This window comes from Maylandia zebra, linkage group LG16 (assembly GCF_041146795.1).
Source record: "Maylandia zebra isolate NMK-2024a linkage group LG16, Mzebra_GT3a, whole genome shotgun sequence".
Classification (NCBI taxonomy): domain Eukaryota; kingdom Metazoa; phylum Chordata; class Actinopteri; order Cichliformes; family Cichlidae; genus Maylandia; species Maylandia zebra.
The window spans coordinates 2742533-2852321 of record NC_135182.1 but is presented as its reverse complement, the minus strand read 5'-3'; the positions used below and the strand labels follow the sequence as shown (position 1 = coordinate 2852321).

General features: G+C 41.5%; 3 protein-coding genes across 5 annotated transcripts; 2 read left to right on the top strand and 1 right to left on the bottom strand.

Annotated features, from left to right (window-relative positions):
• Positions 1–3922: 3922 nt before the first annotated feature.
• ccdc93 (CCC complex scaffolding subunit CCDC93) lies at positions 3923–28456 on the bottom strand. Of its 2 annotated transcripts, XM_004571958.5 has the most exons (24): positions 28298–28456; positions 27667–27780; positions 23301–23395; positions 22934–23045; positions 22438–22536; positions 21446–21502; positions 21216–21316; positions 20216–20245; positions 19818–19854; positions 19590–19688; positions 18864–18914; positions 18567–18653; positions 18163–18276; positions 17939–18001; positions 16949–17022; positions 13436–13517; positions 13278–13352; positions 13075–13146; positions 8878–8986; positions 8679–8761; positions 8467–8504; positions 8258–8342; positions 7885–7998; positions 3923–4542 (listed from the first exon to the last, which is right to left on the bottom strand). In XM_004571958.5, exons 1-24 carry the CDS (start codon positions 28382–28384, stop codon positions 4486–4488), a joined length of 1935 nt encoding a protein of 644 aa, XP_004572015.1. In that variant the 5' UTR covers positions 28385–28456; the 3' UTR covers positions 3923–4485. The 2 variants fall into 2 exon arrangements, with proteins under 2 accessions (XP_004572015.1, XP_004572016.1); XM_004571959.6 differs by lacking the exon at positions 20216–20245.
• Positions 28457–28488: 32 nt separating this feature from the next.
• si:dkey-251i10.3 (U3 small nucleolar RNA-associated protein 14 homolog A) lies at positions 28489–31706 on the top strand. Its single transcript, XM_004571957.4, has one exon. The coding sequence runs from the start codon at positions 29092–29094 to the stop codon at positions 31345–31347; it is 2256 nt and encodes a 751-aa protein (XP_004572014.1). The 5' UTR covers positions 28489–29091; the 3' UTR covers positions 31348–31706.
• An 8756-nt stretch (positions 31707–40462) lies between these two features.
• Positions 40463–56888, top strand: insig2 (insulin induced gene 2). Of its 2 annotated transcripts, none has more exons than XM_004571956.3 (7): positions 40463–40622; positions 43170–43378; positions 43844–44016; positions 49099–49223; positions 49447–49613; positions 51424–51523; positions 55954–56888. In XM_004571956.3, exons 2-7 carry the CDS (start codon positions 43260–43262, stop codon positions 55993–55995), a joined length of 726 nt encoding a protein of 241 aa, XP_004572013.1. In that variant the 5' UTR covers positions 40463–40622; positions 43170–43259; the 3' UTR covers positions 55996–56888. The 2 variants fall into 2 exon arrangements, with proteins under 2 accessions (XP_004572013.1, XP_076730797.1); XM_076874682.1 differs by lacking the exon at positions 55954–56888 and adding an exon at positions 51991–52692.
• Positions 56889–109789: the final 52901 nt, after the last annotated feature.

The window sequence follows — 109789 nt, the reverse complement described above, 5'->3', positions numbered from 1 at the left end:
GCACAAACTGGAGTCTATTAGATAGATATGATACAAACCACTGCAGCGCAGTACCTGTAATACCTGCAGCATGTTCTAATCGCTCTAATAGGATATTATGGTCGACAGTATCGAACGCTGCAGTGAGGTCTAGCAGGACAAGCACAGAGATGAGTCCACTGTCAGAGGCCATAAGAAGATCATTTCGTTAGCTTCATAGCATAAGTGCCTAAGTCATTGACTTAGGCAATTATGCTATGAAGCTAACGATTTGTAACCTTCACTAAAGCTGTTTCTGTGCTGTGATGAGCTCTGAAACCTGACTGTCCATCCATCCATTCGCTTCCGCGTATCCTTTTCAGGGTTGCGGGGGGCGCTGGAGCCTATCCCAGCTGTCATAGGGCGAGAGGCAGGGTACACCCTGGACAGGTCGCCAGTCTGTCGCAGGGCCAACACACAGGGACAGACAACCATTCACACTCACATTCACTCGCACATTCACACCTAGTGGCAATTTGTATTATCCAATTAACCTATCCCCACAAGCTGCATGTCTTTGGACGGTGGGAGGAAGCCAGAGTACCCGGAGAGAACCCACGCAAACACAGGGAGAACATGCAAACTCCACACAGAAAGATCCCGGCCTGATGGTGGAATTGAACTCAGGACCTTCTTGCTGTGAGGCAACAGTGCTAACCACCGTGCCACCGTGCTGCCCTGAAACCTGACTGAAACTCTTCAAATAAACCATTCCTCTGCAGATGATCTGTTAGCTGTTTGACAACTGCTCTTTCAAGGATGTTTGATATAAAGGAAGGTTGGAGATTGGCCTATAATTAGCTAAGACTGCTGGGTCTAGAGATGCTTTTTGAGTAAAGGTTTAACTACAGCCAGCTTGAAGGCCTGTGGTACATAGCCGATCATTAGAGATTGAAGCATTAATTAATGGCAGGACTTCTTTGAGCAGTTTTGTAGGAATGGGGTCTAAAAGACACGTTGATGGTTTGGAGGAAGTAATTATTGAAGTTAACTCAGAAAAATCAGTTGGAGAAAAAGAGTAACTTAACATGAATGGTACTGAAAGTAGCTGTAGATAATATTACATCTGTGGGATGATTACTGGTCATTTTTTCTCTAATGATTAAAATTTTATTTGTGAAGAAGTTCATGAAGTCATTACTAGTTAACATTAAAGGGATGGTTGGCTCAACAGAGCTCTGACTGTTTGTCAGCCTGGCTACAGAGCTGAAGAGAAACCTGGGGTTGTTCTTATTTTCTTCAATCAGTGATGAGTAGTAAGATGTTCTGGCTTTGCGGAGGGCTTTCTTATAAAGCAGCAAACTATTTCTCCAGGCTAAATGATGATCCTCTAAATTTGTGACATGCCATTTCCTCTCCAGCTTATGTAAAAACCTCTGTAACTTTGCTCTGCTTCAGCAGCATCAGTTAATGTTCAGATGTTGATTCATGGTTTTCTTCAGTTTTTGTTCTACTGCAGAATATTTTTAACCTCCTAGGACCTGGCGTCCACATACAGTGGGGCAAAAAAGTATTTAGTCAGCCACCGATTGTGCAAGTTCCCCCACCTAAAATGATGACAGAGGTCAGTAATTTGCACCAGAGGTACACTTCAACTGTGAGAGACAGAATGTGAAAAAAAAATCCATGAATCCACATGGTAGGATTTGTAAAGAATTTATTGGTAAATCAGGGTGGAAAATAAGTATTTGGTCAATAACAAAAATACAACTCAATACTTTGTAACATAACCTTTGTTGGCAATAACAGAGGTCAAACGTTTACTATAGGTCTTTACCAGGTTTGCACACACAGTAGCTGGTATTTTGGCCCATTCCTCCATGCAGATCTTCTCGAGAGCAGTGATGTTTTGGGGCTGTCGCCGAGCAACACGGACTTTCAACTCCCGCCACAGATTTTCTATGGGGTTGAGGTCTGGAGACTGGCTAGGCCACTCCAGGACTTTCAAATGCTTCTTACGGAGCCACTCCTTTGTTGCCCGGGCGGTGTGTTTTGGATCATTGTCATGTTGGAAGACCCAGCCTCGTTTCATCTTCAAAGTTCTCACTGATGGAAGGAGGTTTTGGCTCAAAATCTCACCATACATGGCCCCATTCATTCTGTCCTTAACACGGATCAGTCGTCCTGTCCCCTTGGCAGAAAAACAGCCCCATAGCATGATGTTTCCACCCCCATGCTTCACAGTAGGTATGGTGTTCTTGGGATGCAACTCAGTATTCTTCTTCCTCCAAACACGACGAGTTGAGTTTATACCAAAAAGTTCTACTTTGGTTTCATCTGACCACATGACATTCTCCCAATCCTCTGCTGTATCATCCATGTGCTCTCTGGCAAACTTCAGACGGGCCTGGACATGCACTGGCTTCAGCAGCGGAACACGTCTGGCACTGCGGGATTTGATTCCCTGCCGTTGTAGTGTGTTACTGATGGTGACCTTTGTTACTTTGGTCCCAGCTCTCTGCAGGTCATTCACCAGGTCCCCCCGTGTGGTTCTGGGATCTTTGCTCACCGTTCTCATGATCATTTTGACCCCACGCGATGAGATCTTGCGTGGAGCCCCAGATCGAGGGAGATTATCAGTGGTCTTGTATGTCTTCCATTTTCTGATGATTGCTCCCACAGTTGATTTTTTCACACCAAGCTGCTTGCCTATTGTAGATTCACTCTTCCCAGTCTGGTGCAGGTCTACAATACTTTTCCTGGTGTCCTTCGAAAGCTCTTTGGTCTTGGCCATGGCGGAGTTTGGAGTCTGACTGTTTGAGGCTGTGGACAGGTGTCTTTTATACAGATGATGAGTTCAAACAGGTGCCATTCATACAGGTAACGAGTGGGGGACAGAAAAGCTTCTTACAGAAGACGTTACAGGTCTGTGAGAGCCAGAGATTTTCCTTGTTTGAGGTGACCAAATACTTATTTTCCACCCTGATTTACCAATAAATTCTTTACAAATCCTACCATGTGGATTCATGGATTTTTTTTTCACATTCTGTCTCTCACAGTTGAAGTGTACCTCTGGTGCAAATTACTGACCTCTGTCATCATTTTAAGTGGGGGAACTTGCACAATCGGTGGCTGACTAAATACTTTTTTGCCCCACTGTATGTGGACATCACATTTTGGGTTATTTAGACCAAAATACTCAATTTTGCTCTACAAGGGCCTGATAATAATAATAATAATGGATACTTTATTGATCCCCATGGGGAAATTACTTGTTTTTCTCTGCATTTGACCCATTCACTCAGTGAAGCAGTGGGCAGCCCACTAAGCAGGCGCCCGGGGAGCAGTGTGTAGGGACAGTACCTTGCTCAGGGGTACCTCAGGGTAGCCGTTAAGTGGATTCGAACCGCCGACCTTCCGATCATGGGGCGACCACTTTACCTACTGAGCTATCCCCGCCATGATATCCACTTACGAAGACATTATAATGCTACAGTTCTAATGAAATTTTAAACGAATATCCTCATATGTGGCTCTCATTTTTCTTAGAAACAAAAAATAGGTAAAAAAAAAAAAATCTGCTAATTCTTTGTTTTTACACTCATCAGGTCCCAATCAGCCCAGATATCAAAGAGAAATTAAAAATGCATGCCGTGGAAGAGTTCGGGTCTCAGGAGATTAAGGTTATCTGCTATAAAAAGCCAGACCAGGAAAATCTCCTTAATGTTTTTCTGTTTTATCATCAGTTACTTTGACACAAAGGCTGCGACGCTTACACCTCTAATGAAGTCTCACAAGTGTCAGTACTGATAAATGATCAGAATTACATTTCTGACTGTCTGAGGCAAAACTGAATCGAATTGAATCGAATCAGGACCTTGTGAATTGGAATTGAATCAGTTATAGAAATCAGTAACGATACCCAGCACTAGTTATCCTATCTGAGATGAGACAGACCACAGAGTTTGCTGTTTGTATAAGCAATTCTTTATTCATTAAATACTGCATCCATGGTGATTGGATGGTACATGGAAGACAATCTTCAGAGGCATGTAAATACACCAGGAAACTCTCCAACACAAAACCATCATTATTACAGGTTATGGGATTCTCTTCACTGTTGCAGCCTGAACTCATGATCATCATAAAGATGTACGTATAGTTCACAGTCAGTGCAGTGCGGGGAGTTAGTAAAAGTTGCCCAGTATTATTAAACACAATGTCATGACTTGCAAGACTGTTGTGGAGCTCTGGTTAAGTTTTTTATTGTTATGTTCACCATGAAATGTAAAACATTAGGTAGAACTGGCTGATCGTGGTCTTAATTAGTGACACTATGATGTTACAGAAGGTGTGATTAAAACAATGATTTGCATTTACGTCGTCCAGTCTGCTGCATCTGGCACATGTGAAGAACACAGTTCATGTCCAGGATTTTATATGAAAGTCATCCAAGTAATTCGATTAGTAACTGGTTTGCATCATATTTATTACTTAGAATGAGACACACCAACAGAAGGGTCGGAGCTAAGAGGCTCCTTTAGCTCTCAGTTTAGACAGCAGCATCTCATTCTTCCGACACTCCTAGTGGGGAAAAAAGTTATTATTGTTACATGATCATTACACTCAGAGGGTCATTGTTGAAAATTATTATAGCACATTTCCTGAAATACAGATTATGGACCTCAACAGCAGAAAGTAACAAGCCTTTATTTAAGGCAGACCTATAGTAGAAACTAGGATGCAATGATCATTTTTCAGTATAAAGCCTAATCTCAATCCACTCAATCGTGACCTGTGATTTACTGCAAAGCATTTTTAATTCTGAGGCGACTCTTTAATCAAAAAGACAGCTCAAATCAAATCTGCAAATCTTGTTGATTAAAGCATTTTTTTTATTAGAGTGGGTTGATATTGGCTGATGTTAGCTATGATCTATAGGTATCGACAGTTATTATGGGAAATACACAGGAAAAAACAAAGATATATATACACATAAAAAAACCACCACCACCAACACACACAAAAACGAGACCTGGGAGAAACACCTTTTAACAATGTTATTTGATGGCACTGCACAGTTTGTCCACTAGATGGCACTCTTCAACTCTGTGTTTGGAAAGCTACAACCGCAGACACCCAATTCAAACACTGGGAGGCATAAACAAGTAATCTGATGACATTATCTATATTTAACATTCATATTAAAACTTCATTCTACTCCTTTTTCAGCATGCACATTGTAGCTATAGAGACACATGAAAACTTGAAGTTTTTTCTTCTTTTCTCTTGTTATTTCAGTTATATTTGCATGTTTGAATAGAACATGGGTAAGATTTACACTCCCACTTTTTCATATTTAACTGTGTTTGCTGAAACAAAAGTGTTGCTTTATTGACTGCAAACTATACAGCACACAAGTCATGTAATTTATTTGGTTAATTTGTTTTAATATATTATGACACACTGTTTTCTAAATGGTGGTGTGCACATTTGTTTCACATTGTCTTGTGATCGATTTGCATAATTTGCAGTGAATATTTTTTCTGTTTTCTTGAATTATCAGACTGCTTTTTTCATTCTTTCCTGGTTTAAGCTAAAGAGAAGGCTGAGGATGGCGCTGGTTTAAGTGCAGAAGCCCACCAAACAGCTGACTAATCAGCTGATCTACTCCATGGCAGGACTGCCAAGGACAGACTCACAGCCTGAGTTGAAGAGGTATAGCTTGTTACCAGAGAGACAGAAGGCAGGAGAATAAACCAGCTGTGCTCTACTAAACCATCTGAGGTATACCCTGTCATGATTCATGCCTACTGTCTCGCACCACAAATGAACCAGCTGCTAATGGATGCGACACACAAAGAACAGCTAACTGAAGGCCGGGCATTCCCGAGTCCCATGGATCCCCAGAGGAGACTGGTCCCATCCAACTACCAAATATGTTTTCTCACTACCACATTGAGGCTCCCGTCAGGCATCATAGTGGCTAAGGTGAACAGGCTTATGGCTCGATACATGAGTGGAGCCACAGAAAGGAATTAGCAGGAGCACCACCGGAGGGGCGAAGCACCACCAACTGGTGGACAGAAGAGTCACTCAACAGTGCAAGACCAGACCTACCTGTGGGCTAAGCCTATGACTCAGTGCCGCACACATGGATCCATGAATGCCTAGAACTACAAAAGATCAACAGGACCCTAAGAGCCTCCGTTAGGAACTCCATGGGGATGTGGCGAACATCACTACAGGCCAGCTTCAAGCCAATAGGATGAGTCACTATCAAGAGCAGGATTTACCAAGGAAATGCTCTGTTCCCACTGCTGTTCTGCATAGTCCTGAACCCCTGGACTGGAATGGACCAATGCCAACCACCTCCTCTACATGGATGACATCAAGCTGTATGCCAGGACAAGACATCGATTTACTGATCTACACCAACGGCACTGGAATGTCTTTCAGGCTGGAGAAGTGTAGTTGGATGGTAACTACTACTTAGTAGTCAGAACTGAGGGGATTGCAGACAAGTACTTGGTAATCCCACGGGCAAATGGGAGCCACAAAGAGGCTCCAACCACCAAATACCTGCACACAGTAAAAAGCAAGTCCACAGGACTCAGCTGAATGGAAAGAACAAGATGGACCTCAGGTCCTCACTCTGAAAAGGGTGGAGTGCCCATTCTGGGTCAGGGACGGGAATGGGAAGTATCTAGGGGTCTTATTCACAAGTGAGGGGAGGGGGGAGTGGGAGATCAACAGACAGGTCAATAAGCGGTAACCTGTCAGTCACGGTGAGGAGAAAACTGAGCGAAAAAGCCAAACTTTCGATTTACCGGTCAATCTACGTCCCCACCCTCACCCTGAAAGAACAAGATCATGGATGAAGTGGTGTAAATGAGCTTTCTCTGAAAGTTGGCTGGCCTCTCCCTTAGAGACAGGGTAAGGATTTTAGACGCTGGATTATCTCTCTCGGCTGGCCGAGCTGGAGGAGGAGGCTGAGGAGGGGGAGGTCTGCTGCGCCCACGACCAGGCAGCAGAAGAAGATGGATGAATGGAAATTCACAAAGTCATTAGCACTTAGAGCGATAACTCTGAACCTGTTTTCTTCAATTAGTAACAGTAATGTTGTCTTTACCTTACAATATAAAGCGCTTTGAGGCGACTTGTTCAGATGTGACAATATATTCTATAAAAATTAAATTGAATTATTGACCTGTTTTATAGTAAAGTTTCGGTAGCTTCTCTGCATTGTGTTAGCACATGGCATTGAAGAAAATGATAGTAATTCTAATTTCTTTCTTATATTTAAATGTTGTATCGTTACAGCACATTCAGATAGAAATCTGCTAAGAATTTTTGTTTTGTATTTCAACCCTGTAAGCTGAAAGATCTAGAGGTGGTCAGGAGAGAGGATGTTCAGGGACTTATTTTAAATGCTTCTATGTCTTAAATCAGGACAATCGATAAAATAATGAGTGTTTTAATTTGAGAGAAGATGACTGAGTGAATAACTTTCTGTTGAATGTAGCTTTCCAAACTGAGATTGGGAGAAACTCGGGCATGACTGCGAATGACCTCACATCATTCTGAGGTCATTTTTCAATAAAACACCAAACTATGAAACATTTGTCAACAAACACTAACTGTTCACTTTTGTAGGCACATCCATTTATCACTAACGCTGTCTAACACGGCAGTCGTTGGTTGTGACACTTTTGATTTTTTTGCTTCACAACCATTCTGAAGGCTACAGTTTGTATCTTCCAACACGATTAGGTGTTATGTTTTGTGAAACCCATCTTTATCCCTAAGAATAATAGCTCACTATACCTTACTGAATAGCATTCATCTTTCATTGTAATGGTATGCTCTAACTGTAAATGCCCTCTCAGAAACAGCCAGCAGCACTTAAGCACATGCTTTTCTTACCTCTTTAAAGTCCTTGACAGTTTTGAAATACAGCCTCTGCTTGTCAAGGAGCTCCAGGTACTCATCATTCAGCTGATCTCGCCTCATCTTGTTCTCCTGCTTCTTTTTCTCCATCTGAAAAAGCAGAGAAACACATGCCGTACCAGTACTGCGGGAGTCTGTCTCGAAACAGGACAAACTTTGCATCATTAGGCTGTGACATGCGGGTCCATATACCCTGAGCTCATTATCTTATCTGTAGTCAGCATTATCCAAAAACATTTTTGTGTGTTCCTGATACTGACCACTAAATCTGTAATTTGGTTCCATCCCTATAACGCACGTTTATAAAGAGAAGAGCAGCAGAATTCCCCTTTTACAGAAAGACTTGTACCTTGATGCGATTCTGTTTGATTCCCTCGACTATCTGCTCCATCTGTTTGAGGAACTGCTCTTTGGCAGCTGAAGACGACATGGCTCTGAACAAGAGTAGAGGACGTTAGCACTGTTTCACTGCAATGAGCTAAGAAACGTACTGATAGAAAACTATTCACTGGAACAACATCAGTGTTAGACGTGACAAATGAGCAGAATTATACTTACTGTTGGAAGTTGTCATGAATAGAATTCAAGAGGTTCACCTACAGAAATTAAAATTTTGTTATGAATAGCATTAAGTACGAGTCTATTTGTGACACTTACCAAGGTGTTTAATCAGTCACATGTCTCAAGTGAAACAAAAGCCAAATGCTATCAGAAATTTTACTGGCAATCATTGCGCACCCTGCTGACAGGGGTCTGCTGTGGTTACTTACCTCCTTCTCAAGATAGACTTTCTTATCATCCAGTGTATTATACAGAGTGAAGAATTGCTTAGTCTCTTTGTGAGTAGCAGAAACTGAAAGGCACAAAAAGAACAAGCATTTCTTTATAACTCCTGATTTTTATGGGGTTCATTTGTGACCTGCACACAGCAACAACACTGGTCAAAGCAGATGAACAGGAGGAAATTACCTTGACTGTAGAGTTCAATGAACCTCTTCTGATACTGTGTCAGCTCAGCTCGGCTTGGCACCTCATCAATCTTCCTCTGCAAGATGGCAATCTCTCGGTTCCTGCGAGCCTGTGAAGAGTGAAGCGATATATACATATATGAATGAGTGAATACGTTCCTGATGTAGTTATCACTTGGGCTTGCTACATCGATCACTAAACAAGACTTTTTGTCCACCACTAAATGCGGTTGGTTAGTGATCGCCAGTTTGTCCATCTGTAACTTGAAGTCTCCCCTGCTTCTAAAAACATTTGTGAATTCCAGCGTAGTACTATGATAGGATGCCACCTGTGCAACAAGTCCAGTCGTGATGTTTCCTTACTAATAAATATTCCACGGTCAACTATTGTTGGTTTATAACAAATATGAAGCCACTGGGAAGGACAGCAACGCAGCCAGGAAGTGGTAGGCCAAGTAAAAGTCAAGAGCTTCGTGGAATGGGTTTCCACAGTCGAGCAGCTGCATCCAAGCCTTACATCAAGTGCAATACAAAGCCTCGGATGCAGCTGCTTGGTCATGGAAACCCATTCCATGGAGCTCTTGTCTAGGTTTGGGGGTTGCCAAGTGTAAAGTTTGGTGGAATGGGGGATTATGACGTGGGGTTATTTTTCAGGAGTTGAGCACATACCCTTAGCTCCAGTGAAAGGAGACTTTTTGGATAATTTCATTCTCCTAACTTTGTGGGAAAAGTTTGGGAGAATGCCCCACATGCCATCCCAGCCTACCTTCAAGTTTGCGCGAAAAATATATGAGTGAAGCCTTACAGACTCAGCTGTTGCCCGGATTAACAAGGTATGTGTCCGTTATTGAGGAACCAGTATTGAGAAGTGGGCTAATGGAGCAAGAAGGCACAAGGGATGAGAATAGGGAGCTGGTGGTATATTAATATGCAAGTAATTCTTGTGGAAGGGGTTACATGAAGAGCATGTAGCACCTATGGATTTTCTGACACCCAAAATCTAGACTAAAAGTAAACAACTACTAGGTCAGGGTTCTAAGGAGCTTGGAACGAAAAGCGTCTGGACTTCTTTAAGTTGCTTGAAGACGTTTCACCTCTCATCCGAGAAGATTCTTCTGTTCCAGGGTCAAATGGTGGAGAGTCCCAGATTTAAGCTCTGTGGAAGTGTCCCCCCCGAGAGGGACAAAATGACCTCCTAATGATCCTCTACCTAATCACATGAGCCAAGGTGTGAAAGCGGGTGTGGTTCACAATCAGCCAGGGTTTCAGGTGAGCTCATTGGGAAACCTGGCCCCACCCTATCATGTGATTCATGTGATTTCCTGAGGTCAGATGGCCCAGGATGTGAGTGGGCGTTAAGGTGTCTGTGAAGGGATCTCAAAACTGGATTATAGATGGCAGACAGTTGGTGTCATAAGCCCCGCCCTCTGTTCAAAGATGGTCGCCCACAGTGGACATAGATGCTTCTTTCACTCCTCTTTCAAACCATCTGTCCTCTCTGTCCAAAATGTGAACATTGGCATCCTCGAAGAGTGACCTTTGACCTTTAGATGCAGATGGACTGCTGAGTCTTGTCCTGTGGAGGTGGCTCTTCTGTGTTGTGCCATGCGCTTGTGAAGTGGCTGTTTGGTCTCTCCAATGTAGAGGTCTGGGCATTCCTCGCTGCACTGTACAGCAAACACCACATTGTTAAGTTTGTGTTTTGGTGTTTTGTTTTTCGGGTGAACCAGTTTGTGTCTGAGTGTGTTGCTGGGTCTGAACACCGGCTACATAGGGGATGACAATGTTGTTGCGTTTGTCTTTCTTTTCCTCCCTCGCTGGTGTCTGATCGTCTTTTCTGTGCCTCTTTGCTGACTTGATAAAAGGCCAATTAAGATAATCACATGTTTTAAGCGCTTCCCTGACATGTGTGTGTTCCTTCTTTGTCCCTTCAGGCAGTCAAAGAGGTGGTACTGGTCCGTGTGTGTGGGCTTCTGGTAAACTTCAGTGTTGACGTTTCCATTCTCCTCAATGTGCACAGCACAGTCCAGGAATAGCAAACAGTCATCCTTTGTGCCTTCCCTGGTGAACTTGGTGTTTTTATCCACAGCATTGATGTGAGCAGTGAGGGATTCTACTTCGTGGGTTTTGATTTTGACCCAGGTGTAGTCTACATATCTGTACCAGTGGCTGGGTACTCTCCCTTTAAAAGAGCCAAGAGTCTTTCTCTCTACTTCCTCCATGGAAAGGTTGGCTACAATAGGTGACACCGGGGAGCCCATGGCACAGCCATGTTTTTGCCTGTTGGTCAGGGTTCCAACATCTGGAATAAGCATCTGCAATCACAACTAGAGATGAGGTCCAACACAATTCTTGCTGCAAGTAGGAGCCAGTACCTCAGGTGAGGGGGGAGATATCATCATCCCCACCCTCTGAGATTAGGTACCAAGCACTAAGAACAACTAGTGCATTGAAGACATTGAGTGCAAGAGAAGCGGACCTAAAAAAAAGAGGATCATAACTAAGCTGGAAACCTGGACCATCCATAGCCAAATACCAAGACTACGTGACATACACTCTGGAGGTCTACCAGAAGATGTGAATGAAGGATTATGGACAATCCTTGATGTGACGATCACTGAAACAAACCTGACACCATGGCAGCAGTGATAACTGAGGCAATCGGCTCTAAGATGAACAGCCACAAGGAGCAGTACCCTCCACGGAGAAAGAGATTAGAGGCCAAGATCAAGGCAGCACAGATGGAAATCAGTCAACTATTGGAGCTGCACAAAGGTGTGAAAACAAGTACAGCAAGCTGTCCATTCCCGAGGCCTTGGAAACAGCCAAGCAAAGACTCACAGCCTTGGCTTGCCGTCGAAGAGACCACAGAGATAGAAGCCAGGGAGATAAACCAGATGTTCTCCAGTGAACCATCCAAGGTGTATTCTCAAGGAACAGCCCCAACAAAGCTGCTAATAGATGAGACACACTGAGAATGGCTAACTGAAGGCAGGACAGTCCTGATCCCCAAGGATCCCCCCCAGAAAGGACTGGTTTCAGCACAACATGGAAGCTCCTGTCAGGTGTTATAGCAGCTAAGATGAATGGGCAATAGATAAGTGGGGCCCAGAAACACCAGAGGGGCAAAATAGCAGCTACTTAGAAAGCCTTACCAAGTTTTATCAGAATTCATTCAAACCTTTTTGAGCTAGCGTGTTTACAAACAGACTGATTACACAGACGCATGCAGACACTACCAAAAACATGACGTCCTTGGTGGAGGTACAGGAGATAAAGAAACAGCTTCTCGGAGTTCCCCGTCCCGGTCCTGGGGCCAATTTACTTTTCATCATAAAAAACATCCTTTTTACTCAACTGCAGAGTATCACGAAGAGATAGGTTTGTCTCAGGGACTTGTGTAGGTAACTACCCAAGTGCTTGCTCAAGGGGGTCATTTGATTGTTGGGATATACTCATTATTATTGTAGGGTTACAATATATAGTGTCACAGACATGGGGGACAACACCCCTTTCCTACTGGTAGAAAAATGCACCACTGTCAACCAATCAAAATATGATGTGGCAACACATGGAATTTGGCTGCTTAGGAAGAGGGGAAAGATTTGGGAGTGACAGCGGTGAAAGAGAGCGAGAGCAATAGCGAGTTTTGTAATGTGAGAGATTTTAATCAGCTTTTCTGCCTCGGTTATCCCCTCAAAACTGAGTCTTCTCCCAAACCAACAAAACACAAACCAAAAATCAGCAAACATAACTCACAAAGAAAGAACAATATAGAAGTGTACCAAAGACTAAAAAGAGTCCATGGTTTAATAACTGGTTAGCAAACTGATTTACTCTTTACCAGGAGGTTTGTGTTAGTTTAGATCACTGGTTCTCAAAGTGTGGGGGCGCAGAGTTCTGACAGGTGGGGCGCAGGTTACCTGGCAGGAAAGTCACGTGGAACTAATGTTTAACATCGGAATCACTTTTACGGGAGAACAAAGAAATTCGCGGCATGCAGGATAATAACATGCGCAACCGCTGCAGCTGTGTGTGTTAGTCGACAGCCGCAATAAAGAGGTGTACAAAAATTGCAAACACGTGGTCGGGTCTGTCGCGCATCGTTTACAGCGGTGCTGAAACCCAGGATTGGGGCGCGGGAGACCCGACCACCTGTTCGACTTACAGTTGTTACGGTGGTTTAAGAAGTAGTTACCATGAGCAGGCGGATCTTCTGTAGCTTCTCTCTCCCTGTGTTGTACTGTTTGTCAATCAGCTGGTCCCTCTCCTAAGGAAAGAGAAAGTGCTGTAAATCAAATCTGAGTGGAAAGCTCAAGTTAACTTTCACCTACTCACAATCTAGGAACAGCAACAATGACTTTATACTGTAAGAGACGACAGCCAGCGTATGATATGTACCTTCTCTTCCTCTGTATCCTGTCCTGATGCAGACTTTAGCTCCTGAATGTTCCTCTGCAGACGAGCCATCTCTTCCTGCATACAGAGCTCAGGCATTAAGAGGAAGAAATGTGACCATCAGCAGGATACACAGTGACAGTGATTGCATCGATGCTCACTCTGCAGTGTGTGCGGAACTCCTGCTCCTGCTGCTTCAGGTTCTCGTTCATCGTCACCAGAGCCCTCAGCTTATCGAGCAGCCTGTTCAACAAAGAAACATTTGATCAGAAAGTCACCGACTGATGAAAGGAGACACATTTTGTCACTGCCAGTAACCTCATGTGTTTTAGTACAATTGTCACTAAAACTTCCACAGTCGATTCAAACTCTAGCATTAAATATAAGCTGGTTGAGGCAGAAACAATATGGACTTAATTCTGATCAGAGTCTGGAGAAGGAATAGTTTATTCTTCATACAAATGGAGCAGCAGGGAGTACATACTGGACATGGGGTGTCTGTGTTTGTGGTGTGCTAACAGAGAAGACAGCAGCATGTGTTAGTTAGTAATGTAAACTAGGGCTGCTCGATTATGGCAAAAATGATAATCACGATTATTTTCACTGAAATTGAGATCACGATTATTTGACGATATTTATTTAACCCTTTAAGACCTACTATAGAACCAAGTCCACCAGAGCTTATATTATTTTTATTTATTTTTTGTACATGCTGTAGTGCCATTTGTGGGAGCATTTCAAGTTGCTATACATCAATACAACTGTTATAGCCCATATTTTAATAATATGTATGCATTAAGTGCATAGTAATTACATAAATTGCAAAAAAGTGCAATAAACTACAAAAAAAATTGAAAATCGCTTTTGTTTTGTTTACATATATTTCTACTTGGAGAAGTTTAAGGGTTTATCCCTCAAAACTTTAAATACAATAAAGTTGCAAAAAATAGTTTCCCATCACAGGAAATTTATTTTGAGTGTCTTCATAGTTTTATTTTGGAGATACAGCAATTTTTATATACTGCAGGAAAAACAAAAAACAATCCTATGATGCAAATTTGCAAAGAAAACAGCAGGTGCATCATTTCACTGTGGGAAGTGTTACGAACAGCTGATAGGAACGGCAAAGCGTGTTTCTGGAATATTATGTTTTTGTTCCTGCAAGCGCTTTTTATGCAATTTTTGCAAAGCTATATGTGGAACGAAACCGTGACCGAGGACAAGCTGATGGCATAAGATGTAAGTACAACTCCTCCGGTTTCATATGCAAAACAAATTATTGCGCTAGCTTACACGGTTCAGGTTCTACAGGGATTTAACAATAGTTACGCAAAACGGAGCGTGCTGCTCTGACCGGCTTTAAAGGGTTAACAATGACTTTAAAAAAATAATATAAAATAGTGTGCAACACCACTGAAGTTTTTTTTTTTTTTTTTTTTAACTCTTTTCAACCAACAGCAGTCACTCTCCTCTCCAAATAACTTCTGCTTAGCTTTCCGAGCTTCCCTCGGGTCCTCTTAATCAGCGGTCTCCAACCTTTTTTGCGCCACGGACGGTTTATGCCCGACAATATTTTCACGGACCGGCCTTTAAGGTGTCGCGGATAAATGAGGGAGGGGCTAATAATCGGCTCAGTCATTTTTAATGATCGTTGAAAGCCCAGATCGTAATCGTGATTAAAATTCGATTAATTGAGCAGCCCTAATGTAAACCAGTTAATAACACATTCAAACAGACTCATCAGGCAACACAAGAACAACCATGAGACTGCTTACTGAGCAGCACACGGATGCTTCCCACCACAGGGACTGCAAAAGTACAAATGAGCAGGTCTATTAACAGGAAATAAACCTATTATTACTCAAAGCTGCTTCATAGATGCACAGAGGGCAAAGTCCAGTGTCGGGTAGGCCCAGAATCACGGGTTACATTTGCTGCTGCACTGCTGCAGCTGAACAGGCAGCCAGTCATTTGATTTTAAAGAACTTCTTCACCACAAGATGTGACTGCTGTTGTTTACACTGGACTTTCAACACTGAGGAGACGTCTTCATATATCATAGCATGTGCTGCTATAATGATATTAGACATCATTTTGGTGGTGGTCAGAGGGCCCGGTGGCGCCTGTGTCCGGCAGCCTCGCCTCTGTCAGTGCGCCCCAGGGCAGCTGTGGCTACAATGTAGCTTGCCATCGCCAGTGTGTGAATGTGTGTGTGGATGGGTGAATGACTGAATGTAGTGTAAAGCGCTTTGGGGTCCTATGGACTAGAAAAGCGCTATACAAATGCAGGCCATTTACCATTTTGTGATAGAGGTGATTCATCTTTTACTTGTTTGTTCTAAAAATAAATAAATAAATAAAAAAACCCAAACAAACGACATTGGGCTGAGCTGACGGCGTGTTCGTTGAAGGTTCTTCGATCGTTAGTTGATTTTAGAACCTTGATGATAGTTTCAATGCAAACGAAGTGTGGCAATAAAAACAGAATAGCAAAAACGGAATAGGAAAAAATGATTGTTTTTTTATATTATTTTTCAGTAAATACTTTGTCAGTTTTTCCTGGATTTATCAGAGTGCAGAGCGTGAAAGGAGAGTCCAAAAAATAAAATACAGGAGGTTCACAGCAGGCAATTTACTGCATTTTAAAACGGTGCAATCCATGCATTATTAGTAAAACTGCTGGTAAGCCATCTACGCAATAGATTTTTTTACAAATAGTGTTATTAAAGTGTTTATTTATTCATCGTCAGGATTCAATCGGGTGCTGCACTTTCGGTTCATGCTCCAAAACCCTCGCATGTGGCAGAATTACAACAATTCAAAGACGAGCGGGCCGAACCCCCCCCCCCCAAACCACAGGAAGGGGGCAAAGACTTTGTCAACACCACTGTAGAGATCTACAAGAAGCTGCTCAAACCAGCTCTGCAGATTAAAGGGTCGAGCCCATTTTAGTACAGCAATCACACACTATGTTTGTCAATACAAAATGTGGCAAATCCACTTAGCCAAGAAAATGGATCGAACATCAGTTACAGAAACAATCGCCTTCAAAAAAGGGCCGTACAACAAAAACTAACCAACATCAGAGCAACATACATGCTGGCTTCCTGCAGAACTTTTCCTTCCCTAGCCAAACAGGAGTACCTCCCATCTCTACTGAAAGGGATTCTGGGAAATGCAGTCTTCTAAAGATAATATGTATTGAACGCTCTTTCTGGGCAGAAAATGAAATCCATAATTAGCAGCTCTCAGATAATCTGTTGCTGGCAATAAATCACTTACAAAATAACCCACAAAATGCTGTCATCAAACCACACAGAGTGCAGTAAAGTTACAACATAAAATGGTATATTATGGCAACAAGCCCATCAGTAGGTGCCCATCTATGTTTGACAGCACATTTTACCTTTATTTTTTATTCTAATGTGGAGCAGACAGTGTCCACATTACAAAGGTGCTGTGTAACTACCAGTACATTCAATTTTACTCCAACAAGAATATATACTAGGTGGGGAACTGGTTGATGTATTGTTAAAAAAAAGTGTATAAAAAATGTATATTCAAGATTTAGATTAGAAAACATTTCAACGCACATGTGTGTGAATATTTTGAGTTCGCAGTTCTTGAGAATAAAACGTTAGCAGATAACAGAAGGACCGTTTTTGTTGACTCACCTCCTGTCAGCCTGCTCCTCCACTTCTTCCAAACACACCAACTCTTTCCCCAAAGTCTCTGACACCTTTGTAGCCTGCAAATTAAAGCTACTGATCAAAGCATCTGAATGGCTGATAGCTCCCTGAAATGTAAAACATATTACACTGGACATTTCACTGAACGTTTTAGCTCAGTTCTTTGCCAAACAGTTTTGACTAATTCTATTTCAATGTGAACAACTCTACATGTACATGCATGTGGAAGAGAAGGCGCATCCTGATGATGAGAGGATGAGATGATGGATGGCATCCCAGGGAGTCTCCTCCCAGATCTGGACCAGAGCTTCAGATGGACCAAAGAGGTCAGGCAAACGTGTGGCCCAGGCATTGGTACCAATATCCAGGTGCTGTTAATCGAATGTAGACCAACGGTCTTAAAAAAGCAAAAATGCTGCCCCTCAGTGGAAAGTGTTATGGTGTTATTATTACAAAAAAAAAAAAAGATTCCCAGAAGTGGACCCAGCTCAGACAAACTCCATAAATACTGGCAGCAGCAGCTGGTACCAGTACACCCATACACCAGTGCCATCAAAATCCTACGTCGCCTTGTTCTCAAGTCATCGCATTTGCAAGACTTTCAGAAAACTTGACCTCTGACATTTCTGATTCCCTGTCCTGTGGTGACAACAAAATAGGTCACTTCTTAAATGCAAAGGTGATTTTGTGTCCCAGCTCATTTTCTGAAACACTGTGTGTGTGTGTGTGTGTGTGTGTGTGTGTGTGTGTGTGTGTGTGTGTGTGTGTGTGTGTGTGTGTGTGTGTGTGTGTGTGTGTGTGTGTGTGTGTGTGTTAAACAATCACAGTGTAATATATCAGGTGTTGTTGTTCATTTGAAGGACCAGGTGTTTTTCTATCATTAAGAGGCTGCACTTGCATTTGTACCATGGTTGGAGGTAAACCAGTGGATCAGATCCATACTGGGCAGTGAAGTAAGCCTTGACCTGAGCTCACCTCCGTTAGTTTCCTCTTGTCCTCATCACAGCCCATCTTCACCTCTGCATGCTTGGCTTGCAGCTGTGGCCACAAAACAGATACAGTCAAAGCTCTGACACTATTACGACTGCCACAACCAAATCACTTCATGCTTTTGCTACATTAGGATCAAAAGTTTGCTTCACAGTTACCGAGACACAGTTGAGGACGGCACATTCATTAAACCACAGTGACCTACACACCTCCCCCAGCTCTTTAGTCTTCTGCTGGATCTGTTTGTTGAGCGAGGCGACCACCCTGTGGTGCTGCTGCAGTGGGCCATAATGCTCATGCTCCTCTGAGGACAGCTCTAACTGCTGCAGGGACACAAGGAGGACACAACAGTCAGCAAAGCAATGCTCTTAGAAAGATGAAGATGTCTACCATTAGGTGACATTCTGGTTTAGATTCATGCTAACTGGTGATTTTTTCACTGCGTTTGATTAAGAAGAAAGTCCGAATGAACACTTTAAAAAGCTGCCAACACACAGCAGCATCTTATATACAGCTGGTGTTTAGGACAGAACTGTACTATAAGATCACCCTCTCTTTGACTAACACAGCAACTGCAGTCTAAACTTGGACCAGACAGTGTAGAGCTGCTTACCTTCTCGGCGTACTCAGAAGCAAACTGTTTGATCTCTTCAGACTGCAGCCCGACGAGCTGACCCACTGCACTTGCTGTCAGCTTCCCCTGAAAACACAGGCTCAGTCACTACCACAGTGCAGCGGTGAGGAAAGGCAACAGGAATCAAAGAAAACTCCATGCAATCAACAAGATTATTCAGTGACAGCTGAATATCAGAACAGCCACTATTTGGCTCCTTTACATACATTTATATGTTTGGGTTGTCCGGATGCAGAAATGTTCTGCTTCTCTGTGCCGTGTGTTTTATTTACATACCTCCTCTGTTGCCATGGCAGCCATGTTGGTCATCAACGTTTTAATTCGCATCTAGGAAGAAAATAAATGTCATTTATTTGTTGAACACAATATGGTCTTATTTTATTATTCCAGGCTTTTTAACAGACCGATGACACAACAACCTGAGAGCTTCCACACGCTGGCTTTGAGTTTTTCCTATTCATTAGTGAGCTATAGATTTTTGTTGTACTTCTAAAATGGCAAAGCCCACACCAAACAGCATTATTTTAAGGCCCAGGAACAACAGGAAAATCAAGAACAAGAGCACGAGACAGGAGACAAAAGTTCAACCCAAATAACAGTAGACGAGCTCAGTTACTGTCTTATCAAGCTGCTTTTCATTCCAGCTAAAACTAAACTTGGCTCACTGTTAACAGTCCTGACAGTACACAAAAGTTATGATTCACTGTGAATCTCTGTGAGTTTCTGTGGGAGCTGATTGTGGTTCAAATGTGTACAGCTGAACTTTAAGTCTGTATTTACTCTGAGTTGTGGCACTGTTGCCTAGTACTTCCTTGGGTCTTTTTCTTACAGTATAAAGCACCTTCAGGTGACTTACTGTTGTGATTTTGTGCCACATAAATAAAACTGAAGTGAATTAAATGTTTAAACTGAAAGACTTAGCGGATCATTTTTTGCCCTCTACTGTAAACGTGTGCCTAATTTGTCTTTCTGTATAAAATGCTCAGTAAATAAAGTTCTCACTTCCTCTACTGCCTGCAGGTCCTCTTCCTCTGACACGTCAACCACCCCATGAGATGCTGCCTGAGAGCCACCGGCCAGTGAAACCTTCCCCTCATCGACCTGAAAAGGGGCAAAAAGAAGAGAAGATGAAGAACGGAGCAAAATCCTTGCTGACCAGAGAGCAGCCGAACCTCCCTGCAGCTCTACCCACAGTGGAAGCAGCTACAGTCCAGGCCTTCAGGCGCCTACCTTGTCTTGTTTGCTCTGCTTGCTGAATCCATATCGCCTGGAAAAAACAAAACAAACAACGAGTATGAGATATGACTTCAGATTGGAATAAAGTTTACTCTTCTTTTTACCCCAAACCCCCAAAATTCATTTACATCATGCGATAAAAAAGTATCAGCACAAGAAAGCGCATGAATCCATCAGGTGGACAAACTACATGGTTCCTCGATCTGCAGTGTCTGTTTAACTAAAAAACATAAAATAAAATGCAGGAGTGCAGTGAAGCAGCACCACAGTCCATCATGCCAAAATAAGTGTGCACTGTTTGCATTCTCTGACAAACATGTTGAACCACAACACAGGGTGCTGTAAGCAGATGCTGCCCCCCCCCCAGCTTCACACAGTTATACAGTACTTACAGCAAGAGCTCTGACATTCTAGTACAGAGGCTAGTACAGGGATGGATGAATGAAAAAAACAAAACAATATATCAGATGACACACTGAACATTGTCTAAGTTTAAATCTCAGGTTTTTAATTCTTGACTCGTTTCCTATAAACTAAGATCTACGCTGACACACTGAGAGGAATTAGACACAGAAGGTCAATTTGTGGCGCCCAGAGAAGGAACAGCCCAACGACTGATCCAGCCATAAAACCTCTGTATTCCTATGCATTTACTGACCACCTTATTAGGTGCACCTTGGTGGAGCGCTACCTGAAATCTACGTGGTACAGACTGAACGGTGTAAGAATGTTTACATTATGTAACTTCTGCAGATTTGTGACTTTTAACCTCATCACAATCAATCCTTCTAAAATAAGACATTGTAGTTCTCTTGCCTTTCTTCTGCTGCTTTCTAACACAACATTTAAGCAGGTAGATGGCTGAGCTCATCTGAAACTTTCACCATGTTATATGAAATGTAAAAACATCGGTGGCTGCCAGTCCTGCCCCTCAGCCTCGTAGGAGATGATGTACCATCAGTTTTCCATCGCTGCTCTTAGATAAACAGAAGGCGAGACGCAAAAGCCCTTTGCTGAGATTGGGTCAGTTTTAGATGCATTCAAGTTGTAATTGGGTGGTGTTTACTTAAAAAGAACAGTTTAACAGATATGTCCAATAAAGCGAGCAGCCAGTGCACATTTTAGTCCTATTATTACTATCCTGCTTGGTCTATAAACATCGGAAAATATGAACAAAGCCCAGCAGAGAGAAAAGCAACAACAAAACGAGGGCACCAACAGCCTTATAAGAATAAATGTTGATCTACAAATGGCTCCAAAGAGAAATGACAGAGAGATCTGACATAACTCAGCGCTTTCTATACAAATAAATGAGACAGACGTCTTACAGCCGCTTTGGCAAAAGATGGATTAACAGGGAAAGTGATGCACATCCCGGATGTGAAAGCTCACCTTCCATATTCCAACAGAGTGGAGTGGACCCTGGACTCCTCATCCAGCAGCTCCTCTGCATTCCTGTGCCTCCTGTACTTCCTCTGTGGTTTGTACACTTCCTAGAAAAGAACGAGGCTCATTCAAAAAAGCCCGGCAGTTATCTAAACAACAGACCTACGATTTGACTTTGCTGATTAAGCAGGTGCATTTCATTTTAGTGTATCGTTTGTATCGGTGTCGTCACTCACCAACACGTCCAGCACTGCCCTCACTGCTTTGTCTTTCCTCTGGACGAACTCTTTATCCTGTCACAGTACAGTGAACAGCACCTCTTACACACAGGACGTTTAATGACATGTGGCCGACCAACACTAAACACGTTTCTATGACTGCGAGGGTTGTGATACAGCGCTCATTAAAACTTGAATAACGTGTTAGACTTCTGACACTGAACCCCATTCCTACAATGAGACACGAAGTCCCAACGTTACTTTCTTGCCTTCTTGTGATGTTTACCATGTTAATGCCTTTGTGTCTCATTACTTTCAGTTAGAGTGTGTACAATCATCACTACAAGCCCATAGATCTTCCTTCTTATCTTGATTACTCAATATTTTATTGCCTTATTTTTCTGTCTGACTTTGTATTTCATATATATCATGACTACTTTCTGTTTTCATAAACTCAGTCCAGTTAAAACAATCACACTTGAACGTAGGTCAAGATGTAATTAACCAGAGGAACTCCAGGTGGGCTTCTCTGGAAAATCTTTTGTAGTGTTACGCCTACCTGCCATTTATTATTTTTTGTTTGTTGAATACGAGAATAAGCCCAAGAAAGAGGAAGCAGGTGAGAGAAAGAGTAGAAAGGGGGAGGTTTGCTTTGGAGAGCAGAAACAAGAGAGAATGTGTGTGTGAAGGAGACAGGCATGAAGCAGATGTCTAAATACTCATTAGAATTAAAAACCTGGACTTGACCACCCAAAGAAATGGAAGCTGCACAGGAGAGACGAAGAGACTGCAAGCAGGGTGGAGAAGAGAGCGAGAAGGATGGCGGCAAGAGCCAATGGCACGATTGACGGGACGGTAGTAAGACCTGTTGCCTGTGTGTATGGTATGGGGATAATGGCACTGAGCAGAGGTCATTAACAACTAAATTCTTTAAGTGATTTTATGAACTTTGTATACAAAGATGTGTCCAGTAAAGCTACGTCCTGGTCTTCATGCTGAATGTCTGTTACCTCTGGAAGGCTGTGGGACTTCTGGAACTGAGAAATGGAGTAGGCTCTCACATAATCTCCCATCTCTTCCCGCGTCTCTATGGCTCGCTTCACCAGCCACTGGCATAAAACAACACACAGCTCATCAAACACAAGGACGAACCAGCAGATACAGACTGACCATGTCCATGCTCCAGCTGGACCTGCTAGCTGTACTGGATCTGATGCCAGCAGCAGTCAAAGCTCATTAGCTAATACTGTTACTCACACGCTTCCAGGCGGCTATGAATACGTTCTTTAAAGACAAATCACAAACATCATGTCAGCGTTTTGAATTCTGTAAAGTATGAAACCCTGAAACTGTGATGACAGGAAAACGTCAGCACTGCATGTGGGTGTGTGAGGGTCCGCCTAGGGGAAACACTGTAGACCACTTAACCTTTTCATTAGCACTTTCCTCAGATGCATTAAGCACATTAATGCATCTGAGATTAGTTTGGCTGAATTCTCCGTGTACCTGTATGACCGGGAAAATGTGGATAAAATCCAACCCTTGGATCTGATGGGGTTCCAGGCGATGAGGACACTTCATCTTTGGTAAAACAGAAACAATTTTCTCTGTCAAGGATCTGCAACGAAACAGCCCTTGCCACTGTTAGAAAGAAACCAGTGTGAAACTGCAAAACCCAGACAAAGAAAAACACTTAAAAGGAAGGAAAAATGTAACCAAATATCTGATGACATTATCCATCTGAGCTGCTCCTAAGTTAGCAAAATCATTCATTTTTAACTGGATTCAAATGTGGCTCGTATGATGTGTCACTTTAAATTGATTTATCTGGACCAGTCTAGAGAAACTTGGAAAGAAATCAGCCAACACTCACATTTTTTGCCCAATAGTTGAGTTTTCTTGGAAAAGAAGATCCACGTCTATGTCAAAATTACAGGTGGTGATGCACCAGGTCATACCCCCAACCACCTGTAGAGGAGAACTGTGAGCTGAGGTTTTCTCAGTTAAATGCACAATAACAATAAATACTTCAGTTCACGGTAGAGGTGGTCTAGCTAATCCAACAGAGAGAAAAACCCTAAAACAAACCAAAGAAACCTGTAGTTTCTCTGCTTCCAACTCGACTTCTCTTCCTGTATCAGTGCTGATGTGCTGGTATTGTCTGAATGGCGACACCCATCATTCAGGAGAATACTGCAGTGCCTACCTACACCTAAATGCTGAACATAAATAGAAGTGGCTTTCCCGCTGCCGGTGATATCATCAAACATGATGGCTTTACTGAGACCTTCATTCACAAGGCGTCACCACAGTAGGTCGCTCAGCAGATGCCCTTGCTGCAAACCCAAAGGGATTTGTTTCTCCTCTCGGAAATCAACCAGGGATCCTAAACTTGTTAAGCAAATATCTAAACAAGTACAGGATAGGATTAATGCTAAACACAGTTTTCAAATATCTGGAGTATGTTTTTATTCAGATTTTACTCCAACAGTTCTGACATAAAGGAATGATTCATATCTCTGCTGACTTGATGTTTCTGTGTTCATATAAGTGCCAGTCATCAGTTGCCAGGTTGCAGGGGCAGTAGCCTAAGCAGGCAACCCCAGACCTCCCTCTGCCCAGTCAGAAACACTGCTGCATTTCAGGCCAGCCAAGAAATATCATCTCTCCAGCATGTCTTTGGTGCACACCGAGGCCTGCTGCTGATAGGACAAGCCCAGAACATCTCACCCAGGAGGCATCCTTGTCAGATACGCGAACCACCTCAACTGGCTCCTCTCAGTGTCGAGAGGCAGCATAGCAGCTCAACTATGAGCCCCTCTCCTCACCGTAGCTCTAAGGGAGATACCCTTAGAAAGATAACTAGTTCCCCACAGCATGATGCTGCATTACACATTTCACGGTAAAAGAACGGCTTCTTCTACAGCACTTTTCTACTCTGAGCACTCCAAGTGCTTTATGCAACTTCACTCACAGCAGAACTTTTTTCTATGCTTCTCCTACATACGTGCTTCTAACTAACATTCACACACATTCATACTCTGACATCACAGAGCAATTTGAGGTTAGTTTATTGCCTAAAGATATTTGGCATGCAGACTGGAGCAGACAGGGATTGAACTACCAACCTTCAGATTTGTGGGTGACCTGTGACTGTACAGGCCAAGTGATAAGGTTTTCCATCTGGCATGACAATTGGCATTCAGGCCAAAGAGTTCAATCTTTGATTCATCAGACCAGATCATTTTGTTTCTCATGGTCTGCGAGGTGTGTTTTGGCAAACACCAGGTGGGCTGTCGTGTGCCTGGCCACTCTACAGGTGTGATTGGTGGAATGCTGCTCAAATTGGTTTGTGCTCTGACATCTACTGTCAACTATGGGACCTTATATAGACAGGTGTGTGAATTTCCAAATCATGGACTGTCATCTAAATTCTCCAAAGGTAAAGTTGTAAATAATAATCTACATGTCATTTATTCATTTATCTTTAATGAGTGTATCACAGACTACATAACTTTCTGCACCGACTCCATTGTTCCAGCTCAGACTGTTCATTGTTACCCAAATAACAAGCCGTGGGTGACTAAGGACATCAAAGCCCTCCTCAACAACAAGAAGAGGGCTTTCAGAGGGGGCAACAAAGAGGAGGTGAGGAAGGTCCAGGTGTTACTAAAGGACAAGATCAGAGAGGCTAAGGACAATTACAGGAGGAAGCTGGAGTGGAAACTCCAGCAGAACAGCATGAGAGAGGTGTGGAGGGGCATGAAGACCATCACTGGATTCAGGCCAACCAACAGCAGGGGAGCTGAGGGAGGTGAGAATAGAGCCGACGAGTTGAATCTGTTTTTCAATAGATTCGACACCACAGTGTCTGCTCCCACCCCCACAACCTCACCTGCAGTCAGCCTGGAATCCAGAGCCACACCACTGTGCCAGCCTCTCTCTTCACATGTTGCCTCCTGTGAGAGTCCTGACACCCCTCCCCCACCCATCACCTTCACTCAATACCAGGTTGAGATGCAAATGAGGAGACTTCACTCAGGCAAGTCTGCTGGACCAGACGGAGTGAGTCCCCTCGTCCTCAAGACCTGTGCCCCCCAGCTGTGTGGAGTCTTTCATAAACTGTTTATGCTGAGTCTGAGTCTGCAGAGGGTCCCGGTGATGTGGAAGACATCATGCCTCGTCCCAGTGGCCCCCAGGATTACAGGCCCGTGGCACTGACCTCCCACATCATGAAGACCCTGGAAAGGCTCATCCTGGACCAGCTGCGACCCATAGTAAGACCACATCTGGATCCCCTTCAGTTCGCTTATCAGCCTCGTCTCGGAACAGAGGACGCCATCATCTACCTGCTCAATCGTGTCTACACCCATCTGGACCAGCCGGCGAGCACTGTGAGGGTCATGTTTTTTGACTTTTCCAGTGCTTTCAACACCATCAGGCCGACCCTCCTGGGTGATAAGTTAGCAGCGATGCAGGTGGATGCTTCTCTGGTGTCCTGGATTGTTGATTACCTGACAGGAAGACCACAATATGTACGTCTCCCACAGTGTGTGTCTGACAAGGTGATTAGCAACACAGGGGCACCACAGGGGACTGTCCTCTCCCCCTTCCTCTTCACCCTCTACACCACAGACTTCAGCCACTGCACAGAGACCTGCCATCTTCAGAAGTTTTCTGATGACTCTGCGGTGGTTGGATGCATCAGCAGGGATGATGAGACAGAGTACCGGGCTGTGGTCGACTCCTTTGTCACGTGGTGTGAGCAGAATCATCTGCAGCTCAACGTGGCAAAGACCAAGGAACTGATCGTGGACTTCAGGAAGACCAGGAAACACTTGACCCCTGTTTCAATCCAGGGGGTCAGTGTTGACATTGTGGAGGACTATAAATACCTTGGAGTACACATTGACAATAAACTGGACTGGGCTAAAAACACCACAGCACTTTACAGGAAGGGCCAGAGTCGTCTCTATTTTTTGAGGCGACTGAGGTCCTTCAACATCTGCCAGAAAATGCTGAGGATTTTCTATGAGTCTGTGGTGGCCAGTGCGATCCTCTATGCTGTTGCATGCTGGGGGAGCAGGCTGAGGGTCGCAGATGCCAACAGACTTAATAAACTGATCCGTAAGGCCAGCAATGTTGTGGGGATGGAGCTGGACTCCCTCAAGGTGGTGTCGGAGAGGCGGATGCTGTCCAAGATAAAGACAATGTTGGATAACACCTCCCACCCACTCCATGACATGTTGGTCAGTCACAGGAGCTCGTTCAGTGAGAGACTGAGATTACCGAAAAGCACCACTGAACGACACAGGAAATCATTCCTGCCTGTGGCTCCCTGTACAACGCATCCACTTAACACACTGTTTGCTGCTACAACTACACATGTTTCTTTTCCAAATATTTATTTATAAGTGACTTATGTATGTATGTATGTATGTATGTATGTATGTATATATATGTATATATTGTACTATTCTTAGTTAGCGTATTGTCTGTCTTGTCTTAATGTTGGTTTAAAATGGAGCACTGTAACAAAAAATAATTTCCCCCTGGGATCAATAAAGTATTCTGATTCTGATTCTGATTCTGATTACATTTGCAAGAATTTCAAGAAAACTTTATTTACTTTGTCGTTATGGGATATGGCGTGTAGAATTCTGAGGTGAAAATTAATTTAATACATTTTACAAAAATATTTTCTACATGGGAGGTTGTATCTTGGGTCAAGGTTTTCAACAGGCTGCTTAGAGTCATTCTTTACCACCAGGTCAATGCACCAGTGATTATTACCCACAGATTACTCTTCCTTTCATATATCACATGGAGCCAGCTGTGGTGGTAGAGCTGATCAAGCCTGCAGCCCACATGCTAAAGTGTCTTTAACCAAGATAGGGGGGGGGTGTCAATGTCAGAGAGTGCTCAGATAAACCGACTGGGTGAATGACAGCTGTCAGGAGGCACTTTGAATGCTCAGCTGAGTAGAATGATGCTACATCAGTACCAGTCCGTGTAGCCAGCAAGTGCTTGGTGGAGAAGTTTGTTTACTTTTTGGTCACACATCACCTCCTCACTGCCTTTATAGTCAGCTTGTACTCGGATGTGTGTTTAGCTCAATTAGTGAAACATTTTTTTGTTTCCACCTTCAGCAGGAACAAGTTGTATTAATCTGCTAAAAACAGTTGGGATGGAAGACGAGCAGAGAGGAAGAAAAGAGCAATCAGAAGTCCAGCGTATACCTTATCAAACGGTGACAATCCTTTAATCCGGGCTCGGAAGTATCCAGCTGCCAGCAGGAGCTCCAGGATCTCTGTCAGCTTCACGCTCTGCTCTTCATCCTCCCGGGTTTCCACCTGCAGGCCAGAAACACTTCATAGCTCACACATGGCTGAGGTCCTAATCCGTCTGCTCTCAGACCTTCACATTTACTCTTCCGTTTTTTGTTACTAAAATTACTACTAGCACGATTTTAAACGTTATTAACTCAATCCCAGAAGGTTGATTCTGTTCGTCTGGACGTAGCGTTTTCACTGGGACAAACGTTTCGTCACCCGTCCAGGTGACTTCTTCGGTCTCAGCTGACTGCAGGTTTCCTCGGTCTTATAAACAGTACTTTCGCACAGTGACTGAAACCAGCCCACTGAAGGAACAGCTGTGAGGTCAGTTTCTTGCTCATTAATCAACAGAAAAAACTTTTTGGGATTTACTTGCGTGGATGGTTTAGCATGCATCAAAACGTTATTAATTCAACAGTAACAAACTAGCTTCACCGTTAGCTTCAGTGTTAGCTTGTATCGATATGCGTCCGCAGTGTGACAGCTCAAGCCCATCATCACAGCAGTGTTGAAATCTGATGCAGCTACTTTGTACCTGGATGAGGTTGCCGTCTTGGTCATACTGAGCGCCTATTTTCGACCCGGTTCTTACTCTGTGGAAAACAGACGTAGCCACCGCCATGTTTAACTGCACTGTTGATGACAGTCACGTGACCGTAGCATATGACAGGAAATGTTAAACGCAGCGTTTCCAAGTGTGTCCAACGGAATGTATGTTGTATAACAACGACCGAGTGGTTCTGAGTGTGAGCAGCAGATGGGGACACAGCACTGACCTGAAACAGCAAACGGACATAAAGGTGCCTCTGGATGAACAGATAATCAGTTTTGCAACAACAACAAAAAGATTCTTCAGGAGCTTATTGTTTGATAATGTGACAGTATGTCCAAACTATTATATTTTCACAACCACAAGGTACAAAGAGAAATGATAACTGTATTAGAAGATGCTTTCGACCAAGAAGGAGCCATGGCTAATAAAAGAATAAAAACACAAGAGTATTATCAAATGTGGGTCAAACATTTAGTATACACTCTGAAGCTGGTTAGTGTTTATTACGTAACGTTCATAGAATAATTATGAATTCTTAAACATGTCTCCGCATCATCGACAGGAACATTTTCATCTCGTTATTTAAGATGATATTATTGATAAAATGATAATGTACAGTGTGAAGTGGGACCCCCCCAAAAAACAAACCCCAGCATATTTTGCGACAGTGAACAACATTGTCGCAAGTTTCACGACAACGGGTTGTTTTACGGCACACGTGGGGCACGCAGTCGTCCCAGTTTAGTGCATTGAGCTCCGGCAGTTGTTGCTTCAGCATGGCTAAAGTTTCGAAAAAGAAAGCGAGTAAAAAGAAAACACGCTCCGGAGGTGCGGAGCAGAGCAACGAGGGGCATCCAGACGTGATTTACGACGACGAAAAGGAGGAGGATGCGACTGATGATGATGTTACTGTTGAGGACGAAGACGGGTACGATGAACGAAAACGCCAAAAGTTGCTGGAGGCTATCGGCACTCTCAGTGGTAAGAGGAAGAAAACTCTGGGGGAGAGGTCCGAGGCGGCCGTGCATATGTCCGAATTTACGGTCAACGCAGAGGGCGAGGGCGACAAAGTCGATTTGTCGGACTTGATAGGGTCCATGAAGACAACTCCTGGACTCTCAGGCAAGAGCAAGAAGCGGCTGAAGAATTTGGAGCAAAGCAGAAAGACCATAGAGTGCCCGCTAAGCAAGCAGGAGAGCGAGAGGATAAGGAGAGATTTGGCTTTTCAGAAGGTTTCCAAAGAGGTGAGCCACTGGAAGAGTGTCATCAGACAGAATGAGAGGGCTGAGCAGCTGGTCTTCCCTCTCAATCAGGAGCATTCAGGCCCCAAGCCCATTGAGAGGGTGGTGATGGACTGGAAGGCTCAGACTCCGCTTGAGCAAGAAGTCTTCACTCTCCTGTCTGCCAACAAGCAGCCTATTAACGACCCCATTCTTACTCCCACTGAGGAGGCCTCCATGAAAGCGATGAGCCTGGAGGAAGCTAAGGTACGTCGTGCAGAGCTGCAGAAGGCCCGGGCTCTTCAGTCCTACTACGAGGCCAAGGCGAGGAGGCAAAGGAAGATCAAGAGCAAGAAATACCACAAAGTGCTGAACAAGGCCAAATCCAAGGATTTCCAGAAGCAGTTTGATGAGATGGTGAAGAGAGACCCGGCTGCTGCGCTGGAGGAGCTCAATAAGATGGAGATGGCGAGGATGCAGGAGAGGATGTCACTGAAGCACCAGAACAGCAGTAAGTGGGCCAGGTCCAAGGCCATCATGGCAAAATATGATGAAGGTGCCCGCAAAGCTATTCAGCAGCAGCTGGAAGTGAACAAAGACCTGACCCAGAAGTTGGTGACCTCACTGAACAAGGAAGAGGAGGAGACAATGGAGGAAGAAGGTAACGCAGACGTGGTGCCTGACTTTGTGAATGATGCAGAGCAAGGACTGGATTTTTCAAATCCTTGGATGACTGGAAAGCTCTCTCAAGACTGTGTGGAGAAGGAGACAAGTAATGCTGTGACTATTAGAGCTGAGGAAAATGTAGCTGAGGAAGAGGAGGTGGAGGAGACAGAAGAAGAGGTGCTACTCAGAGAATTTGATAACAGGAGGAAACGGCGTCAAGCTCAGGAAGCTGACGCACCTGTAATGCTTATGGAGGAGGAAGAGGAGGAGGAGGAAAACAAAGATGCTTCTGACAAAGAGGAAGAAGAGCTTTCAGAGTTCACAAGCCTTTTCAAAGGATTAGCAGAGGGCTGTGGAGAGGCTGACACAGCAGCTGAGCTGGAAAAGGAGCTCAAAATCAGGTGTCAAGAGGATGAAGAGCTTCTCACACAGGGCAAGGAGGCAGAGGAGGAGGAAGCCACAGATAAAGGACCTGTTGTTCCGCAGCATCCTCCAGCCACAGAAAACACACAAAAGACGGGCAAAAGCAGGAAGAGGAGGAAAGGGATTGAGCTGAAACAAGTTCTCACCAAGGGCGCACAGGTCCTGCAGGTTCCCTTTGCTCCCACCATCGAGGATGCAGAGGACTCGGAGGAAAAGCTGGACCAGAGGGGGCTCATTAAAGAGGCCTTCGCTGGAGATGACATCATCTCTGACTTTCTGAAGGAAAAGAGGAAGCAAGAGGATGCAGGGAAGCCTAAAGCAGTAGACCTGACACTACCTGGGTGGGGTGAGTGGGGAGGGGGAGGACTGCAGCCATCATGCAGAAAACGCAGGAAGTTCAGGAGAAAGATGACCCCACCCACACCCAGGAAAGACCAGCATCTACCAGGTGTCATTATCTCTGAGAAGAGGAGCAGCTCCATCAGGCTCCACCAGGTCAACGCGCTGCCCTTTCCCTTTGAGAGCCCCTCAGTCTTTGAGAACACCATCCGCTCTGCGCTTGGCCGCACCTGGAACACAGAGCGCACTGTCAAAAAGGTCACCAAGCCCAAGGTCGTCACCAAGCTGGGCGCCATCATCGAGCCCATGACTCGGGAGGAGCTAGTGAAGGACAAGAACGGAGCGTCTGCAGGAACCAGCAGTAGTGTGAAAAGAAAACCTTAAGAGCTTAAAAGAAGCTGTTTTGTGGACATTATTAAAACATCGCTTCACAACATTTCTTTCCCTGCTGCAGTGGAATTGATCTGTAATGTCAGAATATTTGAAGTGACTAAATATCATTAATAATTTTGTTTTATGTTTCAGGGGCTGATCTGATCAAATGGTGATGAGATCTTTTAAATGTTATATTTGTTGAGAACCCCTGAAATAATTCTTACTGGAGTTGAACTTGTGCTGTTTCACCCTGTAGTTGGAGCCCAAACTGTGAGACACTGTAGAAAACAAATATCTCAGAATGTCGAGATGTCTGCTTTGTAACTTCTTGGAGAAAATGTGCTTTTTAATTACACTCTTATACTGACTGTTGGTGTTTTTTGTTATTTTTCCTGCCAGTTTGTATTGAATCAATCTTTTATCACCACTATGTCATGTGTGCTATAATGTCTAATCTTTACTGGAAAAGGCGATACCTGTGGTACAACACACAGGCTGGGCTCTAAAGGTTTTTCACATGAGATGAAGTGTTTGCAGATTCAGAGTCTGCACATTGTTGCTGCCAACATGTGTTTCCTGCTTCTCTTACACGAGGCTGTGAAACGTTTCGAATGTGTTGAAATGTGGTTTGTGATTTTTCTCTAATGGAGACAAATCTTTGTATATTGCAGCATATTCCCAGGTTATTGTGTGTTATACTCACCAGTTAATGTAACTGCATACAGTAAGTATGACTTTATTGATCCCAAAGGGAAATGAATATAATTATAATCATTATCATACGCATTTAAGTACTCAAGAAAAAGGTAAATAAATACTGAAACATATACAATTTATGTTACTTTATATTTCCACTGACTTCACTCGAAGCGGATGGTCTGTACTGACTCCACTACGTTTGTGTGTGAACTTTAGCTTTTGTTCTGATTATATTAAGTCCCATGAAAAGATGTTCGATTTGTTGATTTTTAAGATAATTAGAAGTTGGGCTGAAAATAGGGCTGTACATTACATTAAGAGTTAATGTGTCGTGTCACTATAAACATCATGAGCACATCGCATTGCTCTTTAAGCTATTAAGATAAGCTCAGTCTTAAACATCTAGAGTAGTAACATACAAAAGATGTTCATACATTAAGAATTCATTTAAACATACACAGGAGTGTTGCAGCTTTGTGCATTGAAACACAGCAAGTATTCAAGTAAAAGTATCAAAGCAACTGTAAAAATACTCAAGTGAAAGAGCTGCGTAGTAAATCCTACATAAATAGTAAGTATTAGCAGGTAAACCTAGTTAAGGGGTCTGTGTACACATCGTTAGATTACTAGTATTGAGGCAACAATGTAATCCATGTTGTAGCTGCTGGACTTTTATATAAAACCTTATGAGTTTACAGGGTCGTTTGTAGTTCAAAGATCCATTTTTCCTCTTAAATGTAGTCAGTGGAAGAAGGAAGTAGCATACGACAAAAGAATTAGAAATGTTGAAAGTCTATTTATGGCGCTTCTTTAAAGTATTTACTAACAGAATATTATCCTGACATCTCGTATGGTTACAGTATTCAGTCTAAATGTAGTGTAGCTTTTATTCCTTTGGGAAATTCAAGTGTTGTTAAAGCAGAGTGCACACAGCCCACAGGTGCTTTAGTATTTCATATGACAGGTACAAATGGGAGACGAATTAAAAGAGCTGATCCTGAGCCCTGCAGTAGGAGATCGGGCTGCGCTGTGGGGGCAGTTGGCTGTCCTGGTCTGTGTGGGAATGCTGCCATCTATTGTACACAAGGGTTCACTGCTCCTACAAAATGTTTGTAATCACACATTGTGTGCTTTATCGTAATGTTTCACCCGAGGTTAACAGCAGGAAGTTTCAGTATGTTAGGTCATCATCAACAAAGGAGGGAGTGTCTTTGAACTGCTGTCTTCATCTCATGTTTGTTAATGTAACACAAAGTGGGAATTTTCACACACACTCTTTCAGTACCAGTCAAAACTTCACACACTCAGGATATTTCTTTTTTTTTAAAATTATAATTCTAGTAAATGGTCACAACAATAAAAATCCAACTGAATTTATAAGTGACCTGATGTAAATGAAGTTTTCTTCACTGAACCAGGGAAGGACACCTGTGTATATTTGAGCTCACTTGTAAATAATTCTTTGGGTTAAATGTTGAGCCCACTGAGAGGAAAACGAAACCACAAACATGCCCGAAGACTGATCAGCTTCATCGGCAGTTTCACACTTTAAATTTATTATACTTAGATAATATAATCATGCAGACTCTCAGATATGTCCTCAAATTTGACTGATGGGGACATTTTACATGAAGGAAAAATCAGCTCGTCCCTGGTTCTTTCAGCTGCTCCCTTATTTCCTGTTTTTTTAAAATAAGTATATTAATTCTTAAACAGCCCTGCGACCTGTCCAGGGTGTAGCTCGCCTCTCGCCCTAACACAGCTGGGATAGCCCCCCGCGACCCTGAAAAGGATGGATGGACTGTGATGTTCTTCATGAAATGTAAGAATAAGTAAAGGCGTGGACTACAAGTAATGAAGCCGCGTGCAGCATAAAATTAAAATACAAGACAACTTAAGTCACGGTGTGAATCACACAGTTTGGTCTCAGTAACAGGTTTGGAGTTTCTTCACTGCCTCAACTGAAGAAATTTAAAGTCCAAATTTTAACCTAGTTAATTTTAAATCAGTGGTTTTGCAATTACACAAAATGATGTCGACCTCTGCGCCTGTAATTTTAAGGATAATCTCAAACACCGAAAGCTTAGCTGTAGCATCCTATCGTATGATGGATTTGTACTGCAACCATCTGAATGATTTACTTCCACAGGCATCTGACTGCACTTGCCTGGTCCCATTTCATTCAGTCAGTGAGTTTGCTTATTTCTCCTGTCTGAAAGAAGAGCGTCCAATAGCAGCATTTTTACAAGTTAGAAGCTCATTTCTTCGCACTCTCTTTCCCTGCTAATATTCATTTGTAAGGCCATGCAGTGGTATATCTAAAAGAAAAGCCATTACAGTTTGGTTACACCTTCACACATGGGTGAGAGTGCATGCGCTGGCACCCGACATCTCTGTATTTTTATGATAGACATTCGATTAAAGCGGAGCACTCTGTAATGGACTGTGCATCAGTTCAGGTAATGTTGTCAGCTTGTGTGTCGGCGAGGCGATGAAGAACTCGATTAGAAACCTTATAGTTACTAAATCAGTCATTCTCCAGCTCCCTCTTTATTGAGCCACTTCTTTGGGGCAATTACTACAGCTTCATACAGCTTCCAGCGATGAAAAGAGACCCAGGCCTTGGACTTACTGAAAGCTCCTGTGGCTGTAAATCAGAGATGTGGGCTTTTGAATGGAAACGGGTCCCATGATGGAATGTGATTTTCTCCATAGCACCAATTTGTGAGATCTGCTTAAATATTTGTTCAGGGACGAAGAAGTGTGTATGCCTATCAGACCGAGCACTGACGATGCAATGCCAGCTTATTGTCTTTTGCAGGGTGGTGGGATGGCTGTGAAATGTTACAGAAAAAAAGGGCTTTCTTAGATAAGACTAATTACTGCTGAGTGCCTCAGACTGCGTGTGGCTTTGTCCTGCTTTTAGCAGGAGATGTGCAGCTGCAGTTTGAGTTTACCTCATGATACAGCAGCATGAAACAATCTGATAGAGCACTCTTTCCCATTTCCCTGTAATCTAAAGCCCAACTCCATTCCCACCCTGACAGGTGTAAGATTAACTTAGTTAGGTGCAGAGGCACCCATGCGCACCAAATTAAATTAATGGAACAAATTTCCCTCCTAATTAAGATGAAAATACGTGTCAGTTATAACCTTGCTGAGCACTAATTATGTACAAATGATTTATCATCTGTTTCGTCCTGAATAGAAATAGGCTCACCTCTTCAATAGCCCCGGCTGGCTGTTAAGAGATGGGTCCTGATTAACTGTGACAGGTTGTGCTGCGGAGAAGCTGCACATCTCGGGGCCAGCCAATCAGAGACAGCCTCAACTCAGACTCTCCTCCCTTCCATTAAGCTACATTGAGTGTGCAGCTGAGCATTGCTGTGCCTCAGCTCTCCTTCTTGTTTCGCTCCCTAGAATGAAAATAGAGTATATTCCAAGAGGGCCGTTGGTTGTGGTGGTGGCGTGGAGGGGTTGCAGGTTAGCTGATGGAGGTGAATGGCATAGGGAGACTGGTAAAACCCGAACCAGCAGGTGAATCCCTCCTTAGGCTGGATTAGCTCGTTCCCCCCTAACAAGAAGGAGATGAGGCGTTTTTAACAGACCCTGTGAAATAAATTGAATAATGAAGAATGCAGCGAAGCTCATACATCAATGTTTAACGCAACGTGGTGGATAATTGCTTGAAGAACAAAAATAGTCTTGTATCACTATTTACCAACTTGAGACCAGCAGGTGGTGCAATAGGTTAAACCTGCCTTTGTAAATTCCTGTGGGTTAAAATATAAAAAATAAACAGCGCCATGGTAAAATTATAGTCTAAGCTGGATATTCCAGCTTATTTCCTCATGTCCTGCAAGCACAGATATGTTTCAGCGGGCAGCAGCACTGATTAGCATTAGAACCAGGCTCCCTTGTGATCCTAAGGACACACTGGCCAATCTGTAATCATTGTTCTGCAGGCTTGCTCACGGGGGATATGGTACACTTTGTCATTATCATTCAGTATGCCACACACATGCTGGCATTGCTTTCATGGTGCCGCCAGCAACAGGACATTAGCATTTCCTCCTCATAGTTCCAAGAATGTGCACAGACAATGATGCACCACAAATCAGGGCTCTGGTTCCATTGGATGGACATTGAAGATTTCTCTGCCTGCTGCTGCAGGAACAGAAAAGCTCCTTGTTCTGTGTCTCATTTGCTCCTGATGTGATTCTCAGCCATATAAATGTCATCATGTACAGGTGTCAGCTCCATCCATTAGGGATCATTTAACTCTGTGATTTTGGATTTTTTACACTGTTGTTTGCTCATTAGATGTTTCATTGTTGGTAAATGTCAGACTACGTGAACCGGGGAGGTAGCAGTGATTTCTTCTTCCCAGAGCTGAGTATTTCTCCACCATACAGAGCTAAGGTAATGCACATTCAGAATCATGCCAAGCACAGAAACCAAACCCTGAACAGCATGCACATTGTATATGTATTGTCTAGCCATAACTCTTTTTTGTTTTGTTTTTTAAATTTTGAAATATTTTCCCTGATGTTAAAAAAAAAATCACAGTTTTGTACATGTTTAATCTCTCTCGGACTAAATAAACTCACACTGAACATGCAAGAATTTTTGTTGTTCATTCTTTATTGTGTCCCCAAACTTGTGACGTATATACTCTGAAAACTAGAGCAGAGGCCATTTTCTTGTTTCCCATTTGAATCCTTCACACGTGCAGTTGGTGAACACGCTCGCCAAACAGCCTCTCCCTTTTCATGACGGCTGTCCTGGGATTGGCAGATGGCACAGACAGGGAGGGGGTTAGAGGTTAATTCTAGACAACAGAGAGGTCACAAGGCCTATTATTTTTGAGATGGGACTTGCAATGGTCCAATGGGGATGACTGTTATGATCAAGGCCCAGCCCCACCTCTCCATCACCATCCACAATCAACACCACACACACGATCACTCACATTTAAAGTGAATGAGCCGACAGAGGACTAATCATGAAAAGGTCCTCAGCGCTCGGCACAGGCAGGATGATGAATTGTATCCTGCCTGTTCGGCTGTGTAACGGGGCCTCCAAGTAGCTCTTGACAGCTAATTTAAAGCTCCCTATATCCTCCTCTTACTTCCCTTTATCAATCTAATTATTAGAGTTAAGTGAGTGTCCCTTAGGACTCTCCGATAGTCCAGCACAGAACCTGCTGAGTCATCTTAGTGGATAAAAAACACACATAAAGATCAGTGTAGCAGCATGGGCTAAAGAACAGTGCGCTGCAGCCATGTGAGGAGCACACTCTGTAGGCCTGAGGGTTTTCTGAGGATTGAAGATATCAGACAGAAGTCAATTCTAATTGTATTTGTATCATTGTGAATAATAATGCAATATAATATTATCAAAAGATAAGCAATGAATGGATTCTAGTACTTCTAATGGTGACTGCAAACCTGATATGTGTCATGACCTGATGGTAAGCACACACACAATGTAAGTACTTTTAACTCAGTTTCACTCAATATTGTACAAAGTATGAAGTAAATAAATAAAGATGTGTTGTCCTGCTTTGAAAAAGCATTGTTTTAAATTTACATAAAAATGGTCTAAATAATAATAATAATAATATAATAATAATAATAATAATAATAATAATAATAATATAATAATAATAATAATAATAATAATAATAATTATTATTATTATTGTTATTATTATTATTATTATTATCTGAGACTTTTTAGAGCTGTACTGTTGCTTCAGCAAACTGAGAACGTATTCAGGGCTCGACTAAGAAATTGCTGCTTTTGATCTTTAGGAGTGTTTTAAAGAAATAACAGAGAAATATTAGCTGTAACTCACATTTATGTCTTTGCGTGTATTTAAGTATAATAATGAGACCTTCAGTAGTACAGCATTAATGTTTAGGAGTCACGGCTGTTTTTATACACAATAATAATAATATATATATATATTTGTTCACTGGAGTGTGTGATCAGTTTCATTTATCACTTACAAATGTATCTTCAAATGAAACCAGCTATTTATCTGTTTATTTATTTATATTTTATATTTCTAAAATGTATATTTCACAGTTACATATTACTGTAATAAACCATCACATCCGGTTATTTCACAACTTAAGGCAGCAGTAAACATAGTAGTGTGACTGTTTACCTTTTAATATTCAATAACATAGTTGGTGGAAGTTGAAGAGGATCATTTCTATTTAGTTTGGTCTTCCATAAAACTGCCGGGCAAGCAGCACCTCCTCACATTTTTTAACAAAGTGTAAAGCAGCAAGCATCACTCGTGATTCTTACCAGCCGAGGTGGCCATGCTTGTTTTGTGTTTTCCAGTAAATTCCTGCGATGTTGTGCCTGTTTCGGTGGGATTTTTCAGTTCGATCAGTTTAATGTGTGAATGAATCTAAGAAGATTAACCTGGCTTACGTGCTGCAGCTTGTTAAAGGAAATGCGTGTGTTTAGAACAAATATAGATTCAATCCGCGCTTAATGTATTCGTGTAAAGACACATTTGGATTTTTGTTGCTAATACTGATTTGATTTTGTTACAGTCAGATTTTCGCAGATAAATTTTTTTGCAGTATACTTAAAGAAATGAATACTTTTTTCAACTTTTTAACTATCCTTCATCCTACATAATGCTCTTTGTTTCTTGTAAGAAAGGGCTGAGATCTCAGTAGTGATTAATGGAGGTTAATTGCACATGATGAGATCATGGTGTGGTGTAATTCATGTGAAAACATAGGAGAAGACATTAGTGGCACTTGGTCAGGTGGCAAATCAGCTGTCCACTGAGTGGGCTCTTGAAATGCTCGTTGAGATGGAGGACATGTGGGGGAGTGGGGATAGGTGTCAATCCTGAGCTTGAGGCTACACCAATGTGGAACTTCAAGGCAAATGAGGGGCAGAAACTGGAATTAATGCCACATAAGAGGCTGAGACTCTGGGCCATATTGCATGTGACTGGAGCAGGTCTTTTATGCTCATAGCGCCTGTGGCAATGGAGAAAAGTGCTTAAGCATGGTGAGACATTTTTTCTATAAAAGGACTGCAAATGGATTGAAGCACATTTGGTTCAGATTGTGTTTTTCTCATGGTGCACTTGACTAGTGTCTTCCAGGAGCTGGTTAGATGCATTATGGGTCTGGAGACGTTGTACACCCCTCTCACCTTCTGAACCTCCCTCCAAGACGTCTCAGACGATTGTCTGTCTTTGAGGCAATTAGCTGAGTTTTAAAAATCATTAGTGTGCATGTTGTGTAACTTAAATGTTTTCATTTAAACCATCCTTTGAATATTCTGCGAACTGTTTCCACATAAAAACAAATGTGCAAATAAATAAAGTTTATTAATAACATTACACGCATAGTTACAAAACATTAAAAGGATTTGTTAAATAGCACATGCTGGACTCTGACACTCCAAGGAGCTCAGTGAAGACCCAAAAGGATGATTAAATTTATACCACAAATAAATTGAACTGAACTTCACGTCAATCAAACCTCCCAAAATATCTAGAAATGATAGAGGACACAACTTTGCTGGACTCTGTGAAGGTACAGCACTCTTTTCAACCACGTGAGCACTACCAATTACTGCTTAGTGTAGTACAGTCCAGTTTATCATATAGGACTCGTGTTTAATTCTAATTTGAGTTTATTCCAGGATTTTAGTAAATATATTAACAAACAATTTCCCTCAGTTCAACATTTTTTCAGCGTTAAGCTTTCTACAGGTATTTTTTTAAAGATCCATAGCATGTAGACTCCAGTTAACAGATAGAGTTAAGTGCTATAGTTGACAAGAGAGCATGGCAAGCCTCTTTCTGTTAAAACCATTGTGTACCTAGGTATAATCCCCAAAACACCATCATGAGTTGCAGGTCTCAGTATGCTGATTACAAAATAGCATAAATGAGGATTAAGAGTAATCCATAGCGCATGGTGACTTTCTCACTTTTTCATTACTGTAAGCCAATCACACCACAAAACAAATCAATAAAATAAATAAATACAAAATTAAGTGTACGTGTATATGTGAGGATTCTTTTGAGTGGATAAAAACTAGAGTACAACGCTGAGCTGGGTATTGGGGCTGTTGTATTAAGCTACAAAAGATAAATTTAATTGCTCACTAAATTAAACATGGCCATTGTCCCTTTCCTAGTTATTGAGGCATAAACATTTCGCATGAAGCGACTGTGAATTAAAAACTATATATAAAAACAATCAACAGTTGAAACTATTTCTACAGAAGAATTATCCAATAGATCCTGTCTCTCATCTGTCTCTGCTTCTGCACAATTACAACATCGCTGGCATTCTTTTATAGTCCAGAGCGATTGGGTTAACGTTCCGCACACATCCAATCACATGACGCGTCATTTTTTGCGACGCGGTTACGTCATGCCTTTAAACGCGAACGGCTAGCCGTTCAGCCGGAAGTAGTCACAATAGGGAGAGAAAACTCTAGCTTTTCGTCTGTTTCAGTTCAGTGTTACACGACGAGCAAAAGCCATTGAAATGAATAAATGTGTAAGAACAAGGTGTTTGTCGGCATAAGGTAAGAGCTTGGCCCTTAGCCAGTGTGCTATCACGTACACGACACGTTCGTTTTAGCTAACTATTCAGTGCTTACGTACACACAACGAACTTCACGTTAAGCTAACCTACGTTACCTCGGCAGCTGCGTGTTTTCTACTGTTACTATTTAATTGGGTGTTTAGTTGTTTCTTTGACATGTTTTGGTCGCCACCAGGTAGTAAAGGACCGGTAAATGGGGGCTGTGTTAATCGGTCTAACGAGGGCAAAATGCTGCGGCAGCCCTGGCGCCTGCTAAAAATAAAGCTTTAAAGATACGTGGTATGAGTGAACGAGGGGCACACGTGATCTACTGGCTCCCCCGATTCAGCCTTGCATAAAAGACGCTAAAGGTTTCAGTAGTCAAATCAGTACAGTTAATTATCCAGCGCAAGCTCACCATTCATCTGCTCAAACTGTCTGTAGATTGAAAAACGTAGCAGCATCACAGCATTATATTCAGCATTGGTTAATATAGCTGCTGATACATCTGCTACAGTGATATGTAAAAGTATTTGTCCCCTTCCTGATTTCCTGTGTTTGTTTAGTTTTTTTTGTATGTTTTGTCACACTTAAATATTTCAGGTAATCAAACAAATTTAAATATTAGACAAAGATAACACAAGTAAACACAAAAAGCAGTTTTTAAGTGAATGTGTTTATTATTTAGGGGGAAAAAAAGGCCAAACCTAAATGGCCCTGTGTGAAAAAGTTATTGCCTCCTCCCCGTTATAATGTAAATTAGCTGTGGTGGATCACCTCTTTGGAAAATCGGTAAAAGTGATTGAGAGCCCTCAGCTGACGACTCATCCAAAAGACCCCAGAACAAGATTCAAAGAACTGTAGGCTTCACTTGCCTCACTTAAGGTCAGTGTTCATGACTCCACCATAAAGAGACTGGGCAAAATGGCCTGCATGGCAGTTCCAAGATGAAAATCCTTGCTGAGCACAGGAACAGGCTCATCTCAGTTTTGCCAGAAAACATCTTGACGATCCCCAAGACTTGATGCCATTAGTACTATAGGTCTATATAATAATGGATTCTGATTGCAGTTGTACATACAGGCTACTATAGAGCCAACCCACAACAATCTATCTGTAGTTGAATACGACAGCAGCTGCTACTTTGGAGCATTTAAAAAAGCAAGAGCAAGAATTAATCTTTAATTCAGTTCAATTAATTAAATCAGTTACTTTTCCTCACAAGTGTACTGGCACTCCTTTGTGCTTGCATTTTGTGCAGTGCTAGTATTAGCAACCATAATAAAGTGCTTGAATGGTAATGCTAGTAAAATTGACCTAGCCTTTCAGGACAGCTTGAAAGCCATGAAGCAAGTTAAGTTTAAAAAAAAAAGTGAAGTATCTATGTTTGCAGGTGCTGCATCTGTCAGTCTCCCTATGTGAGACTTGATTTTGATGCTTTAGGTGGATGCAGACTCATTTGTCTCTTTTCCACTGGTACCCACTCGGCATGACTCGACTCTGCTCGGTTTCAGTCATTTTCCATTACAACTGATTGCCAACTAAATGTGTGTGAAGTCGTTATAGCAACGCGGCTTAAAGTCCCGTGGCATCATTTCTATCTGAGAAACAAATGCGACACAACAATGGAGGAAATCATGGCGATGGTGTAGCTGCTGTTCGGTCTGTGGCTTTGTACCAGACTTGGGGAACGTGGTTTTGGTGTTTCTGGAGTCATTTCCCTCGTCAGAGGGTTTCACAAATAGTGGTTTGGATTCTTGTGCAGGAGTCGCTCTCAGAGAGTGCATCCTTTGGAAGCCCCTCCCCCTCCTTTTTTTTTTAAATTTTTTTAAACTGTTCCTGAATTGTATCCAAATGTAATATGATCCCTTTTCTGTGGTCACCAGCTCTCCACCAGTAAAACCCACCAGTAACATCTTCCTGTTCCTGCTGATAGTGAAGCAAAGACTTAAAGTCATCACTGTTCTAATAATCACCTCGGCTCTTTGCCTCAGAGGAGAAATGAACATGCTCGACACAGTTTAACAGCCAGTAACCAAATATCCACATGCATACATGGATGGTGGTTACATAATAGTGTATTAGTTTTAGATACATGAATTCAAGTTGCACAGGTTGTATACATGCAGTCAACCACTCATTCTATCTATATACAGGTCATGGTTTTACAGTCACCTCTATGCATGGTTACTGATGGTACAAGACTACATGAATGAGCACAGATTACAGGAATTGCTGATCATGGAGTATAGTTGGGTGGCTTGTGTTGTAATTACAAACAAACATGGAGTATGTAGACTTTTCTGAACATACACTCTGACTTTTAGTTCTGAAAGATACAGAAAGTTTTAACGTTAGAAGCTGTGTATATAATATCTTACACCATAAATCCTTTAGGTTTAAAAAAATGTTCTAAAACTTACTATGTAAAACCATTAGGTCACCCATTACATGTAGCACCCAGCTAACCTACCTTTTTATGATGTTCTGATTGAAACAGAAATCAGCCTAATAATTTTTTTTTTTTTTGCCTGTTCTTGTTTTTCAGCGTGGTTTGGGATGTCAGTGGAGGACATTGACCACACTAATGTTTAAAGATGTCAGACACCATCTGTAATTTCCTGAATTAGTCTTACGAATGTCTCTAACCTTGACGACGATGAGCGGAAGAACAGTGACCGGCGACCAGCTGCAGTGGTCGAGGTCTGGAGAGATGCAGCATTCTCGTGGACCATACATCTCAGCTATCACCAACAGGTTAGCTCTGTGTGCTACAGAAGGTCTCCATAAGAAGAACAACAAACTCCCATAGTGCCATTTTTACTGTCTTTGCTGTATGTTACATAGTAAGGTAAATCTTTCATTAGTCTTTTATTCATTGAACATTGTAGCACAGAAACTGTAATCTGAGGCTAAGTTGTCCTGCTAAAACTCAACACTGTATGCAGGTAATCTGGGTGTGACCTGGGTAACAAGGTAGCCAAGTTGTCCACTAATGGTCTGTCCCAGCTCCTTCAGTATACTTTTAAAAGTATTCGTGAGCAAGGTGAAGCCCAATTCATCACTGGTACAATTCTGGTCCAAGAGAGTGTGAGTGTGTGAATGAAGTGCTTAAAGTACAGAGAAAAAAGATCTTTGAGTGGTCAAGAAGACTAGAAAACACAATAGCACCTAAATACCAATCCAGACCAGCATCCTGACGCCTTTTATTTTGCTCTGCAGGACGACCAACCTGTTGATCCGAGGGGCCATGTTGTTCTCTGTGGGCGTCTTCCTGGCCCTGGTGCTTAACTTACTTCAGGTACAGAGGAACATCACCCTGTTTCCCCCTGATGTCATAACCAGTATCTTCTCTTCGGCCTGGTGGGTGCCGCTCTGCTGTGGGACAGCCGCAGGTGTGTGAAACGTTTCCCTTTTCAAAATGAGGTTCAAAAAAATTTATTTTAAGTGGCAGGCGAGATAAAAAGCAAAAGAAAAAGTTCAGATGGAAACCACAAAATGTAGCTAGACAAGAGGTTGTGAACCTCCTGCCCCGGTGCTGCCTGTGTCTCTTTGCCCATCTCCAGTTGCTCACTCTGGAGTTGAAAATGATTTTAACGTCTTTGTTTATCATTGCTGTAAGTAATTCTCGATGTTCTCCAACTCTGTGATGTAGGGTGTAGCTAGAAGTGATACTTGCAACTGAAGTGGTATTTACCTAGGCTAGCTTGCGCTCTAGGATAGCCGCTTCGACGAAAGCTTCGAGTCCTTAGCAATAAACTTCTGCTTTTGTGCACAGTGCTATCAGTTTTTCATTATGACTGGGAAACACTTCAGGAGCTGTGTTCATCAACCAGTTTGAACTTTGTAATAATGTATGGTCTTGTGGACACCACTTTGTCTTGGGTCCTTTTGTTTACTTCCATAACGCTCGAGGAAAACAAAGAGAGAGAAGGCAAATCTAAGCTCAGATAAACAACAACAAATGACTTATTGTGTCATTATTTATTTAACAAAATTTAAGCTAAAATGCAGAGTAAGAAACAAAGAACATCCTTAATGTTTTTATGGTAATCAAGAGGGAAAGAGGCACTGCTGTTGCTCTGAGATTTACCTTTTTTTTGCAGATTTAACTGAATTGTAGAAGATCTAAGCAGACAGATCAGCTTAGGTACTTAGGCACGAGTACCAGTCCTGGCCTTAAATTTATGTCTGCTGTCCTTGATATAGCCTAACATTGCCCGTTACCACATCAGCCGTGCCTGCAACAGTCCAACATAGTGCATCCCTGTACATTTCACAACAATACTTTAAGGTAACCTGTTTAGCCTGCACTGCATCTACCATGATTTCCAGTTTATCAGACACCACTGAGCAGGCCTTACCTCTCCTGTCCCGTCTTTCTTACATCTTTCTGCATGTCAGAGTGCACTTATCATACACTTTTTTTTTCTCCTTGGGAAATACACACTCTGTACAGCTCACAGACACACCGTGGTCCAAAGTGGCACTTGTCTATGCTCTGTTTATGCTTGCTCATCTTCTACAATGCTAGCAAGAGCTGTCCTCTAGAAGGTTCTGCGATGGTACTGAGCTAAAATCTCCATGTTGTTAGCTGAAAACGACACCAAGCAGCACACTAAAAATGAACTCTCTGTATAGCAATAAGTATTAAACTGCTTTTCCGGTTAGATTACTCACTAAGTGAAGGGTACTGGAAAGAATATCGCTCCAGTCTCCTTTATGCCTCCAGTGAAATGAATCTTAAATGCTCCACAGCTACAAGCAAATTACTGAGCATGCAGCAAAGGTACTAACCTCTGGGTGCAACAGTGTCAGCCTTCACCTTTGAACCCGTCTGAAGCTCATTGGACGCTATCCATCTGTGTCAGGCATAGATAGATCTTTCCTACTTAAAATGAGCAAGTTACACAGTAATAAGCAGAATATTTTGTGAGCACTCACCAGGTGCATGATGGTATTCAGTTTATTATACAATTAAGACACACAGTTTATGCATTTTCTGAATGTTAACTCATTCACTGCCATTGACGTCTATAGCCGTCAATTGCAGTGAATGAGTCAATGGGTTTAACTCATTCACTGCCAATAGCTGGCAGTGAATGAGTTAAAACGGTGTTCCACATAAATTTAAAGGTAGAATTCAGCAAAAACTGAAAATATGTTAACTCATGAAGGTCTGAGAGTCTCAAATTTATACATATGTGCGAATACTAGGTATATGCACATTTTTTATTTTTACTATTTTTAATTAAGTTTATGTGTGTGTTTTTTTTTTTATTTTTTATTATTATTTCATTGATTTGTACAAACACAAATAGGACTCAGAGTTGCATGCCAAGCTTTGTAGCCATTCTGTTTCAGAGATACATGCTGATAAATACTCACAGGTGGTAAAATGTTAGATATTTACACCCGCTAGTAATGTTGACAGCCTAACTGATGCTGTGTCACTTTTGTTATAGGGCCCCAATGTTTTGCATCTGCACAGAGATTTTAAAGTGTCTCTTTGATAGTGAAGGTTATCAAACTAATATGACATCGAAATGTATTTATTGATCTAAAGACAGAAGGTCCCTGAGTCACTGGTTCTGGCCAATCAAAAAACCTTTCAGACACATGCACTAACTGTTAGTATGATGAAATGCAGTGTACTTGACTTTGAATTGGGGTTGTCAAAAAATAAATGCAAATCCATATTCAGATATTAATCAATACTAAAAATGTATATTGATCTTAATTTGCACCCGTATTGATACAAACTGGCTTCCTGTAGCTGACTTCATCCTGCAGACACAGCTGCTCCCACTAACATGTGTCAGTGTTCATGACTGAGCAGCAGTTTGGGAAACATTTCAATAGGACAGTAATGCTCCTGCTTCAACACTGATGAGTCAAACAAATAATCATTTTCACAATAAATTTGTGATTTTTATAGGGGTGGCTGCAAGATAATAACTCCGAGTTGCTCTCTGATGCATCCATCGGAGTGTGAATGTGTGTGACTGTAGTTAGAAAGCACTAAGTACAGAGAAAGTGCTTGTGAGAATGGGTGCGATTGGGTGAATGTGGCATGTTGTAAAGAGCGCTTTGAGCATCAGTCCATTTACCATTTATATAAAAGCATACTTGTTAGTGCTACGTGGCATTTTTAGAAAAATTATGCACACTATACAATTCAGTTTTATTTATACAGAAACAAATCACAACAACGGTTGCCTCAGGGCACTTTTAACATGACGATAACTGTGCACGCACACACATCATTACATTGAAGGTTACAACATACCCGCCAGGCTTTTGGTTTATTGAAATGCTGTCTTCTGGGTGTGATGCTGCCGATGGAAATGTAGAGCAATGCCTGCTGCTCCCGAGTGGCTCAGCACAGAGCACAACAGCCCGAGGCTGTCTTAATCCCCAGACACACAGCGTCGCCCACAGGAGCCTGTCATTTCCACCTGTTGTTGAAATACACAGTACTTTGTATCCCAGGGGACGGCTTCTGCATTCTGTTGAAAGTGCAGAAATAGTTTCGCTGCTGTAGTAGCTAGGTTAGTGGTTTCGTAGATGCGTGCTGCAATGAAAATAATCTTTTTGTTTTGTTTTTAAAAATTCTAGGTTGAGTTTCCTTGCTCGCTCAGAAATGAACTTATTTTTGCATGCTGTTGTGCTTATCGAACCATTATCGTTGGCATTTTTACCAGATTAAATGACAGAAATGGGAACAAACTGGGTTTTGTTGTTGTTGCCCCACGAAAGGAAGACCAAGAGTCACCTCTGCTGCTGAGGATAAATACATCCCAGTCACCAGCCTCAGAAATCTCCAGTTAACAGCAGCTCAGATTAGAGCACAAATAGATGCCACACAGAGCTCCAGTAGCAGACACATCTCTACATGTTCAGAGAAGACTGTGTGGATCAGGCTCTTTTGGTCAAATAGCTGCTAAGAAACCACGACTACATGTATGAAGCATAGAGGAGGAGGCATGATGGTTGGAGGCTTTTCTGGTGACACTGGTGGGGATTTATTCAATCCCCCAACATGTAAATACCGTATTTCCCGGACTACAAAGCGCACCTGAATATTAGCCGCACAAGCTAAAATCAGGGGAAAATCCTGTTTTGTACATACATTAGCCGCACCTGACTAAAAGCCGCAGGTGTTTCAATGTTGACTTATCATATGTAAGAGAATATGCACAAAGGGAATTGTCAGGAAAGAGATGGCTGTTTGGAGACACACCCCTTTTATTAATATTTTGAAAAACAAGTTATGGGTACATATTTGCACATGTAGTACATAACAGTAACCTATAGCACACCAGAAAAATAGATTCGGACTACCTTTTAGGCTCAGGTGCAGTGACACGGCTTTAACAAGAAGAAAAGTCAGTCATTCACCATCTTTCTCTTCTTCCTGCGCTCTAAAACCACCAAAGTCCTCTTCTCCAATGTCGGAAACGAACAGGCTCAGGATGGCTTCGTCATCCACTCTCCGCTTCTCTCCTTCGTTGTCACTTTCAAAACCAAAGAAATCCTCGTTGTCAGAGTCGAACACCCTCAGAAGGGCCGTGGCGGTGTCCTCCTCTCCATCATGCAGCAGTCCAGCCCTTCAAAATCCGTTGGTGATCGTGGATGTTTTCACACTTTTCCACGCTGTCAGAATCCACCAGTGGAGTTGAGCATAACTTGCTTTTCGCAAGTTTATCGCCGCTCGTCATCCACGCCTCCCGCTGAATGCGTAGCGCTACTTTGAAGTTTGTTTTTCGCGCTACTTCGTACGGCACTACGTTGCCTGGCGGACGGACATGTGACTAACATACCACTCTTGAACCCCGATCCTTCCGCCAGGCAACGTAGTGCCGTACAACAGCAGAACAAACAAAACAAATCCTCTTACGATATCACAAAAATCATGGAAAATCCATAGAAAAGCCGCACCTGACTAAAAGCCGCAGGGTTCAAAGCTTGTGCAAAAAGTAGCGGCTTATAGCCCGACAATTACGGTAGTCATGAAAATAAAGAAAAATCATTAACTGAGAAGGTGTGTCCAGACTTTTGACTGGTAGTGTACATACAAACACGAACCACTGTGACCTGCACACAAATCACTGCACAGTTTATGCTTGTGGATCATATTGTTCTCATTTGCAACACTTTTAAAGCAAATTCCTCTCCATGAGTCTCTGGTGGTTTTGGCTCTTTATTGTTTATTATTGTTACGTTGTTTTCAGGCCCCTCGCTGAACCTCGTTTTGCTACAAGTTTCTTCCTGTTGAAAGGGATGTTTTCCTTCCTACTGTTGCCAAGAGCGTGCCCATAGTGGGTCATCTGATTGTTGGGATTTTCTCAAATATTATAGGGTCTTACGATAATATTAAATCGAGGCTACTGTTGTTTTGAATTGGTGCTATACAGATGCATAATTTCCCTTATCTTTCCTCACAGTATTCTTTTTCCTTTTTTCCCCCCTCGCAGCAATGATTGGGCTGTTGTACCCCTGCATCGACAGCCGTCTGGGTGAACCACACAAGTTCAAGCGGGAATGGTCTAGCGTGATGCGCTGCGTGGCTGTGTTTGTGGGTATCAACCACGCTAGTGCTGTATCCTTAGAACGTTGGTATTTTCTCTGTTTAATAATTTTCCTCTGTACACCACCAGAGTGGACTTTAAATCACGCATTCAAGATGTAAGTAAAGCACAGAGTGTAACTTTTAATTCAAGGAAGTTTGTGTTTAATGACTTACTGGGTAGATGATGGAGCTGTACATTGTGTAAGTGCATCGTAGAGCATTCAGCCTGGTCCTTGACCTCTGCCTGCATCAGAAAGTGGATTTTGCCAACAATGTTCAGCTGTCTCTGACTCTGGCAGCTCTTTCCATTGGCCTGTGGTGGACATTCGATCGCTCCCGCAGCGGCTTCGGTCTGGGAATCTGCATTGCCTTTTTGGGTACGCTGGCCACCCAGCTCCTGGTTTACAACGGAGTTTTCCAGTAAGTTACTCAAACACTAGTTTGCATATTAAGACAATGTGGAGGCTGATTTGAGAGAAAATCATTACAATGACAAATGAATTTGGTAACTCAGACTTTATCATTAAATAAACTGCTGAATGCAATAATGTGAACTCCAAGTGAACTTTGTAAGTAGTTGCACTGGTGTGCCAGCACAGACTTATGGCGATGGTGGGCTTCTGTATTGTGCTTATTGAATCGAGTAATGTAGCACACTGTAATCCCTGTTTATAATTTAGTATTTGATAATAAGAAGTTATATCAGCATGTAGTAAGTTACCCTCCTCTAGCTCCAACAGTTGAATATTGACTGGTCCACAGTGATCTCTTCCAGCAAAAGAAAACTGACGCACTTAATATGAGGCACGATATTAGCAGGGCCACGCTGCCTTTACAGCACACAGCTATATCCTCCAGCACAATGACTAATGTTAGAGTATGGGCAGAATGCTAGTATTACTGTGCAAAATTCTTGAGCCACCCATTAGCACTTTATATGCCATAAGGAGACAGACTTTCTTGTAACTTTTAAAGTGGTCTTGAGCGATATTTCTCAAGCGTTCTGAATATGTTTCAGAGGTGTTTTCAGGCCGGTCCATGAACCTGACCATCTGAGAAAGATTTCTTGTTTTGTTGTTAATCCATAACACTGACCTTTAAGTCATTCAAGCATAAAAAGGCACCTAGAGATCGTACCAGTGTGGTGTTGACGTGTAACAGACAACTTGGCACAGAACCAAAGAAATGGCATGCCTAAAAGCTATCTATAGCAGGTGAACAGTACTGAAAGTTATATCATTAAGAAATATGAAAAAAATCTAGCAACAACTTGACACAGATTGTGAGGAAATGTGTCTTGCCCTTCAATTTGTCCATCTACTCTTTGTTCTACTGGATAAATTCCAAATTTAATTGCCTATTGTGTGGTTAACTATTTGTGCATGTTAGAGGTACTTCCACTCTTTGTTGTGGTCATTGTTGGCGTCATTGCTCAAAGTAATAATGTATTACACACATTACACAGAACACTTTTCTTAAATTTAACGCAGTGCCTTACTTACTCCCAGGAGAAAGTAATTTGTTACTACTTGTACACATTACGTTTCTCTGTAAAATGACCTGAAACGTATTGTCTCATAGATATCATTTAATATTATAAACCCGCAGACCGCAGTCCCACACATCAACACAAATCCCTATCATATTGAGGACACACATGATCTTTCTCTTAGCATTTAGGTATGAACACAAAGCCAACAGCATGAAGCAAAGATGACAACAAGCTCAGAAAACTTAATAACGATTGATTCTACTTAAACAGGTAGAAATGGAGGCCGCAGCCTGACTGGCTCTGGTCTCACTGGTTCTTGGCTAGCTTAGCGTTAGCATGCTCTTTGTGCAGATATTTACAAAGAGCCAAAGTTGTGTTAGCAGCATAAGTTGTTTCTGACCTGAGCACAGTTTGCACTTTATAGGTGTGAATTGAGAACCAGTTTTAATCTCAGCAGAGAACAGAATTAAAGGCAGCCACCATCTGAAGAAGAGTTTCTGCAAAGATCTATCTCCCATTTTCCTCTCAACATATAAAGAAATAACAGGTGGCTCAAGAATATTGCACAGTAGTGTATAACACTTTCTAAATGACTAGAGATCTTGTCCAGAGACTGGACATTATTAACGATGATGATGATGATGATGACAAAGCAACCTTGGTTAATTCAAACAGTCAGTTAATCCTGCTGTGTATAGTTTAAAGTGAGTTTCTGATGTTTGCCTTTTCTCTGCCCAGGTACACGTCGCCTGATTTCCTTTACATTCGCTCGTGGTTACCCTGCATCTTCTTTGCAGGAGTAATAACTATGGGAAACATTGGACGGCAACTAGCTTTGGTAAGAAACAAATCAGTTTACATTTACATCAGTTACATTAAGGCTAAGCAGTCACTGCTTCTCAATTCATCAAAATTTTTAGAACATTTTCTGCTCTGATTTGCAAAAAGAATTTATGGTCCAAATTTTGAATCTACAGTACCAGTCAAATGTTTGGACACGCTTTCTCATTTAATGGTTTTTCTTTATTTTTACTACTTTGTACATTGAAGACACCAAATATATGAAGCAGAATATATCGAATTATGTAGCAAAGGAAACAATGATAAATAACTCTAAATTCAATTTCAATTTTCAATTCGATTTTATTTATATAGCGCCAAATCACAAAGACAGTCGCCTCAAGGCGCTTTATATTGTACAGTATAGCCTATAATAATAGATATAGAGAAAAACCCAACAATCATATGACCCCCTATCAGCAAGCACTTTGGCGACAGTGGGAAAGAAAAACTCCCTTTTAACAGGAAGAAACCTCCAGCAGAACCAGGCTCGGGGAGGGGCGGGGCCATCTGCTGTGATTGGCTGGGGTGAGAGAAGGAAGACAGGATAAAGACATGCTGTGGAAGAGAGACAGAGGTTAATAACAGGTATGATTCAATGCAGAGAGGTCTGTTAATACATAGTGAGTGAGAAAGGTGACTGGAAAGGAAAAATGTTATATATATTTGATTGCTGAGATTAGCCACCCTTTGCTTTGTTGACAGCGATTAACTGGTTTCACCTCACAGGTGAGCCTGTCAGGGTTCATGGTGGAGTTTGTTGCCTTCTTAATGACGTTGGGACCATCAGTTGTGTTGTGCAGCAGTCAGGTTGGTGCACAGCTGACAGGCCTGTTTGACAACTGTTAGAATTCATATTATGGCAAGAACCAATCAGCTGAGTAAAGAGAAACAACAGCCCATCATTGCTTTAAGAACTGAAGGTCAGTCAGTCGGAAAACTGCTAAAACGTTGAATGTGTCCCCAAGTGCAGTCGCAAAAACCATCAAACGCTACAATGAAGCTGTCTCACATGAGGACCACCCCAGGAAAGGAAGACCAAGAGTCACATCAGGAATCAAAGCAAAGGGCGGCTGTTAGGAAGAATCTAACGTACGGGTTGTACGGAAGCCCCAAACGCAATTTCATTGTTCTTTGACAATGACAATAAATAAATACTTGACTTGACTTAAAGTATGAATCATGTTATTTCTCACTTTTTGTTTACAACATATGTGTTCATTCATAGTTTGTAGATTCTCACTGAAGACATCCAATGTAAATAGTTGTGAAAATGATTAAAACAACAACAATTAAATGAGAAGGTGTGTCCAAACTTTTGACTGGTAGTGTACATACAAACATGAACCAAGCTTCATAATTATTTATTTATTTTTTTAAAAATAAAACTGACATTTTTTTTTAAATATAGGTTTAACATTTAAAAGCACTGGTTTGTCCACTTTCAGGCTATTCTTTGCACTTTGAAATCTGAGCCAATGCTTGAGCCAGGCTCTCTCAAAAGCTAAAAATAAAAGCCTGAAATTTTAACAGGTCTTTCTTAACTTTAAAAAAAAAAAAAAAAAATCTGAATCTTGGAGAGATGAAAAAGTGTCTAAGTAGCAGTTCAAGTATGAAAAAAGTCCCCTATGGTAACAAGCCGAATTTTGTAATACTGGAAACACCTCAGTCCATCTCAGTGCACATTTTTAGAATATTTTCTGTTAACTATTATCTGTTTAACCATTAAAAAAAGACGTTTGGACGTCCATGATGAATACTGTCATAAACTTTATATATATATATATGTGTAAAATGTTTCAAGATGCATTTAAAAAGGTTAAAAGTTCTAGTATAGTTTTTATTACACTGAACAAAAATATAAATGCAACATTTTTGTTTTTGCTCCCATTTTTCATGAGCTGAACTCAAACATCTGAAAGTTTTTCTACATACACAAAAGACCCATGACTCTCAAATATTGTTCTCACATCTTTATAAATCTGTGTTAGTGAGCACTTTTCCTTTACCAAGATAATCCATCCCACCTCACAGGTGTGGCATATCATGGTGCTGATTAGACAGCATGAATAATGTACAGGTGTGTCTTAGACTACGTTCACACTGCAGGTCTCAATGCTCAATCAATATTTTTCGTCTGCTCGTTCACACTACAAATAAAATGTGACAGCAAACGCGCTCTATTGTGAACCCTCAAAGCGTCTTGTGTCAGTGACGTAAAAGACGGATTTAATGCGACATGACCATCAAACAGCAGTCGCTTTCTGAAACATCAGATATGTATCGGATTCAGGACCACATACGAAAGTGACCCAGATCGGATTTGAAAATATCGGATTTGTGCCGTTCACACTGTCACACCATGATCGGATAGATGGGTCGCATACGGTCAAAAAAATCGGATTTGATGCGCTTTCGCCTGCAGTGTGAACGTAGACTTAGACTGCCCACAATAAAATGCCACTCTGAAATGTGTCCGGTGAGTATGCTGGCCATGCAAGAACTGGGATGTTTTCAGCTTCCAGGAATTGTGTACAGATCCTTGCAATATGGGGCCGTGCATTATCATGCTGCAACGCGAGGTGATGGTCGTGGATGAATGGCACAACAATGGGCCTCAGGATCTCGTCACGGTATCTCTGTGCATTCGAAATGCCATCAATAAAATGCACCTGTGTTCGTTGTCCATGAGATACACCTGCCCATACCAGAACCCCACCGCCACCATGGTCCACTCGATCCACAACGTTGACATCAGCAAACCGCTTACCCACACGATGCCACACACGCTGTCTGCCATCTGCCCTAAACAGTGAAAACCGGGACTCATCTGTGAACAGAACACCTCTCCAATGTGCCAAACTCCATCGAATGTGAGTGTTTGCCCACCCAAGTCGGTTACAACGATGAGCTGCAGTCAGGTCCAGACCCCGATGAGGACGACGAGCATGCAGATGAGCCTCCCTGAGATGGTTTCTGACAGTTTGTGCAGAAATTCTTTGGTTATGGAAACAGATTGTTGCTGCAGCTGGTCTCAGGCGATCCTGGAGGTGAACATGCTGGATGTGGAGGTCCTGGGCTGGTGTGGTTACACGTGGTCTGCGGTTGTGAGTCCGGTTGGATGTACGGCCAAATTCTCTGAAACACCTTTGGAGACGGCTTATGGCAGAGAAATGAACATTCATTTCATGGGCAACAGCTCTGGTAGACATTCCTGCAGTCAGCATGCCCATTGCACGCTCCCTCAAAAGCTGCGACATCTGTAGCTTTGTGCTGTTTGATCAAACTGCATATTTCAGAGAGGCCTTTTATTGTGGGCAGTCTAAGGCACACCTGTACATTATTCATGCTGTCAAATCAGCCCCATGATATGCCACACCTGTGAGGGGGAATGGATTATCTTGGTAAAGGAAAAGTGCTCACTAACACAGATTTATAAAGATATGAGAACAGTATTTGAGTCTTTTGTGTATGTTTCAGATGTTTGAGTTCAGCTCATGAAAAGTGGGAGCAAAAACAAAAGTGTTGCGTTTATATTTTTGTTCAGTGTAAATTAGATTAAACTGGAGACTGAGTGTCATTTATAAACTCCACAATTACCAAACTGAGCTACATTTTAAAAAAAAAATAAAAAAATAGTACAATTTATCATATTTGCTCAATCCAGCAGGAAAGCTGAATGACAATAGAACTTCTCTCAAGAGAATATGAAGAAGTGCGTCACCTTTCTGTTCATATTTTGACGACTCAGCACTCAGGCACCTTAATGTGTCCCAAGTTATAGATCCTGATTCATTTTGATGGCAAGTTTTTGTCTGTAATAGTTTTTGAGGTATTCGAACATCAAAAAAAGACAGTGGCTGTGGATGGACAGACCAAAAACATCTGATTTACATGATGTTGTTCGCTCACTCATCCAAGTTCATCCAGTTTAAGTGTTGTGATCGCTTTCATGACCACAGGTTGATAAAATGAAACCCCTAGGCACGCAGCCTCTTAGGCCAGCAGTGCTTTTCGTGTTGGAAATCACAGATGCTGTTTTTGCCTCGTCTCTTTCTTAGTGTTGAATCATGAACACTGAACTTAACTGAGGCCTGCAGTTCTTTAGAAGTTGTTCTGGGTTCTTTTGGGACCTCCTGGATGAGTTCTCAGGCTCTTCAGTTTTCTTTTCACATAGGTCCAGAAAGTGCATGTTGTATTTACTCGGGTTTGTCTGATATTAAATTCGTTTGATGAAACATGATAAAGTACTAAATGTACTAAAAAAAAAGGTTGCAAATGCTTTTTCACAGCACTGTATATCGACTGATTAAAGAAGTCACCCAGCCGAGTTACAATGATACATCATGTCCATATTGGTATATTAAAGTAGATGGGCTTTAAGTGGTGTTTTGTGTCTAACAGCTCTCCTTCTCCCCTTGTTTCCAGTATGAATACAAATTCATTCAGGACAAGAGCCATCAGGACTGAGGGATGTCTCTGCTGCATCAGACCTCTGCTCAGAATGACCTGAAGCCAGGTGCAGGTTATCAGCACGGACTACAGCTGGCTGATGAGTCAGTCAGGCCGTTTAAATCGATCCCCGAAATCTCGATCGGCTGCTGCGCTGCATTTTTGACTGGCTCTGTCAGGCCTTCTGCTACCACATGATATCCATGAACTGACGTGAATAATGAGAGTGAAGTTTCTCTCCTTCCTTTCCTTTATTGCGGTTTATCTGTAATAGACATGGATTAGCAGATAAGCAGCCAACATTCAGATCAGCTTAGATGTTTGCTCCCTTGGCTCGATTGTGCCAAACAGAATCTGTGGGATCTGTTTATTTATCTGCCCTCGTCTCATGATTCTTCCTCATCTGTCGTATATTGGTGGGGAACACACAGCCTAGTGAACATATCCAGGATGCATCTATGTACTGGACTTCTTTTTTTTAATGTAATTACTCATAATCTACTTTTAGATCTTCTTCATGAAGAGATGTTGACAGGTGCTGGTGCTAAGGAAACAGGATGTCCAGTGTTCCCCTGTAGTGGGTACATGTAAGAGCCCATTATTTTGTGCATTAATATGTACAGTATCATCAGGTCAAAAAACACTGATGTCTTTGGGTTTAGGGTTAGAAGTGAGCAACACATTTAGAAATAGAAATTCCATCTATAAATGAAGACTATGGTGTTAATTAGTTTAAAACTAGTTACTGTTTTTTATTTCAGGGAGGAAGACTTGGCCAAAAGTCTTCCTGCTGCCTTTTAGTTCCCAGCTCACTTTGAATGGTGTTGTCCACCTAATGCATGACAGCAGATATGGAGTAACGGTGATGGAACTTCACACTGAATCAAATAAATTCTCTCTGGTCAAACTGGTTTTGCTGTAAGGAGATTTTCTGCTTCTACCAAAATCTGTTTTTTTTTGTTTTGTTTTTTTTCATTGTGAAGAGTGACTTTTGTAAAATAAGCAGTCACAAACCTGTTTGTGCAACTCATCATTTCATTGAAGGATGAAATGAACAGAACCTGTTTAGGTCACCACACATACAAACTGGTTCCAGTTTGGTTGGCATGCAACAAAAGAGTTCCTTTCACTGTAATAAAGTCCATTCTTCCCCAGCCACACTCAGTTTTCTGCAACTGCACCACAAACATTTCTTAGTGAAGCTCAATTGGGAATCCAGCATCCAACAGCATCACACTGATTTCTTAAATCCAGCTTCACACATCGTTAAATCTGACAGTTTTTGAGAGCTTGGCTCCACAGTGATGATTAGCCTTTAGTGTTTCATTTCCACTTTAATGTGTTTTTACATGTTTACAACAACACAAACTGGTTATTAGTAATTAGAGTCCCCTCCCCTTCTCTTATTTCTTATTAATCAACTCATCAAAATCCGTCTGTGAAATGCTGTTCATGCTCGTTGATCTACAACACTGTATGGTTGAGTCTTAAGGCTGATGATGATTTGTTATGTATATTGTGGTTTACTGACCCACAGTGAAAACCAGGTGTTTAGCAGTTTTAAAAGTCTTGGCTGTGTTTGTTCAGCGGACACATGCAGGATAACAGCCTGTGTATCATTTGAGGAACAGTTTAATGACAGTGATAAATGCTTTTAAGTGTAATAAGGCCAAATGTATCCAGTGTTTTCTAAGATCAATGTATTTGTTTGGTTGTTGATGTTTAATGACATCTTGTATTTACAAACATTTGAGCACTTTGAATTCCCAGGAAGTTTAACTGGATTCAAAGTCATAAGTGAAGGAAAAACTGAACATTTGAAGTTGGTTTTGGCCCATCTGACTGCTTTTTGGCTCCATGTAAAATATACATTGTATATTATACTTGCATAGTTCAAGAAGTATTTATGGGGCATTGTTTTTCTGCTGTTTTTCTGCTGTTTTTCCTTGTTCAGTCTTTCCATCAGTCTAATATTCAAAAATGGTGAAATTAATGGTCACGGGGAGTTTCCACGTGAAAAATAAAGTAAATTTTCTAAACACTATGAAACTTCCTTTTATACTGATATAGCAAGTAATATTGGTAAATGCAATCACAAGCAATAAAAATAGTCTAACATGTACATGAAAAGGGCTGAAATTTAGCACAATTTTATTACAGTCAGTGGAAATTAATGTGAAGGGAGAAAAGTGTCCACAAGTGACAAAGTAAATGACATGATCAATATAGCAAAAGGCAGAAGACGATGTCTGAAAATCCAAACGGAAACACAGAAATGTGAGAAACATAACGTACACACAAACTAAGGCTTCAGATGGGGGACTAAGGAAACGCCACAGCTGAGGCAAAATAACAGGAGAAACTAATCAAGTAATACAAGACGGAGTAAACATTAATACCTGACACAGGGGATAATAGGAAATGTGGGCTAGAAAGGAGACAGAGGGAAACAGAAGACCAAACTACTGGTGAAACCCTCCCTCCCCCAAAAAGGACAACCTGTGCAAACACCCAAACCAGTCTTGTTTACTGTGGTGACTTCCACAATCCAGCAGAGACCAAAGACGGATCTCCACCTTAAGTAGTAACTGCAGATGAGCTGATTGCAATTGAGAAATGTAGACTGTATTGATATTGCACCTTAAAATCTGGAAGAAATAGAAATTAACCTTTTACTGTTTGGGAACACAAAACTGTAGACATAATCACCTCAAACTCCAGATATTAGCCCAAACGAGTCCATTTGTTTAGAGCGTATCTGTAGGGATAGAAATGAATTTTTACTGTACTATAAGTAAATAGAAAACAAATGGACTGAGATATTACAGAGATCCCCACGTATAGTTTTGTCATGTTTGAAAAAAGCGACTCAAAACAAGAAGGCCAACAGCACTTTCATCGCTTTTATTGTGAAATAACATTTGTACTTCCTTCTGTGCTTGCTGCAAAGGCGCACTTGGACTGTGTTGTATGCAGTGTAAACCGTGACCTTTGCAAGGTAAAATATGCAAACTTTGACCTGTTCTTTTCAGAACCGTGCAAACAGGCTTATTCTGTGTCTTGTAAAAACTCCAAACATGTTCATTAGGGCTGCAACGATACACAAAATTCACGGTTCGGTTCGATACTTTGGTGTCACGGTTTGATATTTTTTCAATACAAAAAATGTTCATGCTTTTTAATTTGTCATTTATTAAAATTATAAATATATATTTTAACTCAAAAGTACAGTTTTTAAATTTAATGTTGCTGAAACAACAAAGTAATAAAAAAATAAATCTGAGAAATCCCTCATCTTTGGAGAAGAGAGTTTATTACAGAGAAATGGCTCTTTCCAAAATAAAAGCTATACTATCCGCTTCTTCTGAGCTATATTCTCAGCAGCATATTAAACATATCAGGTCCCCATAAGGAGAATCGTGTGCTAACGGCTGTCTAAATGACTCGGGTAAAGTTTGTAGCATGCATGCTTGTTGTTTTTGTCTGCTTCCACTTGTCTTTGCACTAGGATGCTGTCGGAGTAAATGTGCAGTCATATTCGTTGTGTTCCCACTAGTGCTGTCAGCGTTAATCTCGTTAAAATGACATTAACGGCATAACGCGGCAAATCTCCGTTAACGAGCTACCGCAGTTTCAGTCCAACTCACTGTAAGTGAAGGAAGATTTTCAGTGGTTTGACTGTATTTTAGTATCACAACCAAACTCTTAATTGTCCCACTGTTTGGAATATTTAATAAGATGAGCTCACAGGTTTGAGTGGCTTTAAAAATCTGAAACTTATTCACAGCTCTGCAGCTCATTAAGTGGAGATACTGCATATCTGGCACAAAAACTGCATACAAACTGTAGTGCCAAAATTGCTAATATAAATTGCTAAAGTGTTTGATACTAATGTGGATTAATGTGTCCTGTCTTATTCCAGCTTCCATAGACAAAAGTAATTAAGATGAATCATCAGGATTTCGAGAGCCTTTGTTTGCATTATTGCTACATTTCGGGATAAGGACACTGCTTCTCTTTGATTTTCATGAGCGTATGAAGCAATTTGCTGTGTGAATGTTATTGTTTAAGGCTAACTAGCTAGTAAAACAATATGCGTGATGTGTCATAGCAGTAACTGCTGCTCTGAAGAGCTAAACTCCCCACCACTAATGAATTCATTAATCTCTATATTTATCCCTGACAAGCAATTATCTCTTCTCACAGAATGAGGGTCAGGAGGCAAGTTTGAGAGTGCTCATATATTTATGAAGGAAACATTAAACAGGAGCCAGCAGCGACGGTGCTCACACACCTGGTGTTTCTTTTATTTTGTTGTTCAGAGCAAGACTTTAAAAAGCCTCTTTTCACACTGCATATAAACCCCATCATTAGCTGTTGGGGTCATTACTCAAGAACAGTAATGTATTTCACATACTTGTAAAGTAATGCAGTATGATACTTAATTACTCGCTGGGGAAATTCATTAATCGCGTTACTTGTTACGTAAATGACCTGAAATGCATTGTTACACAATTACCAGTTAACAGTCTGGATCAATAGGCTACAGTCCAACACACCGACACAAATCCCTGCGCTAATGAGGACATGCATGTGAAAAACAAAGCAAAGGTGAAAAGCAGGCCAGAGAGATTCAGAGTGATTCTAACATCATGATGGAGGCTACGATCCTGACCGCTGCTTTGGTTAGCTGCTGACGATCAGGCTGCTGCAGTCGTGCATCATTCAGATTTATCATCACTCTGGTTTCTTGGCTAGTTTGGCCATGTCTGTGCCGTTTCTTGAAAATAGTGCTGTTAGCAGCAGAGGTGGCAAAACTACAGACTGTCTTTACTGAAGTAGAAGTACAGATGCCTGGGTTAAAAAAGTACTGATGCAACTTTTTGACTTGAGTTACCAAATTGCAATAACATGTCTTAATGCTGCTACAAATAACAGTCATTACGCTGCTCTTGAAATGATCTACGCACTGACTGAGGTATGTGTGTGCGAATGCACGTGAGTGTTTGTTCACACTGTTGGATTATTCTTATTATTATTTGAATTTTATATTTTATGAATGATGCACCGATTGGAGACCACTTTCAATTTTGTTGTACCTGTGACAATGACAATAAAGACTTTTTGTTCTATTCTATTCTAAAATGTACTCAAAGTAAGAAAGTAAAACGTAGCTGCTTGAAGGACAATTCTACTAACCATGTTTGTACAAAGGTAACTGAACGTTTTGCTTTATATTTTATTATTATGTAGGACACCTGCAGTAAAAGAGAATTAAAAAAATTATTACTATACTATTTTCTGTTGGCTACATCGTAGAGGGTGACTTTGCCTCCACACCTAGACAGTAAATGCGCACCGTCAGTCAACTGACCTGCTGCTCTTAGTTTCTGTAAACAACTGAATTCAACAATATGTCAGCAGATTCATCCCCCACACTGACACTATACAGTTTATACCGTCTTTACACTTGACAGTGTACAGCTGGAGTTCAGTGAATTAATCTAAGCATCATCAGCTGAAATACAAATTCATTTCTGCCTTAGACTTAATGAAGCACAGCTGAAGGTAGCTACCGCTCCTCTACCTCCTCTTGAATCTCTCTTATCAAAAGAACTTCTGCCCTCTTGGACTTCTCCACCCACTCCTTCAGGAAATTTACATGTCAAACTCTACTGGAGCGGGAGTGACCTGGAGTTGCCACCTCATAGGTGGTAGCTCCAAGTTTCTGCTGAATCTGAAAAAGTCCTTGCCATTTAGCTAGCAGCTTACTATCGTTACTTGGAAGGATTACAAGTACTTTGGGCTAGCTCAGTCATCTTTTCTAGTCTCTCTCTCATCTGCCTAACGTAAGAGACGACATTTGTAGCCTTTGCCCCTCTCTGGTCACCCTCCCACATCTCTTTTAGCAAAGAGATAAAGCCTCTTACTTCATGACCATAATACAGTTAAAAGGTGAGAAGCCAGTAGAAGCTCGGGATGCTTCTCTATATGCAAAGAGGAGGTAAGGCAGCCACTGATCCCAGTCTGTACTGGTGTCATTCACAAATTTGTGCAACATCTGCTTCAGGGTCTGGTTGAAGCGCCCAGTCAGGCCTGTTTGAGGATGGTATGGAGTGGTCCTTGACCATAGTTCCATGCTCTGTCAGGATCTCACGAGAGAATCCCACGCTTGAGGAAAAACTGACCAGACAAAAAGCAACAGATTTGGTTTTTATAGACTTTGTGGCGTAATCTGTGGTTGCCTGCTCTGCTTTCCTCAACAGGTCTGACAATGTCCATTCTCAACGGTTCAAATGGGTGCTAATAACTGATAAAGGCTGGAGTGGAGCTCTGGAGTTTGATGGAAGTCTTTTGGCACTGAGGGCAGCTTTTACAGAACTGGGCCACATCAGCACGCAGGCCTGTCCAGTGGAAATGCTTCCTAATGCGAGCCATGGTTTTATGCTTCCCCAAATGTCCTGCCCACGGCACAGAGTGCCCCGTTCAGTACCACATCCCTGACTCCGCTAGGAACCATCAGCTGTACATGTGGTCCCTGGTGTTAATATCTAGTTCAAGTTGTTGCTCCTGCGTTTTGGGTTTGTGTAAAAGAGGCATCTCCATGAACACAGCAAACAGGGATCGTCTCACTCATGTTAATACTGTTTAAGGGAGCGAACTGTCTGTGTACAAGAATCTGAATCAATCAGTGCCCTTAATGTATTACCATTAATCTCAACTGACATCATTTTTAATCCTCTGTCCAATTTGACCTCAGAGTTACCACAGTCTCAAAGCACAAAACACATCTGGGTTAACTTTGCTGAGTTTTCAGGACACATGGGCTTGGTATGTTATCTTTGTGGAACGGAAAGTCATATTAAGGTTTTGGCTGGGGTGGGTGGCCATACGAAGCCCTACTCACACTTGCAGCTGGTCTTTGCGGAACTGATTTCCGGCTGTCCTTTGTTTTCCGAGTCATGAAACTCCAAGCCTTTCCCCTTTTTCTGTGCCACCACAAACACATCAGGCAGGTTTGCAGCCTCTGCAACAGAAGTTGGATTAATCTCTTTTATCCACACCTGCAACTCAGGACATAGCACTGGTAAATATTTCCCAAGGATGATCATTTCCCTAGTTTCCTGAACTGTTCTATCTTTGAGTGAACCCATGTTACATAAAGCTCCTTCAGCCGTGTGTACAACTCTTTAGGGCTTTCAGCAGGGTTTACATCACAAGATCGAAATCACTGCCTATATGTCTGAGGATTGATAACATATTTATAAAGAATCGCTGCCTTAACCTTGTCATAATCCAAAGAATCATCAACATCCATAGGTACATATGCACCACCGTAAGCAACGATGTAAACAGTGAAAAACCCAATCATGCTTCTGCCATCGACAGGTAAATGTGATACGCTCCAAGGTAATTAAGAAATGTTTAATATCATCCTCATCTGTCAGTTTATGTAATTTAGGCTCCAGGAAATGGGACTGACCTGATGAGCCAGTAACTGACATACTGGGACCAGCTTGAGGAGTGTCATCATCTAGACTCTGGATCAGGTGGTTCAGCTGCCGGACATTCAGGCACTGGAGAAGTGCGGACTTGTGTTTCTACCTGTAACAGCTGGAACTGATGTTGAAATACTTTAAAATGTTGCTCCTGCCTTGCATCCTCCTGTTTAGCCTCTCTGACCTCCTGCTGGCCCATATGTGAACAAAGAAGAGAAAGCAGATCTGATATTGTTGGCTCCTTACCTTGGCCCTCAATGCCATCTACCCCTCCAGAAGCGCCATTCTCCTCTTGTTCCCCATCAGCTTGTCCTTCCGAGCCCATCTGCTGGCTTTGTACATCTCCTCGGACTACTCTCACAGTCCTTGCTCCTCTCTGCATGGTTTGTTAAGGAGTGAGGAAAAAATGACCCCAAAAAACCCTGCGTATTTTTAACTGGCTGTATCCCACTTCTGACACCAAATATCAGGGACCAAGCAGCCAAGAACATACAGGCACAGGTATAATCTTCAGAAAATGTGTTTTATTATACCCCAGAAGAGCCAAAATTATTACAAAAATTCAAAATGACAGAAACAAACTATTTTTAAGTGGTCAAATTAACAAAACATCATAACTGACCTGCCAAACAAGACACAGCTCCTGTTATCTAGTAGGTGAATAAACCACTGTATACTTTACAGGTGGAAACCACAGAGAAACATAAGACAAGAATAAACCCCAATCTCCCCTCAGAGTGGTCACAACATACGGTTCATTTTATTGGCCTCTGCATTTAAACCAGCTCCACCCTCAGTCTCCTCTTTTTATAGGTGGGGTTTTAAATTTCAGTTCATAAGACCAAGACAGTGTTTTTACAAGGAAAAGAGTTAAGCTTGAGAGTCAAGCTTGAGAGTTAGAAAGAGTAAGTAAATTTCAGTTTCTTGGTTTGTGGATGGATGACAGGGTCACGTTTGCTGTACACATTCAGAGAATAGAGGATAAATGTATTATTATATGAAGGTATTATTATTAAATCTGAATGTTGATGAGACCCGTCCATTCTGTGCTCAGACAGAAACTGTGCTTCACTGTTTCCTGGACGGTGGCAGCTTGCAGTCTGTCTCTGAGTTTCTACAGACGCTGTTCCTTTTATTTAAGGAGGTGTTTTCTCAACAGACTTTCATCCTGGGTTTTCATCTCTAATCCTGGCATAGATTAGAGATATTATTGTATCATGGATGATCTGGGAAAGTTACGATAATATCTTGTGTCCTGTTAAAGAAGGAGAACTTTCCAGGTCATCTTCTTAGATGAAGGGAAAGTGTGTTTTGGGGGATAATTGTCTTTGTTGTCGTTGTAGAAATGTTTTATTTGTTTAAATGAAAAGGTTTAAAAAGAATCTAAATCTTTATCATTTTCTCCATTTTTCTCTTCCTCTCCATTTGTTAATTTTTAACCCATCTTCTCTTTCTTTTCCATCCCTCGGTCTCTTCCATTCTGATTGTAATAACTCGGAATCAAAAATGTAATAAAATGTGAGTATTATGTGGACGAGTATAGCAACAGCTGCAATGGTCCACTTGGGAAAATAAATGTTGGGCATTTTGTTTGTCCTTCACACAACAGTCCTGACTGCTACACTGCCGGACAGGATAGGCAAACACAAAAAACAGAACAAATATAAGGTGTGATTCTGCAGGTGGGGGAACCTGAAAATCAGTCGTAGTGGCTCAGCATGGGGAAGTGAATCACAACTTACAATCATTTCTATTGTGAGTTGTCGATTTTCTTAATGTGCAGATTTGATCGGCTGATCTGGGCTCCTGCTGCTCCGAGGTTTACTCTGTCAATGTATACAACTGAATAGAGTAGAGCAGATGTAGTCCTGGCTGATATTCATCTTCTGCAGTATAAAGTTGGTATTTAGGTGGAATTCAGTGAATGAATCTAATCTGCGATACACAAGGTAACCTAACTCTGAGCATTTCCATCCAGTGAATAACACAGTTAGTCTACCTTAATTTCTTTTGCAGCATGTTCCACAATATGAAAAACCATGTACCATGCACAGACCTAATGTCTAATGTAAAAATATGAGGACATTATATCTAAGCCTTAAATTCTCAGTTTATCAAACACCACTGAGCAGACCTTACCTTTGAACATAACGTCTCTGAGTCAAGTTAGCTACTGTTCTTTTCTCTCCCTGTGAAAAACCACAGCTGTACGTGTAGCTAGCAGACACACTGTGCAACAACCTCTACACACAAACAGTTTGTGTTTGTTGAGTTAAAGCATTGCGTTGAAATGATCTGTTGCTTTAAAACATTTACTCTCTTTATGCTCCTCTCAGCGAGAGCTAGATGCAGAAGTACGGCAACTGCAACTCATGGACATCTACATTTGCTCCGGTGTTGTTATACATAGTTCCCTTTCTTAAAGGCTAAAAATTATTTGGAAAAATTAACATAACTTTAAATATGTAATGTTTTTAATACTTGAATTGGTAATTATCTGTTTATGAAGTTATGTTTGGCAGAGTATACCAATGTATGCTTCACGATTCATCCTGCTACATCTATCAGTAGACATGTTATTAACAAACACTAAAACCCTGTTTGCACTGGTAGTCACACATGCTCATGCCAAAGCATTGCACGCTACCATGTTTGACAAATCATTAGCTTCTCTTGCCATCATTGTAGTTATTCTGTCTAAAGAATTTTCTCTCTGGCCTGCTCTTTGAAATATTTTCAGGCAAAGTGTAATTTAACATTCCTGATCTTTCATGTATTTGGAGGTTTCCACCCTCTGCATGTCCTTTCATAAAGGCATCATTTTAGATTTTAACAATGACATGTCTACATCCTCATGAGTGTGCACTTTAGTTAGTTAGTTGGTGTATTTTGGGTTTGCAGTGTGATGATGGCCTGTCTCACTGACATGTCTTTGGGACTGATGTTTAAAATTGCAACAAAAATTCAGCATTTTGAATCAGCTTCAGATATTGTTTCTGATTCACTCACAAATGAGCAGGCCTCACATGCCCATGCAACTGTTTGTCAGTAAATAGTAAACTGCGAAAATGGAGGAGGATTTATTAAGGTGGAAATTTCCTAAACAATAAACACAAATATTTTGTAAACCCACTTAAAATAAAACTGAAAATCTGCACTTCAATTACCTGTTGACTGATTTAAAATTGCATCTTTGTCAATCTAATTATGGACCTAACTGTAGGCGCATGTCAACCCACTAAAACCTACTACCACCTTTCTGAAACCCCATGTACACGACAGACTAAATTCAATGAAATTGTCCTTAGTGGAGAACCATGGTGTTATATTTCCAGCACATCTCTGAGGTCCAAACCCTCTTAAACGGTGTCACAACAGTAATCACTACCCCAGGAGACATCCATCACTGCTTTAAAGGTGACCACAAATTATCTGAGAACCACTGGATATTGATTACTCATGTACTGCAGGTGTCAGGTTTAATGTTGCAGTGATTTGATAGTGTCGCCTGTGACAGTCACTGCCCTAACTCTCCTCTGATAGATTTTAATGGTGAAATATTGATTTCTTTCTGGCCAAGGTCTGCCAGCAAAGGGCAGATCATTTGTTGGGGTAATGCAGGAGACTCTGTGTTCTGGTCCCACTCAATCATTTTGACAGGATAGGAGCACCAAAGAAAAAAAAGCATATCAAAGATGGAGAATGAAAAAAGATCGGACCTGCTAAAGGCTGCAGTGCATGTAACCATAATGGAAGCAAAGTGAGACGCACAGAAAAGCGCACATATCTCTTCTACCGGCTCCAGTTAATATGAATACTAATGATGTGTTTATGGAGTGGGAATGCTCAGCAAATCACAGCTGACAGGATAACAGTCAGAGTGCCTTGAACACAGAATGAGGATCTTGAAGAGAGGGTCTATATTTTATTTAAGTGGCTCTCTACTGAGGCTAGGGAGAGAGACTCGGGTAATGTGTTGTGTTACAACTCAGTAGTTGTTCCCCCCAGCCGGAGCGATAACAGACTTGCTAATGGGAAGCCATCAATCACAATCAGGCTACTATTCCACCAGTGTCTCTGTTCTACTCGGCTATGTGAGATGGAGCTGGAATAGAAGTAATAATGGGGTTTTGTGGTATAACAGCATCACCAGCAGCAGCAGCAGCAGCAGCACATCCCACAGTCATATTTCCAGCCAAAGCAATAGATACCCTGCTGTGTCAGCACGTCTTTAACAAGAGACCACAAAATGGCAATGAGGAGTCACTAAGAACTGATTTGAAGACAGTCTCAGGTGGGATGAATGTGCTGGTTTTTATACTGTATTCCCTCCACTTGTGCTGCTCCTACACACACACACACACACACACACACACACACACACACACACACACACACACACACACACACACAGGCGGGGTACCAAGCCCCTACTATGACAGAAGGTGCGTTGAGTGCGACAGCAGCTGACCTACAAGATAGGATCAGGGCAAAGCTGGAAACCTGGACGCCCGTAGCTGGTTACCCAGAAGTACCCTCTGTAGGTCTACCAGAAGATGCAATTGTAGCATTACGGACAATCTGTACTACGACCATCACCAAACTCAACCGGTTGATCTACACCACGGCAGAAGATGTGACAGAGATGCTTGGTTGCAAGATGAACAGCCACAAGGAGACTTGAGGCCAAGATCAAGGTAGCATGTAGGGAAGTTAGCCAGCTATTGGAGATGCAGAAAGATGTGATAAGGAAAAAGATGTCTAAGAAGTAAAGCAAGCTGTCCATACCGGAGGCCTTAGAAACTGCCAAGCAAACACTCACATCTTTGGCCAGTTGCTTAAAAAGGTAGAGAAGAGACAGAAATCAGGAGAACACTGGGAACAATATGAGAACAGCCTCACCAAGGAACAGCATACAGGAGAAGGATGCAAGACATGACAACAATGATCAGTAGATCTAAGCAACCTCCACGAACAGGATCCAGTTACCAATACAGTGTTAGACATCCAGAAAAGATCACAAGCATGAAGAGTTGGAGAGCACCAGGTCCTGACATGATTCACGACTCCTGGTTTAAGGAGCTGACTGTACTCTATGAGCGTCTGGCAGCACAAATGAACCTGAATCATGTATCTTGCTTCATATATTTGATGTCTTCAGTTTGCATCTACAATGCAGAAAGTAGTAAAAAAAACATTAAATGAGAAGATGACTGGTAGTGTAGATTGGTGATATAGTTATGCACTTAAAAAACAAGGACATTAAATGGAGACTATTTTAAAAAGTACTTTTTTTCTATTGAGCACTTGGGCTGTTAAACATAAATGTCGGAGTCATTTAAGACTTTCTGGTATACAGTTTATGCTAACAGTGTAAAAGCTTTTTGAAACCACAGCAAACTAGAGATATACATGAAAATATTAACCTATTCTGGTTTAAAGTGAACTGCTCCGTGCAGTTGGACATGGATGCATGAATGCATAGAGCAGTTCAGTTCATATGGATCCATATGCAGAAATAATGACCATAGATAACCAGCAGGGGGAACAATACTACACTTTTCTGGAATCAACCCACCTAACACACCAACAACAAGCTTCCTGAGGTGGATGAGTGATTCTAACAGAGCACAACACTTTTTATTTTTTAGTTATTGGGGAGTTTCTACAGTTGAAGTATCCAAAGGACGTGACAGGTCTGTGTCTAATACACACACACACACACACACACACACACACACACACACACACACACACACACACACACACACACAGGAGACAGGGTGGGCAAATAATTTTCTAAAGGCTGCACATGAGAAACTGGGACGATGGGACTGGACAGACGGATGAAAATCACTTGAGATTTAACGTTTTTTCCCTAAAGAACTTTGACCTGTAGATTAATGTTACTTTTGGGATCTTCTATTGTACACTGATATGCTACCTGCTCAAAGTCACATTTGGAAATTCTATATGTACACTGTAACAAAAAGAGGGTTTAGTCATGTGGCCAGTCTCTAGCGATTAGGCTGAACAGTGATTTCAATCTTGGCCACTAAATTCAAGATGGTAGGGAAACATGGTGACTTCCACAAACCAGCACCTACTCCTAAGTATTTGTAATGGAGTAATTCTAAGCTCAGATGAATGCATGAGTTTGATGGAAGACATAATAACACACTAATCAATGAGTACAATATTTTTTGTATTTTTTGTGGTTGAGTAAACTCAGAAAACACCTGACTGTATCTTTAATAATAATAATGGATTGCATTTATATAGCGCTTTTCGAGACCCTCAAAGCGCTTTACAATTCCACTATTCATTCACTCTCACATTCACACACTGGTGGAGGCAGCTACAGTTGTAGCCACAGCTGCCCTGGGGCAGACTGACAGAAGCGAGGCTGCCATATCGCACCATCGGCCCCTCTGGCCATCACCAGTAGGTGGCAGGTGAAGTGTCTTGCCCAAGGACACAACGACCGAGACTGTCCGAGCCGGGGCTCAAACCGGCAACCTTCCGATTACAAGACGAACTGCCAACTCTTGAGCGACGATCGCCCCTGGCCTAAGACTGCAAAGATAGATAATATAGCATGTGTTTGCAGTCATTCTGAGAGACTATACAAAGTGAGATTTTTGTGTAGTTTTTACAAAACCAGTGTTCTAATTTCTAGTCATTTCCAGCGTACATAAATTTGATGTAACTGGGAACACTCAACCAAGCAACATCACTGATCACCAGTAATTCAGTCTATCACTACTTTTCGAGTGGGACTTCCAGATACAGACGGACAAAATGGTGGTGGCTAACCAACCGGACATAGTGGTGGTAGACAAACAGAAGAAGACGGCCGTAGTGATCGATGTAGCGGTTCCCAATGACAGCAATATCAGGAAGAAGGAACACGAGAAGCTGGAGAAATACCAAGGGCTCAGAGAAGAGCTCGAGAGGATGTGGAGGGTGAAGGTAACGGTGGTCCCCGTGGTAATCGGAGCACTAGGTGCGGTGACTCCCAAGCTAGGCGAGTGGCTCCAGCAGATCCCGGGAACAACATCGGAGATCTCTGTCCAGAAGAGCGCAGTCCTGGGAACAGCTAAGATACTGCAGGACCCTCAAGCTCCCAGGCCTCTGGTAGAGGACCCGAGCTTGAAGGATGAACCGCCCGCAGGGGCGTGCTGGGTGTTTTTATATGTATGTATATATATATATATATATATATATATATATATATATATATATATATATATATTTGTGGTCCTTTCTTGGATGCCTACCACTGTGATGGTTACTGGAGCCTTTTTTAGGGAGGCTGCTATGGTCTGTTGTTATGTGTTCCATCATTCTCCTATTCCTTGGATATGTATATATATATCGCCCAAAGAGGCAAAACACCAGCAACTGCTGCTGTAGATCCTTGTGGTCTGGATCAGTGAGCAGTAGCTTCCTTGTGGTACTGAGGCGGGTTGTTGGCCGGTAGTTGGGTGGGGTCGGTCCCTTCTTGGGATACATACAGGATCGCGACTGCCCAGCCTTCGTTAGTCATTCTGGTTGTGTCTCATCCACTAACCTTTCTGCTGCCACATGCTCATGAAGTGCAGTTTATTTAGTCTGTAGGTATGAATCATGTGAGGCCCTGGTGCTCTCCAACTCTTCGTGTTTGTGGTCCTTTCTTGGATGCCTACCACTGTGATGGTTACTGGAGCCTTTTTTAGGGAGGCTGCTATGGTCTGTTGTTATGTGTTCCATCATTCTCCTATTCCTTGGAGGGGCTGTTCTCATATTGTTCCCTTTCCACTGAGAGTACACCTTAGATGGTTCAGTGGAGCTGATTTATTCTCCTGGCTTTTCTCCCTCTGGTGTACCTCTTCGAGCAGTTAGCCATGGCTGTAAGTCTTTGCTCGGCAGTTTCTAAGGCCTCAAGCATCAGCAGCTTCCTGTACTTCTTAGGCATCCCTTTCTTCATCACATCTTTCTGCATCTCCAATAGCTGGCTAACTTTCCTCTGTGCTGCCTTGATCTTGGTGTATAATGTCCTTCTCTGGGAGCATACTGCTCCTTTGGCTATTCATCTTGTAGCCAAGCATCTCAGTGATCACTGCTGCGATGGTGTAGATCAGCTGGTTGGTTTCGGTGATAATAAGTAATGATGCATTCACATCTTCTAGTAGATCTTCAGGGGGTACTTCACCAGGTAGTCGGCCACAAAGGGTCCAGGTTTCTATCTCAGTCATGATCCTCTCTTTCAGGTCAGCTGCTCTTGCACTCAATGTGTTCAACACACCAGTTGTTGTTGGGGCCTGATACCCAATTCTGAATGGTGGAAATGATAATATCTCCCCCTCACCTGATATACTAGCTCCCCCTTGCTGTAGCATTTTTGATGTACCTCATCAATCTCTAGCTGTGATAGCAGTTGCTTCTTCTAACTAGCCGATAGTTGTTTTTCTGAAGAACTCTGTGTTCTCATCATCTCTTGTCCACTTCCAGTAGCCTACTTCTCCTCCGTAGCTTCAGTTATATACGCTGTGTATTATTTTGTTGTCTTCAGCTGACTGCTTGGGCCACGTATGTCAAACGAGAGGACTGCCTGCCGGTGCCATAATGTTCCTATGGAAACCTGTGAGCTTTAAATGTAATGTTGCTAGAGAGAGGCCCCAGCCTACACACATGGTTACCCAAATATAACTAGGGCCCCCGAAAGGGTCCCTTCCAACTACTTGGAATTAATAGCCCCTTACTGACGGTGCAAAGGTACTGTGTCATTTATACTACTTCAGTGGTGTGTGTGCTGTTTATTTAGACAAGTTTTATATTAGATTAACATTAAAGCTAATGGTATATGACTGTTAAAAATGCACATCAGCATTTGAGGGTTAACACATCCATATAGACAGACAGTAGAGTCAAACACATCAAAGGGAGGATGTTGTGTAAGGGGGAACAATGGTGTGGTCACACATGAAGGGCTGTGTTTTGTGGCAGACGTTCAAGTTGGTGAATCTCCAAAGCAGTCTGCTGGATTCCCACTGGCTAGTGGGAATCCAGCAGACTGAGGCGCGCTGCAAAGACAGGGCAAGACCAATATCATCAAGCTGAGAAATAACTCCTAGAAAGCTGTAGAAGTCGGAATTTAACAATTCTAATTCTATTATTGATATCACCAATTTGATTGCTTCAGGATCTGGCTGCTGGGCTGGGATCAGCAAACACTCAGCTTTGAAACCATTCTGAATTTTGGTTTTCCTTATTTTTAGCATGCTGGATGAGCAAATTCTTGCAAAGAGCCAACGTGTGTTAGCAGCATAAAGCAGTTGTTTCTGTCCTGGATGCAGACTGCACTTTACCATAACGATCTCATCCTTTTGTGCAATAAAAATAAAAGTAATAAGATAAGATAAGATAAGATAACCTTTATTAGTCCCACACGTGGGAAATTTGTTCACAATGTCCACAATCACGATGCAAACTGTGCCACTAATTTCCTTCTCCAGCTTTTAAACTGAAATCCACGGAAATGAACTACTGTAAACTGGTTCTCCACAAGAGCCAGTTCTCTATTTCCATCCCTATGTTTGGTATAAACTGCAGGGTGAAAATAGGTACGTTTTTGATGTAGAAAAACTGCAGTATATGTATTCGTTTTAGAAATGCCAAGAACGTCCCCTGCCAGCTGGATAGATGGAAAGACTGATTTAAATCTTTCTAAATGTCTGAGGGGAGCAGTGAAGGTCTGCCATGACACTCGCCACTGCTGTCAAGAAAACCCTACTGGATACTGGCCACATGAACACAAAGGCTGACTGTGCTTCTCCTCACACAGAAACTCAGTTTGTATCTAATCACATATGGCACTGTCATCATACAGTGATTTCCTGCCTTGACACAGCCTCCACAGCCATTCAGTCATGGAGGTCAAACTGAATTTTCTCAGTGAGGGTCTGAAGACTCAAAGGCTCTGTCACGGTCCCCTCTGTGATTTTGATTTGTGCACCCAGCACTGCCTGGAAGCTAAATTTGAAATCAAATGATATTTGTCACTGTTTGAGAGTTTTTGTTCAACTATGAATCACGATGGCCCTTACAAACAGTGAGGTTTGGTTTATCTGACATAAGAGGCTGCAGTTTTTAGGTACAAGAATCTGTAGGATTTTAGGTTAAAACCAAAGTAGAATTCTAAGAACATTATAGGAACATTCTGCTGGGAAAAGGCGGCGATATGAACATTTCTGTGAGAGAACTTTTGCTATCTGTACTAAGCATTTTTCAAAGCCTTGTCTGTAAGATCGCTATGTTATATTTTATGTTTTCCATTTGGAACAAACTCATATTTGAAAAATTAGTGTGGAGGACCCCTAAAACCATCCCACCTGCACAGAATATTTTATTTGTTTATTTATTTATTTTTCCACAGAAAAGCATATGGTGCAATGATGAATCGCCATTACATCAGTAGTGAATTATGTGGGTGCTCAGGTTCTGATTATGTCTCTCCACCAGCTGTGTGTATGACCTGCAGGAGGAACTCGATTTTCTTTAAGCAGTCGCTGCTGTTTACCCAGTGGCCTCCTGCCAAACAGTCTTGTACTGTTAGCTTGTATGCTGACAGACTTTTATTACATGCTGAATCATCAATAACATTAGACATGCTTGCTGACCAAACTGATGACATGCTAGGGTCATAATCCTTGGTTTGAATTGCTATGTGCTCTGTGACTAAATGCTTTTGGTCAAACACAAATCATCTCTGTGTAATCCACTTAGCTCTGTGTGTGTGTGTGTGTGTGTCTGTGTGTGTGTGTGTGTCTGAGAAAGAGAGGGAGACAGACATTCAGACAGCAAAAAAGAGATAATGGTGGTGTATGTGTGTGGTCTAAAATAGCACAGAAAATTGTAACAGCAGCTGATTGGATGGAGCCTGCAGGAAACTGTCTTTGTTGGAACAATGTTTCTTGGAGGTAAATCTTATAATATTGAAGCCTGTTTATTTCTCATTAAATTGCGCCCCATTTGTAAGGAAAATGCATTTGTGGGTTGATAAGAAGAGTTGAGTGAGTGGGTTGAACCAAAAAACAGCTTATTCTGCCACTGACTCTTGTTTTGAGCATCTGGTACCCCAGGTGCTGACAATCTGGTGCTCACCTGACACCTGGTGAGTCACACATGAAGGACCCCAGGAGCTTTGTCGCATTATTTTGTACAAAACAAGCGAGCATGACACATCTTTGATTAGGACCTCGTGCGCGAATTCTTCTTCTGCAGCACATCTACATCATAACTTACCCTGTAAATGGGAACTCATTTTAACCTTATGTGGTAACTTTCTATATAACATGGTGAACACCTCCTGAAAAATGTAACTACAGCACACGGAGGGTGGACGCATATCACAACCACTTGAATGATGTAGAAGACCGGCTGAGGGAATAAAAGGAATTTCTGGTCACGCCGTAAGTTGGGACATAAATTTCCCCCAGAAGTCGAAATCAAACTTCAAAGTGACTCATATGACTCAAAATTAATAGATGTGATTTAAGAGAAGTGAGGAGCACTGAGCAGCGGCTCATTTGTAAATAAGCGCTGTTTATTTCAGCATGAAATATATGCTGGAGGTTAAGAGCACTTTGAGCTGATCAGAGAGAGAAAAAACATCACCAACGTTACAAAATGTAATATTTGGATCAATAATGAATAGATTAAATGAAACCCACCTACTGGGACAGTACCTGTATCTGTATGTGGACGTAAGCCTCTCGAGATTCAATCATGATTTGAGAAACACACATCCATGATGTTAACCACTGATAGTCTAATATAGATGATCATCATTTTAAATAACTTATCCCAGGTGTTATGGGGAAACAAACATTAGCATTATTTTACAAATTACAAAATATCAAGTTCAAGGCACTGGGATTTTCATTTAGCGAATAAAAGTCTGAAAGTTTTGAAATTTTAGCAAATTAGAAATAAAAGATTGATCCCACTACAGCTACTCTGTTTCACTGGTTACAAAGATGTTTCGTTACACTGAGCAGGCAGCTGCCCGTGTTAAACTCACCAGTTAACGTGGGCGTGTTTCCTGAATCACCAGCATGTGTTAAACGCGTGATGTAAAGTGAACACAATGTATGTATGCAAGTTTCTGTCAAAGACACAAAGGTTCAAGTCTAGGGCTGAACTTGAACCTATGTGAATAAAATTCAAGGTATTTGGACTTTATTAAAATATTTTAATCAGCATAATTAATTTGCATGTTTATCTGAAGACAGTATTGACTCCTATGCATATATACATTTGAATGAATGCAAGATAGTGACCTTGTTTTTCCATCGGGTTTTTAATCTAGCCAAATCGCATGACATACTCGCAGAAACGGAAGAATCTGTGGAGCCAACATCTGAAAGTTTAAGAGTGGAATATGTAAACAAATATAACCAGTTAACATAAAGCAAGTTTCTAAGCATGTTTATCCACTGTTTCGCGTGTTAGAGCTTGTGACTTGAGTAGTGCAATTAAGATGCTGGTGTCGCTTTCATTTGCATTTTTACATCCTTGGTGAAGGGGATCGCTTCTACAACAATAAAATATACTACGAGCCTTCATATCTTGTGTCTGAAGCTGTAGAAATGAATATAAAAGTCCTTCGACAAATACAACTTGACTTCTCTTCCATCCTTGGCCTACTAAGTAAGTGGTCAGTCTCTAGACACGGCAGTGGGATTAGCTGGAAGAAACATGTCCTACCCCGGCCACTGTACTGGAATATGGTGGGTTAACATGACGGTGACCACAACCTGAGACCTGCTGATCTGTCTCTTTAATAGATTCATTATATGTTATGGGAATACATCTATTTGTTGGAAGACATAATTGCACATGTATATTTATGAGTGCAATATCTTTTTTTCCCTATTGATTCATGTAACAAAAATGTATCTTTAAAATCAAGGTATTAAGAGCCCACTTAAAGGGTTTAAGGCTTAATCCTTGCTACAAGGCAAAAGAAAAAACAATTTAGCTGCAATAAAAGGGCGGCCTTTTCCTTTCCCTCTGCCTTCTTGGCTCTTAGTTAAATGATGGGGATTAGGCTTATTAAGAGGGCTTATTGTCTGTGGTGTCATGGATACCCAGTGATTACACACTTTGTGGCTGCTCCTCCTCCATTTGCCCTCAAATCACACAGGGATTTGCTGCCTCCAACGTCAAATCAATTATTTTCCCCTCTCCATTCCCCTTCCTTCTCCACACTAACTCTGATATCGTGCCAAACAGGCTTTACACTTCATTGTTAACATGGCTGGATGACAAGGCCAGAGGAATATTTAAAAATAAAGTGTGATTGGCTCCGTCAGAGTAGTCCTGCTTTTTGCTGCTGCTGGTTCATTCACATACATAAACAACACTTTTCAGGGAAGGAAAAGACTTATGAATGCACACGGATTGACACACTGAATGAACTAGTATGTAAAAACATGAAATAAAATTGAAATCACATACAAAACTTCCATCAGTCTACATCTCTACCTACCACAAGTTGCTCGCGTTCCTTTTTAGTTCACTTTTGCACAAGCGGTTCAACTTCCTTCACCTCTGATCTTATACTTAGCAATGTTATGCTATTAGACAATGATTATTATTATTCGACGCCCCGCTGTTGCTGTGTGCTCAGTCTGGAGGCTGAAACCCTGGGAGGGCCTGTGGGCCAACATGGATCCAGCAGACCAGGCCAAAGAGGGGTGAAGGGTTTAAATGTTCCCCTGCTGCTGTGGCACCTGACCCTGGCTGCCCCCCCCCAAGCTCCAATTGACTTTAGTAATAAACTTGCTTCAGCTCCCACAAATCATAGAACAGTTACTGGGGTACATTGTGGTCAAAATAGGCATCTGCTTACTGTTTCCAACAATGTCTTTGTCCAACTGCATGTTAAGTGACAGTGAATGGTGCTTTTAGGTTTTAAGTTGTATCTGAGTCAGACTTCTAAACCCTGCTCAAGCCGAACACAGATCTTTAGTGAATAAGGGAAGTACCCCTACACTGGCTGAAGTGTCTAATGACAGCCTGTTTACCATGAATTGTCAACTTCCAACCTCTTTGAAAATTCATCTAGGCCGGGAAATGAAACCAAGAGGGTGAACAATTAGGATAACCAGAAGGGGAAGAAGGCGAGGAAGGCAGGGATCGGCTAAGAAAGAAAGAAAGAGACAGAGGAAGAGAAACAGCATGTATAATAAAGCTTGTCCATGAATGTGTATTTCCTGTCAATAGACCAAGAACACGAGCATGTGGGGAAACAGAGGCATTTCAGCCCATGCATGTGGAACAGGAAGAGTATACACTGGTGTGAAAAAGTATTTTTCCTGTTTGTGATTTCTGATTCTTTTGCATGTTGGTCACCCTCAAATGTTTCAGATAATCAAACAAATTTAAATGTTAGACAAAGATTAAAAAAGTAAACACAAAATGCAGTTTCTAAATGAAGGTATTTGTTCATTAATTCCAACCTACATGGCTCTGAGTGAAACAGTGACTGTCCCCTAAACATAATAACTGGTTGGACCACACTTAGCAGCAACAAATGCAATCAAGTGTTTGTGATAACTGCCAATGAGCCTTACAGTGCTGTATACACCGCTGTGTATGACCAACAGCAGCAAGGTCTGCAGCACAGGAGACCCTGATAACTGACAGACACTTATGGAGCCTCTTCAGTCAGTTAGCTGTGACATAATTAAAAGGATAAATCTTATGAGCAGGGCACAGAGATAAGAGGTGTAATTAGAGCAGGGAGAACATCCAATGAGGTTTTTAGAAGGTTGTCTCTGGGGAAATAAACTATAACTTGTCAATCATCTACCAGAGATATGGAGCCCTGGAGCAGATCTAGGAGAGCATGAATACATATAGACACTAGCGTTGGTCTCTGGACATGGTGACAAAATCTTAATGTCACAGAGATTTTGCGAATATGATTAAGAAATGCACATGAGCTTGATGTTCATGATCACCCCAGCATCCTTCTAAAAATAAACACACTGTTAAATGCTAAGGTGTAGCAAATTTTCAAGCACATGGTAACTACAGGTCTCAGTTGTGAATAAATGCAATCTTGATGTTGAAATCACATCATACTTTACTCTGAACAGATTTCATATCGACATAAGTCAAAATTACAAAAAGGAGAATGTAATTTTTTTCTTTTTAAGGCTGACTTGCTCTGAGCAAGAGCAAACACACTTGATTGTCTAAGTCTTTTGTTACAAATCATTATTAAATATTGAAATCAAATCGATATCCAAATAGGCTGGTACCTATAATAACAGGGTTCTAGATGTATCAGAAGCAGTTTGAAGTTCAGTATTTTTTAGCACTGAAGAAGACCTCACCACACCTGCAGAGGTCTGCCCTGCTGCAAACCAGCAAACGTGGAGGATAAATATGGGTTCTTTGTTTTTTTTACACCAACAGACAAAATGTGCATTTAACCAACTAGTGAAAGTTAAAAGAATGAATTGGTAGGGTTCATTTAAATTGAAAATAAACTTGTAAGCAGAGTCAATACATTTTCAACTTTCAACAGCAAATTGTTGAAACTGTGTCTGTTTCAATCATCTAGCTGTTGAACCGCATGGAGGATGAAGGATTTGGAAATTGTCCTCTTTTTTGTCACGATGGGTGTGTGGATGTGGAGTAGAGAGAACCAAACACAGGACTCGCTGGCTGATTGAGGATTTGGACGGTGTTTATTGTGATTACAGGATGAACAGAACATGAGACGACTGCACTGAACTGAACTGAAAACACACACGTGGGATTGATGACGACAAGACAAGGAACAGAGGGAAACTCTGGCTTAAATACACTGGATAATGATTAGAATCAGGTAAGAACACAGCTGAACTAAATCTAACTAATGAGACATGGGAATTAGAACGGAATAATGCACACATACAAAAGGCCAAAACAACAAAACAGGAAACACGCGGAAATTAAACAGTGACTAAGAATAAACTGAAAACACTGGGTCGACGACCCGGGAATCCTGACACTTTATCCTTATTTCATCCACTTTGTGCATTGTACCTTTACAGCTGGGAATGCTGGGATTTAAAAGGTCACTACCATCCCAGCACAACGCAGTATCCAGCCCTCCCAGCAGAAGCCTTGGTGTGTGTTATGGCCTACAAAAATTCAGTGATTTCATGGCTTCTAATTTTGTTTCTTTAGAGCTGTTGCAGCACAGCATTACATAAAGAGTACGTACAAGTATCGCGGATATTTCCCACCCTTCAAGATATGTATAACAATCTGTTCCAGTTGCAGACGTACGACTCTCCCTATTCAGGTGTGTAAACGATCTGGGAGCACATTGTTTTTTCCTGTGTCAGCCTACCATGTGAGCCCTGCACAGACGGCTGCCTCTTGATTGACAGTTAGCTTGTCTCTGCGACACACTGCTGCTCATATGTAGAATTTAGAGCCATGAATGCAGGCATTTCTTGTGAAATGCTCATGCTGTCTCCATCTGTCTCTCTCCCACTTTTGTATTTGACACCCCTGATTAGAAGGGAAACCTGTGTGGTGAGACTGCATCTCTAACAGGAACAACGTGTGGTGCTGTGAGGTGGAAAGTGAGCTCTCTTGTTACAAAGCCTGCAGCAGAGGTTGTTTACATGAGTACCTGAGAAGGAACAAGGTGTACAGGCTGACAGCTTGTGCTGCTTCATTTCCGAGGCCATCTATAAAAAAAAAGCAAAAACAGTACCATGGAGGCAACCATAATGATTGTATCCTACCACACCTGTAAGCAACAGGATGAACAAGTGGAAGAAAAGTAGAAAAGAAGCTCGGATTCTAATTGTTACACTAATGAGGTCCTGACTTGTAAACAGGAGATTCCTCACATGCTTGGTTTCTGCATCAGCTTTCTCTTCCCTCAACATTTATCTCTGCGGTGAGGATGAAACTATAACAACACTGATATCACACTCCAAGTAAGAGTCCTGAAAATACTTAACTGTTCTGACTTAATATTAATGTTACTTCTACGTTACTTCTATGTGTGAATTGTCATTTTACTGATACAGCTGCTAGAAGTGGGAGTCGTTTTCATTGTGAATTAACTATATTGAATTAACTGGATGAATAGTTTGTGTTTGCTTTATTAAGAACAATGTTAAAAAACATGTCAGAGGTAAGTAGTATGAATGTATGAATACTAAACACTATAGTTTTTCACTTTATTAAGCCTTAAGCCAAATAAGTCATCTTCTATTTTGATGATAATTTAAAAGCCTGATGGCTGTGAATGAGTTTTTGTTTCTCTCTGTTTTACAAAAGAACCATACATATGTTTTTTTGTCCCATAAATGTTGTAAAGTTGGCAATCATGAGTTATTTAGTGTGCATCTTTCAATCACCACATCCCCCAGTGTGCCCAGTCTGGCTCCAATTACAGTCTCCAGTCTCCTCACATCCTTTTTTCTGATGCTGCCTCCCCAGCAGACTGCAGCATACAATAGCACACTTGCCACCAAAGACTGACTGAACATTGCAGAAATTTACTGTAGGTGTCAGGAGAGCTCAGTTTCCTTAACAAAGAGACGACTCTGCCCCTTTTTGTATAGTTTGTCTGTTATTCAGGGACCAGTTTAATTTGTTAACTAGGTGTAAACCTATACACACACATACATATAAAGTATATATACACACTCATACATATATATGTGTATAATGTATACATATTAAGTTAAGTGAATTGCACTTAGAAAACAAATCCATTTCTTTAGTCAATCAGGTGATCTTTATCTACGTGCTGGATGCAGACCAAGAGTAGTCTTACAAAAGAAAGCATCAGTAGTACGGCTAGTGTTATTTATGTGCTAGTAATGCATTTGACCCAGGTGGGAATGATTTTAGCAGCATAAATGCACTAAAATAGATTGCTGTTTATAAGATAACCATGGTGGTTATTTACAAAAGAAACTCAACAAAAAACAAGACACTGACATCAAATTATTCAATGGTTGTTAATCTAAAGACAGGTGAAAAAAAAAAGGAAAAATCTGAACTCTTAAACCCTGCAGTTCGAGGGTATTTTACTGCTGTGCATCGGGCAACTGAATGGTTTTTGAGGATGAAAATGAAATGTATCATTTGCTCTGACCTTCATCTGTCAAAATGTGGACCAGTGTATTAGACAGTGCTCTCCACCACAATTGTTAAAACACCAGATAAGGAAATATGGCTGCGCCATCCTCATCCTGTTACTGTTGGACTGTCGAAGTTACTTTTTCCTTCCCACTGTTGCCAAGTGCATGCTCGTAGAGGTTCGTCTGTGTTACTGTAGGACTTATACCTTACAAAATAAAATGCCTTGAAGGAATTTAAGCTTGCAAATATTTACTCATTTTGCACTTAAATGATTAAAATTGGCATCTGTTCTGAAGGGTGCATGGTAGGAAATGTATTTCTTGTACTTGTTCTTGATTGAGCCATTTGTATAAAATGGCTGCAAACCTGTTGATGTCAAATATGCAACCGGTGTTCTTCAGTAGAATAGAGAATAGCCCTTTATTGTCATTGTACATGTACAATGAAATTATGGGTGCTCTACACCAGCTATCAAATTTTGCATGACAACACTATTTAGTAGTTTTGTCCAGGACAAAACCAGTTTGTTTACAGTACTGTGGTGAGTTCACAGTAAAGTCCATGGTCAGATTTAGGGCACATCAAGTGTAGCAGAGATGAATTTGCATTTAAGCTGATGATACTTAATTCACTGAATTCCAGTTGTATACTGTAAAGTGTAAAAACAGTATAAACGTGTGTAGTGTCAGTGTGGGGGATGAAACTACTGATATGTTGTTGAATTCAGTTGTGTAAATGTACAAAGAGCAGGTCAGTTGATTACAGCAGATAAACAAAGAAAATCTACAGAAGCTCATATTAGAAATTTTTTTCCAGTGCTGAACCACTACAGTTGGTAATTTTATACTGTTTTGCTCCTTCTGCTAATGCCAGCTATATCTTTTGGTGGTCATAACTTTTATACTTTTGAGATATTAAGCTTTTTATGTTTAGCTTGCCGAGCTGAGTCATGTTTTAGCTCAGTGAGATGAGCATCCGTTCTCAGAGCGGGAGGCCCAGGTTCGAATCCCGCTTATGGCAAAATTTTTTACAGTTAACAGTTCAACTTTTTTTTTAAAAATTATTTTCAACTCAAATTTCAGCTTCTTCACCCCTTTTCATCAGAATTTTCAGTTTCTTCACCTCTTTTCAGCACAAATCTCAGCATCTTTTGCTCATTTCAGCAGAATTGTCCATTTCTCCATCTCTTTTCAGTTTCCTGAGAACCCATGTGGCTCAGTGAGACAAGTAGCCACCTTGAGACTAGGAGGCCTGGGTTTGAATCCTGCTCTGCGCAACTTTTCTTTTCAACAGGCAGTTAAACTTTTCCAGCACAAACTTTGTGTTGTGAACCAGTTTACCTCACTGAGTTGAGCAGCGGACCCCGGTTCGAGTCTTTTAGAAAGTTCAGCTTTTTCATCTCTTTTAAGCAGAAAGTTCTACAATTTCTGCTCTTTTCTGAATCTCGAAATATGTTTTCGGCAGACAGTTCAAGCTCACAGAACTTCAGCTTGTGCAGTCTTTTCAGCTGACTGGTTTGCTTGATCAATAATTTAAAAAAAAAAAAAAATAGTGCACATTTTTTCTCTCATCATATCTTTGCTTGGAACTAGAACTGGTTTGACTCAGTGGGATGAGCAGCTCCCTTGAGACCTGGTGGCGAAGGTTTGAATCCTATCTGTGGCAGTTGCTGCACATCTTCCCTGTTTGCATGCACACTGCTTTCTTGACACTCTGCAGCGTACCCTTTCAAATACAGCTTCAGCAAGCACTTCAGCTTCTACACCTCTTTTCAGCACAAATTTCAGCTTCTTCACCTCCTTTCTGCAGAAGTTTCAGCTTTTTCAGCGTTCTTCAGCAGTTTGCTCTGCGTCCTCTGCACCCTGCACATTTTTTATCTCATCATATCTTCTATTCAGCTGAGAACCAGTTTGTTTCAGGGAGATGAGCAGCATTTCTTAGAGTGGGAGGGCCAGGTTCAAATCCTAGTCATGGCCCCATTTTTTTCAGTAGACAGTTTAACTTCTTTAACTCTTTTCAACAGAAATTTCAGCTCCTTCACTTCTTTTAGGCCAAACGTTCAGCTTCTTCACCTCTTTTCAGCACAAACTTCAGCTTCTTCAGCTCTTCTCAGCAGATTCCACAACACGGCATTCACACTGCATTTTTGCAGGAAATGCAACTTTTTCTAGTTATTTTTAAGATTCTCTTTCACTGCAGGTGTCCTACATAACAGAGCTAAATACACTCATTAGAATTAGGAATTTAAATTTGAATACATTTTTTATTCTCATGCACTAATGTGAATTTGTACAGAAATGGTTTATAGAGTTGTCCTTCAAGGAGCTACTTTCTTCTTTCTTACTTTGAGTACATTTCAGAGCCTGCTGTACTTTTTCAATTTTACTTGAGTAAAAATGTTTCTTCAGTACTTCAAATTTTACTGGAGTATTTTCTAACCCAGACATCTGTACTTCTACTCAAGTAAAGAAAGTCTGTACTTTTGCCACCTCTGCTGCATCTCTGAGATGTGGAAAAATCACTGGGTTGATGTCGACCTCTGCATTGTGGGTATGAGGATATGATGGATTTCCAGCAGATCCAGTAGATCCAGTAGAGGGGTGTGTGGGATCCACTGTGATCTGGCATGCCAGTCATTCATTGTGCCACTAGAAAGTGCTCTTTAGTAGGGGTGCAACGATATTCGTATCGATATTGAACCGTTCGATACAGTGCTTTCGGTTCGGTACGCATATGTATCGAACAATACAACATTTGTAATTTATTTTATCAACTTTCCTTCTGACGATGCTGTCTGTGTTGAGCGCTCAGTGAATCTGCGTTCGACTACTCCGCCTAGGCCGCACTGTCGAGCGCAGATCCACTGAGCGCTCAACACAGACAGCATAGTCAGAAGGAAGAGCGCAGGGCACCTCCCCCACCCTCATTCAGATCTGGCGTTTGGAATTATTTTGGTTTTCATGTGACGTATGACCCTGAAGGTAAGCGAGTCATGGACTAAAGTAAAACAGTATGTTGGATGTGCCATGCAATGCTCAATTACATGGGTGGGAACTAGTGTGTTAGCGCAGTTAGCTCGTTAACGTGTTGGCCGTATAGCCCCATGCACGGAGCGATCGGCGGTAGCTCGTTAACGGAGATTTGCCGTGTTGTGGTGTTAAGGTCATTTCAACGAGATTAACCTGAAAGCACTAGTGGGAACACAACGAATATGACTGCACATTTACGCCGACATCATCCTAGTGCAAAGACAAAAACAACAAGCATGCTACTAACTTTAGCCGAGTCATTTAGACAGCTGTTAGCACATGATTCTCCTTATGCTGCTGAGAATATAGCCCAGAAGAAGCGGATAGTATAGCTTTTATTTTGGAAAGAGACATTTCTCTGTAATAAACTCTCTTTTCCAAAGATGAGTGATTCCTCAATCAGATACAGGGCTTGCAATATCGCTAGCCCGACGTCCTGGAGCTAGCGATTTTTTTCAGTCGGGCTACCAAAATCTATCTCTTCCCTGCCCGTCGGGCTATTGTAGGAAAAATATATGTCAATGCTTTTGCATTCTTTCAGAAATGTAGCTGGGTAAAAAACACGCACAAGGGTTAGGGTTATATTTAAAAACTGTACTTTTGAGTTAAAATATATATTTATAATTTTAATAAATGACAAATTAAAAAGGCATGAACATTTTTTTTGTATCGAAAAAATATCGAACCGTGACACCAAAGTATCGAACCGAACCGAACCGTGAATTTTGTGTATCGTTGCACCCCTACTCTTTAGCAACTTATTAGTCATCTTGCACAACTCTTCTGCCTCTGCACTCTGTCCCATCATTGTTCATGTCTCTCCTTACAGTTCTTCCAAAATGCTCCTCAGACAAAAGCTCTGCTTTTAATTTTGCAGAGTAAGCAGACAGAATGGGATTTAAAAGTGTGAAGTAAATTGCAGGCTGTACCACCAGCACTGCATGTGGTCCCTGGAGTCTCTTTCTCAGTGTGGTCAACCAGCACACAGGAAGAGAGGTAATGTGCCCACTGGGAGGATCTCCTCTCACTACAAGCTTCTTCTTCCAATTGTGTGCACACAAACTGCTATGTGGGGGCTCCGAAGTCCAAATGTGTCCTTAGTTTTCAAGCAGGTAAAAGCCAGACGGATCTTTCACTGCTGTAATTTCATCACTACAACTTTAAAACACCTGAACTGATGAGACAAGAGGACTGTGCTAAGATAAATAGGTTAATAGTCACTGAGTAACAACAACAGCTGTGGCCAGAAATTCCTCCCACACATCTGCTTCACAGTAGCAGCTATCAAAGGGGAACCTCAGTGGTCAACCAACCTAAATCACTGACTGCTGTAATGTCAGAAGGTAAAACAGACCATTTCAACAACACAGACACCTTGAACTGTTCCATCCTGCACATAGTATGTTCGTCTTTCCTCTTTAATTCTATGCAATTCTGTTCGGTTTTTTCCACATCGCGCTAAATGTCACCACTGCCTCAGAGTGCTTTTTATTGTAAGGTAAAGACCCTACAATAAAACACAGTAAGCTGCAATAAATAAGACTTCTATAACACCATTAAAGGCAGTCGTGAACAAGCGTCTCTGTAAGTTCAAAGAGGTATAGAGAAAGTCCACGTGATCTGCAGGAAAAAAAATCAAACGTCAAATTTTAGGACTAGGTTAACTTTGTCAATAAGCAGACTGTTGGGTGAAGATATGCTTCTCCCAGTTTAACTTCAAGGAAACATTTACCAGCGCGAGAGACTCAAGAGAAAATAAGATCAAAGGGTGCAGAGATACTGAAACCAACCAAAGACATGTCGTGGAAGAGCGCCACAGATTAATAATAACTAATGTGTAAACACATAATGAGTGAAGAAGAAACACTAATCATGGGAATCCCCCACAGCCTAGGCCTATTGCATGATACCTAGGGGAGGATTAAGGGTCACCTGATCCAGCTCTAACTATATGCTTTATCAAAATGGAATTTTTTAAGACTAATCTTAAGTAATAAGTAAGTAAGTAGAGACGGTGTCTGTTCTCTGAATCAAAACTGGGAGCATATCTTAATTGTTTTGCTATATTTATTTATATGTATAAAAAAATATATTGGTATTGTTTAAATTTTAATGCCTCTTGGGGTATTATCCGACTCCATCCAAATCACTGAATTCATGTGTTACAATCACTTTCTCAGGTATGGAGACAGCTTCTAAAAATATGTGAAAAAAAATGGTTGCTCCCAGGAGCTCTGTGACTCCAGTATGGTACTGTGACAGGATGCAGTCCAGTTGTGATATTTCATTACTACTAAATATTATTCCACAGTCAACTGTTAGTGGCATTTTAACAAAGTGGAAGCAACTGGGAATCACAGCAACTCAGCCATGAAGTGGTAGGCCACATAAATCACAAAGCCTGAGATCGGCAACTTTCTGCTGAGCCAGTCACTACAGATCTCCAAACATCATGTGACCTCCAGATCAGCTCAAGAACAGAGAGCAACAGAGAGAACGGACGCAATGCAAACGCGATACAAAGCATAGTTACTGCAGCATGCAGCAGTGGAAATGCGTTCTCTGGAGGGACGAATTACACTTCTCCATCTGCCAATGTGATAGACAAGTCTGGGTTTAGCAGGAGCCAGAAGAACGGTCTGGTATGGGGCTGTCGTTTAGGAGTTGGGCTTGGCCCTTTAGTTCCAGTGAAAGGAGCTCTTTATGGTTCAGTGTACAAAGATCTGTGGGCAAGTTTATGCTCCCAACATTGTAGAACAGTTTTAGGATGACCTTACCTCAACACATCTGAGATGAATTAGAGAGGAGGCTGCAGCCAGGCCTTCTCATTCAACATCACTGTCTGACCTCACAAATATCTTAGAATGGTTGGTAAAAAAAAAATCCCATAAACACACCTCTAAACCTTCTGGAAAGTCTTGCTGTGAAGCAGCAAGAAGGTCCTGGGTTCAGCTCCACCATCTGGCCTGGACCTTTCAGTGTGGTGACTGCATGGTCTCCCCAAGATCGCTTTTACCTGAGTAGAATATTTTAGTAGTCTCTGCTAACCTGAAGAGTGCACTCATAGAGGCTGACTCGTCATTATAGCTAAAGTCAGCACACTAACAACCATTTGTCCTGAGTTGATATGGAGTAATATTCTCAAGTATTTTTGATAGCAAGTAAGAACAAAGGTGAGTAATGAAGTGACAAGAAAAGAGAAACTTTACATACTTCCTGAATAATTTGCCTTTTGTGCACGTTCATTTGACCCTTTGATCAGGAGTGTTACATGTTACATACACACGGGGTCGTCTGAGACCCAAAGTGATTTCAAACCTGAGTTATCTCACTGCACTTGTATGAATTTCCTCTCGGTATCCACTTAGTTGAAAAACATACATGCTAGGCTAACTGATTACTCTAAATTGGCTGTAGGTGTGGAATTGAAGACGGAAGGTAGCTAAAGCACTGAAAAATATAAATACCAGTTCATAACATCCTATAATAAACAAAAGTAACAGGATAGTGGCAGAACAGAGAACAAACGAGTTTTAAATGAAGCAGCTTTCCAAATACATGGTTTGGGTCTCTCCCCCATGTTGATACCTGCAGCTGCCCCATTTTTGTCTCTGCAGTAATAAATGTTAATGGCACATCAAGGAGACATTATGGAGTCATGCTACAGTGAGTCTTCATTTAGAGCCACATGTGAGATGAACCACAGGCCAACTGTTTTAGGGTGCCCTGTCTGCTGACCTGTAATGGCCAATCCATTCTGATTAATTGTGTCCTTTAATGAGCAACCAGTGACAATTATATGGATGCTCCAGAGAGAAATGTGCAATATGTTAGGGTCCCTTGTGGAGTACTGCTTGACTGGCCCAACATCCTTTCAGAGGCCCCCTTGAGCCCCTCACCCCTCATTGTGGGAGAACAGGAGGCTGGGGTGAGATTAATAGAAAAGAGAGAGGATGATGGACCTGCTCCCAGGGGAGGAGTTGTAGCTCATTGACATGAAAAAATGTTTATCAGGCTGTGGTGTGATGTTGAAGCATTTTACAGTGCAGCAGTTTATTTATTTATTGTTTTGTGTTTGCATTTTAATTTGTGAAACTGTATATGCCATATTTTGTCTGGCTGATGGATGACAATACTGACTGATTCTGTATTGCTTTCAATTCATCTATCTATCCATCTATCCATCCATCTATCCATCTATCTATCTATAGGGATGGGTATCGTTTAGGTTTTATCCGATACCGGTGCCAAATCGGTACTTTTGAAACGGTGCCGGTGCTCAAACGGTGCTCAAACCGGTGCTTAAAGAATGGAGAACACAAAATTGGTCCAAAAACCTCTCATGTTCAGCTGTTTTTTGTAAAAAAATATAACAATGTTAGCCTTTTCTGCAGCTATGGGGCATATATGGTATCACTCTTGGCTGGAAGCAGTGCTTAAACAATGGAAAAAACACAAACTTTGTCCTAAACCTCTCATGTTTAACTGTTTCCCACTTTTTCTTTGGTCATTTTAGCTTTTTTAGCCAGGGTGAAGGGAGCATCTGCCATCAAACAAGAAGACAGCAGCATGTAGCTATGAAGGTGTTTGCTAGTTCACCTTACATGCATTAATGTAATAACGTGGTTAGCCTACTCAACGTAAATTACACACGAACAACATTAAGCTACTCACGCAGAGAAGAACGGCTGCTGCTGCATCATCATCCTCATCATTTCTGCTACACTGGCAGGGCTAGGGGCCAGGACTCTCCTCTTCGTGTTTTTGGGGGATGTTGCATAACAGGCAACCCACCCGCAGTAGATGTGCTCGGTGTGAGGTCTCGCAGCAAGCTATCAAATACGGCGCATTTCTGGGCTTTTAAAAAAACCCGCTATGCGTCGCCAGGTGTTTCATCAGATTTGAGGTGTTACCTCCTTTGACAGTATCACAGTATCAGCTTAAAGCACTTGTTGCTGCTGAGTTTGCATATTTTGCTATGAAGTACAGCCAGACTTTTAACCGCTTCGCCTTGGGCATTTTAAATCTGTAGCTCTGCTTTAACAGAACGTACGTACGTACCTGGCCCCGCCTACTATCCTCGGAAATGTAAAATGATTGGCTAGAATCTAAAGTGTATCACAGCTCAGGAAAAAAAAGCACCGAAATAAAGCACCGAAATGTGCGCTGCTTTTCGGTCTGGTTACTACCGTTTATGTCAGAACCGGTGGCATCATGGCACCTCCACGAGTGCCCATCCCTATCTATCTATCTATCGCTGTCACGGCGAATGGGATGAGCCATGTGGAGAAAAATAAAGGAGGATCCAATTGCAGGCACTCGTGGAGGTGCGAAGGAGGTTTATTGTAAGACAAAACAAGTTGAAAACGGCAAACAGAACTAAAGATAACCTGAGCTGGGAAAACTAAACTACTAAACACGAACATGAAGGAGGGTGAGCAGAGGCATATGACGGAAGACAGCAGGGAGACCACACGGCTGACGCCCAATGGATACACAGACAGACCAGCGACTACAACATAAGAAGACACGACTTAAATACACACAGAAGAACACAGGGAGATTACAAACAGGTGGGGAACACATCTGGAAGTAATAGGGCTAACGAGACAGGGGGCGGAGTAAAATTGAACACGCTGACATCACACATGCACATGAACCTTCAAAGTAAAACAGGAAACAAGACACACTTTACTAAGACACGGACTAGACAGAGAAAGACAGACTGAGCTAAACTTGCAATAATAACAAAATACAACCAGAACATTAATCATAATACATATACCAGAATAACTGAAACATAGATTTATCATAATAATCAATAAAGCACCAGAGAAACAGAAATCAATCCATCATTCAAAAATAAACCAAAACATAAGAAACTCAAAATGCTGCGTCAAAATGGCCCAGACCGTGACAATAGCACCAAATACAACAACAGTCGCCTCAAGGTGCTTTATATTGTAAGGTAGACCCTACAATAATACATACAGAGAAAAAACCCAACAATCATATGACCCCTGTGAGCGAGAGCTTTGGCGACAGTGGGAAGGAAAAACTCCCTTTTAACAGGAAGAAACCTCCGGCAGAACCAGGCTCAGGGAGGGGCGGCCTTCAGTTTTCAGGCTCCTTTTCTGTGAAACCAGCTCCCAGTTTTAATTTGGGACACAGCTTCTCTACTTTTAAGATTAGCCTTAAAACTTTCTTTTTGATAAAGCTTAAAGCTTAGTTAAAACTATTCAATCATACACTTGGAAAAGTTTCACAGAATTATATTTGGGCTCATAACAATTAAGAGACTTGATGTAATGATACTGGGTTCAAATGTAGGCCTACTGTAAATGAAGGCATGCTCTCTTCTTTTGGTAATGTAAAGAAAAACCCTAATTATGTTTCTTTCAGAAATATAGCTCCTAGCATCTTCCAAGTTGTGAAAGTGAACATATCTGCAGTTTTAATAGGGACAAGAGGCTCCCAGGCATTATCCACTATGTTAAGTAGAGATTTGAAGCCAAAAGAGAAAATGGTGATGGACTTAACAGCAGCAGTCACAGACTCAACATCTCCTCTTGCTGTCTCAAACTCATTCCACAACAGAGTATATTGTGAAGGATACTGTGCTAGCACTCATACACACAGGGGAAACATTCAATGTTTGTTAAGGACCTCCAACAGAGAGCAGATCAGTATTAGCTTCCAAATAAGCAAATTTTGCCCGTCTTCTCAGTCCAGGAGGTTTCCTAAATGAACCTCTGTGATCTCGTCATGGCCTTTCATTCAAAAGCAATGCTTCTCTGCCTCAGGCCGTGATAGCAATATCTTTTCACCGACTGGTTAAAAAGTCCTCCTGAAACCCTTTAATTACTGCGATGCTGAGATATGGATACAGCATTATGCTGATGGTAATTGAGGAAATGTGTGTAACCACCCCCACCGTTATTAATTCATGTAATTTCCTCTTTCACTTCAAGTTAATTGGAATAAAATGCTTGCTACATTAGCGTCATAATGAAAGGCAATAATCTACAAAAATGTATAAGAGCAAGACCTTCTCTGCAGGGTCACATTAATTAAATTCCTTTTCATTCATATTTCATTATAACGTGCTCAGTATCAGGCTGTGTGCCATTCAAAAGGCACTGATGAGAGAAAAAAAAGGTGAATTGTTGAGCGAACCCAACTGTCAGTGAATTTAGTTCCAAATTAATTATTTCAGACTGATAACCTCTTTCATCTCTTTTGACTTTATAGAAAGAGCCAATTAATTATGTCAAACATGTTCTCTCTTTTTACTCTCCAAAGCGAGCAGGCAGGCTGATGGGGATGTTTACTGTAAGAGGATAGGATGATGGCGGGTTGGTGGGTAATGGCTGTGTGTGTGTTTGGGGGTGGTGGTTGATAGGGAACAGCCCTCCCTCCCCTAATGTCGACACACCTGTCAGGCATAGAGCTCGTTATCTAGGCGCTGAGGGCCCAGGGTGGTTGTGTCAGGAGCCGGGCTCCAGCAGCAATTCAGAGGACCATGTTGGAGCTGCATGGTGAAACGCACACACAAACACAGACACACTATGAACACTCTGTCCACTGTTAGACAATTCACTCAATTAACCCACTGCACTCAGCTGCAGCCTTAATGAGCTGGGGAGCAGACAGAGAAGAAGTTGAGGTTCAGTGGATGTTGTTTCTTGTACAAACTTGGTGTGTTCTCATTATAGCTGTTGTGTTTTGGTTAATTTCAGTTCACTGAGTATTTGTTTATGCGCGGCTCTCTTAAGCACCCACCACAGTATTTTAATCAGGTTGAGGTCTGGCGTTTGACTTTGCCACAGCAACACATTGATTTTCTTTTTAGTCGTGCTGTTGTAGATTTGCTGCTGCGCTCAGGATCATTGCACCTCATTAACTAGTATTTTCATGGAAACGTTCTTACCCTGTGCGCAAAAATGTATTTGCATGCAAAATTACTGTTGGATTTATCAAATATCCATACAGACCTGTTCTCTTAGTGAATCAGAATAACCTGTGGCATTGTGCAATCTACCAATTTCTCTCCATAAAGAAACACGTTTATCTCCCGGTGCAGCAGAGAAAGTGGTGACAATATTGTAAGAGAGAAGCCAGCATCTCGAATATGAGAAACATACAGTCTTACTGTATAAAATGTAATAAAAGTGGGAGAAAGCCAGAAGATGCACAGCTTTCCAAAGCGTTTCTACAGGAGTGAGAATCATTAAAAGAAAAAAGTCCAAAAAACCAACACTGAGGCTGACTGCTATAGACACTCATCAAACATCACGTACAGAGATTTTTGGAATCAAAGTTGATATAAAAAAGCCTAACAGACTTCAAGAAAAAGGAACCAGAAGAAGAATGAGGAACATGAGATCTGTTGACCCCAAATCCTGTGGCTGATGACATCCAGCAATGATAGAGGTGCTTTCTAATGAAAGATAAGGACATTTATGATAAGATGAGATAATGGAATATGTTTAAATTGACAGATGTTTCACTGATCTGTCAACATGAAGCTGAGTGTGTAAATGAAGCCTTAGATTTATCGGCCCATTTATATCCCCAGCGGTCACTTATGGTCATGAGCTTTGGGTACTGACTGAAAGAAAGAGATCGTGGATACAAGCCACAAGATTTAGGCACAAAAGTATTGATAAATCATGGATTTGTGTATATGCATGATTTACACACTGATTTGTATGTATGGACTGTTGGTAAATGAGTCCAAGCTTTGAATGGGTCAAACAGGTGGCCTTTCAAGGGGTCTGCGGCTGCAGACCTTAATGTGGTGGCGCGAATGAGGGATAACCAGGGAAGGTGACTAAGGGATGTTGACAACGCCACCTGGGGGGAGAGGTACACCCCAGGAAAGATTTTTATAGCCAATGTAGATGTTACACTAGCTGCCAAAGCCCACAGGCTCGCTATTAACAGCAGAGGTGAGGCAGATCAGTTTTACAAATCAAAATGTATTAACAAAAACTGCTAAAAGCATAGAACTGTAAAATCAGAAATGGTAGCAGGGCTGAGCCTGCAAGATGGCAATTAAAACACTTTATTAACAAACAATGACCAGGCTCGCTGCCACGATGCTACCCTACAACAATAACAACTTGATAAAATAACAAAAAATAGTGGAGACCGGCCACTTGAGGAGGCAACCTACCAGGAGGAGTGCCCAAGGGTGCCACCGATTACTCACCCATGTACTTCCACTGCAAACCTCACTGTCACTCACACTGAAATCTAAATGGTGAAATCTAGCTATGCCTGGTGTGTACACTCTCATGCATCGGGGAGGGGATTCCACCTCACGTGCCTAGCCCCTCAACAAGCAGCCGCACCTCCACTACAGCAACACAACAAAAAAAGCATAAAATGTTAAACAAATTAGTAAAAGAGATCTACATGAAACAAATAGTTACAGTTCTTTATAATAATAATAATAATAATAATAATAATAATAATAATAATAATAATAAAAGCAAGATTAAAATATATAAAACAATTCTGAGTAAAATTCTGAGTAAAAGACCATAAAACCAGGAGTCAGTCAAGGCCAGTCCATAAACGTTTGTAAAATGACAACAGGCTACTATATGCCACATTAAGACAAACACAAGGGTCCCACTTACCACTCTCTAAAGGGCAATACTAAAATGGAGACATGGAATGAAACACAGGAAGGGGAACATGGGAACAGAAAAGGGAGATGAAACACAACGGCATGACTAGGACCTGGAGAGCGACGGAGTGAGACACACACAAAGACAAAGGCACAAATAGACATAAGGTAAAAGGACTGGATGTTATAGTCCCTGATAATGCATTGCTTTAAATGGAGAGAATCTGAAACCAAAAATTACAAGTGAACTCAAAGACATACATAGGGCTAAACTCAATACTATAAACACTTAAACATCTCCAAAATGCAGCAAAAAAGGGTCATAAATACTAAATGAACTCAAAATTCTGGGTCAATGACCCAGCACCCTGACAGTGGCCTCACATCCGAGTCATGACAGGGAACATCCCTGCTGAGGCCTAGAAAATTAATTCAATTCAATTCAATTTTCTTTATGTAGTGCCAAATCAAATAGAGTAAAGACCCCACAATAATAGAAAGAAATCCTAACAATCAAACAGCCCCATCTGAGCAAGCATTTAGTGACAGTGGGAAGAAAACCTCGGCCTTCACTTGGCTCAAGGAGCGTCATCTGCTGTGACCACTGGGGGTGAGGGGAGGAAAATGAGACTATTAGGGTTTTCTCTGAGCTTTGTATGATCTGGCATAAATCTCTCTCTTCTCTCCGTTCAGTATCATGTCGACATGTGCCACTGCTTCTGGACACCACGCGCTTTAGTATGGAGGACCACAAGAGCCACACACATTGAAGTAAAGAATTGTACAATAAATTATGTGTTTGTAAATTGATTTACAAATAAATATTTTTAAATTATTTTATTTTTTCAAACATTATAAAAGTAAAAAGTATTCAATAAAATTAATGAAATAAAAACACTATTTTTAAATCAAGCTTTGCCCTGCTAAGAAGTGTGTGTGCTTGTACAAAGGCCGTTCAGCCTCAGGATTTACACTATGCCCGACACAGATATGTGAAGAATGAAGGGAAACGGAGAGCTGAACCTCCCAGTGTGGGCCTGTGGACGCAGCCTGGCCACCTGTTGAAGGTAGAAGGTTGCTAACATGGTTAGCTCATGAAAATATTACCCAACAGTACGAGCTAGCTAAGTTTTTTGTAAGCTGCTGTGGTCTTCACAAATAAAACTTGAAGTAGCTCAGACTATTAGAACCAGCACTGAGCCCTGTTACATTTATACAGTGTTAGAACAACAACTGCAACGTGCAGCTTTTAAACTCGTGAATAAAATGCTGACAGTAAACACATCAGTCCAGATGTTACCACATTACTTTATGATACTTAGAGTTAAAAGAACTGAGACAGACACACAAGCATCACACCACATCTGGCGTATATAGTTCCATTTTGTACGGTACATTGTTGAAATAATAAACTATATATTCCAGTTATCCACTTAAAAGTAATTTTTGAGTAAATGAAAGTGAAATTCACCTGCAAGTGTTTTTAACAAACTTTGTTGTTTTGCAGAATTCATCAGCAGCTGTGCAGGGATGTATTTGATTACTGTTCCACTTTTCTAACCTGGAAGCTGAGGATGGCTTAATCCTGACAAAGACCCATCCTCAGCACTTATCTTAGATGTTACATCCTCCGTGCAGGAATTCCAGAGAGAGAGAGCAACAAACACTGATTAAGATCAGCCAGAAATCTGTTCCTTTCTGGCAGCTGTGGCAACTTATAATAAGAAAGATAGCATTCTCAGAACAATGCTGTGTCATGTGTGATGTGTCAACATATGAGGATATTTCATGTTTAATCATGGATTCCCGTGAACATGAAAATTTACCATGTTTTTCATGTCTTCCAGTTAAAACCAGACCAGTCTATTGTGTCTTCTGTACGGGCCAGTGCACCTGCCTGGTCATTAAAGGGGAACTAGTGTACTCCGTATCGCCATGGGAGAGCTTTCAGTACTTGTTGGACTGGGAAGGTTATGGCCTGGAAGAGTGTTCTTGGCTGCCTCGATCCTTGATCTGCTATTCCAGTAAGTTGCAAGAATTTCACCGTAGGCAACCTGACAACCTTGGTAGATTGCCGGGAGGCTCCCGTTACGGGTGCACCGCTGTTTGAGGGACCACTGTGTGCATCTAAGAGAACAGGCCACTCTCCAGGTGGGGGGATCTAACAAAGGTGGACGGGTTTGTTTTGGGTCCCCCTGGTCCTTTCCTCCCCGTCCCCAATTGCTTCCCTTCTCCCACCACACATGCAGGGCCTTGGGGGTGCAGGTGTGTCACTGAGGTGTATGGGAGGTCCTCCTTCTCTGTGCTCATCGTGTACATTCTCACAACACGTACACATGGGTGGGGTCTTGGGGTGGGCACACTGAATAGCGTCCAGAGGGGAGTCTGTTCATTCAGACACTGGTTTCACCCATGGTCCCCAGTGTATACACCAAACCACAACCTCAGTGACACACCAACCTGCCCTCATGCTGATCTAATGTGTTGCGATTTTTCATTTTTCCAGTTCACAAGGACAGTCTTCATAGCAATGCATAAGGTGGTGAGAGCCACATGAACTGTGTTCATTTGCATAGAGAGATCATGTAGGTTGCCCAACAAGCACATTGAAGGGGAGGCTGTAATAAGTCTTCACATATCTCTGAACAGCTGAACAGAACCAAAGAGCGTAGATTTAATTGTAAGGTGTATTGACAGTGTTAGATAATGCAAAACCATCCCGAACATCCTTTGACCTGTATAGTGCACTCTATGCAAGATGTATTAAGTGCAGATTGGGGTTTCTAGTCATTTTAAAGGGTTTTAAACATGTCTGAGACCAGAAGTTGTAGTCTAACCAAACTGAAACTTCTCCTATTCAACAACAGGAAGGGATATTGACTCATTTATTTTATGGGGAAATGAAAATCCTGTAGGTGAGGTCGGATGTCGGCGACTCGGCGGAAAAAGCTGATTTGTGGCTCAGAATTAAACAAACACCTTTTTGAAGCTTAAATTACACCAAACAACTGACAGACAACTAAACACATCTGCATAATTATTTCCAACACCCTGGAGGACAGCAAGGAGAATTTGCCCATCTGCTAGGGGACAGGAGGGGAGTAACATACAGGAGCCCTCACACGAGAAACTGAGTAAAATAAAAGGTTTTATTGCAAACGTCAACCAAAAGACCAACAGGGCTATTCAACAGACCACTGGGCAACCAATTGACACACGTAATGCATTAACACAGAGGAATGTAAAAGCTAAGGGTTAACTCAGGCAAGCTAGCATCACAAAACTCTAATCAAGCTAAGTTCAACCATGTACCAAGGTTAACAAAGTTCAATACTGTGAACATGGTTCAACAAACAAAGTTCCAAGAGGGAAGCATGAAGGGCAAACTGCATGTTCAGTCCTAAGCAGCAGCCCCTGAGTGCAGGATCCCGAGCCTTTTGTAGCTACAGGTGAGTACAATCAAGCACTCATTGCTTCCTGGAGCATCACAGGATCCCAGGCAGCCAATTGTCTGTGAGGGTTGACTCACTGCAATCTGCATACAGGAGGGCTGGCACAGGTCTCCAGCTAGCCAGTCGTCAGTGAGTCCTGGCACTCTTGGATTTGCTTGAAGAGAAAAGGGTCCCCCACTCGCGCCGAGGCACAGGGCCGTAGCATGTACTTAAAATGACTTACAGTGTACTTAAAATTGATTAGTTCATACTAAAAATTATTTATGTTGTACTTAAAATTACTTACTCAGTAATTAAGATTACTTATGCTGTATTTACTCACAGTGCAGTTTGTGTCTCTTTTCTTTTTAGATTGAGTGACTGCCTAACATGGCCTACACCCCAAAAAGTACAATGTTGTAAGATTTCCAAATAAATTTTGTTTTTCTTGAAAGTTCCATGAAATTACCTAGTAATTAAATTAACTTACAATGTGTGTGAATGGGTGGATGACTGGATATGTAAAGCGCTTTGGGGTCCTTAGGGACTAGTAAAATACCATGTATTTGAAATTAATTACAGTATAATAAAATTTACTTGCGACGTACTTAAAATTACTTAAAGTGCTTCATTGTTTCCTGTGAAAAGCTGACTTGTTACCCCGTTACTCTAGTATAACTAACTGTAAGTATTTGTATGTAAATACAGTTACACGGTAATTTCAACGGTACCTACTCCTTAGTCGCAGGTTGTATTAGAAAGTGCTACCTACTTCACCTTTCTTGTGCATATTTGTGGCACCAACAAGGCAGTGGGTGATTTTCCAAGCTAAAGTGAGGCTGCAGGACACAAGACTGCACCACACTGTATTTAGTTATTTAATCGATCAGTTCTATTGATCTGCACGTCCTCTGTATAAGTCCAAGGTCAGCACTCCAAGTATTTCCAGATCACTTTATGACTTATGAAAAGAACTATATAAATCATTTAATACAACTTAAATTTTAAAGAGTTCAAATCAATATGGAAATCTGTCTTTCATTAGATAACTTGGCCATGAGACTGACTTTTAAAGAGAAGACTGTGTTTGCAATTAGGTACCTGATTTGTTCATTTACATTTACTATTTTTCTTTTTTTAAGTGCTTGGAGGTGAATGTTGTTGTGATTTAGTGCTATGCAAATAAAACTGAACTGAAAAAATAAAGTTAAATGTTCATCTGATGTGAGTGAGCGATTCTATAAATAATTAAGATTAAGCTATCAAAACAAAGATGTAAAAAATCATAACTGGGATGAAATGTGTGTTGGTGATCTTAATAAGGCTTAATATGTATTGATGAATACATTCTTAGAATATATAATACACATTGTTTTATAGGATATGTGGTGGAAAGATAAAGAGAGAACCAGTAAAGTGACAATAAATAAAATGATTACCATCTTGTCACTACACAGGAAGGAATAATATCCTACAAACATGAAAGTTGGTATGTTGGTTGGTTTGTAAGTTTAAGTGTTTTATTGACTTGTTGCCTGTAAAAAGTACTTCTACTTAAAAATACTCATATTAGCAAGTTTTAGGATGTGGTTAGCGTAGCCTGGTACCTTTAGCTGTTTCAATGAACTTGAGATTATAAAGAAATCAATTGTTTGCATTTCCTCTCAGCTATTTTCTACATTGACACACAAAAGAATGCACAGGTACAATGAAAAGCTGAAACGGCAAAATAAACTTAAAGATAAGGCCAAATGTGTCTTTTCTTTGCCACATGTAGCATCATAGCAATGCAACCTTTTTTGTCAGAAACCACGTCTTTGCAACTTTGTTGTCATCACAAATTCCATAAAACTCGATAAACACAGAGCTTGATTCAAGATGCCCTACACACACTGTCTACCACCTCTTAATGGTGCAAGGAAAGTAAACAGATTCAGAAAAATGTCACAGATGATATGTAGTTCACGAGGAACTGTACCTAGTGGACAGCTACCTTCAGGGAGTTCCTAGAACTCCTAGAACACTTATACTTTATTTCCTTTTAAAAAAACTTTACAATGACAGAATCTGAAGACCAGGAATGTTCGATTACAACACTATTGCTATGGGCAATCTGCTAAAACAAGCAAGGCAAGAAAAGCTCGCTCAGTTAGACCATTAATTAAAACATATATGAACAAAAGTACTGGGCCACCCGCATGTTAAATCTACAGGAGCTCCTCAGCCATGGAAACCCACACCATGAGACTACCAGTACACATCAGCATGTGCAGTAGACAAACAGTGATTGTCCAAAACACAACACTCGAATTAAGCTCTAAAAGGAAAAATGCCTGAATTAAATAAAAAGAGAGATGTAGTTCTGTTGTCCATATAGTCTACCAAAATGAAGGCAATCTCGTCCCTTACAGTTCCAGCAGCTTTCCGCTCCATAAAATCTCATAGTGTATGTTTGCATTTATCCTATTAATTAACATCTTTTATCCATTGTCTTTGGACGCTTTAGTCAGATCCATGGGAAACTGTGTTGACATTTCCATGTGTGCATCCGTGTCACATTAACAAAGGGTGGACATTTCCAACCTGAACAGCAAACAGCATTTTTGGCTGTTTCCACATGTGATTGTTTGATGAATCACATGCAAGGGTATTTACCCCGATAACTCAAATTTACACTCTAATTTATCATTTTAACAGATATGTTTTTCCTGCTAATCAAATTGGCCAACATCCACCCACCCATTGTCTTCCACTTATTCAGTTCACACATGTTGCCTTTAATGTCATACAAGTCTTGTTGCAGAAAAAGATGCCCAAGCGCTGTTGGACTAAGCTACATAACCTTCAAAGCTTTTAAAGGGATGTTGATGTTTTTAAAAATATTTCCAGTTTACACGCAAAATATTGTATTCCAGCTGTCTTTGTTACTTCCCATCATTTGAATGTTTTAACTTAATTTTATAGGCATGACTCGAAGGGGCAAACATCTCTTTTGTTCTGGCACCAGCTAAATCTAGTCTTTTCCACAGCTTCTTTTTACCAAACCTGCACCTTTGTGATCGATCTCAGTTATAGTTCAATCCAATAAAAGCTTCAAGCTATCATAAATTATTTGTGATATCTGATACTAAATTGTGCACCAGCCCACAAGAACTAATTATTTTGATAATCATGGCCAAGATCAAGGTTAATGACTCCCTCAGGCTAGAGTGTGGGTTACATTATCTTCAAAAACAAGACAAACATTTACATTTACTTTATTCATGAACAGTGCTTTTTCACCTGAAAGAAAATCCTAAAAAACCCCATGAAAGATGATGGGGTATGTGGTTGTATTTGTGAGATACCTTTTCAGCTGAGTAGAAGTAATTCTCCTTGATTCGTTCCCAGTCACACATCCAAATGAGTTTGGATGAGAAACACAGCAGGGGGCCTGATGGTTCCCTGATATCCCAAACCCAATCTAATCCATGCCTCTACATGGAATCATTGTCCCGTCTGTTGAATCTGCAATGAATTTATGCATTGCAGATGTGTTTGTTGATAAATAAATACATACATAAATACACAAAGAAAGAAGAAACACTCTAAACTGAAGTCAAACAAAAGGAACGGCTGAAAGAGTCATTTTTAATGTAGTGGCTTCAGTTTGGTATCCCAGAGTGCAGGACAACAGACGGTGTTTTGTGATGAACTGGAATTTTTCTGTATGTATTTATCCGTGACACAAATGCATATTTTCTGTTTAGATATAACAGTACTTCTGTCCTGGAGAAAATACATTTACATGCTAAGTGTCAATCAGTTAATTCACAGAGCGTTATAAGCACACAAAGCTTATCAGCATGTTTTTATTCACTGCTTTGCTTTTATGGATGCAATTTGACAGTTTTTGACAGTTTTTGGGACATACTTTACATCTTTATAATGGTCACTTTGTGAAAAACATGAGGCTTTTCCAGGAAAGGAGAATCTTTTGAATATATATGAATCTTCAGCTTTTCTGCCGCATAATCAAAGATAAGAATTGGGCTCTAACCCTCTTTTGCCTTGAAATACTGATATTTCACCAACTGCAATAGTGGCTTGCAAAAGTATTCGGCCCCCTTGAACTTTCCCACATTTTGTCACATTACAGCCACAAACATGAATCAGTTTTACTGGAATTCCAGGTGAAAGACCAACACAAAGTGGTGCACACGTGAGAAGTGGAACCAAAATCATACATGATTCCAAACATTTTTTACAAATAAATAACTGCAAAGTGGGGTGTGGTAATTATTCAGCCCCCTGAGTCAATACTTTGTAATTGTAATAATTCCCTCAATTACTTTGTAAATAAGGTGATGGACTTGAGATCCAAAATTTCCTCAAGTTCCACCCCTTATGAAGATACCCCTTGCTGTCTTGGATCATTTACCTCCTTTTCTCCAATCACACTTAATGACTTAATTATAGTTTTAGGTAAAGTGAAATCCTCATCATGCTCTACATTCTAAAATCAGCCAGGTTCTTGCCTCTTTCCGTCCTTCAGTCAAGTCAAATATTGAATATCTTGGAGTAATATTTAACTCTTCTCTGGGCCTTGACTCTCATGTAAAATCTTTGTCTCATTCCTGTTTCTATCATTTAAGAAACATCTCTAAACTGCGACATATGGTGTCTTCAGCTGAACTGGAAAAACTCATTCATGCATTTGTGTCATCACGCTGAGATTACTGTAATTCCCTGTTTACTAGTTTGGATAAATCATCTTTCTCTCGCCGCCAGGCAATACAAAACGCAGCAGCCAGACTACTACACTCAACAAAAATATAAACGCAACACCTTTGTTACTGCTCCCATTCCCCATGGGATGGACGTAGAGACCTAAAATTCATTCCAGATACACAATATAACCATCCCTCCCAAACAGTGGTCACAAATCAGTCCAAATGTGTGGTAGTGGGCACATCTGCTATATTGAGATAATCCATCCCACCTCACAGGTGTGCCACATCAGGATGCTGATCTGACATCATGAGTAGTGCACAGGTGTACCTCAGACTGCCCACAACAAAAGGCCACCCTGGAATGTGCAGTTTTTTGCGCTATTGGGGGTCTGGGGACCCAGAACCGGTCAGTATCTGGTGTGACCACCATTTGCCTCATGCAGTGCAACACATCGTCGCATGGAGTCTATCAGATTGGCAATTGTGGCCTGTGGAATGTTGGTCCACTCCACTTCAATGGCTGTGCGAGGTTGTTGGATATTCGTGGGAACTGGTACACGCTGTCGTATACGCCGGTCAAGCACATCCCGAACATGCTCAATGGGTGACATGTCCAGTGAGTATGCTGGCCATGCAAGAACTGGGACATTCTCAGCTGCCATCTGCCCTGAACAATGTGAACCATGATTCATCCGTGAAGCGCACACCTCTCCAACGTGCCAGACGCCATCGAATGTGAGCATTTGCCCACACAAGTCTGTTACGGCAACGAGCTGGAGTCAGGTCAAGACCCCGATGAGGACGACGGGCATGCAGTTGAGCGTCCCTGAGACGGTTTCTGACAGTTTGTGCAGAAATTGTTTGGTTGTGCAAACCAATTGTTCCAGCAGCTGTCTGGGTGGCTGTTCTCAGACGATCTTGGAGGTGAACCTGCTGGATGTGGAGGTCCTGGGCTGGTGTGGTTACACGAGGTCTGCGGTTGTGAGGCCGGTTGGATGTGCTGCCATATTCTCTGAAACGCCTGTGGAGACGGCTTATGGTTGAGAAATGAACATTCAATGCACGGGCGACAGATCTGGTCGGCATGCCAATTGCACGCTCCCTCATTGCTTGTGGCATCTGTGGCATTTTGCTGTGAGACAAAACTGCACATTCCAGGGTGGCCTTTTGTTGTGGGCAGTCTGAGGTACACCTGTGCACTACTCATGATGTCAGATCAGCATCCTGATGTGGCACACCTGTGAGGTGGGATGGATTATCTCAATATGGCAGATGTGCCCACTACCACACATTTGGACTGATTTGTGACCACTGTTTGGGAGGGATGGTTATATTGTGTATCTGGAATGAATTTTAGGTCTCTACGTCCATCCCATGGGGAATGGGAGCAGTAACAAAGGTGTTGTGTTTATATTTTTGTTGAGTGTAACTCGTCCTACCAAGCGTGTTCACATCACTCCCATCTTATATTCTTTACATTGGCTCCCGATAGAGTTTAGAATTTGCTTTAAAAATCTTGTTTTAACATACAGAGCACTAAATGGCCCCAGATTATTTATCCAAGCTTCTTATAAAATACACTGCTGCTTGTCGTCTCCGCTCAGACTCAGAGTCTGTTGGTTGTTCCCCTTACACGACTGAAGACAAAAGGGGGCGGAGCCTTTCAGTCTGTTGCACCAAGGCTGTGGAATAGTTTACACTACAATTACGTTTGCTTGACTCTGTGGATTCTTTTAAAAAGCAGTTAAAAACGTTTCTATTCAAACAAGCCTTTTGTTGATCTACATATTTTATATTCTTTACATTTGATCTTTTACACTGTGTATAATGTCTATTGATTGTATTGTTTATTTTAATATTTGTGTACAGCGCTTTGTGACTGCCTGTCTGTGAAAAGCGCTTAATAAATAAACTTTACTTACTTACTTTGTAGAACCAGCTTTTGCTGCAGCTCCAGCTGCCAGTCTTTTAGGGTCTGTCTCTACCAGCTTTGCACATCTACAGACTGAAATCTTTGCTCATTCTTCTTTGCAAAACAGCTCCAGCTCAGTCAGATTAGATGCACAGCGTTTGTGAACAGCAGTTTTCAGATCTTGCCACAGATTCTCGATTGGATTTAGATCTGGACTTTGACTGGGCCAGTCTAACACATGGATATGTTCTGTTTTAAACCATCGCATTGTTGCCCTGGCTTCATGTTTAGGGTCGTTGTGAACCTCCACCCCAGTCTCAAGTCTTTTGCAGACTCCAAGAGGTTTTCTTCCAAGATTGCCCTGTATTTGGCTCCATCCATCTTCCCATCAACTCTGACCAGCTTCCCTGTCCCTGCTGAAGAGAAGCCCCCCCAGAGCATGATGCTGCCACCACCATATCTGACAGTGGGGATGGTGTGTTCAGAGTGATGTGCTGTGTTAGTTTTCTGCCACACATAGCGTTTTGCATTTTGGCCCAAAAGTTCCATGTTGGTCTCATCTGACCAGAGCAGCTTCTTCCACATGTTTGCTGTGTCCCCACATGGCTTGTGGCAAACTGCAAACGGGACTTCTTATGGTTTTCTGTTAACAATGGCTTTCTTCTTGCCACTCTTCCATAAAGGCCAACTTTGTGCAGTGCACGACTAATAGTTGTCCTATGGACAGATTCCCCCACCTGAGCTGTAGATCTCTGCAGCTCGTCCAGAGTCACCATGGGCCTCTTGGCTGCATTTCTGATCAGCGCTCTCCTTGTTGGGCCTGTGAGTTTAGGTGGACGGCCTTGTCTTGGTAGGTTTACAGTTGTGCCATACTCCTTCCATTTCTGAATGATGGCTTGAACAGTGCTCCGTGGGATGTTCAAGGCTTGGGAAATCTTTTTTTAGCCTATGCCTGCTTTAAATTTCTCAGTAACTTTATCTACAGAGCATGATGAGGATTTCACTTTACCTAAAACTATAATTAAGTCATTAAGTGTGATTGGAGAAAAGGAGGTAAATGATCCAAAACAACAAGGGGTATCTTCATAAGGGGTGGAACTTGAGGAAATTTTGGATCTCAAGTCCATCACCTTATTTACAAAGTAATTGAGGAAAGTATTACAATTACAAAGTATTGACTCAGGGGGCTGAATAATTACCACACCCCACTTTGCAGTTATTTATTTGTAAAAAATGTTTGGAATCATGTATGATTTTGGTTCCACTTCTCACGTGTGCACCACTTTGTGTTGGTCTTTCACCTGGAATTCCAGTAAAACTGATTCATGTTTGTGGCTGTAATGTGACAAAATGTGGAAAAGTTCAAGGGGGCCGAATACTTTTGCAAGCCACTATAGTTGCAGCAGTTTTGTCGGCTGCACATCCATGATGCAAATCTGCTGTTACACCTCATCCCAAAGGTACTCTGTTGGATTAAGGTCGGATGACATTAGAGGAGTAATTCAACTCAATTTAATTCATTTTTATTTATATAACTCCATATCACAACAATAGTTGCCTTAAGCAGAGTTAACTCACTGTCATGTTCAATAAAGCAGTCTGAGATCATCTTACTAACATGTGACAAGGTGTGTTATTCTGCTAAAAGTCAGAAGGCTGGCTGTAGCTCAGGAGGTAGAGAAGGTCATCTACTGGTTGGAAGGTTGGTGGTTTGATCCCTGGCTGCCAAATATCCTTGGACATGATATTAACCAAGATGTGTCCATCAGAGTATGAATTGTGTGAACTTAAACATGAAAAAGGTGCTCGTGTGAATGAGAGATGTTGTATAAGAGGGCTCTGGGAAAGTAGAAAAGCTTTATAAGAATCAGCCCATTTAAGCTCGGCATACATGATTTTTCAGTCGTGCGACCACTTTGGGGATCTGCCCGAGTTTGGCCTTAATCGTGTATCATGCATCTTGTAGTATACATGGGGAAGCAATTAACACCTCACGACCAGCTCCCGATCATCAGTCATATGGTCTCAAGAAAATCAAACCTGTTTGAAATCCTGTCGGCCCTCGTCAGAGTGTCAACGCTGCCTCTCACACTGCACACGCGCAAACAGAAATGGAAGTAGAAAGATGGAGCAGCACGGCAGTGCGGTGTGAGATCTGGACACAAGTAATGGAGGCACAACTTGTAGAACTTTGGCAAGCTCATCCGAGCCTTTTCGATGTGGCCTCACAAATTTATCACGACCAAAACAACCGTGAAAAGAGTTGGATGGAAATTGCTGCTCAATCACAGCTGCCTGGTCAATGTTCTCCATTAGCAATTTAGCAAAGTTGATGGTGGTGCTGTGTATCTGAGTGAGTGAAAGACAGAGAGGGAGCGACAGATTTTGTGTTATAAGCTTCATGTTATGGAGGCACAGTGTGAGCACTCAGGTCGCATCAGAGCATCAGGCCGTATAGTGTGAGACTCTGCATCGTGACCTACGAACTTCTAACCCCTGCGATTCAATCGTACAGTTTGAGCTGGAGCTGAATAACATGACTAAAAAAATTGCACAGTGTTTGCCCAGCTTTACCAGAAGAGGGTCACTGTGGTCATAAATGGATAGAGAAGAATTCTTGGGTAATCTACCCTCATGAAGGGAAATTTAAATGCTACAGTATTATGTATTTAAACACCATTTAACCAATACCCAAGTAATGCTCTGTGGGCTCTAAAGGACCAAAGGGTCTCAAAGAAAATATCCCCCAAATCATAACAGCACCGCCATCAGCCAGAATCATAGATACAAGGCAGGATGGATCTGTGCTTTCATGTTGAAATTATGACTGTGCTGCACCACTGAAATGATGGGCCAACTCATCTCCCGTGCAACATATTTATTTTTACAGAAAACTGTAAAGACAGAAAAATGTCTGATTAATCAGTTCTTTCGGCGCGCGGGCCGTACGCTGCCTCTTCACCACTACACTACTTCTTCTAGTCTAGCGTCAGCTACCGATGCGTACAAGACCGAGCGCCCTCCTCTGGTGGAACTTATACAACAGTAAAACTGACATTACAGTGGCCCGCTAAAAGAAAGTGGCTACTATTTTCATGTCTCTGTCTTTAACATAGTGCCACAACTGTATCATCTGAACATTGTAGAAACCAAGACTCATCAGACCTCGTCCAAACCTGTCCACCTGGTTATTTGTTTATTTGTCGTCTCCTTCTCTGCCAGCCGCTGAATATTTTTTCTTTTTCAGACCATTGATATGTGCACAACATGTTAAATTGTATACATATATGATACATATATTGTATACGAGGCAGAGAAAATGTGCAGGTGATTGTGTATATAAAGGTTTCACAGGCTGTGGAGGTGAACCTCACTCTGTGATGACATACACTGTCTATTTAACTGTCAGAAAACCTTTCCCCATCTTTGTACAATATAAACTTTAATTTGCAGCACACAAATGTACAGTACACACATTTTCACCCTGGCATCAGGTGTGATGGCGCATGGCAGCAGGTTGTCTACTTATTGTGAAGCAGCTTATGCAGGTGCCTCAGAGGTCTGAGAGGGTCAGGGGTGTGAGGCAAAGGGGACACTCATCCTTCCACTCCTTACAGCTTCTTACCCTGCACCTGTCTGCAATGTGGAGGTTTGCACAGGAACTTGAGCTGGGTCAGGAGGAGCAGTTAGCAGCTCCCAGGACACATTTTGGGTTGGTGGAATGTCCAGAGCATGTGTTGTGTGTCTGCATGTTTTTGAAGCCAGTTTGAAGTGTTAAAGCTAAACCTTTCCCGGTTGCTTTATACACTTGTGCTTATGTAGATACGACTTAACATACTACATAAGCACGGTGTCTATCTCAGTTATATGCAGTGTTGGTCAAGTTACTTGAAAAAAGTAATCAGTAACTAATTATGGATTACTTCCCCCGAAAAGTAATCCCATTACTTTACTGATTACTTATTTTCAAAAGTAATTAGTTTCTTAGTTACTTCTTACAAAATGATTTACAACCTGAATAGGTAATAAAACAATAGATCTTTCAGCCCAATTCTACTTTTTCTGCATAATCCATCATATAAAATGTAATCAAATGAAAAAGTCTCTTTTTGAAACTAGTTTTATTAGTTTTAATCTTTTAACTTTACGCATGAAGCAAACATTAAAATATATGCAGCATTCTCTGACTGGAAGAAATTAGTTTAACATTTAAACCTATTTTCTGCACATTCCAGCACATAAAATAGTTTTTTGTGTTTACACTGACTCTTTCAAATAAATGCACGTAAAACACAGCAGAAACTAAATAAAGTCAAAGACTCAGCGGTCCTGTTGCTCTATTTTCACCTGTATAGGAGGAGTGGGGCAGGCGGAGGTTTGCCCTGGTGCAGGTGTGTCGTAGCGGTCAGTGGAAGGATCTGGGAGTTTCACATTCTCGTGGCAGCGTACTGTCGGTGCTTGCTCAGACGTTTAGGGGTTTCTTTCGCTGTAAAAAGAAGTTTTCTTCCCACGCAGTGAGCAGCAGACGCTAATGTTTTTGTCACTTTTTACGGAATTTAGTAACGCAGCGTGCTTATGGGAAAGTAACAGTAATCTAATTACCTTTTTTGCAATAGTAATCCCTTACTTTACTCGTTACTTGAAAAAAATAATCAGATTACAGTAATGCGTTACTTGTATCTCTGGTTATATGTAAGAACCTGCTCTACAGATGCAGGAGGCCCTTTTGTTCAGATGCTTAGGTTTGAAACATAACATGACTATAAAGATACACAAAGCAACCAAAGGATATATGGATATGGATATTCTCACTGCATTTTCCTTTTCTGTTAAGTAATGGATTAGCTATGATATAATATACAGTGCTCCCTCGTTTATTGCGGGTGCTACATTAAAAAAATAACCCGCTAAGTGAATTTTTTTTAACAATTATTATATATAATTTAAGGCTGTAAAACCCCTCACTGCACACTTTATACACTTTTCTCAGACAGGCATTAACATTTTCACACTTTTCTCTCTTGTTTAAACTCTCTTTAAGTTCAAACCTTCGTAAAAGTCCAGTGTTATAGAATGAAACCAAAGATCAAAACCTGTTTTCAGTCCCAAACATTTATTTGAGAAATAAATATACAGTATATTTGTTTTCCTATAATTTATAATGACGGATTTTAGAACTAACGAATTAAAATTTAATGATCAACCTACGAGGTCGGATACATAAGAAATTATTAATAGTGACTCAGGAGTATTTCACAGTTCCTCTGACCACGCCTCTTCGTCCTGGCGTCGCTTCACTGTAGTGTCTTTTTCCACTGAAGGCCAAGGTGCCGGTGTCTTTTTACGAGATAAGAACATAGTTATGGGTAGTTGTTGGCGCTCTTTTTTCTTCTGGTCAAGTAGATTCTTATAAACAGACATGCCACCTTCGATTAT

What these genes read in the sequence shown, in the direction of transcription:
- ccdc93 (XM_004571958.5), bottom strand. Translation starts at nt 28,384, where the DNA reads ATGGCGGTGGCTACGTCTGTTTTCCACAGAGTAAGAACCGGGTCGAAA. An exon ending in GATTGTCACCGTTTGATAAG is followed by an intron (nt 23,396 to 27,666) that starts GTATACGCTGGA and finishes TCTCCTCTACAG; the next exon opens with GTGGTTGGGGGTATGACCTG. An exon ending in CTGCCATGGCAACAGAGGAG is followed by an intron (nt 18,654 to 18,863) that starts GTATGTAAATAA and finishes CTGTGTTTTCAG; the next exon opens with GGGAAGCTGACAGCAAGTGC.
- si:dkey-251i10.3 (XM_004571957.4), top strand. Translation starts at nt 29,092, where the DNA reads ATGGCTAAAGTTTCGAAAAAGAAAGCGAGTAAAAAGAAAACACGCTCC.
- insig2 (XM_076874682.1), top strand. Translation starts at nt 43,260, where the DNA reads ATGTCTCTAACCTTGACGACGATGAGCGGAAGAACAGTGACCGGCGAC. An exon ending in ATCTCAGCTATCACCAACAG is followed by an intron (nt 43,379 to 43,843) that starts GTTAGCTCTGTG and finishes TTTGCTCTGCAG; the next exon opens with GACGACCAACCTGTTGATCC. An exon ending in CTGCTGTGGGACAGCCGCAG is followed by an intron (nt 44,017 to 49,098) that starts GTGTGTGAAACG and finishes CCCCCCTCGCAG; the next exon opens with CAATGATTGGGCTGTTGTAC.